At 44.2% G+C, this 124,597-nt stretch overlaps 6 protein-coding genes across 8 annotated transcripts; 2 read left to right on the forward strand and 4 right to left on the reverse strand.

Annotated features, from left to right (window-relative positions):
- The first annotated feature begins 4,568 nt into the window (after nt 1–4,568).
- On the forward strand, nt 4,569–10,813 carry LOC121442954 (protein Wnt-8a-like). The gene is made up of 6 exons (XM_041644600.1): nt 4,569–4,648; nt 4,730–4,763; nt 5,081–5,219; nt 7,173–7,298; nt 8,154–8,296; nt 10,259–10,813. Exons 1-6 carry the CDS (start codon nt 4,569–4,571, stop codon nt 10,811–10,813), a joined length of 1,077 nt encoding a protein of 358 aa, XP_041500534.1.
- Nucleotides 10,814–29,636: 18,823 nt separating this feature from the next.
- Nucleotides 29,637–41,404, reverse strand: LOC121443041 (nucleoside diphosphate kinase homolog 5). Of its 2 annotated transcripts, none has more exons than XM_041644729.1 (5): nt 40,911–41,404; nt 37,297–37,502; nt 36,264–36,364; nt 33,677–33,795; nt 29,637–29,736 (listed from the first exon to the last, which is right to left on the reverse strand). In XM_041644729.1, the coding sequence occupies exons 1-5, from the start codon at nt 41,037–41,039 to the stop codon at nt 29,656–29,658; spliced, it is 636 nt and encodes a 211-aa protein (XP_041500663.1). In that variant the 5' UTR covers nt 41,040–41,404; the 3' UTR covers nt 29,637–29,655. The 2 variants fall into 2 exon arrangements, with proteins under 2 accessions (XP_041500663.1, XP_041500664.1); XM_041644730.1 differs by lacking the exon at nt 29,637–29,736 and adding an exon at nt 34,491–34,573 and having other exon boundaries at nt 33,676–33,795.
- Nucleotides 41,405–43,074: 1,670 nt separating this feature from the next.
- LOC121443009 (bromodomain-containing protein 8-like) lies at nt 43,075–62,855 on the reverse strand (the record flags this gene model as incomplete). The annotated part of the gene is made up of 6 exons (XM_041644682.1): nt 43,075–43,445; nt 44,449–44,626; nt 50,297–50,365; nt 51,774–51,863; nt 58,605–58,762; nt 62,565–62,855. Coding segments are annotated over 6 exons (837 nt in total), but the record flags the coding sequence as incomplete, so codon positions are not given.
- Nucleotides 62,856–64,929: 2,074 nt separating this feature from the next.
- LOC121443008 (bromodomain-containing protein 8) lies at nt 64,930–89,167 on the reverse strand. 2 transcript variants are annotated; one of them, XM_041644680.1, is made up of 22 exons: nt 89,051–89,167; nt 87,992–88,088; nt 82,507–82,576; nt 80,909–80,958; nt 80,592–80,714; nt 79,396–79,476; nt 79,224–79,288; nt 76,956–77,092; nt 76,255–76,473; nt 75,709–75,853; nt 74,203–74,412; nt 73,537–73,817; nt 72,771–73,223; nt 72,429–72,516; nt 72,190–72,236; nt 71,231–71,445; nt 70,777–70,869; nt 70,587–70,655; nt 69,919–70,096; nt 69,031–69,135; nt 68,586–68,630; nt 64,930–66,516 (listed from the first exon to the last, which is right to left on the reverse strand). In XM_041644680.1, the coding sequence occupies exons 1-22, from the start codon at nt 89,067–89,069 to the stop codon at nt 66,457–66,459; spliced, it is 2,850 nt and encodes a 949-aa protein (XP_041500614.1). In that variant the 5' UTR covers nt 89,070–89,167; the 3' UTR covers nt 64,930–66,456. The 2 variants fall into 2 exon arrangements, with proteins under 2 accessions (XP_041500614.1, XP_041500615.1); XM_041644681.1 differs by lacking the exon at nt 76,255–76,473.
- Nucleotides 89,168–89,287: 120 nt separating this feature from the next.
- Nucleotides 89,288–97,578, forward strand: LOC121443024 (kinesin-like protein KIF20A). The gene is made up of 19 exons (XM_041644708.1): nt 89,288–89,569; nt 89,976–90,158; nt 91,873–91,962; nt 92,051–92,170; nt 92,766–92,904; nt 93,006–93,193; nt 93,270–93,399; nt 93,542–93,736; nt 93,827–93,938; nt 94,029–94,097; nt 94,245–94,388; nt 94,509–94,674; nt 94,784–94,948; nt 95,073–95,212; nt 95,322–95,424; nt 96,009–96,204; nt 96,308–96,399; nt 96,736–96,873; nt 97,234–97,578. The coding sequence occupies exons 2-19, from the start codon at nt 89,997–89,999 to the stop codon at nt 97,546–97,548; spliced, it is 2,664 nt and encodes an 887-aa protein (XP_041500642.1). The 5' UTR covers nt 89,288–89,569; nt 89,976–89,996; the 3' UTR covers nt 97,549–97,578.
- A 148-nt stretch (nt 97,579–97,726) lies between these two features.
- LOC121443025 (cell division cycle protein 23 homolog) lies at nt 97,727–116,569 on the reverse strand. The gene is made up of 16 exons (XM_041644709.1): nt 116,245–116,569; nt 116,087–116,159; nt 111,641–111,778; nt 109,479–109,521; nt 108,988–109,093; nt 108,739–108,871; nt 106,094–106,271; nt 105,915–106,012; nt 105,707–105,788; nt 101,988–102,141; nt 101,754–101,873; nt 101,399–101,474; nt 101,035–101,096; nt 99,984–100,062; nt 99,789–99,908; nt 97,727–99,184 (listed from the first exon to the last, which is right to left on the reverse strand). Exons 1-16 carry the CDS (start codon nt 116,403–116,405, stop codon nt 99,014–99,016), a joined length of 1,794 nt encoding a protein of 597 aa, XP_041500643.1. The 5' UTR covers nt 116,406–116,569; the 3' UTR covers nt 97,727–99,013.
- Nucleotides 116,570–124,597: the final 8,028 nt, after the last annotated feature.

The raw sequence follows: 124,597 nt of genomic DNA on the forward strand, positions 1-124,597 counted from the left end.
TAGTAGAAAAAAAACTACAGAATTAAAACAGCTGATATACTTTAAAGATGTACTGCCCTCAGAATGGAAACCAGGACACATGTTATGTTGGAGAAGGGGTTTTGCTTTTGTTTCCACAGGAGAAGAAAACCTATAGATACCATCACAATTGAAAGATTCAGTTTGAACAAGAGACACTTCTTAATCAGAAGAGATGTTGGTTCACTAAGCACCATGGTCGGTTAAGCTAGACTAACCTATAAAACTAACAAAAGCTGGGGCTGGAGAGATGGTTCAGAGGTTAAGAGCAGTGACTGCCCTTCCAGAGGTCCTGAGTTCAATTCCCAGCAACCACATGATGCCTCACAACCATCTGTAATGAGATCTGGCGCCCTCTTCTGGTGTGTGGGAAGTTGTACACATAATAAATAAATTAAAAAAAAATAACAAAAGCTTTTCATTTGATCACATATAACCAGAGTTAGTGTTGGGAAAGGCTTTTGTTTTTGTCTTTACAGAATTAAGATATCCAGCTAAGGAATCTGAAGACCACTAGACAAATGAGACATCCAAAGAAAAAGGACAAATCATCCAGAAAAAAAAAAAGTCTCAACAATCAGAGTAGCCGGGCGATGGTGGCGCAGGCCTTTAATCCCAGCACTCGGGAGGCAGAGGCAGGCGGATCTCTGTGCGTTCGAGACCACCCTGGTCTACAGAGCGAGTTCCAGGACAGGCTCCAAAGCCACAGAGAAACCCTGTCTCGAAAAACCAAAAAAAAAAAAAAAAAGAATCAGAGTAAATTGGCTTATTGGTATATCACATTTCCAACAGGATAAAATTTCACAAATCTTTCCAAATGTTTGTTTTTGCTATTTTTTAAAACATATAATGCAAATAGTCTTTTTGTAGTCCTGTCCAATTAAAGATTAAAGCTGGTTTTGGAGCTGGAGTGTGGCTCTCTCCTTCTCTAAACCCAAGCATGTTTTTTAAAGTGAAATTCAAAATCTATGTCTCATTATTAGAAGAGCTACCTGATATGGGACAGAAGAAAAGCAAAAATTTAAGGACTACTTTATTGCCATGAATCTCATAACCTTTTGATTTTATATTGACTCTTTAACAGCTTTTCTTTTTTTTATTTTTTTTAAAGGAACTTCTTTTTTTAATATTTATTTATTATGTATACAATATTCTGTCTGTGTGTCTGCCTGAAGGCCAGAAGAGGGCACCAGACCCCATTACAGATGGTTGTGAGCCACCATGTGGTTGCTGGGAATTGAACTCAGGACCTTTGGAAAAGCAGGCAATGCTCTTAACCACTGAGCCATCTCTCCAGCCCCTTTAACAGCTTTTCTTAAGGTATACAATTTATAAAATTAATATATATATACACATATGTATATATATATATATTCTAAACTTTTTGTCATGATATTAATGGTCATATAGAGTACTAATTTTAGAAAAAGGTCTCATCTACCTTTCTGTACATGATGTCAGGTTTGAGTCTCTATCAGTTTTCTGCAGTGAACCATGAGCATGCCTACCAGTGACCTTTGAAGTCTCCATGAGAAGGTTGAGCCCCACATTGACGACTCCTCCAGGACTATGATAACACCACTAAGCTGAAAAACACCACCTAAAGATGGGCTTTAGACTACAAACTGCTCAGAACAATTTCAAGGTGGCTAGTTGAGATGATCCAGCCTAACAGACTGCTCTAGTCAGGACTTGAGACAAGCCCTCCACTTTCCCATTATGCAGAGACTAGACAACAAATGATACAGCTACCTCTTCCAGGACTTGACAATTAACCCAAATTTTTCTTTTCAGGATCCCCTAAAGATGCCTTTGCCCCCAAAACAGCAGGAAGTAATTTAAGAACGCAACACCCACATTCTTCCCAAGAGGTAGGGTGGGTGGTTTTTTGGTCTTTCATTGGGTTATAGATGTTTATCATTGTGAGTTGTTATTGGTAATCATCAGGAAAAAAGCTAAACAAAGAAAATTAGACTCAAGGTTCTTATTTTAAAAAGAAAAAAGGGGGATATAGATATGATAGGAGGGCTGGAGAGATGGCTCAGAGGTTAAGAGCACTGACTGCTCTTCCAGAGGTCCTGAGTTCAATTCCCAGCAACCACATGGTGGCTCTCAACCATCTGTAATGAGATCTGGTGCCCTCTTCTGGCCTGCAGGCATACGTGGAGGCTGAACATTGTGTACATAATAAATAAATAAATCTTAAAAAAAAAAAGATATGATAGGATAAAGCAGTAGATTATTAAATCTACTTTTAAAAAGCAACTATTAGTTTTAAATGTTTTACGTTGGATTGCAGTTTTGTATATTGATACAAATTTGAGATTGTGTTAGAGTACACTGTACATACATTTCTACTCTTGTTCAAGTTATTGTACCTATGCAACTCACTTAATAATGTAATGCAAATTTCTAGTCCTTGAAAATTATTATTACCAACTGTTTAGGATAATAAGGAAATGCAGGTTAGTAGTTAATCAATTATTATAATCAAACTTGTAGTTAGATTAGGTATGTTTTCAAGGTCAAACAAACACTTCAGAGATGTTTTAATAACAGAGGCTCTTTTGGGGGGCTGGAGAGATGGCTGAGCGGTTAAGAGCATTGCCTGCTATTCCAAAGGTCCTGAGTTCAATTCCCAGCAATCACATGGTGACTCACAACCATCTGTAATGAGGTTGGGTGCCCTCTTCTGGCTTGAAGGCATATATTGTATACTAAATAAATAAATATTAAGAAAAAAAACATAGGCTCTTTTTTATGACAATGAGACATGTCTGCTTCTGGCAGTATCAATCTACTTCAGAGAAGATAATGGGCTTCGAAGAAACTCCACATGAAGAAAATGTCCTTGCCTCAACTGCTGACAGTATGCTGTCCTAATTGGACAAACAGGACACAAAAGAAAGTGACTGTCAAACATTGTCAAAACAAGGAGGGACAGGGCTGGAGAGATGGCTCAGCGGTTAAGAGCAGTGGCTGTTCTTCCCGAGGTCCTGAGTTCAGTTCCCGGTAACCATATGGTGGCTCACTACCACCCATGATGAGATCTGGTGCCCTCTTCTGGCCTGCAGGCAGACATACAGGCAGAGCACTGTATACATAATAAATAAATATTAATTAAAAAGAAAACAAAAACAAGGAAGGACAGCATTTCAGAATATCCTGCTTCACAGAAAAGTCTCTCGGATATACTAGGCCTATAGGCCAAAGATAGATGCCCCAATGTTGCAGAGGAACTTTGGGTGACTGTCCAGGCAGCCTGCTGTTTCTGTTATTTCTCATACTTTTTGGAAGCCTCTTGCTTGTACTTCCTGCTTACTTAGTTAATATTATTTCCTTCTTGGGTCTCTGAAGGAGTTGAAGACTAGATAGTTATCATTTTCCTTTTTTACTTGACACAGAAATCAAGTTATGATAGAAAGTAAATTAGGTACTTTTGACTCACCAACATAGGATAGTTATGGAGTATTTTCTCTGAATTTGTCAAATGCAAATGGACTAGACATTGTTGATGTATTTATTGTCTGTATATATTGTATATAGTTATTGTACTTATTGTATATAGTTTTCCTTATATTAGTTATCTAGCCTTCTTTTTTATTTTAGACAAAAAAGGGGAAATATAGTAATACTTCTTTTGTATTTTAATAAATAAAGCTTGCCTGAAGACCAGAATGCAAAACAGCCACACTAGTCAGCCATACAGGCCAGGCAGTGGTGACACACTAATTAGCCATAGAGGGGTGGTGGTGCACACCTTTAATCCCAGCACTAGAGAGGAATATAAGGCAGGATGAGTCAGGAACTCGCCCTCTTTCAGTCTGAAGATTTAAGAACTCTCTAGTGGCTTGGCTGCTTTGCTTCTCTGATCTTCAGGTTGAACATCAATATCTGTGTCTGGGTTTTTATTATTCGTGCACCATGTAAGCAATAATAAGACGGAGATCTGACCCTCAGACACAGAAGGGAAGGCAATAGAAAGGGAGGAAATACACCAGAACTTACTTTGATAAAAAGTAGTTGAGGGCACAGTTGCGAGTTGGTCTCTGTTGCCTCTGCTCCAAGCCTCACAGTTTCCTCACCCTGCAGTCACCAATGGAAGAGGTAGAGACAGTAAAGTGTGCCCACTCATGGGGGGGGTCCCCAAAAAGTTCCTCTATGTTTATCAACAACTTGTGGAGGAAATCGGGGTGAAGGCTGAAGTCTCATTAACACATGAAGACCTGCAGCTCCAAGGGAGGGGTGGCTGAGGTCGGGGGAGGGGCCTATGCTGCTCCAGGCAACCGGCCCTAAAGGTGGGAGACCGGCTCTGCCCCTCTCAGTCTGGGAGAGAAGGGCGTGGCCTCCTTGAAGGCTTTGGGCTGAGAGCCTCCTCTCTGATTCCGCATTGGGTCAGCGGCTCCCGCAGCTCTGCCAATGAGGAACAAATGAGATGGGCTGTTGATTTTTCCCTCTTGGCCATTGAGAATTTTCTCACATAAATACTGAGACCGGCTCTGCCGTCTCAGTTCTCTGCCCCTGTCCTGAGCTGGCCCTGGTCCCCTGGGATGGACAGAGCCATGGGGCACTTGCTTATGCTGTGGGTGGCTGCAGGCATGTGCTGTACCACCTTCGGTGCCTCTGCGTGGTGAGTCCTTTCCCCAGCCCTCATTCCCCAAGGACGCCCCGGCCTGTCATCCCTGTTCACCTCGGTTTTTCTTTTTGGTAGGTCAGTGAGCAATTTCCTGGTAACAGGTCCTAAGGTAGGATGTCTTTCCGTCCCTGCTGATTTTATCCTCTGGAGTCCCTGCTAGACTCTTCTGGGGAAAGAGATGGGGAGGGGCAGTTTCAGACCCTCTTATGGAGAAACCTAGCAACGCCTAGTTTTTGTGTTGTTGTTTTGTAGTGCCCAGGGTTGAACCTAGGGCCTTGTATATGCTAGGCAAGCACTCTGCCTGAGCAATGTCCCCAGGCCCCAGTGTGGTTTTTTACTGGGAAATTATTTTATTTGAGTCTGCCTTCCCCCCGACCCCACATGGCCCATGCCCAGGGAATCTCACAGCCCTTTCCCCTGGCACAGGCCTATCTGACTTACGCCACCAGTGTGGCCTTGGGTGCTCAGACTGGCATGGAAGAGTGCAAGTTCCAGTTTGCCTGGGAGCGATGGAACTGCCCCGAGCATGCTGTCCAGTTCTCCACCCACAACCGGCTGAGGGGAGGTAAGTTTTCACGGGGCCACACTGCAAGGCGGGCTTGTACACGTGGGTCTATGGCATGTGTATGCATGATGGAACGTGAAAATGCCCGGGGCTGCTGAGACACTGCTTCCTAGGGTGACCCTGTCAACACCAGGTTGGGGGCACGGGTGTCGGACCTGCTCAAAAGGAGTTTTGTACCATTTATTTATTTAGTAAGGGGCATGCCGTGGTGTGTGTGGGTGTGTGTTTGTGTGTGTGTGTGTTTGTGTGTGTGTGTTTGTGTGTGTGTGTTTGTGTGTGTGTGTTTGTGTGTGTGTGTTTGTGTGTGTGTGTTTGTGTGTGTGTTTGTGTGTGTGTTTGTGTGTGTGTGTTTGTGTGTGTGTGTGTGTGTGTTTGTGTGTGTGTGTGTAACTTGCAGGAATTTGTTCTCCACTTCTAACATGAGTCTGGGATTGAACTCAGGTCATCAGGCTTGGATCTAGGGCCCTGACCTGCTGAGCCATCTCCAGGCCCTCGGAGTGTTCTGAGTGTTCTGAGAGTTAAATGTAGCGAACAGAAGGGTCTTGTTACAAATGCTGTTGTAGGTTTTCATGCACATCGGCCTTGTGTGCTTGTTCATGCTCACCTTGTGTGCTTGTTCATACTCATCTTGTGTGCTTGTTCATACTCACCTTGCTCTGATTTGCATGAAATGCAGTAAGAAATGGAGACAGGCACCCACGGAGCCCTAGAAGGTGATGCATTTGCCCCATTACCATAACATCCTACTGATAATGCAGCTGCAAGATCTGAATGAGTTTGCCTCAGGCTGCTGTGGTGTGTGTGTGTGTGTGTGTGTGTGTGTGTGTGTGTATGAGATGTGTGTGAGTGAGAGAGATGTGGAGGGTGTGTGGATGTGTATGTGTGGTGTGGATGTGTATGAGATGTGGAGGGTGTGTGGATGTGTGTGTGTGGTGTGGATGTGTGTGTGTGGTGTGGATGTGTGTGAGATGTGGAGGGGTGTGTGGTGTGAGATGTATGTGTGGTGTCTGTGTGTGTGTAAGAGAGAGATGTGGAGGTGTATGGTTTGTGTGTATGTGATATGTGTATGTGTGTATGATGTGTGTATATGTGTGGTGTGTGTGATGTGTATGTGTGATTTGTGTATATGTGTGTTTATGTCTGATATACATATGTATTATCTGCATGTGTCTCTGTGTTGTGTGTTGTTTACATGGTATATGTGGGGGGGGTGTTTATGTGTGTGTGCACACGTGCACAAATGCTTTCAGTTAGTTGCAGGAGTTTGTATGGGAACCCTTTTGTAGAAACGATAGAGTTGCTGGGGAGAGTTGGGGGAGACGGATCATGCAGGTAGACTAAGAAGTGTTTGTAAGGTAAGACCTCCGGGGTCTGGGGATGGCTCAGTGCGGCACAAGCGTGAGGACCTGGTCCGGACCTGGGTGTGGGACCCGTAATCCTCCTGTCTCAGAGAGTGAGCTCCAGATTCAGTGAGAGACCCTGTGAAAGTAAGACATTCTAACAGAGGAAGATGCCTGATGTTCACCTTGGTTCTCTCTACACACACAGACACTTATGGACATGTGTGCATGCATACATACATACATGCAAAGGGTGTGTGTCCATATGTACCTGTGTGTGTCCACACACTATATAAATACACACACACACACACACACACACACACACACGGCCTCCCTGCCCTGTGTTCAGAAATAAAAGGTCTTTCTGGACTGCCTACGCCAGACCTGGGCTGCTCACTGCCTATATTCTAGTGGACAGAGGTCTAGGCTGGACTCGGAAGAGCGGAGTCCTGATCTGAAACCACAGCTGGCCAGTAGCCTTAGTTTCAGAATCCCCTGAGTTTCAGCTTCCCATCCGCAGGGTGGGGTGTCCATCCCTGCAGGTGGGAGGTGGGCAGGGACCACAAAGCCAGCCTTCTTCCCAAGGCCTCACCTGCGTTTCTCTTCAAAGCCACAAAAGAGTCGTCCTTCCTTCACGCCATCCGCTCTGCTGGAGTCATGTACACCATCACCAAGAACTGCAGCATGGGTGACTTTGAAAACTGTGGTTGTGATGGGTCAAAAAACGGAAAAACAGGTAAGTTGGCCTTTGATGGAGGAGGGAAGAGGCGGGGAGCTACAGAACTGAGTGCAGATTCCTAAGTCTAGGGGACAGGACTATCCTGAATCCCTAGATTCTAGCAGTCCCTTCACTGGGGGCGGGGGGGGGGGGGAGGTCATGGGCTGCTGAGGGGCTGAGTTTGCATCCCTGAGACCAGGAATTAGAAAGTTTCTCTAAACCGGGCAGTGGTGGTGCATGCCTTTAATCCCAGCACTCAGGAAACAGAGGCAAGTGAATCTCTGTGAGTTCGAGGCCAGCCTGGTCTATAAGAGCTAGTACCAGGACAGGCTCCAAAGCTACACAGAAACTCTGTCTTGAAAAACAAAACAAACAAACAACAAAAACAAACAAGGAGATTGGGCCTTGAGAAGGCTGGGAGAGTTGAAGACCAGCCCTGGTACAAGAATAGCTTCTCTTCAACCAACCAACGCTCCCCAACTATTTACAAAGCCCTATAGGACTCAGACCTGTCACTAATGAGGGTGGAGGGGACTCTGACACCGTTGTACAAGTGCAGAGGTCTAGAATGTTTGAGTCACTTCCGGGACCATCCAAGTCATCATATGTATCCATATTTCTGGTGGGCACAGACAAATAAATAAATAAATATTTTTTTAAAAAGTTGGTTCCAGGACAGGGCTTGGGAATCAGACCCCACCCATCCTTCCCAAATACCTCCATTTCCCCATCTCACCTTCAGATACACACAGCTTTAGCACATCCTCCCAGGGCTCTGGAGGACGGTTCAGCTGTCAACTAAACAGAACGCCGCTCTTTCCCTGGGATCTAGCTGAGCATTGTACTGAGAACCCTTTCTTTCCTTGTGTGTAGGTGGCCATGGCTGGATCTGGGGAGGCTGCAGCGACAATGTGGAATTTGGGGAAAGAATCTCCAGACTCTTCATGGACAGTCTGGAGAAAGGGAAGGATGCCAGAGCTCTGATGAACCTTCACAACAACAGGGCCGGCAGGCTGGTGGGTACAGGTTTGAACAGCCCCTCACGGTCACCAAGAGCTGGCTCACCCCAGTGCCATTCAGGAAGAACTGGGGCAGTTGTCTCTGTTTTCTGATGACAAAGCCAGTTAAGTCCCAGACAAAGACACTAAAGTTGATAAGAGTCAAACCTTGCGAACATGCAATCCATTTTATTTTATTTAATTAATTATTTTTGTTTTGTTTTGTTTTTGTTTTTCGAGACAGGGTTTCTCTGTAGTTTTGGAGCCTGAACTGGAACCAACTTTTTTTTTAAATATTTATTTATTTATTTGTTATATATATACAATATTCTGCCTGTGTGTATGTCTGCAGGCCAGAAGAGGGCACCAGATCTCATTACAGATGGTTGTGAGCCACCATGTGGTTGCTGGGAATTGAACTCAGGACCTTTAGAAGAGCAGGCAATGCTCTTAACCACTGAGCCATCTCTCCAGCCCCTGGAACCAACTCTTGTAGACCAGGCTGGCCTCAAAATTACAGCAATCCGCCTGCCTCTGTCTCCTGAGTGCTGAGATTAAAGGCATGCACCACCACCACCCAGATGTGATACATTTAAATACCTTTTTTGGTGTGCTTGTGTTTTCCAAAAATGGTTCTTTTTTTAGGTAGCCCTGGCTTGCCTGGTACTTCACTGTATAGTCCTTCACCTCACGGCAATCTTCCTGTCTCAGCCTCCCGAGTGCTAGGATTACAGGCATGAGCCAGCCGTCAGGCCACATCAACAGAGGTCTATTACTGTCCTAATGCCTATCTGGGATTTGAGAGGTTGGGACTGAAGAATCTGTCCTTCACCAAGGTCTCTGGTGGAGTATGTTATAAACTCAAATCTGGAAAAAAACACTGAAATTTTCCTGTGAGCTTTCACCTGCTTGTCCTGGTCACCCTGGACAGGGAGAGGCACTTTTGAGACAGCTACAACCCCTGCCTGGAGAGCAAATGGATCCAGACCCCTTCTCTCTAAGAGGGTGTGGAGGAGACCCGGGGGAGGGCGACAGGTCACCACAAATAGTCTAGCTCCAGGCTTCTTTTTAGTTTTTTTTTTTTTTTTTTTTTTGGTTTTTCGAGACAGGGTTTCTCTGTGGCTTTGGAGCCTGTCCTGGAACTAGCTCTTGTAGACCAGGTTGGTCTCGAACTCACAGAGATCCGCCTGCCTCTGCCTCCCAAGTGCTGGGATTAAAGGCGTGCGCCACCACTGCCCGGCTTCTTTTTAGTTTTTCGAGACAGGGTTTCTCTGTGTAGCTTTGGAGCCTGTCCTGGCACTAGCTCTTGTAGACCAGGCTGGCCTCGAACTCACAGAGATCCACCTGCCTCTGCCTCCCGAGTGCTGGGATTAAAGGAGTGCGCCACCACCCCCCCCCCGGCGTTATTATTTTTTAATTCCTATTTTTCTTCTTTTTTGCCTGAATTTGACAGGATAATTTCTATTTTTTGAGGTGCTAGAGACTGAACTGTAGCCCCCACATATGCTAAGCCAGCCCTCTACCCTTGAGCTGTATCATCAGCCCCAATCTTATCCAATATTTGCTTCAGGGGGCCAAGAACGCAGTGAAGAAGTGATGGGGTAGGACCAGGAGCCTAGGTTCCTGGCTGCAGTAACATTCTCAGCACTTGACCAGATCTCCATCAGAGGAAGCATTCATATCCTTAACTCCTGAATGTTCTCCTTGAAAAGATCTGGAAGGGCTTAGGAGACTCCCCAATAATCCCCACAGGTCTCCAGAGTCAGAAACCACCTCTCTAGAATATTCCATTTGGTTGCTAACCACTGGCCTTCTCTACCAAGAGTTATTCTTTGTGTTCTCTCTTCCCCCAACTCCTTCATTCACTCTCTTTTCTCCTTCTTTCCCTCCCCCTCCCTCCCTCTCTCCCTCCCCACTTTTTCTCTCCCTTTCTCCCTCTCCCTCCCCTTTTCCCTCCCTCTCTCCCCCCTCTCTCTGAAGGCAGTGAGGGCCTCCATGAAGAGGACCTGCAAATGTCATGGCATCTCAGGAAGCTGTAGCGTCCAGACGTGCTGGCTGCAGCTGGCCGATTTCAGGGAGATGGGAGACTATCTAAAAGCCAAGTATGACCACGCGCTGAAAATTGAGCTGGATAAGCGCCAGCTAAGGGCTGGCAACCGAGACGAGGGACGCTGGGCTCCCACAGAGACCTTTCTTCCCAGCGCAGAGGCTGAGCTGGTCTTCCTGGAGGACTCTCCTGACTACTGCTCCAGCAATGCCAGCCTGGGCATCTATGGCACAGAGGGACGCGAGTGCCTGCAGAACGCCCGCGGTGCGTCCAGGTGGGAGCAGCGCAGCTGTGGGCGCTTGTGCACCGAGTGCGGGCTGCAGGTGGAAGAGAGGAAAACAGAGGCCGTGATCAGCTGTAACTGCAACTTTAAATGGTGCTGCACCGTCAAGTGTGGCCAGTGCAGGCGTATAGTGAACAGGTACTACTGCACACGTCCCGCTGGTAGTGGCCGGCCCCGGGGTAAGGGAAAGGGGGGTGCTAGATAACACCACCACAAATTCACTTGCCATTCACTTGGACGATAGTGAAGGTGGGGGACACAGCTTCTGGCCTAGCGGACACAGACTGGAAAGCAACTGAGACATCCATCACCACAGGGTTGGTCTTATGAGAGCTGCCATAGATCACAGAGCCTCTTTCTTCATAGAGCTCAAATCGAAACCTGCTTCTCCGACTTGTGCCCCGCCCCCCTCTTTCCTGCGCCTTTACTCCTGGACTTATGCAGCTTCTTTTTTTTTTTTTTTTTTTTTTTTTGGTTTTTCGAGACAGGGTTTCTCTGTGGTTTTGGAGCCTGTCCTGGATCTAGCTCTTGTAGACCAGGCTGGTCTCGAACTCACAGAGATCCGCCTGGCTCTGCCTCCCTAGTGCTGGGATTAAAGGCGTGCGCCACCACCGCCCGGCAGCTTCTTAAAAGAGGAGTTTGCTTTGGAGTGCACATCCAAAGGACCCTCAAAGAATTTGTTCCGTCCAGCTGTGCTGCTGGGAGTTGGAGGGAAGAGAAGCAAAAGGAAAACAGTTCCAGAGTTGAGGTGGTGGCTCAGTGGTTACAAGCGCTCATTGGTTGACCTTCCAGAGGACTCAATTCACTTCCAGGCACCCACTTCCAGTTCCAGGGACTCCAATGTACTTCTCTGGTCTCGTTGGTCAGCAGGCACAAATGTGCACAGACATCCATGTAGGCAAAATATCTATGCATATAAAATAATAAAGTAAAAATTTAACTTAAAAGGATCAGAGTTTTGTTCAGACTTGGGAAGGAGCGCCCTTCCTCACTTCTGACCCATTGAAAGCCTTTGATGAGGGGCGTGGGCAGGGACCAGCTTCTCCGACTGTGAGCTGCTTAGTGTGCTGGGGGTTTCCATCTGCTTATACACTTACAAACAGGTCCCCCGGCTAAACCTTAAGGAAACCAGGACCCAGCGTGATGGGAGCCAAAAGGACAATGAGTGGGCAGGTGACCAGGACTCACCAGACAACATCCTAGAAGAAGAGTACTTCACCAGAGCTATAGAACATCTCGACTCTGTTATTTTCCCAAATTGGAAACTCAATGTCATTTGTAATAAATGCTTCTAGGATTTATTGAGACAGGACTTTTGTTGTAAAAAAAAAAAAAAAAGATTTGTTTCTTTTCATGTGTGTGTATTACCTGCATGTATGTCTGTGTGCCACATGCCCGTGGAAGTCAGCAGCAGGACTGGAATTACAGGTGGTTGGGAACCACCATGTGGGTGCTGGGAAGTGAACTCAGGTCCTCTGCGAGAGCAGTTGGTGCTGTTTTTTGTTGGTTGCTTTATTTGAAGACAGAGTTTCTCTGTGTGTAGCTCTGGCTGTCCTGGAACTCACACTGTAGACCAGGCTGGCCTTGAACTCACAGAAATCTGCCTGCCTCTGCCTCCTGAGTGCTGGGATTATAGGTGTGAGCCTGGTGTGGTTGGTGCTCTGAACCACTGAGCCATCTCCCCAGCCCTAGGACTACTCTTTTTCGGTCTTTAGACAGGGTCTCTCCAATCCAGACTGGCCTCTCCTAAAACTCAAGGATGACCTTGAAGTCTTGACCTTCTACCTCCACTTTCAGAGTACTGGAGTTATCCCCACCACACCTGGTTTATGTGGTGTTGGGATCGAGTTTAGGACATCGTATGCTCCTAGGCCAGCTCTCAGCCGGTTAAGTCATCCTCGGGCCTCAGCTGGGACCTTTTCCTAAGCCCTTTAGAAAACCGGGGATCACCAGGCTATGGAGAAAACGGAACACTCAAGTGATTTCAATATTTGACAGGAAGTAAAGTCAAAACTGAGTGTGGCGGTGCATGCCTACAGTAATCCCAGCACTTGGGAGGCGAGAGGACCAGAAATTCAGCTATAAAAGGAGTACGAGGCCAGGCTGTCTCAAAAAACAAAATAAATAAATACAAATACAAACAAAAAAGGGAAGTAACAGGAAAACAGTGCACCAGATTTGGGTGTTATTTAAGTAGAATTTAGGCAACTTTGGGGAGTGAGGAAGTCCTCTGAACTTGGACCACATCCTAGTACTGTCTCAACTGCCTCGGGTGTCTGTACACCAAGACCCGGGTCCCAGGGCGGTAGTCTAGGAAAGCTGTGGATTCTTCTTCCCCTGGTTACACTTTCACTTCTTCAGAAGGTCGCCTCTGGAGGAGGGGTAGAATTCCCTAAAGAGCTGCCGCCTCTTCCCCAAGCCTCTGGGTTCCTTCCTAATTGAATTTCACAGCCAGAATGACACTGGTCCGGATCCCTGCGAGAGGTTTAGGGAGGTTTAACAAGTGAGTAAGCGATCCCCGGGAGCGGGCGGCGATCCCCAGGAGCAGGCGGCGCTCCCAGGCATTTAAGAACAGGATACTTCTGTTTCTTTCTTACCTACAATAAATATTTTTGCTTTGTGCACGTGCACGCAGGCGCCCGTAGAGGCCAGGAGACTTCCGATTCCTTTGGAACTGGGGGAGTGGGGGTTAACAGGAGATTGTAAGCCACCCGCTGCGGGTGCTGGGAACTAAATTCAGGTCCTCTGCAAGAAGAGTGCAGATTCTTAACTGCTGAACACTGTCTCCAGCTCAAATGATCAGTTCATTTTAAAATTGTCTGTGGTGATGAGAGTGAGATGGCCCCTAAGGAAATCGGCATCACAAGAGAAACCACAGTGGTTCCTTTAGAGTCTGGTCCAGCCTGACCTCCATCACTTCTAGTTTAAAACCCCACATGTGTCGGAGGTCAGACACAACAGGAAGTCCATAGACAAGCTTTTCTCCATGGCCCGCTTCAAAACAAGGGGTAAAAAAGACACAACGGTAAGGACAGAGAACGGCAGTGTGGTCGACGTGGGGCTGTGGTGACGGTGGCGGCGAGAGAGGAGAGACTAGAGGATTTGAGTAGGCGGCCAAAGGAAAGGTCATTTTCCTGGGAAGTAAAAACCAAGGCACAAAAATTACGTGGTCCCGAGTGTCGACCTGCAATAAACACGGATCTCAAAGTACCCAGCCTGACGCCTGATTGGAGGTTGTGATTCCGTTAGGGAAATGAATAAACTCGATTTTTCTCCCCGCATCCCTAACAGAATTTCCATCCCAAGGTCCAAGACACCTGCTAGCTTGACATCCGCCCCCCCCCCCAACCTTCTGACCCTCATGTTGAATTCATACACCCAAATAATCCTAAGTGGGCGTGGGGCGGTGTTCAGAAACAAAACTATCGCTGCTGCCTTGTGGTCTCTGTGGGGTAATAGAAGAGTTTTCACCCCCTCAAAAAAAAAAAACCACAAAAAAAATAATTCTGTGGCACCCCGCCCCCCTGCAGCTCACAGTCCGCTGATGTCTTCTCCCGAGCCCCGCCCCCATCCATCTTGCCTCCAAAGCCATCAATCATCACTGACCAGTGTGAACCTTAGCGCCAGAAACTAAAGGAATTTAGATTTCTCCACATCCATCACCTTCCTGTCACTGTGGCCCATCCACCCTCATTCAGATCCACCAGTTACAACCCCAACCCCTTCCCTGCAGGCTCACCCTTGACAAACAGGCTATCATTAAGGTGGCTGAAGGTAAAACTCACATGATCAACAGGTTCAGGATTGGAGGCAGGCAGGTGGACTAGGTTCAGTGCGACGCGTCTTGAGAACCTGCTGAGAAGGGGATCGATTGGATGAGGGAAACTTGTTCCTGAGCCAGAATTTCACCAAGTCCAGACCCTCATCACTGTACCTGGGAAATGACTCCTGTGTTTTCTGTCCAGACTAGAAAATACACTTATACTAGACACGGGCCCCCATAAGGGTCTTTCTCCATTGCCATCTCCTCCGCCTTCTTCCCATCTGAACTCTGATGTAGATAGAATTAGGGACTCCTAAAGAAGACCCTGAAGCCATTTTCCAGAGCCTGCCATGGGCTCCCACAGACGTAGCCTCAGCTAGCAGTTAGGTGATCATTCAGGGTTCAGGAACCACAATAGGAAGGGACAAGTGGCAAGTGTTTAGCAGACACTCTCTCCTCCAGTCTTCAGAACATCTAATTAAATTGTTGGAATGACTGGGGCTCAGGGTATAACTCAAGGGTGGAGTACGTGCTGTGCGTGCTCACAGCCCTGGTTCAATCCCCATAACCCAAAACACATCAAAGTTTAAGAGTTACATTCATTTCCCTCTTAGAGCGGCTCAGAGCGGGCAAGTACCCCAACCCAAGAATGACAACAGGGAGGTGGATTTGAATTCAAACCTGTCACCTCATAAATTCAAATTCTTCCCTTTGCAGTCAGTCACTCCTCTGTGGGGAGCCCCAAATCTCCAGCAACACTCTAGCCACCCCGACAGTTGTGGAGTAAAGATTATTCATATGCAGTGAGAGGTGCCCTCTTCCTCTTTCTTCTCCAAGTGAGAGCAGTAGAGTTCCCAGCCTTTCTCCTGAATGAAAGCCTTAACTTTTGATTTGCAAAAGCTTTCCTTAGAATGATAAAGCAGACGGCCTGGCCCCTGCTGACTTGGGTCGGCAGAATTCTAGTTCTCCAAGGGGCGCTCCGAGGGGGGAAAAAAAACCACTGAGCTTCAGGACTTCATTAGAGGTCAAAGTTTCAAGAGAGGACGTCAAGGGAGGGTGTTTATTTCAGGAAACAGAGGGAAGGAACACAGGCTCCCAAGGGAAAAAGGGAATCCCTAGCTGCGCAGCACAAACTGCCTGGAATTCTATTGGCGACAGAAGATCCAAGGTGAAGAAAAATAAAATGAAAGCAAGGACAACCTCGAAGGGTTGAGACAGATCTCGGAGTCCCTCCTCCCACTCCTGTCCCTACCGCAGGGAGAAAGAACCCTGCATAGCAGGGGAGAGAATAGACTCCGACCCCTGAGCAATCTCCATGGCTGGTGCTCTGGTCATCCCAACCAGGCTGCTCTTCTCAGGGTGAAGCAACAGAAAAGGAATGTGTAATATCCCAAGGGAAGCAGAGGGCTCGGACAGATAGGGGACACGGATGAGAAGTGTGGTTGGTGCGGAAAAGCCGTGTGGTTGGTGCACCAGGTGTCTAAGAAGTACCTAAGGGCAGAATTATGGTGAAAACCAGATAGTCAAAGGGGAAGATTATTTCCCTAGGGCTCGGAGAAATAAAAAAAAAATCATAGTTACCTGATTCTGATGTTAAAACATTCAGTCAATAATCTTGCTAGAGCACCCATTCCCAGCTGGGTGTGGTGTCACATACCTGTAATCCTGGCACTTGGGAGTCAAGAGCAAGAGGACCAGGTTATGAACTTATGGTTATTCTCAGTTCCTTTTTTTTTTTAATTTTCTTTTTTTTTGTTTGTTTGTTTTTTTGTTTTGTTTTGTTTTTTTGTTGTTGTTTTTTTTTTCTAAACAGGGTTTCTCTGCGGCTTTGGAGCCTGTCCTGGAACTAGCTCTGAGTGCTGGGATTAAAGGCGTGCGCCACCACCACCCGGCTATTCTCAGTTTCATAGTGAGTCCAAGGCTGACCTAAGCTACGTCTAGACTGGCTCTCTACTTTCTGTTTTTCTTCCTGCCTCCCCCCCAGCTCACCCCCCCCCACTTCTTTCTTTCCAGGTGTTCTCAGGAGGCACAGGCAGATCAAGGCCAGCCTGGTTTACAGAGCTACTGCCAGGTCAACCAGGGCTACACAGAGAAACCTTGTCTGGGGAAAGAAGAAGGAGAAGGAGGAGCAGAAAGAAGAAGAGCAGGAAGAGGAGGAGAAGAAAAGAAAGTTAAGGAAAGAAGAGCAGCAAACTACACTCAAACTATTTTGGGTTTGTTGATTGTTGTCCTGTGTTTGTTTGTTCGAGACAAGTCCTTGCTAAGCACCCCAGGCTGGCCTTGAACTAGAAATCGTTCTGTCTCAGTCCCCCAAGCTCTGAGGTGACAGTTAGGCACCTCCTATGTATCCAGCTGTACACCTTGTCTTGAAAGACCATGGGGTAGGGGATGCCAGTCCTTCCCTTCCTGTGGCAGGTGTTTGTAAGGCATGTGCCCATCTGCACATGACCCCGCGGGTCCAGCCTTGTCTTTTAAGGCCCTGTGTTATGACATCTACTACTCCTACTTCCAGAATAGCCCCAAATGCTGCAGTTTTTCACTAATTAGCTCCAATAGGTTGTCCATCCCAGCCAGAGAGTTTAACTGCCAGCTGTTATCAGCTGGAATTGGCCCAGTAGATCAACTCCAATCACCAAGGTCCTCATGTGCTGGGAACTGGAGGTGGGATGGGGACAAGGATGTGACATTCACTTCAGAGGTCCTCTGTTCTGGGATCCACAGCTGGCCATTGAATCTTGAGTACTTGAACATTTAGTCCCAAGCTGGTGGTACTGTCTGGTAAGATTTAAGTGCTACAGGCTCACTGAAGGAAGGATGCTGCTATAGGTAGACTTTGAGATTCAAAACCCTCCACCCCTTCCTATTCACTCTTTCTGTTTCCTGCTCGCCCTAGAAGATGTGAGCATTCAGAATCCAGTTCCTGGCATAGTGGGTGCCACTTGCCGCCACTCTTCCCCACAACAGTTGACTCATCCATCAGGAACCATAAACCGATATAAATCCTTCTGTAAGTCGCAGTGTTTTGTCTTAGCAACACCACAGAAAAGTAACTAACACAATGAAAGGCCTAATAAAATCCAGCGGCTGAGCTGGCTCTTCGGAGTCACCCAGGAGTCCACGCTCTGCTCAGCTGAGCATGGACCATATTTGGTCGCCTTCCCTTGGTTTGTTCTGCGGCTCTGCTTTGCTCTCCGTCACCTTCACCTCCACTCTGGGTTACACCCTGTATCTGGGTTTTGCACTAATTCAGTAACTGTCGGGTCTGTTGTTGTTCCTCAACTTGTCAGGATCTCTCTCTGTAGCCTAGGGCCCAGTGAGGCCTGGAACTCATTTTATAGCCCACGTTGGCCTTGAATTTATGGTAATTCTTCTGCCTCAGCCTTCCAAGGACTGGGGTTATAGATGTGGATACCATAACTGACTTATTATAATAAATTATACGTGTGTGCACACATACATATGTTTGTATATGATCGCTTTAGCCTACTTCCTTGCCAGCCCATCACCTTTCCAAGCACAGCTATTCCTTTACATTTTTTTTTTTTAGTTTTTTTCGAGACAGGGTTTCTCTGTAGCTTTGGAGCCTGTCCTCGCACTAGCTCTTGTAGACCAGGCTGGTCTCGAACTCACAGAGATCCGCCTGCCTCTGCCTCCCGAGTGCTGGGATTAAAGGCGTGCGCCACCACCGCCGGGCTCCAAGCACAGCTATTCTTAACTTACTTTCCCTATTTTATTGCTTGCTCCTGCAGCTCTAGCCAGGCCAGGTTACGATATTGCCTTGCACATATAATTTCTACTTTATTTCTGCATCCCAGCTGAGTGCCTTTGTCCCATGTACCTGTCCAACTCCGAAGACTCCTTGAAGGGCCACCTATTCCTTGGCCTTGTGTTCCATTAGTCAGAGAGAACTACACATTATTTTATTGCCTATGCAATGTGTTCATGTCTCTACAACAGGTAGAGCCAGGTGTGGTGGAACTTGGCTGTGATCCGGGTAGAGGCAGGAGGATCCAGAGGTCAAGGTTTCCCTCAGCTACAGAGCAAGCTCTAGGCCAGCAAGGGCTACAAGAGACCCTGTCTTTTTTGTTTGTTTGTTTGTTTTCTTGAGACAGGGTTTCTCTGTGTAGCTTCAGAACCTGTCCTGGAACTCGCTGTGTAGACCAGACTAGCCTTGAACTCACTGAGATTCACCTGCCTCTGGCTTGACAGCTGAGACTATATATATTTTTCATCTATTTTATTAATCTTTATTTTATGTGCATTTGTCTGTGTGAGGGCATCAGATCTTAGAGTTACAGACAGTTGTTAGTTGCCATGTTGTTAGTTGCTAGGAATTGAACCTAGGTCCTCTGGAAGAACAGTCAGTGCTCTTAACCACTGAGCCATCTCTCCAGCCCTAGACCCTGTCTCAAAAACACAAACAAGCTGGGAGGTGGTAGCACGCCTTTAATCTCAGCATTTGGGAGGCAGAGACGAGGATCTCAGTGACTTCAAGGCTAGCCAGTACTATTTACACAGAAAAATCCTGTCTCAAAAAAACAAAACAACAAAACCCACAAACAAACAAACAAAAACCCACGATAGAGCTCACATACCTCTCTCAGAGGTAGGACCATGATGTCATAGTCAAAATCCCACTGGACTTCAGTGGCCTCTGGAAACACAGTAATCTTTCTTGGTTTAGGGCTCTTGTTAAAAGTGCAATTATCATGGCTCATCCATGACTCTGAAAATTGTCCTGGATTCTTGTTTGTTCTATTTTGTAGTTTGAGGGATCCAGCCCAATGCCTTGTGCATACAAGACAGGTGCCCCACCACCAAGCTACATCCCTAGCTCATCTCTGTTTGTTTGTTTGTTTGTTTTTAAAGTTTTGCCATGTAGATATGCTGGCCTGAAACTGGCCATAGATTACAACTAGCCTCAAACTTGCAGTAATGGCTCTATAGCAAAGGATCTGAGCTCAGATCTCTGGGCAAGGGGCACACCATCTATAATCCCAGCCCTGGGCATTGGCACACATCTTCAATCCCAGCCCTGGGCAGGGTGGCACACATCTGTAATCCCAGCCCTGTGGAGGGGAAACCAGGCAATCTCCTGAGCTTCCTGACCAGTCTAGCCCAACTGGCGAGCTCCAAGTTCAGTGAGAGACCCGGTCTCAAAAAAATAAGGCCATGAGCAACTGAGGAAGACTCCTGATGTTAACTTTTGGCCTTCTACACTCATGCTCATTCATGTGAATACTTACAAACACATATGTACATCACACACACACACAAATATACATGGGCCCCAAGATGGCTCAGCAGGTAAAGGCACTTGCCACTCAAGCCTGATTGATGAGCTTGAGATATCTGGAACTCAGATAAAAGTGGAAAGAAAACCACTCCATGTTGTCCTTTGACCTCTACGTAAACCGTGGCATGCTTCTATCTCCAGTCATGCACACAAACAACATAATGATAATAATAAATACATGCAGCTATATATTTATAAACTCTCAACAAATGCTCGGAAGCAAGCACAGTTACACCCATAGCGATGCCATGAGATAGGCCTTCTAAGGGATGAGAGACTCTGCAGGGACCAAAGCAGCAAACATCTATCTGCCTGGGAAAAGCAGTGCCCAACCAAGCAGTAAGAGGAGGGCTCAGCTCACTGTCAATCAGCTCCAAAAACAAAAAGGCACTTGCTGCCTTCTGTTTACTCATGGGCTTTCCTTTTTAAACAAAGTCTTGCTTCTTAGTGGAAAGGTAAAATCATGAGGTTTGTGGGGGCAGAAAGGGTTTTGTTTCCCTGCTGACAATAGAGAAAGGCCTTTGTAGTAATAAGAAGCGGCGGGGCTGCGTCCCCAGCACCCCGGCTGCCTGCTCGGCTAGCTTATGCCCCGAAATAATTACACGGACACTGTATTCTTTTAAACACTGCTTGGCCCTTTAGCTCTAGCACTTACAGGCTAATTCTCACATCCCGATCAACCCATCTCTAATAATCTGTGAGAACCGGTCTTACCGGGAAGATTCTAGCCTAGTCCATCCTGGGTCGGAGCTTCATCACGTGTGTCTGCCCAGGAGCAGGGCATGGCATCTCTCTGAGGCGTCTGCTCCCGAGAGGAGAGCTGTGGAGTCTGAGCTCACTTCCTCTTCCTCCCAGCGTTCTGTTCTGTTTACTCCTCCCACCTATCTTCTAACCAATAAAATGGGCCAAGGCAGTTCCTTTATTAGCCAATGACCTTCCTCCATCATTTCCCCTTTTTCTGTTTAAACAAAAAAAAAAGGCTTTAACTTTAACATAGTAAAATTACATATAACAAAACAGTTATCAAGTAAAAGTTACAATAATCTTTATCATAACTAAGGAAAACTATAACTATAACTAACTATTCTTAACTCCATCAAAGACTCCAGAAAGATACAATACTACCTAAGCAAACAAGAAAAAAGCAACTTTTAAAACTCTAGAAATGACAGAGACATCTCGCTGCCTGGACAGTCACTCAAAGTTCCTCTGTACTGTTGGGGCATCCATCTTCAACCTTCAGGCCCATGGTATCCAGCAGACATTTCCATAAAGCAGGAAAATTCAAAGTCAGTTCAGTCACTATCTGTTGTGTCCTGCAGAATGTCTCGCAGACTCTTTCATGAATCAGGAACCCCGAAAGATCATCTCACCTTAGGCAAGTTCAGTAGTCCTCTCTCTGTGGATTCTCTGTGTCCAGTTTATGCAATAGTCCAGGCAAGAGCAGTTTCTTGCCCAAATGGCTATCAAACTCCATAACGAGCCTCTTCGATGCCCATCATCCTCTTGAAGTAGATTGGTGCTGCCAGGAGCAGAGTGTCTCATTGTCATGAAAAGTCCTAAGTTATTAAAACATTTAAAATGCCATATTCTATAATCTTTGAAAGATATGAAGAATGCCTATCTAAAATATATCTATGTACATCTAGAAAATCTTAACTAACATGACTACAAACTTGACTATTATGATTATCTATTAACAATCTATATTTCTAATTATACATTACATTTTTAAATGAACTACACAATCACAATACCTTAATCAAGACCAGAAACACATATACATATAACAAAATTGACCTTAAATTTAAATCACTAAAACAAAATCCATATCAATGTAAATTATTCATATCTCTATCAGGCCTTGTCCACTGAGTCTTGATCAATCAGGTGTGGGGTTGGAGAGGACATTAGAGGGGAAAGTGGGAGAAATAATTTATTACTTTCTCTCTCTCTCTCTCTCTCTCTCTCTCTCTCTCTGAATGCAGGTTGGCATGTGGCACAAAGCAATAAAATTCTCTGCCCTGAGCAGAAGGGCCATAATCAGTAGATGAGCTATCATTTAGCAGAGGAAGAAATTGAAGTTTCATTTCCTTCCTTTGGTGGCACCCCTTGAACTGGGTTGATGACACCATTCACTCAGTCAGCATGAGGCCTGCTGTACCAATTTTGTTTTGCAAAACAAAACCAGTCATGGTCAAACTCAGTTGGTCAATTCCATAGATTAACACAAGACGCTCCTGGAAAACCAGACAGCTGGAAGGGCTGGGAAATGATGGGTTAATCCGGGGTCAGCATGACAGGGAGCTTCATGAGGTCTTTTAGGTCCCTGACACGATCCATGTCCTCAACACTCCCAGGGCATCCCTCTCTCACCTGTGTCCTCAGCTTGACGCTGTACTCTGCAGAGTCTGAAGGCTAGATAGAGGCTAAAACTGTGCTTCCCCTTTGTGCATATGATTCTTCTTACATCAAGGCTGGGGACAGTGGTGTGGTAAGGGAAAACCTGACAAAAATTCAGAATCCATGAGAGCACACACTGAGAGGACTGTTCGTCAGGGCTCTCTAGAGGAACAGAACTGACAGAATGAATCATAGCATGACCGATTATATATATATATGAAATATATATGTATAAAGGAAATTTATTAGCGTGGCTTCCAGGCTGTGATCAGTTTCATACATGTGTGTGTTTATCTAATGACATGAGAGACATTAATTCCCCAACTCTGAGAATCCAGTAGTTATTCAGTCTGCAAGACTGGATGTCTCAGCTGATCTTCAGATCCATGAGCACTCTGAAGAAGTCGACTCTAATACTGGTGGATGGAGAGCAAGAGCAAGCAGGAAAAAGCAAGAGCTTCCTTCTTCCCTGTTCTTTATATAGGCTGCCACCAGCAGTGGGCCCAGATTTTAGGTGGGTCGTCCCACTTTAAATGATTGAATTAAGAAAAATCCCTCACAGGTGTACCCAGACACTTGGGTTTTAGTCAGTTTCATACATGTGTGTGTTTATCTAATGACATGAGAGACATTAATTCCCCAAGGTTGGCAAACAGAGACAAAAGTTTTATACCCGCCGGGCGGTGGTGGCGCACGCCTTTAATCCCAGCACTCGGGAGGCAGAGGCCGGCAGATTTCTATGAGTTTGAGACCAGCCTGGTCTACAAGAGCTAGTTCCAGGACAGGCTCCAAAACCACACAGAGAAACCCTGTCTAGAAAAACAAAACAAAACAAAAACAAAAACAAAAAAGTTTTGTATACATAAGTGAGACCATTGTCTGTTTTGTTTCGGGATCCTCATGATGAAGGAGTTAAATCACTCGGCAGACTCTCATGTTTGAGTGTAGCAAAGATAAAGCCTCAAAAAGTATCAGCGCGAACATGAACGAATGTGAAAGGTCAGAGGAATTTAGTGAATTATATCTGTCTGTCAAGGGAAATTATGATGAAGGCCAGGGGCACTAACTCTTCTCTGGATGGGGTCTTCACTTGCACAGTGTCACACAAAGGCCTCCATGGCTTTTATATGGCTTGGTTCTGAGGGTCCAGACTGACCCTAATGCTTGAGCAGAAGCTCTTAACCCACTGAGCCATCTCACTAGGCCTATTTGGGTTTTGTTTGTTTGTTTTCTTTTAATTTCAAAATTTTATGTGCATGGTTGTTTTGTGTGCATATATGTGTGGAATACATAGGTGCCTGGTGCCCACTGAGGCCAGATGAGGGCATTGGATCCCCTGGGACTAGAGTTACAGACAGTCATGGTCTATAGTATGAGTACAGGATAGCCAGGGCTACATGGAGAAACCCTGTCTCGAAAAACCAAAATTTAAAAAATTAAAAAAAAAAGAAAAAGGAGAAGGGAGAAAAGGAAAGAATAAAGAAAAAAGTGAAATAAACAAATAAACAAGAAAATGAAAATGGGGCTGGCGAGATGGCTCAGTGGGTTAGGGTGTTTGCTACCAAGCCTGGTAACCTGAGAATTCTGAGAATCCACATGGTAAAAGGAGAGGACTAATTCCCAAAGCTTCTTCTACAGCACCGTGCCTTTCACCCCCACCCACCCACACCAAATAAGCAATAAATGTTAAAAGGAAAGGAAAGGACTGTAGCCAGACGTGGTGGCTCAGGCCCCAGTCCCAGTATCCAGGCAGCTAAGACAGAAGGACCAGAGCCAGGATACCTGAGATGTTGTCTCAGAAACAGGTGAACAGAGAAAATGCAAAGGATGGACCCCAGCCAAAGTCAGAGCAAAGGAGAGGTGCCAGGACGTGCATAAGAAGAGGCGGGTTTCTCGCAGCCGTCAGAAAGCTGCACAGTGACGTGAGTTCACTGATGGGCCATCGTGACCTAAGGCCACATCTTGGCTTCACGCAGGACGTGTGCTGTGTTCCTCTTGAGGGTTGTAAAGTTTCTGGGGAGTCTACAGCTGGCTCAGCTTCCAGCCTTTGGTTGGGGGAGGGGTGTGACTGCCACCTCACAAAGACCAGCACCACCAAGGAGGAAACGCTTGTTTCTGAAGCTTCCACCTCAGTAGACAGTGCTGCAGGCTGTTCCTTTTCTGACCATTTTATGGTACCAGGAGTCACTAACCACATAGATATGTTAAAGACCCCTTGAAATGGTCTTATAACTGGCTAGGGCCAGAAACACTAAAGTCCAGCAAGGTTGTCATTCTGGCCCCATCATAAAGGCCACCTGGAAGGAGCAGGGCTTTACAGTTTTTATTAAGACAAGAGTTATTGAGTGCCCCTCCCCAACACGAAGATGTTTACTGTTTTTTTTCTTTTTAAAATGTGGTGTGTGTCTCTGTGTGTGTGCACGCATGTGTATGTATGTGTGTGTGCATGTGTGTGTGTGTCTGTGCGCGTTTGTGACTCTGTGTGCATGCGTGTGTGTGTGTGTGGTGTGTGTGTGTGTGTGTGTGGTGTGTGTGTGTGGTGTGTGTGTATGTGTGTGTGTGGTGTGTGTGTGTGTAAGTCAGGACAGTTTGAGAGCCTTGGTTCTCTCCTTCCACTGTGTGGGCCCCAAGGATGGAACTCAGTCATCAGGTTTGGCCGCAAGTGCCTTCACTCCGAGTCATCTTGCCGCCCTGAGGTGCTTATTCATATAAACCAGTTTAGCCCCCTGCACGCCGCGGTTCTGCTGAAGAGTAGCCAGCTCCAGCAGAGCTAGGAGAACACTAAGTGATCTAAGTGACGCTGCCATAAAGCGGGAAAAGCAGCGAGCCTCCCGGTGATTGGAAGAAAAAGTAGTGACCTGTCATTGATCATTTATATTTTTCAGTTCTCGCTGTTCACACGTCTTTCCTGTTTGTTGTCACAAAGCTGTCCCTAATCCGCCCCCCCCAAACTGTCCTCACACAGGGAGTTGAAAATGCTTAGTCTGACTGAGCACAATTGACTTGAGAAGCAAACAGGGGGTGGGGACTTAGAGCCTTAAAAAAGCCACACTCCCGAGGACGTGGCCCCACCCCAGCCCTGAGGTGCCGAGGAGGCAAGTGAGGGAAATGGCATTTTATAAGAGTCTAGCGCTGGGGCTGCCGGCAGGGTTAGCTGCGCATTTGTGGGCTGACTGTTCTCTCCTCCGCAGGGTTCTCCAGCCTACAGCAGCTGCAGCCCAGGACGCCTGGGGACCTGACTCCCCCGGGAGCGGATGGCAGTAGCAGGGGGTGGGCTATAAAAACCAGTTTTGTCTGGGAACAAAAGGCATCAATCAAGGCGCTGTCTTCGGCCTTTGATTTGGAGAAGTGGGGGGGGGGGGGGGGGAGAACCCAGCCCCCTTCTGGGCATCTCTCTTTGCAGGCCAATCAACTGGCGAGTTAACAGGACCGGAGCCTGACTGTGCAGAGGTCTTCTTCAGGCCTATCTTTGCTGAAGTCACTCGTGTCTGTGTCTGAAGTTGCCCACTGGACCCACTGTAGAAGCCAGCTTCTCTGTAGGTCTGAAAGTCCCTGATGGCATTAACTTTTCAAAGGCATTATATGGTGAAGGAACCAAAGGAAGTAAGACCCAAGGGAAGCAACTGAGGTCACAAAGACCTGGGTCATGTCTGAGTCAAAGTTCAATCTAAATAGTTTTGACAAAGAGCTGACCGCATAAGAGCAGGGTCAGCAGTTTTGGGTACAATTTTTTTTTTTTTTTGTGGTTTTTCGAGACAGGGTTTCTCTGTCTCGAAATATATTTTTAAGAAGTTTGTACCCAGCCGGGCGGTGGTGGCGCACGCCTTTAATCCCAGCACTCGGGAGGCAGAGGCAGGCGGATCTCTGTGAGTTCGAGACCAGCCTGGTCTACAAGAGCTAGTTCCAGGACAGGCTCCAAAACCACAGAGAAACCCTGTCTCGAAAATATATATATATATATATATATATATTTGACAATTTCAGTTCAAGCTGATCAATGGTGTGATCTAGGCTGTGGTGGGAGGATTATTAATTCAAGGCTGGTCTAGACAACTTATGAGACCCTGTCTAAAAAAACTAAAGTAGACCTAGGCTCTAGCTCGTGGATAGGAAGAGCATTAGGCTAGCATGTGCAGAGCCCTAGGTCCTGTAACCAGAACTGCAAAATAATAAAATAATAATTAGTAATAATAATATAAAGAAGAAAAGAAGGAGGAGAAGAAATTGAAAAATGAAGAAGAGGCCAGATCGGCCCCCCTTTCAGCCCAGCACTCAGCAGGGATAGTGGGCAGTTTATTTGTACTTATACCCTGGAGAAAAATGGCTTCCCCTGAAGCACGCATTGCCCACCAGCAGCTGGGCGTCTTGATGCTGTTTGCTGCTTTTGTTTCCAGTTTTGTTCGAGGCTCTGTACAGTTCAGACAGGCCTCCTCTTCACAACCGTCCTTTCTCTGCCTCCCAAACCCTGGGGTAACGGGAACAAACCACAGCGTTCTGCCCCACCGCACAACTTATTTTTATGATTTATTTTTTTGGTGGGCCGGGAGTTCAAGAGAGGGTTTCTCTGTGTAGCCCTGGCTGTCCTGGGAACTCGCTTTGTAGACTAGGCTGGCCTCGAACTCACAGAGATCCGCCTGCCTCTGCCTTCCAAGGGCTAAGATTAAAGCCACTACTACTTATTTACTGTGTGTTTTGGAGGAGGAGGCGTACGTGTAATAAATAGGACAACCTGCAGGAGCTGGCTCTCTCCTTCCACTGTGTGGGTCTCAGGGACCAAAGCTAGGTTGTCAGAGTTGGTGGCAAACTCTCTTGCCCCCTACCATCTTGTGGGCCCAAGGTCCCATTACAACAGAATAGGATCCGTAGTGTCAGGCTGTAATCCCAGGAGGTCAGTACACGTTCCCCCAGGCTGAGCCATGTATTGAGATTCTGCTTCAAAATTAGGTAAGGGGTCAGAGTATGGGGTGAGAGGGAAGCATTGCCCAGCGGATGAAGGTGCCTGTCACACAAATCTGGTGACCTAAGTTCAATTCCCAGAACCTGCCTGAAGGCAGAGGGACAGAAGCAACTCCAGAGTTGCCCCACCTCCACATGCACACCACACACATTCTCAAAATAAAGGAAAACATTTAAAAACATTAAGAAGAAGTAAAAAGCAAATTAGATATTTAGCTTTATGGTAGATGCTCACTGTGGCCCATGGGACCCTGGGGTCAATCCCTAGTCCCATCAAAGAACAAAGCAAAATTATAAAAAAATCCTGGGGCTGACCAGACACATCTTATCCAGTAAAGGTTCTTGCCACCAAGATTGATCTTAGGATCCACATCGTGGAAGGAGAGAGCCAAGAATCAAAAGTTGTCCCCTGACTTCCACCCAACGCATCAAGGCACACACATAACATCCGCAGATACACACACACACACACACACACAATACATGAAATGTAATGGAATTTTTAAAATATCTCTGTTACCCCGCAGCTGTGGCACACACCTTTAGTTCCAGCACTTGGGAGGTAGAGGCAGGCGGATCTCTGTGAGTTCGAGGTCAGCCTGGACTACAGAGCCAGTACAGCTAAGTCATCCTTTATTTATTTTTGGGACAGAATTTCTTTTTTAAAAAAAAAATTATGGGCTGGAGAAATGGCTCAGAGGTTAAGAGCACTCACTGCCTACTCTTCCAGAGGTCCTGAGTTCAATTCCAGAAACCATATGGTGACTTACAACCATCTGTAATGAGATCTGGTGCCCTCTTCTGGCCTTCAGGGAGACATGCAGACAGAATACTGTACACATAATAAATCAATCAATCAAAAAAAAAGATTTAAAAATAAATAAATAAAAATTTTGAGAAATTATTTATTTATTTATTTATTTATACAGTAGCCTGCCTATAGGCCAGAAGAGGGCACCAGATCTCATTATAGGTGGTTGTGAGCCATCATGTGGGGAATTGAACTCAGGACCTCTGGAAGAGCAGTCAGTGCCTTAACCACTGAGCCATCTCTCCAGCCCCTGAGACAGAATTTCAATAAATTGCCCAGGCTTAACTTACTTAAAATTCTTTTTTATTGTTTAAATTTTTAATTATTTATCTTATTTTATGTGTGTTTTGCCTGCATGTATGTATGTGTACCATGTGTGTGCCTGGTGCCCGTGGTAATCAGAATAGGGCATCAGATTCCCTGGAACTGGAGTTACAGATGGTTGTACCTACTACGTGTGTGCCAGGTATAGAATCTGGAACCTACCACGTGGGTGCTAGGCATAGAACCTGGAACCTACATGTGAGTGCTAGGTATAGAATCTGGAGCCTACACATGGGTGCTAGGTCTAAAATCTGGAACCTACCATGTGGGTGCTAGGTCTAGAGTCTGGAACCTACCACGTGTGTGCTAGCTATAGAACCTGGGTCCTCTGCAAGAGCAACAAGTGCTCTTAAGCACTGAGCCACTGCTCCAGTCCCTGTTTTATTTTTTGAGACAGGTTCTCAATTGGCCCAGAGTGGCCTTGAACTTGCTATATATCTGAGAATGACCTTTAATCTCCAATCCCCTCATATTTGTCTCCCGGATCCTGGGATTATAGCCATCTACCACCATGCCCTGTATTATATGGTGCTGGGAACGGAACCCAGTTCTTCATGCATGCTAGGCAACTCTAGCAACTCAACAGCATCTCCAGCCCTGACCTTGACCTTCTAATAGTTCTGCCTCAGCCTTCCAAGCCTGCTCTACCACAAGCAGCTTGCAGAGGGGCCCATGGGTGCCATGGCACATGTGTGAGGGTCAGAGGACAATTTTGTGGACTCTTCTAACTTTACGTGAGTTCAGGGGCTAGAATTCAGGCTGCCGGCTCACACAGCAGGACCTTCAGCCACCGGGCCATGTCTGCTGCCTGCTTTGGTTCTAAGACAGAGTCTCACTGTGTAGCCCAGATAGGCCTACAGATTGTGTTTTCCTAGGTGTGCGACCCTATGGCCGGCTCCTGCATCTGTGCTGTTGCCATTTTCTCCTACAGATACACACACATGGACTGGAGAAATGGCGCAGCAGTTAAAGGGCACTTGGGGTCCTTGCAGAGGACCCAGGTTCCACTCCTCGCATCCGCTCGGTGGTTCACAAATGTAGCTCCAGTTTTAGGGGATCTGCTGCCTCTTCTGGCCTTCACGGGTACTGCACTAACATGGTATACAACTATGCATGCAGACAAATATTCATGCCAACAACAAATAAAGAGGAAAGTATTTTTAAAGTATTTTCGGGCTGGAGAGATAGCCGGCTTAGTGTTGGAGAGTGTACATGCTCTTGCAGAAGACCCTAGTTCCCAACCCTCGTGCAGGTGATTTACCTGTAACCCCAGCTCCACAGGATCCAATGCCTTGGGCCTCCTCAGGTTTGTTCCTGTGCTCACATGCAGACACATACCCACACAAAGACACATACATGGTTTTTTTTTAATGTAAAGAAAAGCTAGTTTATTACACATGTAATTACTTGAACCACTAGGAAGGAGGTGTCTTTTTAAAAGTAGATGCGCAGCTTTTCACAGGGAGATAACTCTCCGCCTGTCCCACCAGCACACTAAGGCTCCTCTGGTATTGGAAAATGACACAGTTTAGGTTTGTTGGGATTATTTTTCAGCAGCCAATCAGCTAGCCAACCCTATGGAAGAAAGAAAAACTAAAGTTAATAAACATCTAGCTATTTCCTTTCTATGTATAATAAACATATAAACTAGAAAATTAAGTATCTTTTTAAAAAAGACTTTTAAGACAGAATCTCACAGCCTAGCTTGTTTGGAATTTACTCTGTGGGCCAGGCTGACTTTGAGCTCCTGGAGATCCAGCTGCCTCTGCTTCCTGAACTCTGAGATTAAAGGCATGTGCCACCCACCACATCTAGCTAAACAACTTTTTTTGTTTTGTTTTTGTTTTGACAGGATTTTTCTGTGTAGCCCTGACTGTCTTGGAACTTACACTGTAGACCAGTCTGGCCTAGAACTCAGAGATCTGCTTACCTCTGCCTCCAGAGTGCTGGGATTAAAGGCGGGTACCACCACCAACCTGCCCAAATTTAGAGGGATCGTTATAATCCTGGAAGTTGACAAGGGACCACGTGTAGAGAGAAGATACCCTCCAGTGGCATTGTGTCATTAGGGCTTAGTGGAGGCTGAGGTTCAGTTCAGACTACTGGTCTACCTTAAGGGGGGGTTAAAGACTGTGAGCCCAGGGTAGATGTTGAACTAAAGCAGGAGGAGATAGCAAAGCGAAGTGATTAGGGAGGAGTGCTAACTCATTAGAACCTAGACAGACTGTAGCAATCATAACAATGAAACTCAAGCTTTTACACTTTGGGGCCAGCCTGGACAATGTTAATAAGCAACATGAAGTGGAATTTTTTGCAACATAGTGAAATCATTCTATACTGTTAGCTCTTCATTGGAAAATGATTAAGAGTATGAGTGTGGGCTGGGCTGGGCCACAGCCTTAATTCCAGCACTCAGAGGCAGAAAAGGTGAATCTTTGTGAGTTTGAGGCTAGTCTGGTTTACTGGTCTACACTGTCTGACTGCTAAATAACTTTTATAACCACTTTAAGAATAAAAATAAAGGCTGAGAGCGATGTGAGTTTGAGGCCAGCCTGGTTTACAGGGTGAGTTCCAGGATAGTCAGGACTATACAGAGAAATCCTGTTTCAAAAAAAAAAAAAACAAAAACAGCCGGGAGGTGGTGGCACACGCCTTTAATCCCAGCACTCGGGAGGCAGAGGCAGGCGGATCTCTGTGAGTTCGAGACCAGCCTGGTCTACAAGAGCTAGTTCCAGGACAGGCTCCAAAACCACAGAGAAACCCTGTCTCGAAAAACAAAAAAACAAAAAAACAAAAAAAGAAAGAAAGGAAGGAAGGATGAAAAGGAAAAAAGCTCATACACACAACTAATGAATGTAATTAAGCATTTTTTTTTTAAGAACCAGGAGGTGGTGGTGCATGCCTTCAATCCCAGCAGAGGCAGACGGATCTTTATGACTTTGAGGTCAGCCTGGTCTACAGAGCTAGTTCCAGGACAACAAGATTTACACAGAGAAACCCTGTCTTGGAAAAGCAAAAACAGTTTAAGATCTGGGGATAGGTTCATCTGGTAGAACGTTTGCCTACTAAATACAAAGCCTTAAGTTTGATCCCCAGCACCTGGTAAACTGGGAGAAGGGACACACATCTGTAATCCCAGCACTTGGGAGGTAAAAGCAAGGTCTAAAGTTATCCTTGTCTACATGGCTAGTCTGGCACCAGCTCAGGATGCAGGGAATCCTCTCTCATAATACAAAATAAAATAATGATGATTATAATAATGACAAATGGAAGCCGGGCGATGGTGGCGCACGCCTTTAATCCCAGCACTCGGGAGGCAGAGGCAGGTGGATCTCTGTGAGTTCGAGGCCAGCCTGGTCTACAAGAGATAGTTCCAGGACAGGCTCCAAAGCCACAGAGAAACCCTCTCTCGAAAAACCAAAATAAAATAAAATAAAATAATGACAAATGGAGGGCCATAGAAATGGCTTGGCAGGTAGAGGTACTTGCCTTCAAGCCTGAAGACCTTAGTAAGGTCCTGAGGACTCCCACGGTGGAAGGAGAAGGCCCTCTCTGACCTCCACACATGTATTGTAGTACTCACAATAAGAACATAATAAATACATAAATAAATTCAATTGTTGCAACATTTTAATGGAGGAGGAAAAGTTCACGCGCTGAGCCCTCCCTAGCAAGGCCTGTTACCTTGCTCATACCCTCATGAGTGTTCCTGTAAATGACCCTAAAGAAACTCAGTCCAAAGGAACAGAAGACATGGAAGCAGGAGAGGGGCTAAATGGGAGGAGGAAGGGGGGGAGCGGGACAGGGACAATGGTAGGTAAGGGGTTGCACACATGCACAACCAAATACATGATCTCCTAGTAAGTTATAGGCCAGCGAGGGCTAGACAGAGAGACCTTGTCTAAAGATCTACAACACGCCGGGCGATGGTGGCGCACGCCTTTAATCCCAGCACTCGGGAGGCAGAGGCAGGCGGATCACTGTGAGTTCGAGACCAGCCTGGTCTACAGAGCTGGTTCCAGGACAGGCTCCAAAGCCACAGAGAAACCCTGTCTCGAAAAATCAAAAAAATAAATAAATAAATAAATAAAGATCTACAACAACATTCAAGGCCAGTCTGGTCTACAGAGAAAGTTTTAGGGCAGCCTGGGCTTCATAGGAGACTTCCCCCAAACAATTAAACAAAACCCTTCAACAAAACAATAAGCAAAAAAAAAAAAAAAATCACCCAGTGTTATGTGCATCTATTAAAATGTCATAATGAAACTTAGCAAGTATAATTACTATATGCTAATAAAAACAGTAAAAAGAATAAGAAAATGGAGCTCAGTTCATGAGCTCCACCAACTTACCCAGACCCCCCCAACACACACACCCCTTCCCCCCCAACACACACACCCCTTCCCTCCCAACACACACACCCCTTCTCCCCCAACACACACACCCCTTTCCCTCCAACACACACACCCCTTCCCCCCAACACACACACCCCTTCCCCCAACACACACACCCCTTCCCCCCAACACACACACACCCCTTCCCCCCCAACACACACACCCCTTCCCCACAACACACACACCCCTTTCCCCCCCAACACACACACCCCTTCCCCCCCAACACACACACCCCTTCCCCCCAACACACACACCCCTTCCCCCCAACACACACACCCCTTCCCCCCTCAACACACACACCCCTTCCCCCAACACACACACCCCTTCCCCCCTCAACACACACACCCCTTCCCCCAACACACACACCCCTTCCCCCAACACACACACCCCTTCCCCCCAACACACACACCCCTTCCCCCCAACACACACACCCCTTTCCCCCCCAACACACACACCCCTTCCCCCCCAACACACACACCCCTTCCCCCCCAACACACACACCCCTTCCCCCACACACACCCCTTTGTTGTTTTGTTTTGGAGGCAGAATCTCACTGCACAGCCTTGGCTGGCCTGGAGTCCACTGTGTGGACCAGACCAGCCTTGAAGACAAGACACTTTAGGGTCTCACTAAACTGTCCTGCTTGGTGGCCACAGAATCAATACATAGACCAAGAAAGACTCAGAACTTGTGAATCTTTAGACTAAAAGAATAAATATTAGCCAGGTGGTGGTGGTGCACACCTTTAATCCCAGCACTTGGGAGGCAGAGACAGGAGGATCTCTGTGAGTTCTAGGCCAGCCTTGTCTGCAGAGGGTGTTCCAGGACAGACACCAAAGCTACAGAGAAACTCTGTCTCAAAAAAAACAAAACAAAAAACAAAAAACAACAAAACAAAACAAACAAACAAAAAGAATAAGTATTAGCTGGATATGGTGGTGGCATCTTTAATCCCAGCATTCAGGAGGTAGACGCAAGTAGATCTTTGTGAATTTGAGGCCAGCCTGGGTTAGGATAGCCAGGACTACACAGTGAGACTCTGGCTCAAAAGCAAACAAATACAGTTTTAAATATGAAAACGATACACACTATTCTCTAGTGTGAATAAAAAGGGATCTTACATAAGGGTCTTCTGGCTTCTGCTTACAGAGTTCCGTGAGGCCTTGAAGCAGGGTTGGCGTCACGTACAAATTTAAATAGTCCTTAGCAGCTTGTCCAATTGGAATGGGTTCAATAATCACTGCAAATACAAATAAATTCTCACTAAAAAGCAAATGTAAATGAGTACACACTATATAACTATTAAAAAGGATGTCTTCAAGAGTCGCGAGACATTCGTATCACTGTGAGTTTTTTTTAAAGATTTATTTATTATGTATATAGTGTTCGGACTGTGTGTATACTTGCATCCAGAAGAGGGCACCAGATCTCATTACAGATGGTTGTGAGCCACCATATGGTTGCTGAGAATTGAACTCAGGTCAATTAGTGCTGTTAACCTCTGAGCCATCTCTCTAGCCCCACTGTGAGTTTTAAATTTGATTTTTGTTTCTTCATATTTATTGAAGTGTTGTAATTGTTATCAGTACGGACTTTCTGACAGAGTCTCACCAGAGCCCAGGCTGGCCTGGGACTCACTGGGCAGCCTCGGCTGGCATCAAACCTACGGTGATCTTCCTGCTCAGGCTCCTGGCTCCGAGAATAACAGGTGCAAGGCACCACACTCTGACTCTTTACTGAGGTGTTATTTACACACGGTGCTTGCTGAGCTTGTGATCACACAGAGAAATAAATATAATTTAAATAAAAACAACAAAATAACAAAAACTACCAAACACAAAAGAACTAAAGCAAAACCAAATCAACACCCCCCCCCCACACACACACACCGTGGCTGCCCAGGAGGCTGCACAGATGGACCAAAGCAAGGCTTACCTGTGGACACTTTAGTGAGATCTGTCTTAAAACACAAAGGACTGGTTGCAGGTTGCAGTAGATGCCTGGAATCCCAGAACTCACTAAGTGGAAGCAGGAAGATCAGGAGTTCAAGGCCAACCTGAGACACAGAGGCCCGTCTCAAAATAAACAGAGGACTGGAGGAATGGCTCAATGGTTAAGGCCAAGTTTTCTTCCAGAGTCTCCCAAGTTCCTATCTCAGAGCCCACATAAGGGGGTTCACAGCTGAGTGTAACTCTAATTCCAGGGGATCCAATGTCTTCTTCTGGCCTCTAAGGGTATCTGCACACATGTGGCATATACTCACAGACATAAACAAAAATGAAATAAATCTTAAAAATAAAAGGGCTGCACACTCAGCAGCTCACTGGCCAAGATCTGCCTGTTATAAAGTCCTAGGTTCACCCCAGTGCTTAGAGACAGCATCCTGATTCTTCCACACTTCTTTCTTCCTTCCTTCCTTCTTTCCTTCCTTCCTTCCTTTCTCTCTCTCTCTCTTTCTCTCTTTCCTTCTTTCTTTCTTCTGGCTTTTTTTTTTTTAGACAGGGTTTCTCTGTGTAGCCCTGACTGTCCCTGGAACTTGCTCTATGTAGACCAGGCTGGGCTTGAACTCACAGAGATTCATCTGCCTCTACCTTCTGAGTGTTGGGATTAAAGATGTGTACCACCACCACCTGGCTAGTATGTCCATTTCTTAAAGGATTACCAGATTCATGAGTTCAAATTGGATGGAAATCAAAAAGAATCTCCAATGACCAATTTCACAATGACTTACAACTTTTAGGAAAAAAATTGCTTTTTTTGTAAAAAGACACGTTTACCAAGTCTAAACAAAGGAGCAGAGCCAGCAACGGGGCCCTGCCTGACTGCACTAGAACTTAACTTTACTATTCCTCTGTGTCTGAAACACTCATGAAGGATCATGGATAATTAGGAAGAATGACCGCACAAGGAAGAGCAGTCCTAAACACTCCCAGAGAAAGAAGGAATTCCAGAGCGCCCAGGGCACAGCACAATCCATAGGTGTGCACTTTTCAGCTCTGCTTTGTCGGTGTTTGTGTTTATGTGTGTTTGTTTACATGTATGTTTGTGCATACTGGTGCATGCCGGCTTGCCCAAAAAGGTCAGAAGAGGGTGTTGGATCCCCTGGAGCTGGAGTTACCAACCGCTGTGGGTGTTGGGAACTGAACCCTGGTCCTTTGCAAGAGCAGCTGAATCAGCTCTCTGAGCCGTGTCTCAGCTTCTGCATTCTTGAGACAGGTCTCTCTCTCTGTGTAGCCTACGCTGCCTGGGAGCTCTGCAGATCAGGCTGTCCTGGAACTCACAGAGATCCACCTGCCTTTGCCTCCCAAGTGCTGAGAGTTTGGTTTTTGTTTTGAGTTTGTGCTTTGTTTGTTTTGAGATAAGGGCTGGGGTAGCATAGACTGGCTTCAACAGAGCTAAGACTTTGAATTTCTGGTCCTCCGGAGCTAAAATTAGGATTACAGGCTACTGACCTGTGCCTGCTTTTAAATTCGGTGCTGGGATTCAAACCCAGGACTTCCCAGGAGCTCAGCAAGCACCCCACAATCTGAGCTACATCCCAGGCCCCTCCAGCTTCAAGTTTGGATGACTTACAACTTGAAAATATAATAAAGCATATTTGGAGGAAAATTCTATCTTGCTTCCTAGTCATATCTTCAAAACAAAAACAAACTTTAAGAAGTGACCGATTTGGAGGTGTAGTCAAGAAAGCCCGCGTGAGAAACTCACCTTCTGGGAACATGAACCGAATTTCTCTTTCCGAGGCAGCAAAGTCGTTGCTCCCATGAAGGGCGTTCCGTAGCTCATCCGTACCGTAAATCGCCCTTAGACTAAAGCAAGTTAGGGAAGGATGCTGTCCTTCCGTTCTGACAGCCAGGGAAGGATGCTGTCCTTCCATTCTGGCATTTCCTCTACATTATTGGGAGGACGGGGGGCGTCACACGTGGAGGTCAGAAAACTACTTCAGGGGTGGTTTTCTCCTGCCAGCTTGTGGGTCCTGAGTTCGAATCCAGGTCATCCCACTAGGCAACAAGCGCTTTACCGGCTAAGCCATCTCGCCAGCGGTTTCTATTTTTGTCTGCTTGTTTTTAGACAGGACATCACTAGATGACAGTCAAACATTTGTGTGTGCTGGTGGAATGCACTGAGAACAGCCATTCTCTAGGTGAAGAAGGGTGTTTTTGGGAGAAGTGAAAAGGATATATAAATTCAAAAGTGCGACAACTGTTTCATTTCTAGAAACCAGTGATTGTGCTAAAAATTTTGATTTGGGGGGGGGGGCATCTTCTTATTATGTATCCGTGGCTGGCCTGGAACTTTCTAGGTAGACCAAGTTAGCCTTAAACTCTCAGAAGTTTGTCTGCCTTCTGAGACAGTCTCAGGTACTGAGATTAAAGGTATGAACCACCATGTCCAGAAAATAAATCTAAAAATTTCAAATTTTCCCATTAAAAATCTTACTTCTGGATCAGTGCGTGGGTTCTCTAAAGCCTGGTGACCCAGTTGATCTGGGACTCACATTGTGGACAGGAGAGGGTTAACTCCCACCAGCTGCATTCTGGCCTCCCCCTGGGCCAGGCCAAAGTGCCCACACAATAAATAAATAAAAGGCAATTTCAAAAATCCTCCTTCATAGGCACGTGTTGTGGCTCACATCTGTAATCCAGAATTACAAAGATACTGGGTTTGGTTTTTTGCTTGTTTCTTTTGCTTTCATACTTTAAGGGGGCTTCAATCCCTCAAGGCACTCTGGGGAAGTTACCTGTCTGGGTGTGTCTCCTTGGCTACTAAACTATTAGGTGGCCCCAGAAGATCTTTCCAGTAAGAGATGGCGTTATGTCTGGCTAGTACCATAGCAACAAGAGGTCCAGAGCTCATATAAGCTGTTAAGTTTGGGAAAAACAGTTTCCCATACTGTTCCACATAAAAGTTACTACAGTGCTCAGGGCTCAGATGTAGTTTTCGTCTCTGTAAACAAAGTCAACAAAAGCAATTAAAGTAACAGCTCAAAAGAACTCATTAAGTCATTAATAACTTCCCAGACATGGCAGCTCATGCCTGTAATTATCTTTGTATTATTATACAGAAATGATAATTAAATTAAATATGCTCAGAGGAAGTATTTATATTTATCCAACTTAAAATAAATAAGATCCCTAGGCTGATGAGATGGCTCCGTGGGGAGACACGCTTGCTGCCAACGCTGAAGCTCTTAGTTCAACCCCAGAACTACATGCTGGGAAGAGAGAGCCGGTTCCCTAAGTTTTCAGACTGAAACACATACACTGTGTGTGTACATGCACACACACACACACACACACACACACACACACGTTGTTAAAGAGTGTTTGCTGAGCATCATGAGGAGCAGAGTTTGGATCCGAGCACCTACACTACCAGCAGGGTACCCACCACACTCCCTCTTCCGGCAACCACCCCCTTGTGCAGGCACGCGTGCATGGCCACCCAGCCATCAGGCACGCTTGATCCGCATAGTGAGGTCGTCTAGGGCTGCAGAGAAAGCCACTGTCTCTAAAAACAACAACAACAAATAATAATAATAACAATAACTGAGATATGAGTTTAGCTCCAGGCACGGTATTATAGGGTGTGGAGAGGAATATTCTGATAAACTCTTCGGCCAGCTCCCAAGAAGCCTAGCTCCCACACGACTCTCTTCTCTCCACCACCCAGTGAAGCTGTTTGTCTGTTTTGAGATGGGTCTTGTGTGCCTCAGGCAGGCCTCACTCACGGTATGGCCCGTTTCTGTACCAGTGCACTCTGCTGCCTTCCTCCCCAGACACAGGCAAGCCCCGCATGGGCCCCTTCTGCAGGTTTGTTGGTTTCTGCAGCATAATTTTAAAAATTTTGAGTCCAGGGGGCTGGAGAGATGGCTCAGTGGTTAAGAGCATTGCCTGTTCTTCCAAAGGTCCTGAGTTCAATTCCCAGCAACCACATGGTGGCTCACAACCATCTATAATAAGGTCTGGTGCCCTCTTCTGGCCTGCAGACAGACACACAGACAGAATATTGTATGCATAATAAATAAATAAATATTAAAAAAAAATTTTGAGTCCATCTTTAAAGTTGACACAAAACTAATGATTTTATTGGTTGCTTTAAAACTGAAATCTGTGAGTTCAAGCCTGACTGACGGAGCGAGCTTCAGGACTGCGGCGGGATTTGGTGAAAACTCTACTGGTGGGGCACAGAACTCAACCTGTGACAAAGAAAAGCCTGCCACCTGCTGGAAAGAGGAAAGCTCAGCGCCTGCTCCGCAAAGGAACCGCACAAATGCCCTGCAATGTCACTGTGAGACAGTTGGGAGAGTCCCAGCCTTGGGACGGAAGGTAGGCTAGTGGTTACCAGGGGCTGGGGGGATGGAAACACACTTCACCCCTTTTAACAATAAGTTCACAGCTTCATGTTGAAAACGACAGATGATAATGGTGAGGGTCACAAAACCACGCGAAGGTGGTGAATACCACTGTCTGCGCTGGACCCTAAAAATAGTATGGTACAATTGATGTAATGGATCTCTTCCAAAACAAAGCAAAAGGAAAAACAAAGTCCCCCCCATCACCTGTGTGTGTGTATGTGTGTCTGTGATATGCATGCCTGTGTACATGGGTATATACACATACGTGGGGGTGCTGGTGTCATATGTGTAGACAAGAGCTCCACACTGGGTGCTAGCCTCACTTGCTCACCACCTTGGATCCCCCATTGAACCCAAAGCTCACCAACTTGTCAAGCCTGGTGGGTTCAAAAGCTCCAGGGGTCCTCCTGCTCCCCCCACCCGGCACTGGGATTACCTACAGGTGTCTACCACCTCACCTAGCTTTTACATGGTTGCTGGGGATTCAAACTCAGGTCCTTGTTCTTGCTCAGCAAACACTGTGCCAAAACCCTTCTCCCCAGCTCAGTTTTCTTTAACACACTGACAAAATAGGTGATATGATGACAACCTAATACTATATAATTTCTGTTGTTGTTGTTTATGAGACAGGGTCTCACTCTGTAGCTCGGGCTGTCCTGGGACTCACTATGTAGACCAGGCTGGCCTCGAACTCACAGAGATCTGCCTGCCTCTGCCTCCCGAGGGCTGGTATTAAAAGCCTGTGCCATTATGCTTGGTTCTGTATAAGAACATTTAAGACAGGGTCACTGTGCAGCCCGGGCTCGCCAGGAACTTGCTGTAGGGATCAGGCTGGCCTCAAACTCACAGAGGTGCACCTGCTTCTGCAGTGCTTGGAATAAGAGCACTGCACTAAGCTATATACGTTTAAAAGGATAAAAAACTAGTAACTCAAGTAAAATTCAACAAAATATTATATTCTATTTGGTATAATCATACATTTTTGTCTTTAGTTGGAGACATTGCCATTCTAGAGGACAGTTAGGAACTCTGTGAAGGCCAAGATGGTGGGGCCCTCAAGATCCTCCAGTCTTATCCTACCTAGTGCTGGGATCACAGGCTTACACCACCACTTCCGGTGCCCGGGTCCCCTGTACTTCAGGTCCCTGTACCCCAGGCTGACCTAGGACTCCCTGTATAATACAAGCTGACCTCTCAATGTCCTCTGGAGAGTCTGGCTTCCTTAACAATGTTTACCAACTGTGGAACAAATATTGGTCTTAAAACATCAAATATTTGCTGGTCAGTGGTGGCACACACCTTTAATCCCAACACTAAGGAGGCAGAAGCAAGTGGATCTCTGAGTTTGAGGCCAGCCTGATCTGCAGAGTGAGTTCCAGGACAACCAGAGCTACTAAGAGAAACCCTGTTTTAAAAACAAACACACAAACTAAAACCCTCCCACCACTGGAGAACCCGACTAGGCACAGGAGTACTGCACATGCCTTAGAAGGGATACATTGACTACAATTTAATGATCCAGAACTTTACCAAAGAGACTCCTGTGAGGAAGTCAGAGAGGATCACTTCCTCTTGTGGGGGAAATGTTTCAATCGCAGAGAAACCCCTGGGAGAGGACAATGCAGTAAACCATTTCCTCTCTCTAGACCTGACTAGAGAAGTTAAGGGATGGAAAGAACAATTCGGCTCCTTTTGTGTCTTATGCTGTATCTTTCAGAAATGGAGAAAACATATCTATTACAAGTAACTTGCTTGTTTTTGAGACAGGTCTCACAGAGCCGAAGCAGATCTGTTAACTCTGAAGTCACTGCATAGCCGGACCCCTGATCCTGCTGCCTCCACCTCCCCAGACCAAGATTACAGGCATGTGCCTACCTGACCAGCTTACATATAACCTTTATGTTTAGAAGTGTAAGCTTAATGTTACCACGGATCTAAATGGGTGGGTACATTTATATACGTATAGTGCAGACTAATAAAGAGACACTGGAAGTTACCTGAATGATGGTGAATCCAGATCTGAGAATAATGTCGCGTATCTCCTCTTCTTTGTCAACAATGTCTGGCTTGATAAGAGCTAGGGTTTTTTCTACATATATCTGAGGCAGGGGCATTGACACCTCCATTCTGGCGTTTCCCGGTATAAGTCACTAATCTCTGACCAGGTATCCACTGCAATGACACGCGCTCCCGTCCCAAATTCGACCCGAGGCAATACTTGGTGTTAGGGTTGACTAATTTCTGAAAATGGAAACTGCGTGTCTTCCTACAAGCAGTCCCGAAGAATATGACTTGTACAAAGCCCAAGTGGAACCCTGGCCGCTTCAATGAGGCTGGATGGCGCCATCAGTGGGTGGGGAAGGTTCTAGCCCGCTGCCCTAGCGAGGGGTCCCCACCCCTCAGGAACTGCTTTGCACAGGCTTAGACGTGACTGCAAGGCAGGGTCCCCAAATCCTTAGGAAATCTCCAGGCTATACCCTCCCCGCTCTCATCTCCGTTCAGGTGTTGTCAAAACCCGTTGCTAAGAAACCTGAAGCTGCTTTTCCAACGGTGGCTTCAGAGGGCCAATCCCAGCAGCGTTTTTCAGGCCGTGAGAATTTTATTGTGTGTGATGTGGTGGTAAGAAAACAACTTCGTGTAATCAAGTCTTTCCGTGTTTGCGGTTTCCAGGGATGGACCTCATGTGGCGGGGCCTGTATGCAAGCCTCTTTACCCACTGAACCGGAGTGCCAGCCCTCCTCTAATTGATCTTCTTCCTCGGACCTACTTGAAGAATGCTTGATTTATTCACACTTCTTTTTTTTTTTTTTTTTTTTTTTTTTTTTTAAATTTATTTATTATGTATACAATATTCTGTCTGTATGCCTGAAGAGGGCGCCAGTCCTCTTTACAGATGGTTGTGAGCCACCATGTGGTTGCTGGGAATTGAACTCAGGACCTATGGAAGAGCAGGCAATGCTCTTAACCACTGAGCCATCTCTCCAGCCCCCTATTCACACTTCTTAAATGAGATAAATCAGACACTCCTCTCACCGGCTCCACCCCTCCCAGACACCATGTGAAAGATTAATGCCAAGTTTATTTCTTTTTTTTAAATATTTATTTATTTATTATGTATACAATATTTTGTCTGTGTGTATGCCTGCAGGCCAGAAGAGGCCACCAGACCCCATTACAGATGGTGTGAGCCACCATGTGGTTGCCGGGAATTGAACTCAGGACCTTTGGAAGAGCAGGCAATGCTCTTAACCTCTGAGCCATCTCTCCAGCCCCCCAAGTTTATTTCTTAACACTACTTTCTCTTTTCTTCATTTTTGGCCTGCCTTCCCTCCCTCCCTCCCTCCCTCCCTCCCTCCCTCCCTCCCTCCCTCCCCTCCTCCTCTCTCCTCCTCCTCTTCTTCTTCTTCTCTCCTTCTCTTTCTTCTCCTCCTTCTTCTTCTCCCCCCCCCCTTTAGGAGGTGATGGTGTTAGTGCTGGGATCAACCCTAGGGCCACCTCCTCCTCCTCCTCCTTCCCCCACCCCTCTCTTTAGGAGGTGATGGTGTTAGTGCTGGGATCAACCCTGGGGCCACCTCCTCCTCCTCCTCCTTCCCCCACCCCTCTCTTTAGGAGGTGATGGTGTTAGTGCTGGGATCAACCCTGGGGCCACCTCCTCCTCCTCCTTCCCCCACCCCTCTCTTTAGGAGGTGATGGTGTTAGTGCTGGGATCAACCCCGGGGCCCATTCTAGACAAGCACTCAACACTGGGCCATCCCCAGCAAATACCTTATTTGTTTCACCACTTGATGCTGTGCTTTCTATCCCAGCTTCTTTAATTATTTGAAACAGTCTTTGTAAGGTCTGGGGGCACATACCTCTAATCCCAGCATTCCATTGGAGGGAGTGGCTGAATGCTATAGAGATTTCCAGGAAAGCCTGAGTTTAAATGTTCTGAGACCTGGCTCAAAAACCAAACAAAGCTGGGCGGTGGTTGCTCACGCCTTTAATCCCAGTACTGGGGAGGCAGAGGCAGGCGGATCTCTGTGAGTTCGAGACCAGCCTGGTCTACAACAGCTAGTTCCAGGACAGGCTCCAAAGCCACAGAGAAACCCTGTCTTGAAAAACCAAAAAAAAAAAAAAAAAAAAAAGAGAGAGAGAAAAAACAAACAAAATCTTTGGCTTGTAAAATATTTATTTATAGAGAAGCAAAAGGTAAAAGGTTCAATTAAATCACTTCTAAATCTATGCAACAAAAATATGGGAAATATTTACATCATAAACCTGGATCTCAGCACCCCACCTCCAGCCCTTTAAAATATTACAGCTGCAAGCACCATTGACTGCTCGGTAAGGAAGTAAGGCTTATTATCCTTATTAGGGAAGGTGATGGAGAAGGAGGAAGTAAGTCTTCAGATCTTCTCTGGCCAGGTTTCAGAACTACTCAGACTTGTAGTTCCAGGCTATCAGAGCAGGCTGCCTTCACCCACTGGATTAGCTGGCACTCACTCCGGACTGCTCGAGTCCTTCCGTTTGTCTAACCAAGTACTCAGCACCTACAGGGGCAAGGCCAGACACAAACCAAGAACCTTAAAGCCACATAGGAAATGTGCAATTTCACCTATTTTTTTTAAAGATTTATTTATTAAGCATACAATGTACTGCTGGCAAGGAAGGCACCAGGTCTCATTACAGATGGTTGTGAGCCACCATGTGGTTGCTGGGAATTGAACTCGGGACCTCTGGAAGAGCAGCCAGTGCTCTTACCCTCTGAGCCATCTCTCCAGCCCCCTCATCTATTTTTTAAACGCATAAAAATAATGCTTTTAATCCCAGCACTCGGGAGGCAGAGGCAGGCGGATCTCTGTGAGTTCGAGACCAGCCTGGTCTACAAGAGCTAGTTCCAGGACAGGCTCCAAAGCCACAAAGAAACCCTGTCTCAAAAAACAAAAACAAAAAAGCATAAAAATATTAATTTTAATGATAAAACTGAAAAACTGAAAAAGATTCATGTAGTGATATTAAGAATTTGATTGTATTCTAAATAACTTCAATTTTTTGATAACCCATTAATTTAATAATTTCATCTATTTTATAGGCAAAAATCCCCATTTATTTTATCATTAAAGTGTGATGCTTCCCCAAAGAAAAATCCTTACGTCTCCTTGACCTTACTCTGCCTATCCCCCAAAGGCGGCAACTATTCACGTACATTATTTGCTAATGGACATGAGTTACATTACAGCAGCTGTAGCAACCAGGACATGGACAGTGGACCCAGCACTTGACTTGCTTTTAAGTTTTACAACTTGGGCCTTTGAAAGCAGAAGTTCCCATTACTTGCTCAGTTCCTGCTGTCTTGCTGCTGACCTTCCCAGATAACCTCTTGCCAGTGCTAAATCTGGACCTTCTAAGACAGGGTTTACCAACCCTGAGGGTCCTTCAGTCATCTCTGAACACAAGGTCACTCACTCCACATCATCTCTAGTCTCACAGGCTTCTTACATCCGATTCCAGAAACTCCATTCCCCGTTCTTATGGCACTGTCTGCCACAGTACCTGCATTTGCTCCAAGACCTCACGCTGCATCTCCACGGCCATATGGTAGATGTGATGGTCAGAGTCATTGTACATCACAGCATTTTGGAACATCAGCATCAGGTCCCGCTGGAACTCAGCCATGGTGTGAATGCGTCCCTTGGACAGATTCCTCTTCAGGGTTGTTAAGTCCATGGGTCTGCAGGAGCAAGAGGAAATCAGCCCTAATGTGTAAGAGCTAATGAACCGGAAGCTGAGACAGGGGAATTATCATGACTTTGAGTTACAAGACAGCAAGAGTAAGACTCTCTCAAAATAGACAGACAGACAAAAAATGTGGTGTTTGTAACAAGCTCTTTGAGAATTTGTCTTTATTTGTTGTTTTGTCAATAGGGCATAAGCGAGGGTCATCTGGGAAGAGGGACCCTCAACTGAGAAAATGTCTCTGTTAGACTGCTCTGTGGGCATGACTGGAGCATTTTTTTTTAAATTAATGATGGATGTGGGAGGTCCCAGCCCACTGTGGGTGGTGCCACTCCTGGGAAGATGGCCCTGAGTTCTGTAAGTAAGCTGAGCAAGCCAGGAGGAGCCAGCCAGTAAGAAGCATCCCTCCGTGGCCTCTGCCTCCAAGTTCCTGCCTCCAAGTTCCTGACTTTAATTCCCATCCTGATTTCCCTTGATGATAGAAAAAACCTGGAATATGGAATAAACCCTTTTCTCCCAAGTTGCTTTTGGTCATGGTGTTTATCACAGCAATGGAAAGCAAACTACAAGAGAGGCAATCATAACAATTTTCATAAAATAATAAAGCAGTAGCTGCAGATACTGATCCCTTATAAAGGCCAAGCACTACGTTGAGCACATTCTACGGTAAATTATACACAGTGTAGGTATTACTTGTCAGCAGCAGCAGCATTTTGGAGGCACTGGGTGTTGAACCCACGGCAGTGGTTTTCAACCTGTGTGTCAAGATGCTTTGGGAGTCGAACAACCCTCTCACAGGGGTTGAATATCAGATATTCACATTATGATTCATAACAGTAAGCCAAATTACAGTTAAGAAGTAGCAACAAAATAATTTTATGGTTGGGGGTCACTACAGCATGAGGAACTGTATTAAAGAGTTGCGGCATTAGGAAGGTTGAGAACCACTGACCTAGGTGGAGCCTTTCATATATTAGGTAAGCACCCTCCCATTTAGCCTTTATCCCAGCCCTTCTTTTGCCTTTTAGAGACAAGATCTTATGAAACTGCCAGGCAGGCCTTGAACTCGCCGTCTTCCCGCACTGTGTCAGGGAGTGAGAACTGCCGACTTGATGACACAAGGCCCACTGTTACTACTGTTTTTAATGCACCATTTTATTGGACACAGTGAGATACCTTTCATCCAACATTTGAGAGGCAGAGGCAGGTCTGTCTGCCTTCCCATTGCTTATGCTGGCCTTCAACTGGTGATAATCCTGCCTCACTTTCCAGAGTAAAGATAGGGACATATGCTTTCCATTAGACAGATGAAGAAAATGAGGTCTGAAGAGATTACATGCTGTTTTTTTCTGGCTGTAACCATGGCAGTGCCAAAGAGAAGGAAAAGGAGGCTCCTACTGTGCCAGAAACCCTTAGTTGAAAAAGAGAAGAGATCTCAAGAGTTGGAAGGAAATGTCCCCAGACGCTGCCCCAGAAGACAAAGAGGACGCTTACTGTGGAAGAGCATGCACTACCACAAGGAACCCAGATGTACAGAACCCTTGCTCCTAAGAATCCCAGGCGTCAACGTTGTGGTTTGAATGTGAAATTCTCCTAGTCCACGCATTTGAACAATGGGCCTCATTGTTGAGGGAGCTGCTTGAGAAGGTGTAGAACCTTTAGAAGGCAGAGCCCTGCTGGGAAGAAGTGCACACGCTTCCTGTTCGCGCGCTCTCTGCTTCCTGTGTTGCTGCCACCATGTTTTCCCTGACTGTATCTTACTGACACTGTAAGCCAAAATAAGCCCTTCACCTGGTAAGTTTCCTTTCTGTTGGTTGGTTGCTTTTTTGAGACAAGATCTCTCAAAATGGCCCTGGCTGTCCTGGAAACCTGTGTAGACCAGGCTGGCCAGAACTCAGAGATCTACCTGCTTCTGCTCCTCTGAGTTTACCATCACACCCAGGTCTAAGTTGATCTTTTGTTTGTTTTGGTTTTTTGAGACAGGGTTTCTCTGTTTAACAGTCCTGGCTGTTCTGAAACTGCTCTGTAGTCCTGGCTAGTCTCAAACTCACAGAGATCCACCCACCTCTGCTTCCCAAGTGCTGAGATTGAAGGTGTATGCCACCACCACCCAGCTAAATTGATTTTTTTTTTCCAGAGTATTTTTTATCACAGCAACAGAAAGTAGCTAAGACAGAAACTGGCACCAGGAGTCGGGCAGTTTCTATAAGCCTGACTATAAGGTTCTTAGGTCTTTGAAACTAATTAGGAAATGAAAAAATACTTTGAAATTTGGGCTAGGAAGGCCTTTAAATGTGGTAAGAAGAGCTTTATAGGCTCTTCTGGTAGGAGTCTGTAAGACAAGCAGAGAAACATGCAGACTGGAGAGGCTTGGTTCATGAAGATTCATTCAGAGATGAGCAGGGATTCTATTGGGAACCGCAATGAAGGCCATTCAGGTTTTATTCCGGCAAGGAATTTGGCTATATTCTGCCAATTCTAGGCACGTGAGAGAGGCTGAATTAAAAAGTCATGGACTAATTTGTTTGGCAGAGGAAATTTCAAGGCAGGAAAACATGAGACTCTTTATTGCTCACTGCTTTCATCCATGTCTGCAGTGAGAGGAGTAGAAAAGAGAAAACCGTGAAGTCTGGCAAGGAAGGGTGCACAAGATCAGAGCTGTGAACAAGGAGAGTGCAGGCCATAAACACATCTAATTGATAAAGAGATGAGTGCCATTAAAGAGAAACCTCTTATCTGCACTGAGATGACAAGGTGTCGCGGAGCTGCAGCAATGACTGAGCTGCCCTTGTGTGAAGCTGTGAAGATGACCTTAGGACCATGACATCTCTACTGAACATAGATTTAGACATGGGATGGAGTTGGCCCAAGAGAGAATCTATGTGTGTTCTATATAACAGCAGAACTTTTCGAGCCCAGATGAACACTACAGCACCAGGTGCTAAACAGAGAGCTGCAGGATTTAGCGTTTGCCCTACTGGATTCCAGGCTAGCTTTGGTCCAAATTTCCCTTGCTATGCCCCATTCGTCCCTTTTAAATTAGGAATGTACACCCTGTGTCATTGTAGACTGGAAGAATATGATTCATTTTTTATTTACCGGGGTCACAATTAGGAGAGGGGCTGACAAGATGGCTCAGCAGGTAAATGAACAAACTTGCTGTGCAGGCCTGACACCCTGAGTTCATTCCTGGAGCCCATGGTGGAAGGAGAGAACGGGCTGCTGAAAGTTATGCACTGAACTCCTGTAGCACACATATGAATGTGTGCTACACGCTTACACACATGCACGCTTACACACACACATAATAGAAATAATAATAATAACATTTTTAAAAAATTAAAAACTTAAATCTTAAAAAAAAACGGCGGGGGGGGGGGGCTGGAGAGATGGCTCAGAGGTTTAAGAGCACTGACTGCTCTTCCAGAGGTCCTGAGTTCAATTCCCAGCAACCACATGGTGGCTCACAGCCATCTATAATTTGATCTGGTTCCCTCTTCTGGCATGTAGACTGAACACTGTATAAATAATTAAAAAAAATTAAAAACTAGGTGTGGTGCACATACCTTTAATCCTAGCACTCAGGAGGCAATCAGATCTCTAGAGTTCAAGGCCAGCCTAGACTAGCAAGTTCCAGGCTGGTTAGAGCCACACAGTAAAACTATGTCTTAAACAAACAAACAAACAAATTAGAAAAGACCTGGCCCTGGGCTTTAGATATTTTAGACGGAGATTTTTAAACTTTTGAAATATTGGCACTGTTAAGGACTATGGGGATTTCTTTTTTTTTTTTTTAATATTTATTTATTCATTATGTATACAGCATTCTATCTGTGTGTGTGCCTGCAGGCCAGAAGAGGGCACCAGACCTCATTACAGATGGTTGTGAGCCACCGTGTGGTTGCTGGGAATTGAACTCAGGACCTTTGGAAGAGCAGGCAATGTTCTTAACCACTGAGCCATCTCTCCAGCCCGACTATGGGGATTTCTAAAGTTGGACTGAATGTATTCAGATGACAGATTTATTAGAAGGATAAACTAAGCCCCATGAACTTATGGGAACAGGAACTGAATGGTGGCACTGCTTGGAAAAATTATGGAACTTTTTTTTGTTTTATTTTGTTTTTTTGAGACAAGGTCTCTCTGTGTATATCTGGCTGCCCTGGAACTCACTCTGTAAACCAAGTTGTCCTCGAACTCACAGAGATCCGCCTGCCTTTGCTGTCCAAGTGCTGGGATTAAAGGTGTGCGCCACCACCATTATTCTAAAAGTTTGGAACAATGAACCCCACTGGAGGAAGTGGGTCACTGGGGTAGGCTTTGGGGCTTTACTACCTGTGCTATTACCTGTCCCCTCTCTGTTTATTTTGTTATGTTTTGTTTTTTCAAGACGGGGTTTCTCTGTAGCTTTCGAGCCTGTCCTGGAACTCACTATGTAGATCAGGGTGACCTTAAACTCACAGAGATCTGCCTGCCTCCGCCTCCCGAGTGCTGGGATTAAAGGCGTGCGCCACCACCTCCCAGCTCCCTCTCTGCTTCTTAAGTATAGATACAATATGAGCATCCAGCTTTTTGTTCCTACGATCACGCCTTCTTTGCCGGTCTTCCATTTCACAATGGGCTATAAACATCTGAAACCGAAAGCAGAAACAAGCCCTTTATATTTTAAGTTGCTTTCGATATTATCCAGGGTATTTTATCACAGCAATGGAAAGGTAACTAAAAGGGCCAGAAAAATGGCTTAGTGTGTGGAAGGGTTTGCCATCAGAGCTGATGGCCTGAGTTCAATGTCCAGGACCCATACTGAGATAAATGGGAAACAAAATTTAAAACAAAAGAAATAACAGTAATAGCAGCTGTAACTGCAGTCAGTACTCAGGAGGTAGAGGAGGAGGAACAGTAATAGCAGCTGTACTGCAGTACTCAGGAGGTAGAGGCGGGAGACTTGAGAGTTCAAGATCATCTGCAGTTAAGTTTGAGACCATTATGGGGTACATGAGATTGTCTCAAAAACCAGTGGTCTCAGCTAAGAGAGAAGCAGAAATTGGAAGATCACTTGAACCCACAAGTTAAAAACCAATCTAGGTATTGTTGGGGCAGGGAACAGAAAGCATATCCAAAAACAATTTTTTTAAGCCAAGCTGGTTTATATTGGCTGTGGGATATATCTTGAGTTTGTGAGTACTGGAAATAAGATAGTCTAATAGATGGGAAATAAAGAATGAAAAGACAGATACAAAAGCAACCGAGGGCCTGGTGTAGTGTCTCAGGCCTGTAATCCTAGCACTTCAGAGGTGGAAGCAGGAGGATTAGGAATTCAAGGTGAGCTCCAACCATTTGAGACCAGCCTGAGCTAATGCAACCCACAGAACAAAACAAACAAAAAGAAAACAATGAGTCAGACTAGCAATGTTGCACAGCTGGTAGAGGCTTGCCCAGCATGCTCTAAGCCCCGGGTTTAATCTTCAGCCCCACAAAAAATGGGCATGGCAGTGCATACTTGTGACTCCAGAATTTGGGAATTGGAGTCAGGAGGATAAGAAATAAGAAGTTCAAGGCCATCCTCAGCTATCTAGCCAGTTTAAAGTTAGCCTGGGCTGCGTGAGACGCTGTCTCAAACAATAACAAAGCAACCAGCCACGCTCTTGGCCCCTTTCCTACTGACCTTTTCACCACATCCTTGTATCCTGGGGCCTGCTTTTCTGACACAGGCTTCAGAAATGGACTGCTGAACCTGTTAAGATATAAACCCAAAGAGGATAAAGAAACCCTGGGGAATCACTCCAAAGGAGAATGATGGGCTAACGACAAGAATACTTAGAACTACAGAGTAAATGAGGTCATAGCACTAAGGAAGCTGGAACAGGAGGGTCATCAAGAGCTGAAGGCCTGTCTCAACTACTTATGGAGTTCTAGTACTAGGCCAGCTAGGCTACAAAGCAAAAACAAACAGCATATTATATATACTTTTTGAGACAGGGTTTCTCTGTGTAGCTTTGGAGCCTGTTCTGGAACTCACTCTATAGACCAGGCTGCCTCGAACTCACAGAGATCCGCCTGCCTCTATCTCCCAAGTGCTGGGATTAAAGGTGTGCACCACCACTGCCCAGGAGCGTATTACTTCTTGTTGACTTCCCTAAACAGCAAGAATGTGGGGAGGGGGACCCAATCTGTAAAATATTTTAACTATTATCATAATCTCTTTTAGTTAAAGGCTCAAAATTTGCTCAAGGTTTCCAAGACCCTGATTTTTTTCTTTCCCTTTTAAAAGTATTTCTTTTCATTTTATGTGGATGAATGTTTTGCCTCCATGTATATACGTGCATCACATGTGTGCAGTGCCCACAGATCCAGGATAGGGCACCTGAGGCCTGGAACTTGAGTTAGAGATGGCTGTGAGCCACTGTGTGGGCGCTAGGAACCGAACCCTTGTCCTCTGCAAAGGCAGCACGTGTTCTTACTTGTTGAGCTATCTCTCCAACCTTTTGTTTGTTTTGAGGCAAGGTGTCACATAGCTCAGGCTAGCCTCAAACTTGCTATACCGCTAAGGATGAATGTATATTTCTGCTTCTCCTGCCTTGATGGGTGTGTACCACCAGACTTGGCAGGCATATGCAACACTAGAACTTCATGTATGCATTCTACCTAGGAAGCCTTACCCACAGCTCTGAGGACCTGTTACTGTGGAAAGGAAGATCCACCATATGGAAAGGAGGCACATATATTTGATGTGCATGTATTGGGAATGAATTCCTAAGGGCAATTCAAATAGCACAGCATGACTCCTTAGAGACTAATAAAACAGATATAGGTCTCACCCTTGGCTTCGTTCTTAGTTTGGGGGACTCTTTGTTTTGTTTTGTAGCTCAGGCCTATCTCAAGCTAGGGTGCCCTTCAACTTGTGATCACCTTGCTTCCATCTCCTTAAGCTGGGATGACAGGCATGTTAGGTCCTGGCCAGTGTTCACTATGTTCAGATGAGACCTAGGATGTCACATGTGCTGGGCAGGCACATCAGCAGCTGAAGTCACAGACCTGCACCCCCACTCCAACCATGACTTGCAGGATGAACATATCCCCTTCCGTGTGCATATCCAAGCATGTCCTTTGGTTTTGGAGATAATCTCATATTGGAAACCTACCTGTGACTGGCAATCATCTTCCAGACTTGCAAAAGAGTCTTCTTAAATAGGAAATGATCCTGAATAGGGTCACCTTGGCTTAGGTCACTCCTACAGGATACATGACAGAAAAGAGACAGTCGCTTCATAAGTAGTCCTGTGTCTCACTAGGTGGATAACGAGGCTTTCCCAAGGTATAGCGCTCCTAATTAAACATCTGAAGGGCTATAATAGCATAGTCATGACAATGTACTTAATAGTAAAAATATAGTAAACTATATTTTTTAACATCCTATCTTTTATGTGTCTCTGTGTGTGCCTGTGTGAGTTTGTGTGCATCAAGAATGAACTGGTGCCTGTAGAGGCCAGAGGGCATAGGGTGCCCTTAGTACTGGAATTACAGGTGGTTGTGAGTTGCCTAATATGGGCACTGGGAACTGAACCCAGGTCCTCTACAAAAGCAGTAAGGGCTCTTAACTGCTGCATCATCTCTCTCCAGCACAATGAACTGTGTCACTACTGCCCCATGAAGTGGTTAGCTTTGTCTTGCATTCTCCTTTTTTCTCTTGCGATAGGGTTTCGTGTAGACCAGCTGGCTTTGAACTAGCTATGCAACCGAAGATGAACTCCTGATTCTCCTTCCTTCTTCACATCCCAGAACACTTGAATTATAGGCCTGTGCCACCATGCTGGGTAAGTGGGCTGTCTTATAAAGTCTACTGCAAATCTGAAACTGCTTGTGCCTTTTTTCCCTTTTTCTCCCCAACCTGATGTTTGGAGACTATTCTGAAAATCTATGTTTAGCTCAAGACAGCTTTAAACTGTTAACCTTCAGCTTCCCAAATGCTGGGATTACAGGTGCTTGCCATGCTCACTTGAGCCTTGTCTACTTCTGCTGGTTGGCACTTGTGATTCTACAGAACTGTGCTATGAAATAGTTTGAAGTGGCTTGATGGTGCACACCTATAACCCAGTACTTTGAAAGCAGAAGAAGGTAGAGGTTCAAGGCTACATAATGAGTTGGAGGCCAATCTGGGCTACATAGGACTCCACTTCAAAAAAAAAGTTTTTGTTCAGTGTTCTTTCCTAAGTACCTATAACCACAGGAAACATAGTAGATACTATTAATTTGTTCCTCACATATCAAAGAATTCTGTTATGTTTCATTTGAACGTTTGATATTTAAGTATTTTTCTCTTTCACTCTCCCCTGTATGCCTCATTAGGGGTAGCCAAGTTTAGCAGCCTGGAAGCCCACTCTTTGGGCTATACACATACCGCCCCTTTTCTAGGAATATGCCTAGCAGCCTAAGACCCTTACCTGAGCACACTATGCATACACGTGTACTCCTCTCTGAACAATGTCCTAGGAACCTGTTGGCAGCTGGGGATCCCTTCCTGGACCAGGCTGCACACTTTACACAGGAGAAATATGGTATTCCCTTTAGCAGCCTCTTGATAATGGCCGCCCTCTGCTTTCCATTTTAACATTCAGAAGTGGGCCCATCTGCCCTAGACTGGTTCTGGATGCAAACTGTGTCTCCAAACTGAACTTTTTTTGTCTCCCTGTTTTGGAGACTAACCCTAAGCCCTCCTGCCTGCTCGTCAGTATCCCTCAGCCTCCTTTGCACAGCGATCTCAGTTGTTCTAGCTTTTTCCCTAGTTTCTTCTATAGCCTGCATGTGCGCTTGTGTGTGTGTGTGTGTGTGTGTGTGTGCTAGCGTGCGCTCACAGGTGGGTACCAAGGTACACTTATACGTATGGAGATCAGAGGACAACTTGAAAGAGCTGGTTCTCTTCTTCCACCATGTGTAACTCAAGTCATCAAGTTGGCCAATAGTGTCTTTACACACCGAGCCCTCCCTCTGACCTCAGTTTTCATTTTTTGTTTGTTTTCTGGTACTAGTGTTTCTTGTTGGCTGGACAAGCAAGTACTCTTCTATTAGACTATATCCTTAGCTATCATAATCTTAAAACAAATACCTACTATAGATTCCTTTCTCCTCATGATACTTCCTGTCCTCGACTAAATTGTCTTTCTTTGCTTTTCTTTTGAGAAACAACAGTTCAATACTTTATCTCACTTATAATTTCCCCGGTTGTAAAGCTTTCTGTTGAGCCAGGCAATGGTGGCACAACCTTTAATCGCAGCACTTGGGAGTCAGAGGCAGGTGGATCTCTGAGTTTGAGGTCAGCCTGGTCTACAGAGCAAGCTCCAGGATTGCCAGGGCTACACAGAGAAACCTCGTCTCAAAAAAAAAAAAAAAAAAAGAGAGAGAGAGAGAGAAAAGAAAGGAAGGAAGAAAAGCTTTCTGTCCGCAAAGTATGTTATGTTACATGTTCTATATCACACACTGTATTTATCCCTCAACATTCTCTCAGTTAGACACGGTGGCACATCTGCAGATCTAGCACTTGGGAGACAGAAACTGGAAGATCAAAAGTTCATCATCCTTGACTACAGAGCAAACTCAAGACCAGCCTGGGCTACATGAGAGCCTGTCACATGAAAAAAAAAATGATTTTCATATTCTTATTTTGCATCGTGTACTAGAGGGTATAAATCCATTGAAACTACACTCCTATCTGTTCAATTTTAATACCTCCTCATAACTATTTATTTTCATTATGTAATATTTTCCCTAGATCTAGAGTCAAATTTTAGATTATTTTATTTTTACTTGATGTGTATAAATATTTTGACTGTATGTACGTATGTGTACTATGTGTGTACCTGGTAGCCATGGAGGAGGTCAGAAGAGGTCATTGGGTGCCCTGAAACTGGAGTTACATCATGTGGGTGTTGGGAACCAAACCCTAGTCCTCTACAAGAGTAGCTAGTATTTCTAACTGCTGGTCCATCTCTCCAGGCACTTTAAATTAATATATTTACTTATTCATTGAGATATGGTCTCACTATGTATCCCTGGTTGGCTCATAACTTGCTGTGTAGACCAGGCTGGCCTTGAACTCACAGAGATCCACCTGTCTCTGTATCCCGAGTGCTGGGATTAAAGGCACATGCCACCATACCTGGCCTCACCTGGATCTAAATCACATACCATCATATAATTTTACTATGATCTTTACTCAACTTATCCTTAGATGCTATTATTTTACAGAACCCTATCTAAGCAAGACATTTAAAGCACAAAACAAATTTCTTTTCTTTTTTCCTATTTTATTTATTTTTTAAGAATTTATTTTTGTTTTGTAATTCTGTGTGTTTCTGTGTACATGAGTGCAGTGCCGGAGGAGGCCAGAAGAGAGTATCAGATTCCCTGGAGCTGAGTTACAGATGGTTGTGAGCCTCCGGATATGGGTGCTGGGAAACGAACTTGGGTCTTCTGCAAGAGTAGCAAGTGTTCTTAACTGCTGAGCCATCTCTCCAGCCATTCCTATTTTATTTAATGTTTTTATTAGCATATATTAATTATACATAATAATGGATTTCATTACATTTTTATACATGCACATTAATATATTTAGATCATATTCATCACCACCCCCTTACCATCTCTTGTCCCATTAGTCCCTTTCCTTCTCCCAGTTAGCCTCTCTTCTCCTTCCCTGTCTCTGTGTATGTCCCAGTGAGTGTCATTAGGTTTGTTTACGGGAGGTTGGTTTGTAATAGCATCTGTGCCTTAAGTTTCTGATCACTCAGACTAAACAACAGCTCCTTTGCACTAGGTTGTAGAACTTCATTTCTACATCCTCACAGTAAGTATTTAATGTATGCACTATATGTACTGTGGTAGGTTTTGTAACCTCATAATTAACCAACTATGCATATTTTAAGAATCTCTGTCTTATGTTTATTTTACCTCTATAGAGACAAATACCAAGTAACATAAATGAGAGCAAAAGCAAGGGAGTGGGTGTACAGTGTAGTAGACCAGACCCCAGGTCTGTTTCTCTCGTCCCTGTCAATACAGACTACAGACTGAGATAGAGAAGAAGAGCCTGGTGAACACCGGTTCTGTCTGATCTTGTTTTCCAGTGCTAAAACACAAGGCCTTGAGTATACTGGCAGAGTTCTATCAGTGCACTCTGCCTTTGGGATCTACCTCTATCTTCCCCGCACCCCAGGGACTGTTGTTGTTGTTTGACAGAGAGCTTCACTTTGTAGAGAGACTGGAAGTTATTAGGTCAACCAGGGAACTCCTGAGTTCTGGGATTATAGATGTGAGGCACCAAGCTCAGTTTTTTAAATGGGTTTTAAACTTGTGCTTTAACATAAGAATTCAGCTTTCTATCACCACTTAAGATAACTGGCCAAGGCCGGGCGGTGGTGGCGCACGCCTTTAATCCCAGCACTCGGGAGGCAGAGGCAGGCGGATCTCTGTGAGTTCGAGACCAGCCTGGTCTACAAGAGCTAGTTCCAGGACAGGCTCCAAAACCACAGAGAAACCCTGTCTCGAAAAACCAAAAAAAAAAAAAAAAAAAAAAAAGATAACTGGCCAAGCCTATAATCTCACTTAGGCAGAGACAGTAGGATCAGAAGTTTAAGATCACTCTCAGCTACATACAGAGTTCTAGGTCAGTCTGGGTTACATGAAACTCTGGTTCAACAACCAAATAAACAAAAAAATATATTTGATCAAGCAGACACCATCACCACTATTCTATTGCTTTCTTTTCTTTCTCCTGTCTCCTCTCCCTTTCACCTTTCTTTTTTTCCCCTAAGATACAGAAGATATATACAATTTTCTCTGAATTTAAACATCCCATTTTGAAATGAAGTTCCTTGAAGATTCAGAAGTTGTCAGACATGTTGGCATATGCCTCTAATCCCAGCACTTGGGAGGCAAAGAAAGGTGGATCTCTATGAGTTTCAGCCTGGTCTACATACCATGTTCTAGGACAGCCAGGTTTGATTCCTTATCTCAAAACAAGACACAACAAAGACAAGACTCAGGAAGTTCTAAAAGGACTTCCTTTTCAACTCATTAGGGGGCTCATTAAGATCAGGAAGCAAACAACTGGCAAGTCTCAGGAAGTCCCTGAAACTGAGAAGAGTCACAAGCTCCTCCTCACCAAAGTTATATAAATAGTAAGGACTTCTAAGGAGACTCTCCCATCTACTGATCTGCCTACAAGTTATACAGAGAGATCTAAGGTTTCAGTTTTCATGAGATGTTACCCATGATGGGGTGGGCTTTCAGTGCTCCCTTTCAGACATCTCATTCTCCAATAAGTAACCTCTCACCTATGTTCCTGTAAATTCTCCTAATAAACTCATTAATTCACTAAGTTGGACTCTGGTGATATCATTACTTTGGTCTCTGATCAGTTCCCTGTTGATGTAAGCAGATGTTAGTTTGAATTTCCCCAGTAGTAATGTCACACAAAAACAGGTTCATCAGCCTCCTAGAATGCTAAGGTTAGCCTGACTGTACCAACAAAGCGCGCTACTTTTTGCTTTCCAAAAAATTGTCTGAGGAGAACATGGTGAATATACCTGTAACCCTAGCACTCAGGAGTCAGAGGCTCGGGCCAACAAGAGCTGCCTAGTAAGATCATATTTCAAAATAAATATATGTGTAAAATATGGTCTTTAGTCCCTCAATTATCTATAAAAATAAGACAATTATATTAACAATTTCCCAAGATACATGCAAGATAAAGGGAGCACATAAACTTTCATCTTAAAGAGCTGGTCATGATGACTTAGATTTATAATCCTAGCACTTGGAAGGTAGAAATAGGAGGAGCAAGGTATCCTCAACTACATAGCTAATTTGAAGCTAGCCTGGGCTACATGAGACCCTGTCTTGGGGGAAAAAATAATAATTTTTAAAAATAGGTTTCTGGGCTAGAGAGATGGCTCAGTGGTTAAGAGCATTGCCTGCTCTTCCAAAGGTTCTGAGTTCAATTCCCAGCAACCAGATGGTGGCTCACAACCATCTGTAATGAGATCTGGTGCCCTCTTCTGGCCTGCAGACATACACGCAGACAGAATATTGTATACATAATAAATAAATAAAATGTAAAAAAAAAAGGATTTTAAAAATAGGTTTCTACAAAATTAATTTTGAGACATGGTTTTGCTCTGTAGCTCTGGCTGTCCTGGAACTCTCTAAGTAGACCATGCTGACCTTGAACTTGCAGCAAACTTCCTACCTCAGCCTCCTTAGCTCTGAGAGCACAGGCATGTACTCCTGGCCCTGTTCCAGTAGTTTTTAAAAAGGTATATTTTGTATAATAGTAGATCACTTAGCACCATTTCTTTTTTTTTTTTTTTTGGTTTTTCGAGACAGGGTTTCTCTGTGGTTTTGGAGCCTGTCCTGGAACTAGCTCTGTAGACCAGGCTGGTCTCGAACTCACAGAGATCCGCCTGCCTCTGCCTCCCGAGTGCTGGGATTAAAGGCGTGCGCCACCATCGCCCGGCAGCACCATTTCTTAAGTAAATTAAAGTAGCAATCATTGAGAAGGTTTATTTATGATTGATACTCTTTTCCCTTCTTTTTCACAGTGCTGGTTATTGAACCTAGGGCTTTTCATCTACATATGAGCTACATCCTCATCCACGAAGGCTCTCTTAGTGTCAACAAACAGGCTGGTGGTTGTTTTTAACATTTATTTAATTTATGTGCATTAACGTTTTGCTCGCACCATCTACATATTAGCACTGTATTTTCCACCTGTAACACCGTTCAAAACTTATAAAAATAATTCATTTCACAGTAACAAATTCAAGTAACTATAAAGAGAAGTAAGTAAAAGCGTGAATCCTAACAACCTTGGACGAAGGTCTATGCTCAGAGTCCCAGCAGTGCTGGGGATCACCTTCGGTGCCTTGTGTGTGACACAGGCACTCTAGCATGCAGCCACACCCCAGTGCTGTACTTACAGTTGCGAGGAGTTGGGGCAGTTGTAAAGGATGTCCACCAGGGGAGTGTCCTGAGCGCTCGTGCCGTCATCACAGTCACCTGACCAGGGCTGCTTGTCCACATCCCAAGTATCCCCTTCACCCTGATCCTCCTCTTTTGAGTCCTGCTGAGCCTCCCCCTGGGAAACCCAAGAAGCACAGGAAACTTTAGAGATTGACTACCTGCATCATAACTTTACTTATACAGAATAAGTGAAGGCAGACCGTAAGGTGAGAAGAGGTCAATTCTATACAGTTACCAGAAAAATCAGAAAAGGATGACTTTGTTAGACAGATCACTGAAGTTTTCAGTGATAATCTGAACAATTTTTAAATGCCCCAAAATGAAAATGTGAATTTAATTCTAAATCTGATGTTGACCTCTGTAGGGAAACATACAAACAAGCCAAACAACAACAAAAACCAAAAAAAAAAAAACCTAACCTTTTACTGTATCACCTGTGGTCTTAAAGCTAGCTATTATAGCCAGCCAGATAATATTAACAAGGAGACTCCAAACTGACTGATTATTTTTTTTTTTTCTGACTGATTCTTTTAAAGCTAAAACAAACATTAGGATAAACGTTGGCAAGTTCAGGAACACTGGGAAAGCTGAGTAAGAGGGTTCGGAGCGGGGTGTGAAACAGCACACTGGCTGTTAGCTCAGTAGAGGGTTTGACTGGCATGCTTCAGACTCTGGGTTCTATCCAGGAAAGAAAGAAATCAAAATAGGCCTCAGCCAGCTATAGTCAATTCCTGTGGATGGACATGAGGAGTACAAGCAGGGTACTTCCCCCACTAAACTTTCCAACCATAGGTAGACCCACGTTTAATGTATCTAGTTGTTACTAAATTATGGGGAAAGACATCTTCTGAGAAACCCCTGCCTATTCAAGACAAGAGACCGCCCCTACTGCCCCAGCATGGGCTATGAGGTTAAAATGGGAGATGAAGACTTCTAAGGCCAGAAACTAGTGGCAACTGGTTGTTGCCACTGAGCTCAGACCTTCATTCTGAAAGGTGTATGTATTTCCTGCTGCTGCTCTCCTTTCTGCTGAAAACAACCCTCTGACTCTGTTCTGCCTGTGTTTGGGGACATGCTCTCTGACTCTGTTCTGCCTGTATTTGGGGGACATGCTCTCTGACTCTGTTCTGCCTGTGTTTGGGGGACATGCTCTCTGAGGACATAAGAACAGAGACAGCTGTGGCTGGGATCAAACAGGAGGAGGAAACTCCCATACATAATCTGCAACAATTTTTGTTTGTTTTGGTTTTTCGAAGACAGGGTTTCTCTGTGTATCCCTGGCTGTCCTGAAATTTGGTGTGTAAATCAGGCTGGCCTCAAACTCAAGAAAGAGATCCAACTGCTTCTGCCTTCTGAGTGCTGAGATTAAAGTGTGCACCACCACCACCTGGCAATAACTACTTGTTATGAGCCACGCATTGTGCTTGACATGAGCTGACTTTTTATTTCACTGTTTTAGTTTTTGTTTATTGGTACACACATGTGCACACACACATGAACATACGTGGAGATCAAAGGACAACTTTCAGCAATCTGTTTTCTCCTTCCAGCATGTGTGTTCTAGGGACTGAATTTAGCTCGCCCCTAGCCCTGTTTTGGGTTTTAAAACAGGATGTCTTATAGCCCATGCTGGTTTGAAATTCATTGTATAGCCAAGGGTGGCCTTGAACTTCTGGTCCTCCTGCCTTAGCCTTCCAAGTGCTGGGATTACAGGGATGTGCTACAATGTCTGGCTGCATTCTTGCAATTAAATAAATCTCACCAAAAAAAAAAAAATCTTTAAAGCAGAACACTAATCTGTTGGGAGCAGAGAAAACAGGGGTTCTAAATATCCAGTAACACACTGAAGATCACATGGCTAAAACTGGTGCTGAAGTCAGACTTTGAACCCAAGAAGTTTAACTAACTCTGTGGAGTCCAGCTGTGTTGTAGCCACTCTGCTCCGCCTCCCTGTGTAACCAGGTGATTTAAGTTGTTTACCTCTTCACTCTCTGTGGGCAGCCCCTCTAGGGTATAATATCTGTGGGGGCTGGAGCTGCCTTTGGCTTTCCATATTCTCTCAGTAGCTTCTTTTCAGCCACTAAATCTAGCTTGGCTACAAGCTCTTCAGTCTGTCTGCAGGGCTCCTCTTTCACTTTGGTAGTTTCCATCTCCCTTCTCTCCTGTTGCCTGGTACCAACCAGATGAAGGACAACAGTTTCCCCTTGAGTCTCTGCTGCTAATGCACAATGGCTCCATTAAATAAGCTACCTGCAATCAAAGTTTATTATTAGATGCATAGGAACAGCAATGGAAACCAGCATCCATACATCAGTGATGCTACATGCTCACACTGTCAGTAGGACTAAGTCTAGGATGGCAAATAGATTTAACCCATTTAATCATTCAATTATTAAATGTTATCAAAGGCAGTGGGTCATAGTGAACATGTAGACATAATTCTTAGCTCTTTAAGATTATGGTATAATTTTTGATCTCAAGTGTCAATTGTGATTAATTGGGAATAGCTGTCTAGAAAACTTAAACTCTTTTTCTTTTATAGAAGTGGCAACATTTGAACTAGATACTTGCTGAACTTGATGTACATTCTCTTGAACATGTTCCTTTGCAGTTGCAGAAAAAATGTAAATTCACTGTTCCAATATGTTGGTCCTCAGCCCTTAACCAAGGTAATGACACTTGGACAACAAGGATATTCATGATAAGGCAACACTGCATATAAAAATTCTACTTCCTGGGCTGGAGAGATGGCTCAGTGGTTAAGAGCACTGGCTGCTCTTCCATAGAACTCGAATTCAATTTCCAGCACCCACATGGCAGCTCATGACTGTCTGTAACTCCAGTTCCAGTGGATCTGATACCTTCACGCCAATGTACATAAAATAAAATTAAATAAATTGTTAAAAAAAATTCTACTTCTGAGCTGGAGAGATGGCTCAGAGGTTAAGAGCACTGATTGCTCTTCCTGAGGTCCTGAGTTCAATTCCCAGCAACCACATGGTGGTTCACAACCATCTGTAATGAGATCTGGTGCCCTCTTCTGGCAAGTAAGCATACATGAAGATAGAACACTGTATACATAATAAAAATCTTTTTAAAAAATTCTACTTCCTAAGACCCAGGGGCCTAAAGACTGTGGATTTAGGACATTCAATTGCAAACTATATATTTGGCCCATATTCTATATCAGCATCAGGTGCTGGGGGCATAATAACCAGCCACTGCCACAGTGGTACTTGTATTTTGTTTTTATTTTTTAAAGATTTATTTTTATTTACTGGGCATGGTGGTGCATGCTTTAGTCCCAGCACTCAGGAGACAGAAGCAGGCAGATCTGTTTCAGGCTAACCTGGTCTACATAGTGAGTTCCAAGACAGCCAAAGTTACATAGTGAGACCCTGTCTTAAAGAAACATACATACATACAAAAAAAATTAAATTTTATGTGTGTGTGTGTGTTTGTTTCTGAATACATGACACATGCATGTGTGTGTCCTCAGAGGCCAGAAGAGGGTATTGGATCCACTGCAACTGGAGTTACAGGCATTTGTGAGCTGCCTGATGTGGGTGCTGGGACCCAAACTTCAGTCCTCTGCAAGAGCCCACTGAGCCATCTCTTTAGTCCCAAGCCTTTGTTTCAGTAAACAAGACTAACAGTAGTAGAAACATGCAAGGGTAACAAGCGTTCTGGTAAGAAGTTGGGTGGGCCAGGGCGGCGGCCCTGCAAATGTCAGCCCTTGGAAAGCTGAAGCTGAAGCTGAAGCCGGGTTTCTGGGCTAAGCAGCCAGATCTGATCTCAAAATGAGAGAAAAGAGAAGGTGAAAGGAAGCGAAGGGGAAGACAGTGAAAGGGGAAAAGAAAAAGAAAAGGGGTAAAGTGTGATCTTTTCAGCTGTGGAAATAATAGCCTCACCATTACCTCAGAGAGGAAGTGAAGGAGGTTCTGGCTGTTGCCTTGCTCTCCCTCCTCCTGAGATTCTTCACTCTCGACATCTTCCACAAGGAACTCACTAGATTCTTTCTCTGGGATGCTTTCCTCTAGTTCTTCAGCCTCTACATCTGAATTCTCAGTTTCCCTCCAATTGCTCATATCAAGATCCAGACTGGAGTTCCAGGAGCTGAGGGCAGACCTGTACTTGTTGCTCAGTTCAGAGTTCTCAGGGCCATTGCGACCAGAGTTCATCCAGACCCACTTGCACCGCACCTGTAAACACACAGAAAAGATGCATTAACTCAAATAAAAACAAATTAATTCAAATCAACACTCCCAGTACACTGCTATGTTCCAAGTTCATAGAAAGGGTCTTGAAATTTCTTTCATTAGGAGGCACAAGAGCCAGCTAAACAAAGACATTAGATGAAAATTTATCTTTTGGATAAAAAATAGCTTGTTTATATTACCCCATTTTCAAACTTGATTTCATACTGGACAAAAATGGGGTGAAGAATTGGAGCATACTTGGCTTACAGACTTGCTTTATCACCAGATATCCATGGACTCAGCAAGGCAAAAAACTTGAGGATTAGATTTTCCTCAGTATATACAACTTTTAATCTATTATTAATTTATTAATCATTAGTCTCAAAACACTTGTGGTTACCTTTGGCATCCTTCTGGTCACATCTGACTGTCAGAATAAAAACAGAAGCACTTATTCATTCATTCATTTGGAAATTTTATTATTTTTACGTGGTGTGTGTGTAAATGCCGTGTGTGTAGGTGTCCATGGGCCAGTAGAGGGAAGGATTGGATCCCTTGGATTAGAAGTGGTGGCAAGCCACCTGATGTAGGTGCTCTGACTCGAACTCAGGTCCTCTGGAAGAGCAGCACTGTCTTTTGCAGTTTTTCTTTCTTCTAAAGCCAGGTTGGCACGTAGACTGGCTTCACACTCAGTAGGTAGCCGAGAAGGACCTGGTTTATGTGCTGGCAAAACGGAATCCAGGGTTTCAAGCATACTAGGAAAGCTAGCTACAGACCCAGCATCTAGCCATAGCTTTCAATAGATTCTTGAGTTCTTGGTCTTCTGCTTTGCCATTAAATTCAAGTTTCAACTTTTTTCTCTGTTCAAGTTGCTCCCTTGATTTTTACAAAGTATTTAAAATTACCACTTATGTATATATGCCAGTGTGAAGTACTTGCACCTTAGTTGCTGGAGTTAACAGTTGTGAGCTGCCTGATGTGCTAGGACCTAAACTCACTTTCTCTGCAAGAGCACCATCCCCTGCCTTTTGTGTCTTGCTATATATATCCTCAAACTCAAAATTCTACTTAAGTGTCCTGAGTGTTGGCTGGAATTACAAAGCTGCATCACCGTGCCTAATCCCTACCGCTGAGGCAGGAGTGCCTTTTGTCTCATCTGTACTTCACTCCTCAACAGCATGAGTCCTAACTATGCCTCCTTAGTTTTGCCCCCAATAGTTACTATCTTGGTAAACTCATGCATCAGCTTTTCTACCAAACGAAAATTATTTTTAGAATACTTTATTGACAAACTTTCCCTACTTAAAAACTTTAAAAATTTTTATTTATTGAGGCTGGGTCTCACCATGCAGCCCTGGCTGGCTTGGCACTCTCTGTAGACTAGGCTCGCTTGTGACTCAAGAGATCCACCTGCCTCTGCCTCTGGAGTGCTAAGATTAAAGACATGCACCACCATGCCCAGCAGTTTTCCAGCTTCTAGTGCCTTGGTGTTTGTAAGGCATGCCTGTCTGTGGACTGCTTTGAGACTCATTTCATATTCTAACTCCTGGACGGACTCAATTCTATTTCATCTCAAAGACTAACTTCTCCCTTAGCTTAGCAAACTTTACATTTCTGAACAGGGTCTTGTATATCACGGGTGACCTGAACTTTGCTATGTAGCCAATTATTAGTTTGAACTGATGCTCCTTTATCTACTTCTAGTGCCAGGAATAGGCTTGGGTCACAACGGTACATGAAGAACTAGGACTCAAAGTAAACTCTAAACTACATCCCAAACCCTCAAATTTACAAACAGTTCTATTTTAGGCAGTAATACTTGTGACTTCTAGGTACTTTTTTTTTTTTTTAAATGACAGGGTCTCAACTAGGTAGCCCTGGCTAGCCTGGAACTCACTATGTAGACCAGGCTAGCCTTGAACTCACAAGAGATCCACCTGCCTCTGCGTCACAAATGCTGGGATTAAAGGCATGCACCACTACACCTAGCTTTAGGCATTTTCTTCTTAAACCTTTTTCCTCGAGGAAGAATAAAGAATTAAAGCATGACCTATTAGTAATTTTATTTTTAAAAAGGTTCATACTAGTTCATTTTACTGATGAATATTTTTATTTAGAAACAGAAGTTAGGATAGATAAAACTAAGGTCACAAGGTTTTTAATACATTTTTAAAAATTTTAATTACACTTGTGTGTGCACAGACACGTATACATATGAGAACGCACACTCCATTGTGTGGAGGTGACAGCACAACTTGTAGAAGTCAGGCCTTTCCTCCCACCATGTGGGCTGCAGGGATAGCAGATCCTGACCCACTGAGACACCATGCAGGCCCCACCAATGTAGTTCTGAGACAAGAGCTCCTTCTGCAGTTCAGTCTGGCCGCAAACTATCAGCTATCCTCCTGCCCCAGTTCCCAAGTGCTAGGGTTACAGGTATGAGCCATGCTGTTTTCAAGTGATTTCTTTCCCCCAGTACTGGAGATTGCCGAGAACTAGTCGAGCTGTACCACTATACTGCCAAAATACACACCTGGCCTCAACTTCCTCTCAGAAACTAACCTTTACATACATCAGTAAGTTTCTGTTGTTGTTGCTTGAGCAGTTCTAGCCCAGTGTGGTACACACACTTGTAATCCAAACTACTGGGGAAATTAAAATTGGAGGATTTTTTTAGCTCTAGGCTAGCCTTGTCAAAATACAGACTCCACCTCAAAAGACAGAAGAATATTGTGCATGAGTTCTACCTACAGAAATACCAATAGTGTGGATGGTGGTGGTGCACATCTTTAATCCAAGCACTCTGGAGACAGAGGCAGGCAGATCTCTGTGAGTTTAAGGCCAGCCTGGTCTAAAAGAGCTAGTTCCAGGACAGGCTCCCAAAAAAACTACAGAGAAACCCTGTCTCGAAAAACAAAAACAAAAGAAAACAACAACAACAACAATAGCATGAGCAAAGAAAGTTCTGGCATGAAACATTCCTGCCCTATTCTGCTGCCTTTGTCCATGCTAAATCCCTAAGGAATTGTATGAACTAGATCCTGATAATCTTCACATTTTCCAAACATTCAAGAAAAGTCCAATAAAATAGCCGGTATTCTTTTAAAAACACTAATCGCGAGTTTAGTCTTGGCTACTCACCTCTTCTCAGTTGCCGCAAACAGCTTATAAACCCACTCCTCAGCTCTAACAATCCATCCCTCATGATTAGTTACCGTGGTGAAGAAAACACATTTTAAACACAAAGGACACACCAAAGGCCAGAGTTTTCCTTCTGTTTGTTATATACACACACTTCACAGGTTTATTCTTTAAAAAAGTCTGTACACTTCACAAGACAGTACAAATTAGCTACAACCTGCTAGCTACACAGTAGGGCATTAACACAGCCCATGATTTTTGCCCTAAAACAGGCAATTGTGCTACTCCAACTCTCTGAAAAGAGATTTTCTCAGCTCATGTCATTTGGCCCAGGCACCTTCTCTTCTGGACCCATAACTGCTTCTCAGCCTTTTGACTAAGATCAAATGTGGATCTGAGCCCACAAGCCCCAAGCTATGTCTTGTTTATTCCTAGTTCAGGTTCAGCTCAAAGAGGGAACTCTGAGGCTTCACTTCTTCATCTTCATGTCTGCTTCAATGGCACAGCGGCGTCCCCTGGTTCCCCCATCCTAGACAATATCAAAGAAAGGAAGGAAACATGAGTGAGATGATTACATGGTAAGAGACAACATACAACAGGAATGCTGGGAATTTGATTTCGTGGGGGAATGGATCTGCAGAGAGTACCAAAGGGATGAAGTGGAAGGGATTTTCTGTTCTCCAGAGCAGCTAAAAGAACACTGGTATTCTGTGAGTGAACTGTAAGACTACCAGTCATCCCACCCAGGCCCACATTGTGTGTAAGAACAGGAAGAGAAAATGCAAAGTAGGAGAGGCAGAAAGGGCAGTGGAGAGTGAGGTTCTTGGCTAACATACCTGTCCAGTTGCTGGTCCCTATAAGAAAGGCCTTTCCTGCAGACTGACCCTGGCACTAGTTCCCTAGCACCTCCTGACCGTTGCTTTCCATGAGATCAGGACAATCAGGCTTCTTTCCATCTGCTGCTCTCTCCCTGCAGCCCAGCTCCTTCCTCTTGTGCAAAACTTTGCTGTCTTCAATAGATAAAAGATCCTATTAACTGGCCTTGCAATAGCCAGCCACTCGAATGAGAATCCAGAGTCACTGTTGCAGGCCAATAAGAAAGAATAGACATCACAGTGTTCTGTTTGTGGTACAGGTCTATAGGCAAGATGAACTAGTGAACACTTTGGCTGGGCTGGACCATTTCTGTATTTCTAATATGCAAGGATTAAAATTTTTTTAGAACATTAAGTTGTCAATAGCCAACAGTTAGAAATAACACCTTGCATTTGTGTAACACTTTATTTTTTTCCCCCAAGTTAGTTTCATAACTTATTTTATCCTCACAACATCCCTGTGAGGTAGGCTGGACAGGTTATCTCAATCTTATTCTTTCTTTCTTCTTCTTTTTTTAAAGCCTTATTTTCATTTAATGTGTATGAATGTTTTGCCTGCATGTGTGTATGTGCACCACAAGCGTGCAGTGCCTGTGGAGGCCGGAAAAGGGCTTTGGGTTCCTTAAAACTGGAATTACAGGCAGTTGTGAGCACCATGTGGGTGCTGGAAAGCCAACCCAGATCCTCTCCAAGAGCAGCCAGTGTTCTTAACTTCTGAGCATCTCTCTAGTACTCCCTCTTGCTCTCTTTGGAGACAGGGTCTTACTCTATAGCCTACGCATTCCTTGATCCTGTGGGCAATCCTCCTGGCCCTCAACTCATTATTACTTCCATTACACAGATGAGAAAAACAAGGCCCTCAAATATTATCCAATGATCTTAAGACTGTACAGTTTTTCATCATGGTCTTTCCCTTACTTCACTGCTCTACCATGAAGAGTCAGCCATTTAATTTATAGAGCAAAAGAATAAAAACCTTTAGGCTAGAACTAATATGTTTATCTATAATCTCATCAGCAATTATTACACCCAAGTGGTCACTGCTACTGAGATCTTTAAAAGAAGTTTTTTAAAGAACTGTCATCACTGTGTGTGATGTATGTGTAGGAGCACATACACCATGGTGTACATGTGGAGTTCAGAGACAATTCCATGGAGTTAGTACTTTCCTTCCACTTTCACTGGGGTCTGTGGATCAAATTCAGGTCACCAGTCTCCCATGGCAAGTGCCTTTACCACTGAAATCTTTAGCTTAATTTTACTGAGGGTTTGTGTGTTAAGTCTCTCAGTCTAGGTAGGAGGAAATGGAAAGGTATGTGTTAAATATCTGCCAACACGTGGAAAATGCCAAAAACGCCAGGTAGCAGCTGCTGCTCTGAGCTCTCTTCCACTTGTAAGTAAAGAACTGGTAAAAGGTGGAAGCAAGAAATGAGGAGCAGGTGCATCCCAGGTCCTTTTCCCTAAGAACACTTCATACTTCAGTGCAGTGATCTTACAGTCAGTTCCTTCTCAGCCACCCAGCTCCCCAGCCCCCGCCTCCAACACACACACATACACACAACACATGCAAAGAATGCAGAAGAAGAGTTTCTTATTCAATGGATAAAAAGAATTTCAAGACATTGCCACAGTCTGCATGTTGGATTTCCCTCTGCCACCCAGGCCCAGCAGAAGCTGAGAATCTTTCTGGCAACATCACCCCTTGCAGCCATTCAATACTTACAAAGAGAGAGAGAAGGAAGGCAGGAGAGCCCATGGGGACACTGTCCTGTTAGAGGACAAACAAATACTGATCAGGTTCCACAGAAACTCTCAGCCACAAGCACCCCAAACCTCAGGACAGAGGCAAAAGCACCACACACACAGCACAAAGACAAAAATGTAAAACTCGAGAGCAGAGGAAAGAGATCCCACAGCCACAGGACCCCAGAACAGGAGCTAAGTCACCAACTGCTGTCAACTACTTCACCCCCACCCGACAGCACTCTCCTAGAGGATTAATAATCCACGCACTCAAATCAAACTGTCCCTCGTGTCACAGACAGAAGCAGGCCTCCACCACCCTCACATCCATCTGCACACCACTGGCTTGCAGAATGTTAGCAACGTAAGAGTAAGGGTAACTTAAGGTTCTCTGGATGTTTTCGACTCCATTTCTGTCTCCATACCTTCTCCGAAGCATCTTGTTTTCGGGTAGAATCTCTCCCCCGAAGACTCTTAGCACTGATTCCAGATTCAGATGTTTGCATAATCAACTGTGTGGCCAAGAATTGCTGTAGAGAGAAGAAAAAACGTTTGACCACAAAGACCCAACCCAACAGGAAAGAACCAACATACTTCAGGTTTTGTGACTACACTTATACACTCTTCTTGGCTTACTAAAAGGCTTAATTCTAACTGTTCCTACAGAATTTAGAAGCCGAAAGTAGCTTTAAAATAAAATAAAATAAAGACTTTTTAGCAATTAAAGTCACTTGGCAGACTTAACAAAGACACAACAGTCCTCCAAGGTCAGCATCATGAAGGATGTGTGGTGAGACAATTGTTAAGACCGAAGTAGACTTCTTGTGATAAATAGGGATTATGCACTCTGTGCCAGAATATTTTATGTAACTAAAAACATCCTTAGCCTTACCTTAAAAACTGATTTGAAAACTTCAGAGGGGGCCAGGGAAATAGCTTAGATAGAGCAGTGCTTGTCTAGCACACATGAAGCCCTGCCTGGGCTTGACTCTAAATATGAATAAACTGGGTGTGGTGTGGACGTGATATAGCTCAGTGGTACAGCATTTGTGTAGGCCGTGTGAAGCACTAGTTTGAATCTCTAGCAACAAGAGCAAAATAGCAGCAGCAACAACAAAAACTGAATTCATTTGCCCAAGAAAGATAGAATTTCTATTATAATTCTTCCATCAAACCAATAAAACCTATACAACTCCAGTAAGAGAAAAATGACTGACTTACCTGTGCTCCTGATGCCTACTACAAGCAAAGTCACCATTATGATTCTTCCCTTCACTTCATCCCTACTCAAACAAAAATGAGCCTCAATGTACCTGGATCTGTTCCAGGACATCTCTCTGCATCTCTACTGCCATGTGATATACATCATGGTCTGAGCTATTATACATAACAGCATTCTGAAACATCAGCATGATGTCACGCTGAAACTCAGCTGTGCTGCGGATCAGTCCATTTTCAATGTTTTTCTTAATGGTTGACAAATCCATAGGTCTAAAAAAAATAAAATAAATAAATAAACAGAGCTAATTGGCTGTGGAGGGAGGATTTCACTTTGATTTCTGAATACAGTATCACTATGTAGTCCTGTTCACATAAACCTTCAGTTTCGGCTACCAAGATCTAAAAGCATGTAATCAATTCCCCCAAAAGCCCATCTATATACTAGGCATCAAGAAAAGTAATAAAAGATAATTAATTCTTTTAGACTATCGATGGTAATCAGCCACTGCCATGGTCAGTTCAACACTAATACTACTAGCCTTTACCAATCTCAGCACATGGGAGGCGGAGGCAGGAATTACTCACTTTCTGTGACTTTGAGGATAGCTTTGTCTATAGAGTCCCAGGCCAACCAAGGTGATATATATTAAGACCCCGTCTCAAAACGAAACACCCTTGCCTTAAATTTACTACCTAAAGCAAAATTCACTTACGTCTACACAAATTTTCAGTCAGGCATGTTAGCTGGACTATGGCTTACCTCTGCACAATGCTATGGTAGCCAGGTGCTATGTCATCTGTAACAGGTTGCAGGAACACATTGGCATACCTGTCCAAAAAGAATAGATTTATTACTGATTTATTCCCCAAAAGGAGAAACATCAGCAGTCTCATAGCTTACTGAAATAACTTCCTGAGCCAACAATGAGGAGCTGGTGATGCCTGCTCACCTATGATTTGCTGCAGCCCTCCACACAAGCATAATGGCTTTCTTCCATATTTTCTGAGCCTGAATTGCTTCTTGGTCTTCACTGCACACAGAGCTGAAATAGACAAGGGGTACTACTAAGCATAAGGAGAAAAACAATGCCCTATTTCTCTTCAACTATTTGTTTCAAGCCAAGAAAGGGAAAATAACAAGCAAAATTAAGGCTAAAGATATGGCTCTATGCTAGAATGCCTAGCATTCAAAAGTTCAATGTCCCCAAACACCACCCACCCCCACACACAGGGCAAGCATAGTTGCTCACACCTATAATCTGTCTGTAATTCCAGCATCTGGGAGACAGAAGCTAGAGGAGTAGGAGTTCTAGATCACCCTCAGCTATATAATAACAACTGCACACCAACCTAGGGTACAGGTGACCCCATCTAAAAATAAAAAAAGGAATCCCATATACTCACAACTGTGAAGAGGCAGGGCTACTTGGGATAGAGTCTGCCAGTGTGTGTGACTGCAGTGTAGCATTATGTATACTAAAGCCATCATCACTTTCGCTCACAGGAGGTTCATTATCCATCTCAGACAAATAGCCTTCTCCTTGATCCTCTTCCTTAGGCTCCTCTAGGCTAGCTACTTCACTGACTCCATCTTCTTCCTCCTCATCACCTGGAGCATCCTTAGATATAGTGTGCATTAGTCAACAAATGCAAGCAAAGCTACCTACCAAACCATTATTAAATGAGATCTGTTTTGGGGTTAGATCAGCTCTAGAAATGGCCTCACACTTTTTTTGGCTGAGCCCTTTATCACTTATACTACCCTCTACTTAACTGACTAAGTAAGGCAAAGTAATTTATAACCTGGACAAAGAATACAGCCCAGGACCTTTTTTAAAGGAAGAAAAAAAAAAAAAAAGCTACTTACTTAAGACTAAGCTAAGAGGCGTTCCTTCTTTCCCCTTGCTCTTGAGAGGAACTCTGACCCTGGGTACAAAGTTATCAAAAATCATTTTATAATCATTTTATTTCATGTCTTTGCTGACGGAGCAAGCTCACCTTACATTACTTTAAATTTGTTACCGCTACTTTAGTAATTCTAAGGTAAAACCAGGTAATTCTCTTTCAGTAGTCTAAATTGTAACCTGACTCCCCAAATGTTCCTCCTGGCACCTCTATTCACTCTGAGTCATTCTGGATGTAGCAAAACTTCTTTGTGCGCTATATACAGAGAAATTCTCACGGGAAGCACATGCTGCCATAGTACTCCCATTAGACCAGACTGTCTGCTACAGTTTCTCCTCATCCAACTCCCTACAGGTTTACCAGGAGATAAAAATAAGAATTTACTAAAATTCATTTAATAACACAGTGTGGGAAAATCTAATCATAAGGCAAGAATAATAAAGAAAAGTCTGAAATACCTTTATCTGGCTTCCAAAAATAGTCCCTGATTCTTCTTTCAATGAGTCTGCAGAGGAGAGAAAAACTACCTGAAGATTCTGTACCTTAGCCTTCCCCTTCCTGTGGACCTCGATCCTTCCCTGCAGCTCTCCTTTCTTTCCATGCTGTCTTGTCTTCTCCTCTACCTGCCCACAACCCACAAACCCTGAGAAGCCAAAAGGAAGACATTTCAAGCTAGAAATAAAGTTTCTTTACTCACCTGATATTTCAAACTTGTGCGGATCCTCTAAAGGATCTTCAATTGGATTTGACCCATGTGATGGAGACAACAAGCTTTCAGGAGATGCCTGAAAAGCAAGAGATTAAGTATCTTAATTACTAATAAACTGTTAGAAGGCCCACAGTTCATTCTCTAATGACAAGGAGACCACAGGAAAAAATCCTCAGTCCTCCTTATCTTATATTTTGATGATCGCCTTGGTATGTACTACTTGCAGCCTATGGCTTTGGCTATGTGCAACATGCCAAGACTCAGGAATCCAAGAGCCCAAGTTGCCTAAATCACAACCCTCCACTCTTCCCAGCCCATTCATATAAATACCTCTGTCTTCACAGTTGAAAGTGGTATCTCATCGTCTTTCCCACTGGAACCATCTGTTTCACCAATCTCTCCACCTGCAGAACTTCTAGGTTCTTCATCTAAGTCTTGACTCCTGAGTTCTGGTGGTGCCATACTTGAGACTGGACCAACTCCAGCTACTATCTCAGCCCCTGACATGCCTGGCTCTGGCTCTGCAGGTTCCATCTTAATCTCGACACCTGATTCCCTGATATCTACCAGTTCATGGATTCCTTTGTTTTCTGTTTCCTCAAAGTCTAGTCTCTCTTGTTTGACTGTCATTTCTGGTGCCGGAAGAGGTGCTGGCTTTTCCCGCTCCTGCTGGATAGGGTGTTCCCAAGGGCCAGGCAGGGACTGAGGATCATCATTTTCTTCACAGAATGATAGTGCTGCTTCTACAGCTGCCACATCCAGCACTTCAGGGTGATCATCGACCTGTCCCACAATATACAAACTGTTGAGAGCACAAAAAAGCCCAAGTCCCCCCAGTCTAACAGTATAGAATCAGATGCTTAATCTAAAGCTACTTTTTCTACTTTTACCATTTAGAGGAAGCAACCAGTGGACAGACACTTGTGCTGAGCAAACAAGTAAGCAGGACAGCAGGGAAGATAAGTAGTACATCAGATTATAAAGATGAAAATGGACAAAAGTACAATTAAATAATCCTTACTAAGAAAACCAAAGAAAGTCAGAGGTAGTCTATGGAGTACCCTGAAGACTTTTTAGGATTTTGCTAAATAGTTACCTTGTCTTCAATGATGGCAATAATGTCTCCAACTGTTTCAAAATCCAACTCTTCACCTGTGTAAGACACAGCAATATCCATCTTCTCAGCCAGATCTAAATCTTCCTTTCCATCTATGCTTGGAGCCTTTGATCCACCAGGAGCCTCTGCTACCCCTGATCGGAAACACTCTTCTTTGATAGAATTAATGATCATGGAGATTTCACTGCTATCCATGGAAACAGTCACAGTATGTGGATCCCCCACGGCATCACAGGGAACACAGGGGTCGGGCTGACTCACTGATTAACAGGAAGAAAACAGCAATTCAGAAGCTTATCCATTATTAAATGACCACCCGGAGATCACACCAGAGCTGTAGACACTAAAGGTCAGACACACTTAAGGTTAAAAACTCACTCCTGCCCATGTTTTCTTCGCCCTGATTTTATTTACAGAGTGAGGTGAGAATACATCCTCAAGCCTACTTATGTCTCCACACTTAACCCTCCCCACCCAACTCACTAAATACCCACCCACTTCTATCCTTGTTTTTCTAAGGATACAGATGATCCAAGTCTACGAGAACGGAAGAGAAGTATCTATATGGGAGATAATGCTCTTGGTCATCTTTCTCTAACTAAAGTTTGGTCCTGTGGCTGCTCAGGGCGTGGGTCAGGGACGAACCTGGAGCTACACTTTCAGGAGTGGAGCCAGCCGGAGCAGAGGATGGTGTTGGCAGCGCAGGCATCATGACAATGGTAGCCTGGGACACAGACTCTACAGGGGGTGGCACAAGTTTAACTGGAGGCTCACTGGCAACAGTAGTGAAGGAAGGAAGAGGAGCGGTGAACTGTGTAGGACCAGCTTCTAAAAGCCGGGAAAGAGTGGGAGCACCTAACAGACAAAGAGGTAAACAAAATGAGGGAAGAAAGCACATGAACAAGAAGCAATAGCCACTCGAGGACTCAATCAATATTTTTTTACAGTTTCAAAGAATGAAAGTAACTCCTGTGTTGAATAAACTCATAACCACATCCTTCCTTTCTTTAACCTCACCTAGGATCTTCCTCCAAGTTAGCAATGAACCCAAGTGCCAGATTATACACTATCTATAGCAAAAACAAGTAGACATTTTCTCTAAGGAAAAAATACACACTAAATAAAATAAAATAAAATGACTGGTATGACAGGCAAGAGGCTGAGGAAGAAAGAGCTCTACGGCTACAAAACAAAATCCTGGACAGCCTGAACTCTATGGCAAGACCCCGTCTCAAAAACAAGACAAAAAAAGGAAGAAAAAGAAAAGCGAGGAAAAGCCCTGCAACTCCTGCTCAAGTTCAGCACACTGTACATCGCCCATGCTCCACTTTAATCAATACCAGTGTTTCGTTTTGCGGGAGTGGGGTTGGGGGGAGGGTGTTTTGAGACAGGGTTTCTATGTAGTCCTAGCTGTCCTGGAACTTACTCGGTAGACCAGGCTGGCCTCTGCCTCCCAAGTGCTGGGATTAAAGGAGTGCACCACTAGACCCTACCCAATCTCTAATGTAATGTTCATATGGTATTACTATTTTTGCTTCACATTCTCTCATTTAATCTTAACACATTCCTGTAAAAAAATATATGCCACCACTAAAATAGGAAACTAACTCTCCAGTAGTTAAGTTGCCTGTCAAATGTCACAAAACCAACAGTATGGTAGATCTGAGATTCAAACCAGGTCTCTAGTTCCAAATCCCTTTTCCCCTATTTTATAATCTCCAGGGTCTCTATCATCTTTCCACAGTTTTGCAAGAACTAATATATTGCCAACATTAATAAAATAGGGAACTAAGCCTCAATAGTTATCTATCCAAGGCCACAAAATCAATTGTACGAAAGACATGAGATTGAAGCCCAGATCTCTGGTTCTAAACCTCTTTCCCCTATTTTATAATTTCAAGATCTCAGGCATCTTTTCACATTTTACAAGGCACAAAGAAATAGCTTCACTATCAACTTTATTGGTCTTTTTTATCACCTATACTGTGGTAATTAAAGCTATTAATATTTCACATATGAAATGGGTCAATAATCTCAAGCACTATGTTAATAGAAAAGCTAGCTCCAAAGCAGTCTAAGAACTATAATTTGGCCTTAAATACATGACTATTTCCTTTATAATAAACATGAGAAGCATGAACAATAACTTACCTGAGGCAGCAGGGGAGGCTGCAACGGCACTGGTTGTTGGCTGTATCTCCCCACCATGTATCATGGGAAGAACCCCGCCTACCTCCAGGAGAACACCTGTGCTGTTCAGGTGGCCAGAAGCCACAGACATCTCACTCTCATTGACCTACCAGGGAAGAACAGAGGTGAAGGCTACACTCAAGTTCTTTCACTACCACTTCCCAAAACGCTCCAGTGCTCAAACAAACCTCTTGAAACTAAAACTTACTATCCACAAAAATACTTTAAGATAGAAGGGAAACTCTAAACTATATAATGTTTAGAACTTAAGTGACAAGAGTTCTCTGGGGGAAGAAAATCACAAATAATTATCATTCAGATACCTTAGGATCCAAGGACCAACTTAACGCACTTTTTTTTTTTTTTTAAAAAAGTTAACCTTTAACTAGGACACTCCTGTTTTTTGTTTTGTTTTTGTTTCACCCCAGGTCATATTTAAGGGCCCAGGCATTCCCTTCCAAGTACTAAATCACCACAGCTCTCAAACACCCACAGAAGTCTCCATACCAGTCTGGGGCTAGTAGGCAGGAGGCTGCCCTTCTTCAAGAGCTCTGACAGCAGAGGGGAGGGGGGTGGAGTTGCTTTCTGTCCAAGCATCTTTTTCTGGGGTGAATCATCTGTTACTGGGGTCATGGGGGCTTCTAAGGGTGCAGAGCCTGGAGGAAGGGTGTCAGGAATCCCAGGAAACGAGGTGACTGGGGTACTCGGCAAAGTCCCAGGGGTTACCTAAGAGACAACAGAGAACCTTTATCTGACTTCTCAAACTATGGAAGGTTCCCTACTAATCTGGATGTGTTAGTGTGTCTATTATTTTATTAGTTCTGAATGGAAAAACCCAGAAACTATCTACACTTCTTTCCCATAGTATTTTCTCTTCCACTCACTCTAACCCACAACCCAATTATTACATCCAACCTGTTATTTTCAAATTCCTTAAAAAACTATTACTATTTTATTTGTAAAGAAACGATCTCTTTCTTCAACAGAAATTTTGTAAGACTAAATACATTTACCAATAATTCACATAGTCTTTTTACCTATCTACCAAAAAGTCAAAATCCTCAATGCTTTTAGGTCCATCCTTATAGTCTTTAACATTCAGACCAAGAAAAGTTGCTTTTAAGCAAAAAGTGGTTTCCCATTATTCAGCTCTCTGCTGGCTTAATTTCCCTCTGCAAAGCAATTTCAATAAATGTAAATATACTTACCCCAGAGGTAGCCTCTTCCATAGTGTTTGGAGTCAAGTCTCCAAGTGGATAATCACCTCCTGGGGAGGCAGAATCTATAGGTGAACGGACCATCACAGTTGGTAGCCTTCGAGGAGGTGTTTTTACTGCTTGCCGAGCTAGAACATAAATGAATAGAGACCAAATGTTCAGGGCTAAATAAGTGAAACCAGCCACTATTATACCCTAAAGAAGCATGGTAAGTCTAGATTAGAAGTTTAATTACTCTTTTAGCTTCATTTTTCAAACTAAGGGCAATTATCTCACTATACAATTTAACTACTTAACTACTTCAAGGGTAGTAGTTTATATAAATGTTTTACATACTTCTCAATGTCTTCTCCTGTGAATTAAGAGTCTGCTTTTAACCAGGTGGGCGGTAATGGCGCACACCTTTAATCCCAGCACTTGGGAGGCAGAGGCAGGCGGATCTCTGAGTTCCAGGACAGGCTCCAAAGCTACAGAGAAACCCTGTTTTGAACACCCCCCCCCCCAAAAGACCCAAAGATGCTGTTTTTTTTTTTTAAATATTTATTTATTATGTATACAATATTTTGTCTGTGTGTATGTCTGCAGGCCAGAAGAGGGCACCAGACCTCATTACAGATGGTTGTGAGCCACCATGTGGTTGCCGGGAATTGAACTCAAGACCTTTGGAAGAGCAGGCAATGCTCCCAACCACTGAGCCATCTCTCCAGCCCCCAAAGACGCTGCTTTTAAAAGGAGGAAAGGACCTCATTGGTTCACACCATGTACTCTGCCTTATAGTTGCAAACACTAAGTTTCTCTTCCCACCTCACCACCAAGGCTCACTGAGATGAATTTTTGATCCCACCTCCTTCCTGGATCCACATTCCAAATTCTGAAATTATAGGCATGCACCATTATACCTGGCTTTCCTTTTTTTTTTCTTTTTCTTTTTCTTCTTTCCTTTTGTAGACAAGGTCTCACAATGTAGCACTAGCTGGCCTGGAACCCACTCTGTAAAGCAGACTGGCTCACAGAGATGTGCCTCCCCAGCCTCCCAAATGCTAGATTAAAGATGTACATCACCACATCCAGTTCCATATTTGGCTTTGGTTTTTTTTTTTTGTTTACTGGCCTTCGAGTTCTAAAACTTTAATTAAGGCTAGTGAGATGGTTCAGTGGGTAAACATTCAATCTCTGAGGCCCACCTGATGGGAGAAGAGACTGGATTTCCAAAACTTGTCCTCCGATTTACACATACACACTATGGCACTCACCTGCGTACCTCACCACCAAGACAATAAAAATAATTAAATAAAAAATTTAGCCGGGCGGTGGTGGCACACGCCTTTAATCCCAGCACTCGGGAGGCAGAGGCAGGCGGATCTCTGGGAGTTTGAGGCCAGCCTGGTCTACAAGAGCTAGTTCCGGGACGGGCACCAAAGCTACAGAGAAACCCTGTCTCAAAAAAAATTAAATAAATAAAATTAAAAAGATAAAACCTTAAATTTTATTCAGTATATCATTACTAAGCTTGTGAGTCCTACAAGTAAACTAGAGAACCTGAGAATATAAAGAGACCTCATTTTCTAATGTCTTCTTGGACATTAATGGATGACTTACTCTGGTAGAAAAAAGATAACAAGAATCTCTGTTCTTTTTAGTTGTTTGTTGGTGCTAAAGACTACGCCTCACCCATGCAAGGCTACTGGGCTACATTCTTTACCCACATGCCTTATTTGATGAGGGTTCTTTGCGTGTGCAAACAATAAATTTGTATATTTCTCCTGTTTACTGCCAGTTTGTTCCAGAGATTCAAAAATACTAAAACTTTTAGAGAAAGAAGAGAAAGTTTTAACTGCCCTACAATTCTGACAGATCATTCAGGAGCCTAAAATATTTTGCTTGATCCCGAGTCTACAACTGGGAACTCATGGGACAAGACAAAAACTAGTTATGGTAAACACAAAGGTGTAGATTTCTGATCATTTTGAATTACAGTAGAATTTTTTGATAAAAGTCTATTTATTTAATGCCACCAGGAAGTCTAACTTTATGGGGCATGTATAAGGCCCTCAGTTCAATCCCTACCTAGCAGGGGGAAAAAAGGGGAAAGGGGAGAGACATGATAAATTTTCAAGTAAATTTAAACTAGTAGACTTTATGTTATCAACAGCTAAGTTTCCATGGTGCAGTGGTCACCACACTAACGGAACAGTCAACTGTCATTAGCATGCAGTATTTTATGATCAAGGACTAGCAAAGGCACTAGACTCAGCTTACCCTGGTATGCAGCATCTGTAGCCTTCCTTTTTACTTCAGCCTCTTCTTCCTCCAATTTCTTCTTCCTGAAGAAAGAACTGAATGTTAGCCAACTCCAATTCTTCCCCATAGTTCACACTGCCCTCATAAAAAAGGTTTCTGCCAACGGGCACAGAGCACAGATGGAACCTACATTGCAATGTCATTGCAAAGCTCATCCAGTCTGCTGTCCATGTGTCCAGCTTGAATTAGTTCAGCATCTCTTTTTAGTCGCCTATAAAAACAGAAAGAAACAGACTGTGGTTCTCTTTATGATTTTTTTTTTAAATTTTGTAAGTTTCTTTCTTCTTTTTTTTTTTTGGACAGGGTCTCCTCCTGTAAACCAGGCTTGCCTCAAACTTAAAGAAATTTTCCTGTCTTGGTCTCCCAAGTAAGTGTTGGGATAACAAGCATAAGCTATCAATACTGCTTTTTAGAAATTGATTAGTGTGTGTGTGAGTGCACCCAAGTATAGCACACACTTTTATCTGCTGAGCAATCTCCATGACTCTTGTCTTGCTTTCTAAGCAAAGACCTTGTTATGTAGTCCAGGCTGGCCTGAATTTGTGGTCTCAAGTGACCTTTCTATTTCAACCTCTTGAGTTGAGTAGACATACACCAAACACCCAGACTCAATTAAGTATTTTTTTCAAGACATGGTTTCTCTGTGTAGCTCTGGCTGTCCTGAAACTCACTTTGTAAAAAAGGCTGGCCTCAAACTCAGAGATTTGTCTGCCTCTGCCTCCCAAGGTGTCCACCACCACTGCTCATCTTTAACTGAATTTCTCAATCTGCTATTTTAAAAACTTTTATGGGGGCTGGAGAGGTAGCTTAGCAGTTAAGAGCACTAGCTGCTCTTCCAAAGGGCCTGGGTCCAATTCCCAGCAGACACATGACAGTTCACAACTGTCTGTAATCCAATTCAAGAAAATCTAGTGTCCTCACACAGACATACATGCAGGCAAAACCCCAATATACATTTAAAAAAAAAATCTTAAAAAAGAAAAATCAAAAAACTCTACATGGCTGGTTCTGTGCACACCTTTAATCCAAGTTCATGGGAATCAGAGCCTGGTCTGCATAGTGAGTTCCAGGCTTGCCAGTACTACACAGTCAAAAACAAACAAACAAACAAAAAACAACTATTCTTTATACTTGCTTTTCCAAACAGGGTTTCTTTGTGAAAAGCTCTGGCTGTCCTGGACTCACTTTGTAGAGGAGGCTGGTCTCAACGTCATAGAGATCCACCTGCCTCTGCCTCTGGAATGCTGGAATGCAATGTATGCGCCACCAGACCAAACATCAGTTCTTAATTTCTTTCCAAGCCAGCCCAAGTCATCTGATAACTACCTGTATCTCTCCTGTGTTTCCTTGATCACCTTCTTCAGTTCCTCAACTCTCTCAGCAGTCAGTTTCCGAACAATAACATCTTCAACAGTTTCTACCACTTCTCCTTTCTCACCACGTTTCCGTCTGTGGAAAATCAAACAATAATAAATCCAAATTGAAGTTAAGAGGCCAAGTGTTTCTTTCTACTTGTAGTTTTTCAGCCTTTTCCACCGTTTAATCCTAAGTAACACCCGGTATACCTTTCTCACCCAATTAAGACCGATATCCATGGTGAACACTTCCCAACTAAACAGATGTGTACCTGGGTCTATACTCACTTTGGAGTCTCAGTAGTCTCTAAGAGCTCTGAGTACTGAGAAGCACAATGCTATGGAAAAAAATAAAAATGTGATAAGCAAGCTTGGAAAGAAACAAGATTTGCAAGTTTCAACAATTAGAATAAGACTAAGTGAATACACCTTTTCAAGACTGTGTTGTTTAGCTGGTCACAGTAGGAGGCAGAGGCAGGGGACCCGAGTTCAAGGTTAGCCTGGTCTACACAGTGAGTTCTAGGACGACTGCCAAGGATACATAGTAAGACACACAGCACTACTATTATTACTAAATAAAAATTAGAAAAAAGTTTGCAATACTTTTTTGCATACATATATAACCAGATTAGCAAATAGTGGGGGGAAAGGAAAATGGTATTTTCTTTTGTTTTTAATTTTTAAATATTTTAAAATATTTTAAATGTGTTTTGTTTTTTGAGACAAGGTTTCTTTGTGTATCCTTGTCTGTTCTGGAAATCACTCTGTAGACCAGGCTGGCCTCAGACTCACAGAGATCCTCCCCACCTATCAAGTGCTGGGGTTAAAGGTATGTGCCACCAAGACCCAGCTAAGTTATTTATTTTTATTAAATTTAAAATATATCATTTTAAAAATAGTTTTACTTAAAATTTATTTCGTTTTTGTATCTCTGTATGTATGTTCATATGAGCCCTCAGAGGCCAAAGAAGGTACTGGAAGCCCAGAGCCGGGAGTTACAGGTATTGACAAGCCACCAGATGCTTGTGAACCAAACCCAAGTCCTCTACAACGTTAGGTGCTCTGAACCACTGAACCTTCTTTCTAAACCCTTTTACTTTTTTTTTTAAATGTGTAGAATGTCTGTGTTCACCAAGCTCACATGTATGTGTGGGCGTAGGTACATTCATGTGGATACTCAAGATTAACTCTGGAGGTCTCCCTCAACCAGTCTTTACCTCATTCTTTTTTTTTTTGGTTTTTTCGAGACAGGGTTTCTCTGTGGTTTTGGAGCCTGTCCTGGAACTAGCTCTTGTAGACCAGGCTGGTCTCGAACTCACAGGGATCCGCCTGCCTCTGCCTCCCAAGTGCTGGGATTAAAGGCGTGCGCCACCACCGCCTGGCCTTTACCTCATTCTTTGAAGCAGGGACCAACTACACCTTGTTTCAACTAGTCTAGAGAGCCAGCTTGCACCAAGGATTACTTACTGCCTTTCCATTCCAAACACTGTAGTAACTGGTGGGCTGCCACACCTTCTTGGCATGCTTGGCATGTAAGCGGGTTTAAGGATCCCAACTTTGGGCTTATACAGCCAATACTTTAACCACTGAGCCACCTCCCCAGTCATAATTTCTTTCGGTTTTCTTGAGGCAGGGCTTTGCTACGCAGCCCTGGCTGACTTGAAATTTACCATGTAAACCAGGCTAGTCTCACACATGTTGATATCCTCCTGCCTATCTCCTAATCGCTAGAATTGCAGGTATGTACCACTACACTCAGCCTCTAGCACTGTAAGTTATTCCCTACTTCATGATACAGAAAACCTTGTAAACAACAAGGCAAAGCCTGGTAAAGAACCAATTTCATATTCCAATGAGTGTAGAAGAGCATCTGATTGGGAACTTACTTTTTGAGAAAACCAGTCTGGAGGCCGGCCAGGTTCTGCAAAAGGCTTGATTGCTCTGCTAACTGATACCCTAGCAAATGAGAAAAGCCTTATTATACATCAAACAGGAAAAATACGAGTGGCAGAGACGGGCTGAGTTCAAAGCTTAGAGTTCATCATTATTCTATCTATTTACTTGTCAGTGCTGAGAATAAAAACAGAGGTTCACTCATGCACATTAGGTGAGTGCTCCACCTGTTAGAGCTCTAGTTCTGGAATACCTGACAACAGAAAATGACACAACTATATAAAAAGCAATTCAAGGCCTGGTGAAACAGCCCAGTGGGTAAAGGCACTTTCTGCCGAGCCTGATGATATGAACTCAATCACCAAAATCTATGGGGTTTAGGAAGAAATATCATCGTCTAAAATTTGTTCTCTGACCTCCCCATCACACACAGTGGTATTCACACACCTATATACACATACATGCACAATGAATTAAAATGCAATAAACCAAGTCTTTACATGCTAGAAAAAAATTCTTCAAATGTATCCAGAGTCTCACATATGTAGACAAATACCAAAACTATATCCCCAGCCTGGATTAATTCTTTTTTTTTTTTTTTAAGATTTATTTGATGTATGAGTGCTCTATCAACTTTAGGCCAGAAGAGGGCATCAAATCCCACTCTAGATGGTTGTGAGCCAGCATGTGGGTGCTGAGAATTGAACTCAGGACCTCTGGAAGAGCAGCCGGTGCTTTTAACTTCTGAGCCAACTAATTCTCCAGCCCAACTAGATTCTTAAAATTATTTTTTTGGCCATTCTCCCTTGAGAAACCAGTACCCATGTTTGGCATGTCTTACTTTATGACTCCTGAGAAGCCTACACCCCTGCTCTCACCTTCCTTTCCTTCTGAGGCACTCTCTCTCTCTTAACCCTTTATTATGAAACTGTATTTAAAACCTTTATTAACATTTAACTGTTTCTAAGAAACCGCTCTTAAAAGTTGTTTTTTTTTTTTTTTTTTTTTTTTTTTGGTTTTTTGAGACAGGGTTTTTCTGTTTTTGTTTTTTTGGAGATAGAGTTTCTTAGTGAAACAGCCCCTGCTGTCCTGGACTCATTTTATAGACCAGACTGGCCTTGAACTCAAGAGACCCACTTGCCTCAGAATTCTGACTGCTGGAACTAAAAGTATGCACCAGTCGTTTAAATTTTATGAAGTATTTTTCACTGTGTACAATATATACTTATAACTCTAACAAAAAGGAGGGCTATCATAAGTTTGAGGCTGGCCTGAGCCACATAGTGAGTATCAGACCAGCCAGAACTAAATAACAAGACCCTTCGTTGCCCCACCCCACCCTTCTCCCCAAAGCAGCTGGGTATTGGTCTACATGGCTGACCAGGCAACCAGGGCTACAAAGTGAAACCCCATGCCAATATAAACCAATCCAAACAAATCCCCAAAGAGCATTTTCTGTCAATTAGACCCTGTAAATACGTTAAACCTATCTTCCTGACTAAGGAAAAACTAAACACTAATAATAATATCACGAACAAAGGCAAGATCATTGCCACTGAATTAAAGGACAGGGGCCAATCTATGTATGTACAACTTTATGTAATTAAAACATTATCTAGCTGAGCCAGGAGGTGGTGGTGAACACCTTTAATCCCAGCATTCGGAAAGCAGAGGCAGGCAGTTGGATCTCTGTGAATATGAGCCAACCTGGTTTAAACTTCCACGACAGTCAGGGCTATTATGCAGAAAAATTTGCCTCAAAAAACAAAAACAAAAATACCCCAAATATTATTTGAGTGTGTTAGTGTATACTTATAACCCCAACAATCAGCAAAGAGAAAAATCTTGAGGACAAGATCAGACAATGTGGGGTTACACAGAGATTTGGAGGCTACTAACAAAAAACAAACCTTTAAAATCAACTAAAGACATTCCAGTAAGATGCTCTTCCAAAAGCATCAGGAAAGCACACGGTATACATGCATATATGCAGGCAAAACACTGAAATACACAAAATAATGGTAATAAAAAGGTTTAATAGTAAAATCCAACAAACAAAAAAGCAAAATAAGTATTTTCCTAGCCAATTCTCAAACAAAGCAACAGAAGAAACTAAACTGGTATCATTAGAATTAAAAACTTTTGGCTGGGCCAGGTGGTGCACACCTTTAATCCCATCACTAGGGTGGCAGAGGCAAGCAGATTTCTGTGAGTTCAAGGCCAGCATGGTCAATAGAGTGAGTTCCCGACAATCAGGCTTATATAAAGTGGCCCTACCCTGCAAATATTCTTAAAAAATTTTTGTGTTGTAAACAATAACAATCAAAGACAGGTGAAGAGATGGCCCAGCAGTTAGATCATTGGCTGCTCCTCCAGAGCACCTTAGTTCAACTCCTATCACCTATGTGGTGGGTTCAAAACCATTTGTTACTCCAGTTCTGGGAATTTCACAACCTCTTCCAGCATACATCCTACAAGCAGGCAAAACTCATACACCTGAAAAATAAATGATTAAAAATTGCTTCTTGGGGCTGAAGAGATGGCTCAGTGGTTAAGAGCATTCATTGCCTGCTCTTCCAAAGATCCTGAGTTCAATACCCGACAACCACATGGCGGCTCATAACCATCTGTAATGAGGTCTGGTGCCCTCTTCTGGCCTGCAGACATACACACAGACAGAATATTGTATAAATAAATAATAAAAAAAATGTTTCTTAAAAAAACAGTGCAGCTGGGTGAAAAAAAAAGTATAGCCAGGTGGTGATGGTGGTCCATGCCTTTGATCCCAGCACTCAGAAGGCAGAGGCAGGCCTGGTCTACAGAACCAATTCCTCCTGGAATTGGTTAGGATTGTTACACAGAGAAACCCTGTCTCAAAAAAACAAAAGTGCTATGAGCTGGCTCAGCTAATAGACACGGATCACCAAACCTGATGATTTTAGTTTGATCCCCAGAACCCATAAGGTGGAAAGAGAAACAAGTCCACAAATTCTGCAAGCTGTCTTCTGACCTCCACTAGTATGCACACTCACACATGTAAACACACAAATAAATATTAAAAAAAATCTGTAATGAGATATGACTTTATACTTACTAGTATGGCTATAAAAAATGACAGGAAATATTGTGAAGCAGACAAAAAAACTGAAGGTGATGGGGATAAGTTCAGTTGGTAGAGTGCTGGCCTAGCCTGCATGAAATCTTGGTTTGATCTGTACTTCAAAAACTGGGCCTCGGGGGCTGGAGAGATGGCTCAGTGGTAAAGAGAACTGACTGCTGTTCCAGAAGACCCTGGTTCAATTCCCAGCACCCACATGACAGTTCACAACTGTCTGTAGCTCCAGTTCCAAGGGACCCAACACTGACGACAAAACACCAATGAACATAAAATAAAAATAAATCAATTAAAAAAAACTGGGCCTCACAGTACATGCCTGTAATCATAATATTCAGGGGGGCTGAGGCAGGATCAGGAGTTCAAAGTCATCCCAGGCTACATAGGGAGGAGTTTGAAGCTAGTGTAGCTTAAAAAATAAAATAATATTAAGCCAGTAGAATATGCTGGAGAAGCAGCAGACAGCCTGGGCCATACTTTTTTCTGGACATGGCAGCACAAACCTTTAATCCTAGCACTCAGAAGATAGAGACAGGAGAATCTCTGAGTTTGAGGCCAGCTGATCTACAGATCAGAGTGGGCCTCTGTCTTTAAAAATCAAAATCAGGCTAGGTGGTGGCGGTGCACGCCTTTAATCCCAGCACTCAGAAGGCAGAAGCAGGTGGATCTCTGTGGAGTTTGAGGCCAGCCTGGTTTACAAAGTGAGTTCCAGGACAGGCTCCAAAACGTCACAGAGAAATACTGTCTTGAAAAACCAAAAACCAAACCAAATGAAACTAAGTTTGATGACTGAAGGTATAGTAAGATGGCAGAATCTTTACCTAGCATGCACAAAAATCCCGTGTCCCATTCCCAGTACCTCTACTCTCCAAAATTTGGGATGAAGAGATGGTTCAGAAAACACATACTGCTCTTACATAGAGCCAACATTCTGTTCTAGGAACCCATGTCTCACAACTGTCTGGAACTCCAGGGACTCTAGGGTCCTCATTTGGCTCCCAGGGGATCCTGCACTCATGTGCCCATATTTTGGCAGTTCCTCATAAACTGTTAGACCTGGAGTTACCAGGTGGCCCAGAGACTCTTTCGCCTGGGTGATCTTAGGAGAACTGAAGACACTGTCCACAAAGACTTATTCACACTTGCCCCAAGGTGAAAGCCCGAACGAACATGCAGTTGACACGAACATGCAGTCAGGTAATGAACACAGGCAGGGGATGTGCATTTTTGGATTTACTCAACCTAGGTTAGACACTATAGTCACTTCTAAAAACAAACAAACAAGCTGGACAGTGGTGGTACATGCCTTTAATCCCAGAACTTGGAAGGCAAGGAAGGTGGATCTCTGTGAATTCAAGGCCAACCTGGTTCACAAAGTGAGTTCCAGAGCAGCCAGGAATAGAGAAGCCCTGTCAAGCATGTATTGAACATGTACAGACTTTATTCCCATAACCAGTCGCTCTCAACCTTCCTAATGCTGTGACCCTTTAATACAGTTCCTCAGGTTGTGGTGACTCCCCAACCCTAAGATTATTTTCATTGCTACTTCATAAATGTAATTTTGCTACTGTTATGAATCATAATGTAAATATTCTTGGAAATAGGTGTGCCAAGGGGTCATGACCCCAAGGTTAAGAAACTGCCCTAAACCATTAGCATGCAATGTCACTGTATTAGAGATAACATGGAGTATTTAAGAGGGTATGTGTTGGCGACATGCAAATACAAGGCATCTTATGTAAAAGAATTGAGTCACCATCATTTTTATAACTTCAAGGGTCCTGGAACCAATTCTGCACAGATACGGAAGGGATGAGTCATACTATCCTATGACCAATACTAGAAGTATTAACGTATGTTACATGTGCATAAACCTTGAAAGTGCTATGTTAACTTACAAAAAAGCTAATCCCAGAAGACTACATAGTATATGCACAGGAAATGTTCAGAATAGGCAAATCTATAGGGAAAGAAAGCAGACTGCTCTGGAAAGGGGAGCAGAGGGAAATGTAAAGAGATTTACAGGGATGGCTGCACAGCTTTGTGAAAACAGGAAAAACCAAAAAAGTTTTCACTTTCAGTGGGTTTATTTAATGTGTATATGATCTGTAGTTTGCTGAAGCTGACTACTACATAGAGCTTTAAAGTGACTAACTTAAAGAAATAAATACCCCGAGGTGAAAAATACTTATTCCTGGTTAATTTCATGACACATGGCAAATTCCTGCACCGGGGAGGCAGGGGCAGGCCAGCCTGGTCTACAGCGTGAGCTCTGAGATAGCGAGGGATACACAGAAAACAAAACACGAAAGAAAAACACTCAGTCGTACAGCCCAATAAATCAGGTATCTTAGATTCCTTACCAGTTCTGATCTCCACTCCTCATAACAGAAGATGCTAAACACAACTTCTCTCGGATGGACCATGGCTCTGTCGGGCCAGTACTCAGCAGCTTGTGCTCTGGGAATAAAGGAGGCTTAGAAACCATCACCCATCACTGCGCTAGTTCTAAGTCCCAGAACAGTTAAAAGCCGATATAAAATAATACCCCGGATGAGTGTGGAGTATTAATCCTGGTTCTCAGGAAGCAGAAGCAAGCAGAACTCTGTGAGTAGGGCTTGCCTGGCCTGCATAGTGAGTTTCAAGCCAGCCAGGGTCAGTCTCAAAACAAATTAAATCTCAATCTTGTCCGAAAAAAAATGTGAAATACTACCATCAACCATTTATTATCACCAAATTTTGATTTTCACCATCCAATGAAATATCATCACTACTAGCCAGGATACCTGTACAATGAATACGCATTAAGTTGTTCAAATGCCATTTGTTCAAAACACTGTATGTGTTCAAATGCCATGGCTTTAAGGTCTGCTCTCAAAAAAAAAAAAAAAGGCAATATTACGTTAAAAAAAAAAAAAGTTCCCCAGTTTGAAATCAACCTTATTTCCCAAGATTCCTAGCGGCCACCGGCTCCTTCTGCCCACCTCCTACTTTGCATAAAGTTGTTTACATCTCAGCCCCTCCCCCCCCAACTGCCAGTGAAACCAAAAAAAAAAAAAAATGGCTGAAAAACACGAAAAGCATTTTCCCCACGGCAGAACACGCCCACAGTTAACAGATTTCACCGCGACAGCTTCCCACACCTGACTAGAGAAACAACTGAGCCGCAGGGCACTGGGCCCTGCCTTTATGTTTACCCTCGAGCGCGCCAAGCACACAAAGGCTTCGCGGCTGCTTCTCTGCAGCCTCGGGTTCATCCCTCCGCCAGGCGGCGGCCATAAGCGCGCCACGGAAGGCAAATCTCTGAAGACCTTGCGCTCTCGACAACCCACTACTCCCACTCCCTTCGTGCACGACGAAAATAGGCTGCCTAGCCTCGACTCCACAAAGGCCTTGAACGCAAAAGCCGCTCCGATACTCACTGCCTGTTCCGGTCGCCATTTTGGCTTCGACGTCTTCAACGCTTGCGAAAGATGCAGGGAACTCTGGGAAATACGGTACCAGCGTGTTCGCGGTGCCTCCTGGGTTATGTGGGTGGGTCAGTTTCCCTAATAAAATCAGCCTAGGAAATTAATATTATTATTATTTTTAACGAACAAAGGAAAAGGTATATCAGCTGAAACCTCAAGAAAGAAACGTCTAGATCTAGAGAGAAGTAAAGAGCGAAGCGAGACGAATCCGGTAACGAACATCTACGAATTCCTGACAGTTGTTAACCCGGACCCACATTACTAGAGGTCAACCAGAAGCAGTCTCCCGGTTGTCTCCGCCCCCCTTCGCTTTCTGATTGGCCGGACGAGCTCAGCGCGCAATTTAAAACATTGTACGAGGAACAAAGCTGCGCCTCGTGGGCGGAGTTGTGCTCTCCGCCAGCCAGAGCCTTGGTTCGGCTGCTGGGTGGAAGCTGGGATCGGAGAAGCAGCGAGGTAGACCGTCTTCGGGTAAGTGCGCTTAGGCTGGAGCACGGTTTATCAGCTCTTGCCTGCGTGGCATAGTCCACAGAACGCCCCCGTGTCTTCTCTAATTCCTGAGTTCTCACCGTGATCTTTGGAGTGAGGTTGGAAAAGTACCCTAGGGTTCCTGAAGCACACCTGCTCTGCTAGGCCTGTAGACAGCCTTTGGGGAACGCTAGATATCTCTCGGTGCCAAGTCGCCCTCAGAAATGCAGCCTCGGGCTGGATTATTTTTCTCATTCTCTTCCACTTAGCTGATAATGGTATATAGTCGCGACGTAATGTCCTGGGCAAGGTTATTCCACTCACCGGGGAATTGTTTCTAACCCATAGGTTTGCACTTTCTCTGCATGAATGCTCTTCCACCCATTTACTCTTGTCTCTTGTCTTTTAGACGTTGGCTGACTCTCTTGCTATGTCTCACGGGATCCTTTCTCCGCCAGCGGGCTTACTGTCTGATGAGGATGTTGTAGTCTCCCCCATGTTTGAATCCACAGCTGCAGATCTGATGTCCGTGGTTCGAAAGGACCTGTTGTCAGACTGCTCTGTCATCTCCACCTCTCTGGAAGACAAACAGGTAAAGGAGTTGAGTGACTTAGGGGCAGAAAATGATACCTGCAGCTTAACAGTTCTTTATACAAGGTAGTATGAGATCAAAGACCAGTAATCCCGAAGAAGTGAAAGATCAATTAAAAATTAAGGGCAAAGCTGGGCCTTGTGGATCTCTGAGGGTAGCCTGGTCTACATAGTAAGTTAGTGCCAGGACAGCCAGCACTACACAGAGAAACCCTGTCTAGAAAAGCCAAAACACAAAAGAGGGCAAACAAGTAGAAAATAGAGTTTATATTCTTTTTCTTTTCTTTTTTTTTTTTTTGGTGACAGGGTTTCTCTGAAGCTTTGGAGCCTGTCCTGGAACTAGCTCTAGAACCTGGTCTAGTAGACCAGGCTGGCCTCGAACTCACCGAGATCCGCCTGCCTCTGCCTCCCGAGTGCTGGGATTAAAGGCGTGCGCCATCACCGCCCGGCCTAGAGTTTATATTTTTAAGAATATTATTGACGGGCCGGGCCGTGGTGGCGCACGCCTTTAATCCCAGCACTCGGGAGGCAGAGGCAGGCGGATCTCTGTGAGTTCGAGACCAGCCTGGTCTACAGAGATAGTTCCAGGACAGGCTCCAAAACCACAGAGAAACCCTGTCTCGAAAAACCAAAAAAAAAAAAAAAAAAAAAAAAAGAATATTATTGACATTATAGTCATGAAATACCCCATTGTTAAATCATAGATACGAGGGTGTGAGAATACGTTTGCTATGTCCTAGGTTCAAATCTCAGCACTGCATACAATTGTTTGCACAGAACCATGGTGGTCTTAACTAGGTAGAATGGAATTCATGTTTTAATAATTATCACAGCTGCCAAAGCTTTAGCCTTTCTTTTGTAGGCCAAAAATTTCTCAGTAATAGCTCTATTCATGCTTGGAGCCAAACTTTGTTGGAGAGGGGCTGCCCTGTGCTTGGCAAGATGTTTAGTAGCATTTCTGGCCTCTAGCCACTAGATGCAGTATCTCTTCACTAACTAGAACAGTGTCTTGGGAATAGAGAGACATTCTCTAAACATCTGCTGAGTAAATGGGATGACTGCTATTTAATGTCGTCCTTCAGAACTGTGTTCATGGTCTCCTAATTACTATGATGAAATTGGGTCTTGGATTCACGCATGTCTACTCTTACTTGTTATTGTTGGATGTATGTTTGGTATGGATGTATATGTGATGGGGATACGCACATGTAGAAGTCAGAGGACAGCTTCGGAGAGTCAGTTCTCTTCCATTCTTATATGGATTTCTGTGACTGAACTCAAGTTGGCAGGCTTGTTTAGTAAGTAAACTGAGCCATCTTACTAAGAGTTAAGAGTCCTTCTTGCCAGAGAACCTAAGTTAAATAAACAAAAATTGTTTATTCTGAAATAGTCTTTGTAATCAAGACTGGCTTTAAATTTCTGATTCCCCCATTTCTTCCTAGTGGATGTTGGGATTACAAGCATGATGCCTGGTGCATACTGGTTTTCAAATATCAACCGATTCTAACACAGATCACTGGTATAGCTAGCCAGATTTAGAGGACAGTAATGAGACAGGGAAGGGTAACAAAGTTCATGTGCACTAGAATTATTGTGGAACATTTGCACAGGGCTACTTAAGGTGGAATGAGGAATTGGTAGCATGCTTCCTAGGAACTGGGCTGTTTGCCCATTTGCTTAGAAGTTAACTCTGTCCTGGCTGGAATCTGTTACAGGCTCCATTTGAGGACACTGCGGAGAGGGTCAAAGTTTACCTTCGAATCAGACCCTTTTTAACTTGTGAGTTGGACCGACAAGAAGATCAGGTGAGGATAAGGTGAAATGGTATAGTACAGAAGAGGCTCATTAGGAACACTTCTTTACTGTGCTGACCTCTGCTTTCTGCCTTCTCAGGGCTGTGTCCTTATTGAGAATACAGAAACTCTTATGCTACAAGCACCCAAAGACTCCTTTGCCTTGAAGAGCAATGAGAGGGGAATTGGTCAGGCCACCCACAAATTCACCTTTTCCCAGGTATGCAATACTGTTGTATGAACTAGACCCAACACTCGGGAAGTTTTATTTGTTCTTTAAAAGATTTCTACCCGAGTGTGAGTTCTCTATATGTGTAGCTATTAATTCTGGGACCCTTACTGTATGTGCTAATCAGTGTGTCAGGTACTTTATGTACATTGATTCCTGCTGATACTATCATCACCTCTTCCCTGATAAGCATATTGTGGCTCATAGTACAGTGAAGGTAATTTTGCTAACGCCATAGAGCTAGTAAGTGGGAAGACAGCGCTGGGATCCAGATCCAGCCATCTCCAAACCCATGCTTACAACCAATGATATTTTCCCCTTGTATGCACAGTGTCACAATAGCATTAAGTATTTAATGTGGAAGAAGGGGACTAGCAGAGTGTGGCTGAGTCTTCAGCATTTAGGAACAGCTGGAGTTCAGTAGGAAAACCTAGCTGAGTGGTCCCCAGGAAGGAATACACCTACCAGTCCTGCACAGGAAAACCTAGCTGAGTGGTCCCCAGGAAGGAATACACCTACTAGTCCTGCACAGGAAACAGGTGGCAGGTGAAGTATGGCAGGCCTCTGATAACAGGTCTATTTCTAGATATTTGGGCCAGAAGTGGGCCAGGCGCCCTTCTTCAATCTGACTGTGAAGGAGATGGTAAAGGATGTACTCAAAGGGCAGAACTGGCTCATATACACATATGGAGTTACCAATTCGGGGAAGACTTACACAGTTCAAGGTAAGTAGTAAGCTTGAGCAGGGTAGTTAACCCAGGATCTAATGGTTGTCTTTACCTTTTGGTGCCCTGGGTAAAAGATATTATCCCTGATATTCTTCCAGGTACTACTAAGGATGGGGGGATCTTGCCCCGGTCCCTGGCTCTCATCTTTAATAGTCTCCAAGGCCAACTTCATCTGACACCTGATCTGAAGCCCTTGCTTTCCAGTGAGGTGATCTGGCTAGACAGCAAACAGATTCGCCAGGAGGAAATAAAGAAGCAATCCTTACTAACTGGAGGCCTTCAAGAGGTAAAGTAGTAAGAAAGCTGGGATAAAGGGTAGAGTTCAGGAAAGATTTGTGCTTATCTTCTCTTTGCTCCTTCAGGAGGAGCTGTCCACCTCCTTGAAGAAACGTGTCCACATTGATAGTCGGATAGGTACCAGCACCAGCTCTGACAGTGGCATTGCTGGGCTCTCTTCCACCAGTCAGCTCAGCAGCAGTAGCCAGCTGGACGGTACGTACATGTGGGCTGTGCTGGGCAATGGTGGGGACCCACTAGAGATTACAACCTGAAATCCATCTTTTGAAGTTCCTGTAGACCAAGGCAAGATGAACTGCTCCGTGATTAATGACCTACACATTGATTTTTCTCACAGTAACAAGTCATTCATGGGCACAGCCAGACACTGCTCCAGTAAGTGTCCCAGCAGACATCCGCTTCTCTGTTTGGATCTCCTTCTTTGAGATCTACAATGAATTGCTTTATGACCTGTTAGAACCACCTAACCATCAGCATAAGAGACAGACACTGCGGCTGTGTGAGGATCAGAATGGCAATCCTTATGTGAAAGGTATACAAAGGTAGAGGAACCTGATAGAAAACCTGGAGGCATGTAGGGAAAAAAGGGGGCTAAGTGTTCCCACCTCTTTCTTGGCCACAGACCTCAACTGGATCCATGTTCGCGATGTTGAGGAAGCCTGGAAACTCCTGAAAGTGGGTCGCAAGAACCAGAGCTTTGCCAGCACCCACCTGAACCACAACTCTAGTCGCAGGTGAGTTGTGAAAATTAACTCTTTGCTGTGTCTAGGAAGCCTTAGCCCTCCACCTGATCATGGGCAACATGATATTTTTCTCCTTTTCAGTCACAGCATCTTCTCCATCAGAATCTTGCATCTTCAGGGAGAAGGGGATATAGTGCCCAAGATCAGTGAGTAAGTTTTTCCAATTAGAAATTTAATCATCTTGGTCACCTGGTTGTAGGGGCGAAGGGTAATATAATTCTCAAAGGAACTAGCTGTTCCCAGAATTATATAAGCTATGAGTTCCTCACATCAGGTCCTACACATTATTCCATCCAGACTGTCACTCTGTGATTTGGCTGGCTCAGAGCGCTGCAAAGATCAAAAGAGTGGCGAGCGGCTAAAGGAGGCAGGAAACATTAACACTTCTCTGCACACACTGGGCCGCTGTATTGCTGCCCTGCGGCAAAATCAGCAGAACCGGTAAGCTGTGGGCTAGGATGGCCTGGGGCTTGGTGATTTGGTCAGTTCTACGTCACCTGTAAGGATGGTGTTTGGAAGCCCCTTTATGTTCACAGTGCTATTTTTCTGATTCTGTGCAAGGTCAAAGCAGAACCTGATTCCTTTCCGCGACAGCAAGTTGACTCGTGTGTTCCAAGGCTTCTTCACAGGTCGAGGCCGTTCATGTATGATTGTCAATGTGAATCCCTGTGCATCTAACTATGATGAGACTCTTCATGTGGCCAAGTTCTCAGCCCTTGCCAGCCAGGTATGAAGCTATAGGCATGATGATTGTACTTAATCTGGACTGGCAACCTTAAAATAATCCTTAGAAACTGGTAAACGAGTTGATTAAGTTTTTTCTTTTCCTTCTCTAGCTTGTGCATGCCCCACTTATGCATTTGGGGATCCCTTCCCTGCATTCATTCATCAAGGAGCATAGTCTTCAGGTAGCCCCTGGCTTACAGAAAGGGGGCAAGACTGACTCAGACCTTGATGACCATCCTGAAAAAGAAGCTGACATCTCTATGTATGACAAGGAGGTGAGAATACAAGAAGGCTCTAGGATAGCAGCTTGATGGCTGCACATTTTCCACAGGGTGCTCCAGATGGGTTCGGGCCTTTTACTGCAGGATTTAAGATCTCTGACAGGCGCGTTCTTCCTAGGAGCTACTGCAGGTGGTAGAAGCCATGAAAACACTGCTTTTAAAAGAACGACAAGAAAAGCTGCAGTTAGAAATGCAGCTCCGCGAGGAAATTTGCAACGAGATGGTGGAACAGATGCAGCAGCGGGAGCAATGGTGCAGGTACTGCTGAGTGGCCCCTTCTAGTGAGTTACCTGTGAGAGGGGACAGAAGACTGGGGCACAGGGTTGTCCCTTAGTTTCACTCAGAATCCTCACTACCCTCCTGTCAGTGAGCATTTGGACAACCAAAAGGAACTACTGGAGGAAATGTATGAAGAGAAGCTGAAGATCCTCAAGGAATCGTTGACAAGTTTCTACCAAGAAGAGATTCAGGTGAGTTTGCCCCATTCAGTCCCAACTGCCATGTAGACTTCTGTCACTTGGTTGTCTGAGATGAACAAAATTTTACTTATATTTAATTATTTATTGGTTGATTGATTTTGTGGGACAGGGTTTCTCTGTGTAATAGTCCTGGCTTTCCAGGAACTCTGTGGACTAGGCTGACCTCAAACCCATCTGCCTCTGCTTCCTGAGTGCTGGGATTAAAGGTGTGTGTACCTACCTAAGTTATATAAACTCTAGTAAGAACAGGAATATAAGTCATTTTTCTTCATTTCTCTTAGTGTCTCGTAGTTATCTGAATTTAAATTCAGGGTCTAGCGTCAAGATTTATGTTCATTTATTTGGGCAGTGGTGGCATAGGCCTTTAATCCCAGTATAGCTAGGCAGATCTCAGTGAGTTTGAGGCCAGCCTGGTCTACCAAGTAAGTTCCAGGACAGAACTGTTACACGGAGAAACTCAAAAAAAGAAAAAGAAAAAGAAAAAACAACCAATCCCCAAAAAATGTTCATTTAATCAGGTCCTTTGGTTATTTCTCTGACCCTGGACAGAATTGTGCTCTCTGTTTCCCTCTTAGGAGCGGGATGAAAAAATTGAAGAGCTAGAAACTCTGTTGCAGGAAGCCAAACAGCAGCCAGTGGCTCGAGTGTCAGGGTCTGAACTGTCCTTACGGCGGTCACAAAGGCTGGCAGCTTCTGCCTCCACTCAGCAGCTCCAGGAAGCAAAAGCTGAACTAGAAAAATGCAAAGCAGAGCTGAACTATGCCACTGAAGGTGAGGAAAGAGCCTCAACTTGTCTGCTTGCTGCTGTTAAAGAGGTAAGCCCAAAGCTGGAAAGCCATGTATTAAATGTGTTTATATTCTGTTTCCCTCCCAGAGCCACAGAAGTTCCAGCAAATGGTGGAACCACCAGCCGTAGCCAAGCCCTTCACCATTGATGTGGATAAGAAGTTAGAGGAGGGCCAGAAGGTTTGTAACCTTTCTGTTATCAAAGGGAATTTATGTGAGACTGGGTTTTTTTTGTTTTGTATTTGGGTTTGTATGTGTGTCCCCTGAGGAATGGCTATTTCATTCAGAAAGCCAGCTTTTGTTTTTGCTTTACATTTATTTATTTGTGTGTGGTAATGTGGAAGCCACATGGGTTCCATGTGAGTTCCTGGGATTTAACATTTAACTCAGAATGTCAAGCTTGGGGGACAAGTGCCCTCACCAGCTAAGCCATCTTACCGGCTCCCAGCCTCCTTGAGTCTCGTCAAATGGCTGCTGTGGTTGATTTTAGCCACACTCTGATTCCTGCTCTTTCAGAATATAAGGATGCTAAGGATAGAGCTTCAGAAAATAGGACAGTCTCTCCAGTCAGCAGAAAGGGCCTGCTGTCACAGCACCGGGGCAGGAAAACTTCGCCAAGCCTTGACCAACTGCGATGACATCTTAATCAAACAGGTGAGGGCAGCCTAGATACTCCTCCCCTTCCCAGGCCCATCCAGTGTCTATGTGAGAAGGGAACTGAGAACAAAAGAGAAAGGTGTACTAGTGAAAAACTGTCATGATGGGGGTGGAACCCAGGGCTTCAGGCATGCTACACAGGCACTCTACCACTAAGCAATGGCATTTCTCGTTGGTGTGTGCTGATGCCAGAGATCTTAAAAGGCTAAACAGAAATGTTCACTTCTTAGACTGATACCTAAGGGCAGGCTGAAATGTTTTTAGAAGATGATAGGGTCTCACTGTGTAGCTCTGGCTGGCCTAGAACGTAGAAATGCTGGGGTTAAAGGTTCAATCTCTAACTTCTATGTTACTTAGAACCAGACCCTGGCTGAGCTGCAGAATAACATGATGCTAGTGAAACTGGACCTTCAGAAGAAGACAGCCTGCATTGCTGAGCAGTATCACACTGTGCTGAAGCTCCAAGGCCAGGCTTCTGCTAAAAAGAGGTTGGGAACAAACCAGGAAAACCAGCAACCAAATCATCAACCCCCAGGAAAGAAACCATTCCTTCGAAACTTACTTCCCCGAACACCCACCTGCCAGAGCTCAACGGACAACGGCCCTTACGCGCGGATCTTGCGCTCTCGGCACTCTCCTTTGCTCAGGTCTCCTTTCGGCAAAAAGTACTAAGGTTGTGGGGATGACACATGCTTGTCGCCCTAAGGTTGGTGAACTGCTCAACTTTTAAGTCTCTTACGCTCCATATATATATATGTATGTATATCTCCTGAACTGTATCACGAATTATTGTATTATAATCACATATATAATCTCATTTTTCATGCACAAATATTATACTGAATAAAGACACTGTTTATGCTTTTATTTGGATTCCAAACTTAGAAAAATATAAAAAGGGGGACAGAAACTGATATAAATACCATCTGGTCCGTTGGACCCTTGGACAGGAACAGCAATGGGAACCAGCCTAAGGCGCACTACGAAATGAGTCAAATGGCAATACGTATTCAAAAGGTTTTGTTTTGTTGTTTGTTTGGGTTTTTTTTCAAGACAGGTCTTACTATGTAGCTCAGACTGGCCTGGAACTTGCTGGGTAGACAGCTAATCTCAAAACATCCACCTGCCTTTGTCTTCAAAATGCTAGGATTAAAGACGTGCACCACCATGCACAGCTAAAATTTCAAAAGTAAGAGGGGAATAAAAATACTCTGAGGAGCACAAGAGAAGGAAGGTTACATCTTAAACACAGAATGGTCGCTAGCATCATATAGCACAAACATCAAAGTGTATTTGAAACTACAAGAACATAAGATGATTCACTCAACCTTGCAGACAAAGTTGAAAACAAAGTATTCTTTGGAGATAAAAGGAAAAAACAATTACATCAAGCATTAACTAAAAGATATCAGCATGGATTTTAATGTCTCAAATAAAAAAGGTACTTTCAAATGTCCACAAAGTTCTCTGTAATCTGGTCTCCCTGTGTTGACTTTCATCAGGGTATAGCCAATGCTGTAGCCATCCCGGCCTTCAATATGAGCTACAGTTCATGCTCACAGACTTCCACTTGAAAGGTTTTAGAAGACTTCCTTCGAAAGCAGTCTCCCAAAGATCATATGAATAGCTACACTCTAACCCTAATCTCCGACATCAGAGACCACACTGCAAAACGAAGGTCATTCTAGCCAGGCCTCACAGCACAGGCCTGTAATCCCATCGTAGGCTACACAGAGAAACCCTGTCAACACCTGACCTCACTACACCAGAAGACAAGCAGGATAGTCTTTACTCCCCGCTTTGCCTAGCCCACTCCAGCAGCATTAAACCTTGTTTCTGTAGCATCACTTATGGTAAAGTGCTGTAAAAGGGATTTGTGGAGGTGAGGAGACTATGGGAGGGCCAAGACCTGCTATTCTGAATAGAAGGGAGAAGTGCTGGCTGACAGAAGACAGTCAGTACTGTCCTCCGTCGTTCCTGTCTACCTCTGAAGGTGATTCCATAGGCTGTCCCCAAGGCTGTTTCTATCTGTAAAAATGAGAAGAGTTTAGGTCCTTGGGAGAACAGACGTGGCTGCTCTTTACCGGAGGTAAGGCTTAATACTGGTCTAGCAGTGCGCTGCCTTGAGAGCTGTCAACTACGGCGTGACTGAAGACAGGTTGAGTGGAGAAACTCTGCGTGTAGGCGTGTTGTTTGCAGACAGTGAGGCAGGGAGGAAAAAGGTACCAGGCGTGTCAGTGCTCGGTGTCTCCCCTTGGTTCCGCAGCTGTAGGATCTGGCGGAGCAAGGCCTTACCTTCTTCCCGCGTCTGAAACAAAGTTACAGCTGTTTCAAAATGTGTTCGGTGCTATTCTCAAAAGTTGGTTTTTAAAATACTCTTCAGAACATTCCTTTACAAATAAAAGGAGTCTTGTCCCCTTAAAAAAAAAAAGCAAGTATGATGTGGGAGAGTCTTCTGTTTTGTGTTGATTTCGTTGGTTAAATAAAGAAACTGCCTTGGCCCTTTAATAGGACAGAAAATTAGGCGGAGTAAACAGAACAGGATGCTGGGAAGAAGGCAGTGAATTTAGTCACCATGATTCTCCTCTCCGAGACAGATGCAGGTTAAGATCTTTCCTGGTAAACCACCTCGTGGTACTACACAGATTATTAGAAATGGGTTAATCAAGATGTGAGAATTAGCCAGTAAGAGGCTAGAGCTAATGGGCCAAGTAGTGTTTAAAAGAATACAATTTGTGTGTTGTTATTTCGGGGCATAAGCTAGCCAGGCGGCCGGAACGCAGCCCGCCACTCCTCACTACAGAAGTACTCAATGGCTGACTCCCACAAGTCAAAGTAAGCTTCCTGGCACACCATGTAAAGACCACATGTTTTGGCCTGAAAAATCAAACCTTTTAGAATCCAATACTCACATCATTGAATGCACAGCACTTCTGGGCACAAGTTGAAGCTTCATCCCACAACTTGCATTTAAAATAGTACTGGGCCAGGTAGCGGAAGGCTGTACTCTCCTCCAAGTGCTCCACTACTTCCTAGATAAGGAAAGCAAGCATGACTGAGGTGACAAGAACCTGTCAGGGACACAGCTCTCATGCTCTGACACATACCCCACACGAATAGATATCTTGGATGTATTTGATGTAACACTGGGCAGCCTGCTCTGACTCAGTCAACTGTTCATGAAGCCTACAAAAGAAATTGGGCTTTAAATAAAAGACCACAAAGCAAGTCAGATATTAAAAAGTAAAGGCATAAATAAAACCTGAAATGACATATAAACAAGTAAATTTTAACATAAATAACATGTTGAGATCCAGAATACAATCAGTGTCTATTAAGTGGTTACTATGATGCACAGCTTCACTCCACCAGCACTAGGAAAGCAGAGACGGGGATTTCTCTGAGTTAAAGCCCAGCCTGGTCTACAGAGCAGTTCCAGGATAGCCAGGGCTACACAGAGAAATCCTATCTTAAAAAACAAAACAAAATGACAACAACAACAAAAAGCAGGGTGTCTACCAGTGCTACATAGTAAGTCCTTGCCTCAAAAAAAAAAAAAAAAAAAAAAGTTAACGGCCAGGTGAGCTGGCTTAGCAGCTGAAGCAAAGCCTGACAATCGAGTTCAGTTCCCGGGGACCACATAATGGTTGGCGCGACCTCCACATAAACATACCACATACATATACACAAAATTTAAAAAACTTTTTAAAAGAGTAGTTGACTTAAACTGATAATTGGATAATGTACCCTTCCAAAATTTTCCTGCTAACACTGGTACGAATGACAGCTGACTACTTCTGAGCAATTCTCCCATGCACACAGGCCCTGATGCATGCTAGGTGAGTCCTCGACCACACAACCACACTTCTAGTCCACTCAGATCTTTTTCCGTTCATTTTTCATCTCTTGCCTAACAGGAAATCTATTCCAATTCAAGGTGAAGTGGAACTCTCTAGAGTCAAGAGGCTAAAGCCAGAATATAATTTCATGCCTAGCATGTATAAGGTCCTGGGTTCATCTACAACACAGAGAAAAGGAAAGAGCTTTGCGCAACTGCAGAACCAGTCTTTCCATACCCTTTCCCCACCCTGCTCCATGCTCACACTCATGACACAACCTCAGGAGAACCAACACAAGTATCAAAGACATTCCACTCACTTTGCCAGCTTCACGAGAGCCATCTTCTCCACATCTCCCACAGCATATGCTCTCCAGTAACACTGTCGAAGAATAAACTGGTCACTTCTGACTGCTGCCCATGTGGAACAACTAATCACATAAACACTAAGGCCATGCAAGCCTTCTAGAAATGCAGGCTTACACAATACAGAGCGTTTTTCCTGTTATATAGGTCCAGGCTATACATGTAGACATCCACGCTGATAATCTCAGCCTACATTTCTTTTATGCTACACAGAGATCAGAATGGGGGGGGGGGTGTTACTACAGCGCTGTACACAGCTCAATGTCCTTCTGAACAACAGGTTTCTGCTCAGATTCTCCAGGCTGAAATTTGAGGTACCTTTTTGGCTTCCACTAGTTGATTGAGTTTCTCATAACATTCTCCTAAGGCAACCAGCATTCGAGAATCATTGGGACTATGAAAAAAGGTAACAAATAGTTAGAGCAAAGACTTTATCAAAACCTCAAGTCCTCACCTGAAAGCTTGGTCTCTACTATTTCACACTGTTCCCAGTCTACGCAAGGACTGTTCTTCAGTCAATGCTTCATTTAATAACATTACTTTATGTTTATAATTATCCCATAAACACACTAGTAGAGAAACTAAGTAAAAATGACCAGACCCACACCCTTTAGTTCTGAGAGAGAGCTGGTATCATATCAACCCTTTCCACACTGTCAAGAAACCAACTTACCGCAGCTGGTGGGCCCGTCTATAATAATAAAGGCAATAAAAGGGCATCTTAAGGATTTCATAGGTCTGTCCAAGGCCATACCAAGCTCTGTAGTCTCTCTTGTTGACTTCAATGGCATGTCTAAGAAATAGACAAAACAGACAGAAACATGGCAAAAGAATTAAGGTTAGCCACACATAGGCTTAGCAGAGGCTCCTGTTCCACTCACCCCTCCCACCCCAACTGGACACTTACCGGTAAGCCTGGATAGCAGCAGATGTGTTTTTCATTTCCATGTACTCATGCCCCATCAACGTCCAGGCCCCAAGATACCTAGGGTTCAACTTGAGGGCTCTCTGAAAATATAAGGCTGCTTTCTCATGCTGGGAGCGTAAGCTATAATAATTGCCTGATAAAGAAAAAAACAAAATGATTCACAGTAAACACACACACACAAGTACACATAAATAAAAATAAAGGGGCAGGAGAAATAGTTCAGTGGCTTAAGAACACTGGTTGCTCTTCCAGAGGACCCGAGTTCAATTCCTAGCACCCATGTGGCAGCTCACAACTACCTGTAACTTCAGTGCCAGGGGACATGTTTGCTAAGTTCTAGCCTCCTTTTGTACCAGGCATGACATACATACATAAAGACTATGGGCAAGCACTAATAAACATAAATAAACCCTTAAAGGTAAATTAATATTAATATTAAAGAGAGAGAGAGAGAGAGAAAATTTTTTCCCTAACATTCTTTAGTTTGGTGATATTTGTTTATTTTTGTTTTTTGAGACAGGGTTTCTCTTTGTAGCCTTGGTTGTCCTGGACGTCATGCTGTAGTCCAGGATGGCCTTGAACTCAGAGCTCTATCTACCTCTGCCTCCGGAGTGTTAGGATTAAAAGAGTACACCACCTCACCTGGCCTGAATTTTGTTTGTTTAGATTAGTGATTCTAAACTAGATTATTTTCAACCTAGACTTCAAAGGAATTTCTCAAAAGGATTAAAAAGGTAGAGAGCTCTGAGCTTCTTCACCAAGAATCACAGCATTCTATTACAACTGTTTCTGAAAAGACAAATTGATTTAAGATGCTGTAAAAGATTTTAAGAGTCTAAAAGCTAACCTGTCTTAGCATGAGGCATGAATCAGCAAATATGGTAGATCCAAACAATGGGACCCAATCCAGGAAGAAAAAGGATTGCTTTAGATGCTACAACATTCGTAAGTCTTAAAACCATGTTGGATGAATGGGTGGGAAAAGCTTTAAATCCGCATTTGGGAGGGAAAAGCAGGCAGAGCTCTGTGAGTTTGAAGCCACTCTGGTCTACACAGTAAGCTCTAGGCAGCCAGAAAAAAAAAGATGCTAACTAAAAGAAGTCAGACAATAGGATTTTATTAATATTAAGTAATATCATTTATATAAACTTCCAATTAGGCAAAATTATAAGCTAGAAAGTCAAGCAGTGGTCTGGAGCATGGGAAAAACAATGGAAAATTGTTAGGTTGATGGAGTCAGACTGTAATGTTGCTGGGAAACTCCCTTCACCATGAACTTAACACAGCAAGTCCTGTGGCTGGCTCTCCGTTCCAATAAAGCTTTTCCTCTTTCAAGGAACCAACTCAAGCTGTCATGAGACTTGAAGGGGTTTCCTTCTTTTTTAAAAAACTGTATTTACTTTATCATTTATCTGGGGCATAGGAAAGCACTCTACTGTTGAACCCAGTTCCAACCTGAAGAGATTTTCATGACATACAGAAAAATAAAAAGCATAGGTAAGAATATAATTTGGACTACTTTTACAAAGCAAATAATCATCACATCTGACATGTGTATATTTTTTTATCAGTAGTTATCAACCTGTGGGTCACAGGTCCTTTGGGGTTTGAATGATCCTTTCACAGGGATAGCCTAGGACTATTGGAAAACACAAATATTTACATTACAATTCATAACAGTAGCAATAAAAATAATTTTAGAGCCTGGTCTACAACAGCCGGCTCCAGGACAGGCTCCAAAGCTACACAGAAAAACCCTGTCTCAAAGAAAAGGAAAAAACAAACAAACAAACAAAAAAAAAAAACAAAAAAAACAACAATGCATGAACCACCTTTCTTGCTGGGCGGTGGTGGGGCACGTCTTTAATCCCAGCTCTCGGGAGGCAGAGGCAGGCATATATCTGTGAGTTCAAGTTCAGCCTGGACAGGCTCTAAAACTACAGCGAAACCCTGTCTCAAAAAACCAATAAATAGGGGCTGGAGAGATGGCTCAGAGGTTAAGAGCATTGCCTGCTCTTCCAAAGGTCCTGAGTTCAAATCCCAGCAACCACATGGTGGCTCACAACCATCTGTAATGGGGTCTGGTGCCCTCTTCTGGCCTGCAGGCATACACACAGACAAAAAAATACTGTATACATAATAAATAAATAAATAAAAAACCAATAAATAAATAAATAATTTAGACCACTGTTATATATGGGATGACAACACACTCAAACAAGTATAATAAAGAGGAAAAGCACAACAACAAAACAAAATTCCACAACCGCCCCCTCTGGTTGGCTGCAGTGACCCCACTTAGGAGGATGAGGCAGGTCTGCCTAAAGCTGCAGGTCACCTTGGGCCACACAGTAAATCCCAGTCCAGCCTAGGCTATAGGTTGAGACCTTACCTCAAAAATCAAAATAAAACTTCCCTTATGTATAAATTATATGTACACAATAAGCCAGTCAAACATAGATTTCAATATATATTAACTTGTAGAGAACATGAGATATTGTTAAATAAAATAATGAAAACTTGAAGTTATTGTATAAAAGATTCCATTTTGGTAAGATAATAACAACAACAAAAATTCCTAGTATGTTTTTAAAATAGTTTTATTAGAAATTAATTATATTCACTGTTTCTACTCTATGTCTGATTATTTACATTCAAACTCAACTTCATGTTCACCTAGAGGCTTTAAAGCAACAGGTTTCATGCCCTCTATAAGAATCTGCCACCAGGGAAAATGGTTCATGCCTTTAAACCCAGTACTTAGGAGGCAGAGGTAGGAGGATGTATCTGAGGTCTAGGTCAGCCTGGTCTACATAGTCAGTTCTCTACATAGTCAGGGCTCTACAGAAGTCTCTACTATGTCTTTTTAAAAAACAAAGTGAATACGTCTACACCTGCAATCTCAATGCTTGAGAGTAGTCAGGAGGCTAAGGTCACCCTCAGTCACACAGTGAATTGTAGATATGGATCCTGTCTGGAAAACAAACAACGAAATACTAGCTGGGTAGGGTAGCACATTCCTGTGAGCTTGGTCTCTGGGAGGTGACAGCAGAATCAGCAGTTCAGGGTCATCCTCCACAGGTTACATTCCAAGCTGAAGCAGACTGAAGCTGAGAGAACTATCTCAGAAAAACAAAAGGAAGCCAAAGGGAGTTCTTGGAGAGGCGCCTCAGCAGCTAGTCTAAGGATGCACACAGCCCTTAGAGGGCGTCTGTGTCGTGAGGCCCAGAATGATCTGACACGTCTAGACTCTGTGGCCACCTGCACTCATAGGCCAAGGCGTGAGCACAAACAAAAGCAGAAGAACCACCAGGTTCTTTACCAGCCAGTAAAGACTAAAGGGTTCTAGGTCATTCTGGGCTAGGGTGAGAGAGACCCTCTCTCAAAACACCTCTAGGATGGGGCTCATCAGTTCAGAGCACTGCTGTACCAAAGGACCTAAATTCAATGTCCAGCACCCACATGGCCGCTCACAACTACCTATAATTCCAGTTCCAAGGACCAAGCCCTCTTCTGGTCTCTATAGAACCCAGCACTTGGGAGGCAGAGGCAGGCAGATCTCTGTGAGTTCAAGGCCAACCTGGTCTACACACCAAATTCCAGTGCTATATAGAGAGACTTTGTCTCAACAAAGAGATGAGAGAGACAGACAGACAGACAGACAGAGATCTTAAAAGAAAAAAGTAGCCAACTCTCACCAATTACACAGCATGTTTCTACTCGGTACTTATCAATTTCACAGAGGTTATGTGCCAGATAACTCAATTCAGACTTCATACTCTGGGAAGAAAGAGGAAGATCATGTGAGCCTGATGAAGCACCCAGAAGGTGTTCATTCTTTAGCAAATGCAAACATGCTATCTAATCCAGTAGCTTCATCAAGCTCAATCAAGAGGAACAAATTACCCTGACATAAAGAAGATTGGAGAATGTGTCCATATTTTCAATCCGGTAAGGATCTTGTTTCCTCAGCTCATTAAAAATAGAAAGGGCTTTGTCGATATCTGAAAGAAAGAAGGCAGAGTTCAAAGCCCGACTAACTGCAGCCCGAGTCTGTCGGCACTCCAGCACCCTTGTTCACTCACCTCTGATATTGTGATAGGCAACTGCGATCTGGGATACAATGTATGAGCTCTTGGAGAAGCCCACATCAATGAGATGCTGATACTTCTGCAGGGCCTCCTCTATCAGCTGCAACTCTGTGTATATATGAGCCAGGAAGAATTCCTTCATCCAGGTGTCAGGCAAAGACAGGAACTTCAGCTAGTACCCAGAGAGAGGGACACACTTAGTATAACCTGGTCTTTCTCCCAAAGCAACACCAAAGATCATTACGTTCTAAAAGGATTCATCACTAAAATCTTAATGAACATCTACAAATGAATACAGGGTAACCCCACTGAATCTGACTTAGAAGCATAATTAGGGGAGAACGGCCCAGTAGGATAGACTTAAACAAACAAACAAAACCCACAAAACTTGAGAATGAGCAGAATCTAAATAGAATAGAGAGAAGAGAGGAAACAGCATTCCAGGCAAAGGCAACAACAAGAGTACAGTGATTAAAACTAGCTTTGTTTAAGGAGGCTTTGCGTCAAAAAAAAGTAGACCCCATCACACACTAGAAAACAAGATACAGTTAAGAAACTACTGAAAATTTCTGCCCAAAGTGTTTTATGATGTCTCCTCCTTATAATTCCAGTACCCAGGAAGCTGAGACAGAAAGACAGCCATGAATCTGATGTCAGCCTAGTCTTAACAGAAAGATCATCTTTTCAAGCAGTGGTGGTGCAAGCCTTTAATCTCAGCATTCAGGAGGCAGAGGCAGGCAGATCTCTGTGAGTTCGAAGCCAACCTGATCTACAGAGTAAAGTCCTAGAACAGGCTCCAGAGCTACTGAGAAACCCTGTCTTGAAAAACCAAAAGAAAAAAAAAAGAGCTATGTGTGGTGGTGCACATTTTTAATACTAGCACCACTCAGACTCAGAAGGTAGAAGCAGGAAGATCGTGGTGAGTTCAAGGCCAGCCTGAACTACACAGCAAATTCCAGTACAGTCAGACCTACACTGAGAAACCCTGTCTCTTCCTTGGGAGGTAAGGTAAGAGGATCTCTGGGATATCCTGGTCTACATAGAGAGCTCAGGTCAGCCAGGGCTACATAAAAGGATCACTCTGAGGGGGTGAGGGTGTTCTTGCAGCAGATCTGGGTTCTGTCCCAACACCTAGAGGGTGGCTCACAGGTGCCTATAATTCCAGAGATTCAGATGCTTTCTTCTGACTTCCTTGGGCACCATGCACACATATGGTGCACATACATGCACCCAGGCAAATACTTGTACACATAAAACTAAATAAATCTTTTTTTAAACACTTTTTAAAAAGGAATTTTAAAAACTGTGTACAGGATAACTTGGAAATGGAAGAGTGTTGTAAACCAGAAGCTAGAGAGAAAGTATCCATTATTAATTAAGTAATCCAGGTCTGAGATGCCAAGAGAGGTAACAAGCAACCAAGAGAAAGATTCCCACAGAAAAGCGACCACAGCACTGCTTCATCCCAGCAAAGAGAGACAGAAGAAAAGGAGGTGACAGACTTGGAGGTGTTGAGACTGGATGTCTTGGACTTACGATGCAGGTCAGTGGTGGAGAGCTTTCTCAGCTCAGGGAAGGATCTAGAATTAATGCCTACTATGTCCAGAACCAATAGTAACCACCCATACCCAAACTCAGGGTATCTTGAGTAGTGATAGTAATAATGATGAAGCTGGAAGGAAGAAAAAATCTGATAGGAAAAAGAAGAGAGGGGGCTGGAGAGATGGCTCAGAGGTTAAAAGCACTGATTGCTCTTCCTGCGGTCCTGAGTTCAATTCCCAGCAACCGCATGGTGGCTCATAACCATCTGTAATGAGATCTGGTGCCCTCTTCTGGAGAGTAGGCATAAATGTAGATAGAACACTGTATACATAAGAAAAAGAGAGATTTTGATATGCAAGATGAAAAAATTGCTTTTGCATAATTTGATTTCAATGCATAATTTGGTTCACCCTATATGAGGGGGAATACAAATAAAGATACATTTTCAGACACTGACTGAGCAGTACAAACCATTGTTGTGGAAACAGAAGAATGAACCCACCTTTAGTTTTTATAGTTTTTAAAACAAGGTCTTAGCCCTGGCTGGCCTGGAATTCAATACACAGAAAAAAGGATAGCCTTGAACTCATAAAGACCCTCCTCCCAGGTGCTGGGATTAAAGGCACTCACCACCATACCTGGTCTACCTTTAGCAATTTAGGAGCAACAAAAGGAAGGAAGTGTGTTGTTCTATCAACTACTAAAGGACAAAATGAATACTAAACAAAATTCACAGACAGCAACTAATAAAAAAGATTTCAGGGCAGGTCATAAAGGCACATACCTTTAATCCCAGTACACGGGAGACAGAGGCAGCCTGGTCTACACAGAGTTTCAGGATAGCCAGGGTTACATAGAGAGCCTCTGTCTCAAACAAACAAAAAGCCAGGTATGAGAGTATACACCTGTGCTGCCAGGGAAGTAGGTACGTGGAGGCAGAAGAGCCACAGGTTAAATAAACCCAAGCTACCTAGCAAGTTCCCACAAACAGAACAGTGGAGGGGCTAGAGAGCTGCAAAGAGCCAGCTCTGAACCAAGTTCACAGTGAGAGCACGTTCTCCCCACAACACTACCATAGGGTTCCCCATGAAACTCACCATCTCTTTGTCTGTGATCAGGTTACACAGCTCCAACCAGGCTCCCCAGTGCAAAGGCAAAACATGAGTAGCCTCCACAAACACATCAATGGCCTCTTTCACCAAGTCCAGTTTCCGAAGCACCACCCCATACCTGGGAAAGAAAGTCAGAGCCACCAGGGAGGTTAAAGCCTGAGAATGTCTTCTCCCTTCTCCTCTCCTCAAGGGGCAAACACGCTGCTGAAAGCGCCAACCCCTGGTGACACTCACAGGTAAAGGCCGAACCCATCGAGTCCCCGGGCCTGGTGCTTCCTGCTGAGCTCCACTCTCAGCTCTCGGAGAGCCTCGTTTTTCACCTGTCCTTTTTCTAGGGGTCCTAGGAGAGAAAGAATTATTCATCCTCAGACACACACATATATTTCTGTTATCATCAACCAAAATTATCCCTGCAACCCCTCACACAACCCATTTACTCGAGATGATGGCTGGTGTGCAGTCGTAGGTTATCAATATTTACAAATCACAAGTTCCAATTAAAACTGAATTGTCCACCTTAGGTTGCAGAAATCAAGTATGGGTTAAGGGAAGCAAGCCAAATCCCACAGCAACCAAGCGGTGGAGCTGGGTGGACAGCCCGAAGCTGAGATAAATCATGAGCCATGGAGTCTACTGATGGACCCTGCAATGGCCCATATGGCATCTAAGCATGCAGATCTGCTTTTTAGGACAAAAGGTTAGACAGGAAAAAGAAAAAAACATACCTAGGCTATCAACTGTCTCATCGTCCTTCTTTTTCTCTCCAGACTGTAAGAGAGGGAGAGAATCAATAAACAGGTTTCTCACCTTATTCTAAATGCTTCCTAAAAGCAGCAGCCTGACTCTATCTACAAGGCTAACTAAAGTCTTCGCAAAATAACACTTGCCTTATAAACAACCATTCATTCAGGTGTTCCCACTGGCTAAATGTGAGTACACTGAGCACCAAAGACTTAAATATAATGATAAATAGACAGTTAAAAACATGAGAATCCAGCAGGGCGGTGGTGGTGCATGCCTTTAATCCTAGCACTCAGGAGGCGGAGGCAGAGGCAGGTGGATCTCTGTGAGTTCGAGGCCAGCCTGGTCTATGGAGTGAGTTCCAAGATGTTTAGGGCTACACACAGAAACCCAGTTTTGGAAAGAAACAAAAGAAAGAAAAAAGAAAAAAACAAGAAAGGCTGTATGTGGTAGTGCATGCCTGTAAACCTGGCACTCTGCAGAGGTACAGGCAGGACAACAGTTCAGGGCAGCCTGGGCTATGTTACACAGTAGGACAGTATCCAAGACAATTACAAATTCAATATTAATTTTACTTACATTGTCATTTCTTATTTATTTAGGTTTTCTGAGGCAGGTTCTCACTATTATAGCCATAGCTGACCTGGACTTTTCAATATAGACCAGGCAGGTTTTGAACTAGGAGAAAACCTCCTGCCTCTGCTTTTTGGGTGCTAGGATTACAAGTGTATGCTGCCATACTAAGTTGCATTGTCCTTTTTATCAAAATTTTTAACAAAGTAATAAATATACTACAAATAAGTGTGAAGTGAGTTTATAAAACTTTAAATCAACTGATACTTTAACTCAATTGTAGAATTTTTAGGGTGGGGGTTCCTTTATTTTTTTTGCTTTTTGTTTGTTTGTTTGTTTATAGAGACGGGATCATACAAGGTAGCACAAACTGATCTCAAACTCTTACTCCTTCTGCCTTGGCATCCCAAGTACTAGGATTCTACGTGTATACCATCATGTCCTGCTTTCAGGCCTTTCGTTTTTTGAGCTAGGATCTCTACCACTACCTGGCCTCGAACTCACTACGTCACTGTGCAGACCAACATAGCCTGGAACTCCCTGGGATCCTTAGCTCTCTGCATCTAGAATGTGGAGATTATAGACACCACCACACCCTACCAATTCTTTTTTTTTTTTGGTTTTTCGAGACAGGGTTTCTCTGTGGTTTTGGAGCCTGTCCTGGAACTAGCTCCTGTAGACCAGGCTGGCCTCGAACTCACAGAGATCCGCCTGCCTCTGCCTACCCTACCAATTCTTAAGCACTAGTATCAATGCAATAACCCAGAGAAAAGAGTCATCCTGTTAGCAATCATCCTACCTACATATATGTTCCTTTTTTTAAAATACTTATTTATTTATTTATTATGTATACAATATTCTGTCTGTGTGTATGTCTGCAGGTCAGAAGAGGGCACCAGACCTCATTACAGATGGTTGTGAGCCTCTATGTGGTTGCCGGGAATTGAACTCAGGACTTTTGGAAGAGCAAGCAATGCTCTTAACCACTGAGCCATCTCTCCAGCCCATACGTTGCTATTTTTTAAACTTTGTTACTTTTTTTTTTTTTTTAGACTTTGTGTAGCCCTAGTCTGCTAGAAATTCACAAAGATTCACCGGCCTCTGCCTCCCAAGTGCTAGAATTAAAGGTGTGCACTACCAGGCCTGGCTTCCTATTATTATTATTATTTTTTTTTTATTGCAATATTGTCATTAAGCATATTCACTTGGTGACCTACTACCTAGGTATTTAAAAATTAAACTTTTTCAAGGCTAGAAAAATGACTCAGTGGTCAAGAGCACTGGTTGCTCTTCCAGATGGCCCATATTCAAATCCCAGAATACACATAGCAGCTCATAACCATCTGTAACTCCTCTTCAGGCCTCTGCTTGTATCAGGCCCACCCATGATACACATACATATACACACACAAAACATTCATTCATATATATACATATATACATACACACATATATATATACACATACATATACACATATGTATATCTAATTCATTTTTAATTAAAATTTTCCTTTTGGTTCTAAATTCAGATGTTTCCCTGAAGGCAGAATAACATCTTAAAGTGACCCTTACCAGGTATCTGGAATACATATACAGGAAATAGGCTTTCTTGCTATTGCAGCCATGCAGGAAATGTGCTGCCCGATCATACTCTTTAACATCAAAGTAGGCCTTGGCCAGGGTGTAGGCATCTACATCCTGGGCGTCCTCCTAGAAGAGAAGAGACAGGACTGTGTGGGTGGTTAAGACTAAGACAGCCAAAGTTCACCTTAAAAAAGCATATCCATTAATTTCAAGTATAGGAAAAGATTAACTATTTCTCCTCCCCCAATATATGTAAATACATGCATTTATACAGTAGTTTTTAATACGTGTATCACCTGTAAAGGCAAAGAACCTTTTTTCCAAAGTTTTTTTTTTTTCCAAAATAAAAAGTGGCATAATCCTAGCACTCGGGAGGCAGAGGCAGGCAGATCTCTGTGAGTTCAAACTAAGCCCAGATTACAGAGTGAGATTCAGGAAAGCCAACACTATATAATGACACTCTGTCTCAAAGAGAAAAAAAAAGAAAAAAAGAAAAAGGAAGGAAACAAGGTTGGGGTTTGGGGGGTTGGCTCAATGAGTAAAGTATCTGCCACACACACATTATCCCCTGAATTTGCATTCCCAGAGCTCACACAAAAACCAGACATAGCAGCCTATACCTGTAACCCCAGAGTTTGCCTATAATCCCCACACTTGGGAGGTAGAAGCAGGAGGATGAATTCAGGTTATTCTCAGCTTTACAGCCAGTCTCAAGACAACCTGAGCAACAAGAGGCCCCGTGTCAAAAGAGAAGAGGGGAGGAAAGTCAAAAGGAGCAAAAAGAATACGGAGAAAACGGTATCTTGAGGGGAGAAAAAAGGGTCCTCTATTATAATGATGAATATGCCTGCTTGTCACAAACAAGCCTGGGTTTGTTGGGGCCAGCAAGATGACTCAGAAGGTTAAGAACACTTGCCACCAAGCCTGAAAAGCTGAGTCAATTCCCAGGACCCACACAGTAGGAGAACCAACCCCTGCAGGCTATGGAATAAGCCTTCTGTACACTGCGTGAATATGTCACTATGATTGGTTTGATAAACAAGCTGACAGGCCAATAGCTAAACAGGACCAAATTAGGTGGGAAAGTCAAATTGAGAATGATGAGATGAGGAAGGGTAGAGTTAGAGAAGTTGCCAGCTAGATGGGCAATGAGTCAGACATTCAAAATATGATAGAAGTAAAAGCCAAGAGCCTTGGGGCAGCATTAGACTAATAGGAATGGGTTAAGTTTTAAGTGCTAGTTAGTAATAAGTCTGAGCTATTAGCCAAGCATTTATAATTTATATTAAGCCTGTGAGTGATTATTTGAGAGTGGCTGCAGGAAAGAAAAACTGCGCCTACTCCTACAGGCTATCTTCTGACCTCCATATATGTGCCATGACATACACGCGCGTGCGCGCGCGCACACACACACACACACACACACACACACTAAGGAAATAAACATAATTTTACATGAATTATAATGAAATTCATCCAGGACAGATATGGTGCCCATAATCTCAGCACTCAGTAGGCAGAGGAAAGAGGATCATTACAAGCCCAAGGCCAAGCTGGTGTACATATTAAGTCTGAGACCAGCAAACACTACCAAAATGGTTATACAAAACTGTATAAACATACACACATAAAATAATATTCCTAACTTTTCATGCACCTATGTAACTCAGAAAATTTTACTACTTGGACTATATGGTCTTTAAATTTGGAACCAGCAAGATGACTCAATGGGTAAAGGAGCCTGGCATCAAGTCTGAAAACATGAATTTGATACCTAGAACCCACATGGTAGAAGGAGAGAACCAACTCCCAAAAGTCGTCTTCTGAGCAGTACATGACATGGTAGTACACACCTTGAATCCCAACAATCTAGAGGCAAAGGCAGGCAGATCTCTGTGAGTTTGAGGCCAGCCTGGTCTACAAAGTGAGTTCAGGCCAGCTAGGGTGTCTCCAGGTTACTACTGCTGTGATGAAACACCAAAGGGTTTATTTCACTCACAGTTCCCTATCATCATCAAAGCAGTGAGGGAAGGAACTCAAGCAGGGCAGAACATAGAGGCAGGTGCTGCTTACTGGCTTGCCCATCGAAATTCCTTATAGAACCCACAACTGCCAGCCCAGGGACAGAACCACTCACAATGGACTGACCCTCCCCCATCACCCTCCCCATTAAACTGTCCAGCACACAAGGCTATATAATAAGACCCAGTCTCAAACAATGCCCCTCAGTGAGATCCCATCTCAAAACAAAGAGTGGGGCTGGAGAGATGGCTCAGCCAGTAAGAGGACTGGCAACTCCTGCAGAGGACCTGAGTCTGGATCCCAGCACCCACGAGGCAGCTTAATGGGGATCTGACGCCATCTGCTGGCTTCCATAAGCACCAGGCAGGCGCGCGCGCACACACACACACACACACACACACACACACACACACACACACAAACATACAGACACACAGGCAAAACCCAGATACATAAAATGAAAACAAATCTTTTTGTTTAAATAAAAAGAGAACTGACAATATAAAACACAACTCAGTGTTGAGAGCTTGCTTAGCACAGGTCCTAGATCCAGTACCTAAAAGAAAACAAAACAAAAACCAAACCCCTATTAAAAGTTTTAATGTTTACTCTAAATTACAGATCAAGGCTAAATTAGACTTAAATGTTTCTTCCATGATAGTTCCTAGCAAGAAATAAATAAATACGTGCTCAACAATTCAGCAAAGAGGCTTCTAAGTCAACATATCTCGTAGCAACCTGGAAGCTATTAACTTCACCAATAGCTAACACTTAATGTCTGTAAGTGTTATGTGAGTTCTTAAAAATTATTTATGTATTTTGCATTTACTTAGAGAGAGAGAGAGTAAGTAGAGACCAAAGAACAACTTTCAGAAGTCAGTTCTCTCCCTCCATCTTGTGTGGTCCAGGAGTCCAGCTCAAGTGGTTGGCATCTTATCTGGTCCAAGAGACATAAATTCGAGAGAGGGGGCTATTTACTGAAGCTCTTCTCTCACTTGAGAGTGTTCATTGTTTACTCATTTATCCTGCTATGGACACCCATGTGCCTAAGCACTGTGACAGTCAGCACAGAGAAATACAAGCTAATAAGATAGATGCAAATCACAATGACTTTAAAAAGTCATATAAAATAATATATGCCTAATTTTACCCTCATTGCTTTACTTAATCTTCTTGGAGACTGGAAAGTTATTAATATTATCTACAACTGAAAAGGCTGTCACTTTTAGGAGAGGGTTGGAGGGTTGAAGTAGGTGCTTGCTCAATAGGCTGGCCTCAAACAATTGGCAATCCCCCTGCCTCAGGACCCCAAGTGTTGCAATTACAGGCATGAGCCACCACACCCAGCTGCAGAAAGCTTGCCACCTGCCAACATTGATGGTTTTAGTAGCGAACATGCCTGAAATACAGAAGAAAACCTGCGTACAAGTCGCCTGCACTCTACCTCCTTTTGCTAATGAGAATGGTTAATTTTACTGAATCCTATGTGCCTAGAACACTTTCGGAGGAGGGGGCTGAGACAGGGTTTCTCTGTGTAGCCTTGGCAGTCTTGGAACTTTCTCTGTAGACCAGGCTGGCCTCAAACGCAGAGATCTGCCTGCCTCTGCCTCCTGAGTGGGGTTAAAAGCCTGTGACACAGACTCTTAATCAATCTGCAGCGAAGAGCTACAGTGTAGAAGAATGATTTCATGTTTCTTATTAGCATTGTCCGGGCTGACCTCACACCCTTCTAAAGGCTCCAGGGGTTTGTTTGTTTTTGTTTTCTGTGTGTGAATGGTTTGCCTGCAGGTGTCTGCGCACCTCATGCAGGCCTGGTGCCGTCCCACGCCAGAAGACGGCATCGGATCTCCCCGGAACTTTGTTGCAGGTAACTTGTTAGCTGCCTCTGTGGATACTAGCAATCAAATCCAGCTCTTCTGGAAGAGGAGCAAGTGCTGCTAATCGATGAGCCATCTCTCCAGGCCAGGGATGAATTTTTTAGAAATGATTTTTCTTTATGTGTATGCATGTGTATCCATATACCGCATAGCTGTGTGTATCCGTGGAGAACACGGTGTGGGATCCCCTGAAGAGCTGGAGTTGCAAGAGATTTTGAAACGCCTGCTGAGGGTGCTGGAAATCGAACAGAGGTTCTTAACCATTGAGCCATCCCTTCAACCCCATCAAGGCTGAAATCTCAAACAGTAATTGTTAACTAGTTCTCCCCAGCTTAAGTAACAGCAGAGACTACATCTTCCAAGGCACAAGCAACCCCCACATATGAACTCGCTCGTAGGGCCCAGTTCAAACGCCGGCGTCTCAGCTACATCATTTCCACCGAGCAGCGGGCTCTCCTCCAGTGACAGGGCGCTGAGGACCTCTTGGGCCGCATCCCTCTGTGGCTAGGGAACGCCACTGTAACGACGTCCTTACCTCTGTTAGAGGCGGCGGCGGCTGCAGCTCGGACAAAGGCAAGGCGGGCAGAGAGAAGGCCAACTCCGCGGACCTGGAACACCACGCAAACTGCATCAGCCACGCGAGCCCCCCGAGGCCGAGATCCAGCACCGCCCCATCCGACCGCGACCTCTCACCATTTGCTACTGTGAAGCAGGCCCCGCTCCCGAGTGAGCCCCGCGATGAGCAGCAGCTGCTTCTTAATTTCTCGCAAGTCTGAGAAATCCGCGCCAGGGGACACGCCCGGTACCGCGGCCGCCACCGCGGCCACAGAGACTACCGAGGTACTCGCAGCCATTTTCCTCTCGGCCGATCCAGCCAATCAGCGTCGACAATAATTGCTCGGCAAAGCCGAAAAGGTCTGCCTCTCATTGGCTTAGCCTTGCTCCGAAACAACCAGTCACAAACCTTCTTCGTAATGGGCCTTAAAGGCACTGTGGGGGCGGGGTGGGGAGAAAGAGACAATTACACCCTGATTGGCAAGAGTTATTGAGGGAGGTAAATTAGAACGCGGAGGGGGAGGGAGGTAAATAAAGGACTTGATGGGTGGGGGCCTGAGGTCTCGTAGCAAGAAAAGATGGAGAAGAGCGAGAGCTATGCATCTTAGCGGTTTCATCTTCAACGAAAGATAAAAGGGGCGTGGCGTATGGGAAGACTCTGCCTGGGGGTGGCAATGATGGATGTATTCTGGAACGAATTCGCAGATTCCCCTGGGATTTTTCCTTGAAGTATATTAAGAGGCGCTACCCCGCGTGAAAAATCATTCCTCTTTATCACCCTCCGTTTTGCCCCAACAGGGAAAAAGCGGTCAATATTGATTGAGAGGTTGCCTGATGAAGGGTTGTGTGCTTCTACAAATATAATCTGATTGAATTCTAAAATCAGAGCTATGGTATTTCTATCATTCTGTCGCCACAGTTTTATAGATAAGAAAACATTATCAGGCTCAGGAAAAATTCTGAATTATAAACTAGAAGCTCTGAACTATCACATGCAGAGTGCTGTAGGGATAAATCTTGCCCTGGTTCAATCCTTAGCGCGCGCACGCGCGCGCGCACACACACACACACACACACACACACACACACAAATTACAGGAAGATACTTAACATGTCTTTGTTGTTTGGTTGATTTGTGGAGCTAGGTTCTCATGGAGCTCAGCCTGGCCTTGAACTCCTAATCTTTCTGCCTCCACCTACTATGTGCTGAAATTACAGATGTGTACTGCTAAGCGTCACTTTTTCTTTAACCTAAAAGTCTTTCATATAGCCAGATGTGGTGGCACATGCCTGTAGTCCTATTCTTCTGGGAGTTGAGAAAGGAGGATTGCATGAGCCCAGAAGTTCTAGACTAGCCTGGAGGAACATGGAGGGATTTAAAAAAAAAAAATGCACATAGTAGTATCAGTACAAGCTCACTAATTCCCTTCTGTGGTGGTCTGAATGAGAATGACCCCCATAGGCTCATGTGTTGAAATACCTGGTGGGGCTGTTTGGGAAGGATTAGGAGGTGTGGCCTTGCTGGAGGAGGTGTGTCACTGGGGAGGGCTTTGAGGTTTCAAAACCCCACACCATTCCCAGTTAGCTCTCTGTCTGCCTCCTGCTTGTGCACCAAGGTGTCAGCTCTCAACCACTGCTCCAACATCATGCCTGCCCGCTGCTGCCATGAGTAATGGCTGTGGATTCTAACTCTCTGAAACTGTAAGCTTCAAATAAGTGCTTTCTGTTATAAGTTGCCTTGATTACAGTGTCTTTTCACAGCAATAGAAAAGTAACTAAAACACCTTGGGAAGTTTTTTTTTTTTTTTTTTTTTTTTTTTTTGGTTTTTCGAGACAGGGTTTCTCTGTGGTTTTGGAGCCTGTCTTGGAACTAGCTCTTGTAGACCAGGCTGGTCTCGAACTCACAGAGATCCGCCTGCCTCTGCCTCCCAAGTGTTGGGATTAAAGGCATGTGCCACCACTGCCTGGCATCTTGGGAAATTTTTGAGCTAGTTTATTATTCTTTGGATTTTTTTCTTTGGGTTTAGTTTGGTGTCTTTTTGAGATAAAAGTCTCTTTTTGTAGCACTGGTTGTCCTGGAATTCTCTGTGTAGACCAGGCTGGCCTCAAACTCACAGACATTTCTTTGATAAGGGGTGAAAAGATAATTTAATTTTTAATGATAAAATTTAAATTTACAATAACATATTTTACTGAAAATAGGTTTCCAGCTTTTCATTTGAAACAAAAATCTCATGTTGTACAGTCTGGTTTTGAACTCCTCCTGATGTAGCCAAGAATAACTCTAAACTCCTAATCTTCCTGCCCCTACCTCCTAAGTGCTGCAATTAATAGATATATGCCACCACACCTGGCTTTGAACTTTCCTTATTACATTTATTCATTTAGTGTCGTGTGTGTGTGTGTGTGTGTGTGTGTAGGTCAGATGACAACTTGTAGGGAGTGACTTTCCTTCTTCCACCATGTAGGTCCTGGGGTTGAACTCAGGTGGTCAGGCTTGGCAGCAAGTACTTTAACTCACTGAACCATGCCTACCTTTGAAATAATTTAAAGAAACTTCTCTTTTCAACAGATAAAGATTATTAAAGAAAACCACAGCCAATCAAAAGGCAGAGAACAAGAGCTCTTGCGGTACCCAGCCCCAGCCGATAACATCTAGAACACAACTCCTGCACCTAAGGCTCGGGGATCATTGCAGAAGACCTTGACACATGCAATCCTTTGGCCTCCTGCAAACAAGTATCCTTATCTCCATATCACGTGGTAGAGAACAACCTCAGGTGATAATTTAGGTGAGGTGACCTCAAGGCCTGCACACCGAATGTCTGTATTCTTCTACTATATTTTTATAACGTTAAGTTTGTGATATTTTTATTTTTAAATTTTCCTTACATTTTTAATTGATTGTGCTTGTGGTTACATGTGTGGGTGTGCACCTGCTGTGCACACTTGTGGAGGTCACAGGATAACCTTTGGGGGGGGTCAGTTCTCTCCTTCCACCGAGTGAGTTGTAGGGCCCTAACTCAGATCATCGAGTTCTTTGAAAAGCACCTTTACTCAGTGAGCCAACCTGCTGGTCGATACTATTCCTTCTTGTTTATAGTTTCCATCTACAGATTGTTTTCAAATGTTATAGGCTGCTATGAAATAGACCTTGTGTTCTTTTTCAGATGCTAAAAAAAAACATCTAAAGCCACAGAGAAACCCTGTCTCGAAAAAAACAAAACAAAACAAAAACAAAACCATCTTATAGATTCGTCATGACAATGAGAGAGGTATACACTTAGGAGAGCCTGGTATTCTTTAAAAGAACAGGATGACAAAAAAAGAAAAAGAAAGCAGGATGACATAATATGGGGACTGTCCAGACATTCTGAAGTAAAGAAACCAGGCCTGGAAACTGTTTGCCTCCATTGTCATGTGCACAAGGTTGATGGTACCTGAGATCCTGGCAAGACTCCAGTGCTGTCTCCTGTTGTAGTTCTGGCTCCGGCCGGCAGGCGGAGCTCTTCCCTTCATCCCTCCATCCTGCTTGCTGAATTAAAAACACTTTAGCTCAAAAGTCCTGAGACCAATGTACAGTGGGAGTTGGCTGCTGCCGGAAAGAACTCACTAAGTCTAAACTCCATAAGGAAACAAAGAACAGTCAGTTCCCAGCAAGTCAGTTCCCAGGTCCCTCAGTCAGTTCTCAGTGTCACGGTCAGTGACTTGGGGTGTGTGTGTGTGTGTGTGTGTGTGTCTGCATGTGGTCTATTTATTCAATAACCGCTTACCGACTCAAGCTCTTGGGATAGATCGAAGAGCAAGATGAATCCACATTTACAGACATTGCTGTATCATGAGGGAGAAAGACAATAAACAATCACACAAGGAAGTCTTCGGTGATAATAGTTAGAGGCTGCGTACGATGGCTCTCGTATACGCTCCCAACATTTGGGAAGCAGGCTGTGAACTGGGGGCTAGCCTGCATTCTACAGTGAGTTTCAGAGGAGTCTGGGATACAGAGTGAGACCCTGTCTCAAAAATAACAAAAGCAAGCCGGATGTGGTGACGTGGTTGTCATCCCAGCACGTAGGGTGTGGAGGCAGGAGCTTAAGGTCTTCCAGTACAACAACAAAAACTGAAAACAGTTGTAAGAGATGCATGGAGAGAAAAGCTACAAGGGAGGCCAGTGCTAGGTTGGGAGCGAAGAGGCCACAAGTCCTCCCGATCTTGCTTATGTGCCCCTTTGTAGTGTGACTTTGTCTCAGGAGGTGAATTTGCATCCGTTCCCTTGAGTCTCCATTAATTCTGTGACTTGCTCCAACCAAGAGACTATGCTAACAGGGAGTGATGTCACTTGTGTGCCTTGGCCATAAGAGACCACATAGCTTTGACCTTTGCCCTCTCGCTGCCCTGCAGATACTACATAAGCAGGCACCAGGTTCGCTTCTTAGCTCGACCAGACATTGCTCTGCCCCTGCTTCCCCTGCCATTCTGGCCGAGGCTCTGCAAAGCCTGCCAGCGCACCAGCAGCAGGACAACCGGCTGAAACGCAGAACTGACTCCAGACAAGGCTGAGTCCATCTGGAGGTAGAGAATTCTGAGAGCTCGGCAGGAGCAGATTATTATGCAACAATATGGAACAGACATGAGGCCCTCACCTGGCCCGGGAAGTCTGTCAAGAAGGCTTCATTGAAGAAATCGGGTTCCAACAGAAACCTGAAGGCTGGGTAGGAGTCAGCCTGGTCGCGCAGGGGAAGAATCCAGGCAGCAGTACCAATAGATTGAGTGCCTTGAGCTAAAGGCACATCATGTATGTCCGAGGACCCAAATGTGCAGCACAAGGTGGTATAAGGAGAGATATGAGCCCAACAATGACTAAGAACAGAGAGCTTTCCTCCTACCCACCATGCTCCTCCTTCCCCAACCCAACCTTTAGGTTATATCACATTCTGGAACATCAGAGGGCTGTGTCAACCATGTCAATTTTATCCACTGTGTATGTCGAAGAATTTAAAAGTTGAAAATAGAGATCAATGGTAACCTGCTTCCCAGATGGTTGGGCACGGTCAAGTCACAGTCGTCTAGGGATAAACGATAAGAAGATGACAAGGCAGCCCGAGCGCAGGGGAAAATGTATTTTTAATAGCTGTGGTGCCCATCAGAGCTATTATGGCCCCATCTTCACGGTCTAAACTCCTACTTAAATGGAAATTTACTTGAAAAGCCCTTTCTTTGCATAATGGAAAGGCAGGCTTGTCCAGTTCCCTCTCCCCAAGGTAATAACCCCAGCATGTAATCGGATGCCTCCTTGTCGATTCTGCTCATGGGGCTCCCAGCCTGTGCACCTTCCCCACTTCCCAGTGTCTCTCATCCCTATTAATCAGGTTCCCCTTAAGGCTGCCTCACCTCCCAGGTCACTGCTAAGAACTGTAAGAGGAGGCATTGATTGAGCTGACATCACATGTGGCTCAGCCCTTTCCTCTGTCTAAGGAAGATGATCCAGGGGGAACTCCCTTGCTGGGGCGACAAGCTGAACTTGATCACAGTAAGCTTCCTGTCAGGCAGGCCAGACAGCCAGAAGAGCCTACACTCTGGTATGGGGAGGAAAGGGGGTTGGAGAGACGGCTTGGCTCCATAGTTAAGGGCAATGGCTACTCTGCAGAAGAATGGCCTTCAGATTCCAGCAACCATATGACAGCCCACAGTCATCTGTAACTTCTGTTTCAGAGAATCCCAAACTCCTTCTGACCTCCTCAGAAATCAGGCCTAAATGCAGTACACATATGTAGATTCATACACACACACATACACACACCCATAAAATATTTTTGAAATTCCTTTTAAAAAAGCAAAGCAAAGGGAGATTGGACCAGACCTCTCTCTCCTTGATAAGCTGTCTTGCATTCATCTTTACCCTGCTACTGCTAGATTCTAGCACAGAAAGGGGCATTTGTATTATTTTAAGTAAAAAAGGGAACATTTACTTGCAATAGTAAAACAAGCAGTCAGGTGTAGTGGCACACACCTTTGATCCCAGTCCTCTATGGGGCAGAGGTAGACAGATCTCTGTGAGTTAGGAGCCAGCCTAGTCTATGTAGCAAGTTCTAGGACTGCCAGGGCTACAGTGAGACCCTGTCTCAAAAATAAAACAAGTCATAAGAAACTATAATTTGTCTAGGTGGTGGTGGCACACGCTTTTAATCCCAGCACTGAGGAGGCAGAGAGGCAGGCAGATCTTTGAGTTGGAGGCCAGCCTGGTCTACAGAAAGAGTTCCAGGATAGCCAGGGTTACACAGAGGAAAAACCCTCTGGCAGGGAGGGGGCAGAGAAGAAAGAGAGAGGGAGAGAAAGAAAGAAAGAAAGAAAGAAAGAAAACAAAAACTGTGGCTTGTCAAAAGACTGACAATATCCCAAGGACTGGGAATACAGGGCAGAGCTGGTGTTATGTTGGCGTCATGAGCCCCCCAGAGACCACTAGGAGACCGAGTTCATATGCAAAAGCAAAGAGCCTTTATTCAAGCTTGAGCTTGGACTCTCCACCCACTCTAACACTGCGGCTGGATCAGAGAGCATTGAGCTCAGGGGCTGGATTTTAAGGAATAAAGGACGTGGCGGGGGGATTCCGGATTCAGATGGGGGTTGAACTCCTGACAGGGCAGGAGTGGGGCAACAGAAGTCTTGTCAAACAGGGATTGGTACTGGTGCTGCTGTAAGGAAATTAGCAACCTATAGGAAAGCTATTCTCAATGTTCCGGAGCATGGCTAGGCAACGGATTTAGGTTATCCCAGATACCATGTGCCAGTGTGGTGACAGTCTCATGAAGGTTTTGTTGCTGCTTTGGGGGTTTGTTTCGTTTTGTTTTTTGAGACAAGGTCTCACCATGTAGCCTTGGCTAGCTTGGAATTCGCTATCTGGACCAAAATGACTGCAAACTGTCTTCTGGAATGCTGGGATTAAAGGCATGTGCTTCAATACTACACCCAGCCTGGTGTGTGACTGTTTTCTTTCTTTCTTTTTTTTTATATTTATTTATTTATTTTGTATTCAATTTTCTGTCTGTGTGTATGCCTGCAGGCCAGAGAGGGTACCAGATCTCATTACAGATGGTTGTGAGCCACCATGTGGTTGCCGGGAATTGAACTCAGGACCTTTGGAAGAGCAGGCAATGCTCCTAACCGCTGAGCCATCTCTCCAGCCCCCGTGATTTTTTTTTTCAAGACAGGGTTTCTCTATGTAGTCCTGGTTGTCCTAGAACTCACTCTATAGACCAGGCTGGCCTCAAACTCACAGAAATCTGCCTGCCTCTGCCTCCTAAGTGCTGGAGTTAAAGGTATGCACCACCCAGTGCAGCTGGTTTGTCACATTTTTATAATAGCAGAATGAAGAGAATCATAAATCAAGGTACTTTAAAAATATACTGGTGAAAACAGGGAGTGTTCCAGTCATAGCAAAGTAGAAAGATCTGTTGTAAGCCTCAGGGGTTCTCTGATGGCATTCTTGGCCCTTGAGTTGGGGGAAGCTAGTAGTCTGTTAGTACATTCCAGAAGGATTTACCTCTTAGTAACAAGGGTGCAAGCTCACACACAGAGGGCAATAATGGCCATTAGGAAGCTAAAGATAGCCCCAGGTAATTTGGCTCTGACTCTGTAGCATCCCAGGTCTCCACAACTGTACAACTGCAATCATTCAATCAGCCCTGCAGGGCGTTTAGCACAGGAAGAGCCATTTTGTTTTCTTGGAACTTCAGTTTCCCACTGAGTGATTCCTTCTCCCTGAGGAAAACAGCAGAGGATACTCCCAGCAGTCACTGAAAACCATAATGCCCTTATTGGGCGTGTGGGGCCTCCCTGAGAAGACAGTGGCATACTCACACTTCCCAAGGTCCGCAAGTCTAGGCAGGCAACTCAGACCCAAACAATGCTCTTTATCTGGAGTCAGAGAGAAAAGTCGCTCAAGTCTGACCCTCTTCAGTTGGATTCCCCCTTCAACCGTTCCCTGAATGGCCAAGGGCATCTTCATCTGGACCAGGGGCTGCAAGGTCAAAAGCAGGAAAGTGGAATTTAACCAGCATCTTCACGTAGAGAAGAACAGATAAAAACTGGACTCCAGACCCCAAACTTGTCTTCAGTATGTTGACAGGAGCTTTAGGTCTACATAAAAAAGCAGGACAGGGGTGAGAGCTGTGCTTAACTGCACAGTCCCGGCCAAGGTGTGCTTTCCTTCATCTTTGTCCCACCTTGGAAGAAGTCATACAGCTCGAGGAGGCAAGCTGGTTTTCTGGGGGTAACTATTTCCGCTGTGTGGTCAGAGTTAATACCGTGGAGGCTATCCTTAGCTGAGGGATGTTTGGCTCCTGGTGCCACCACGTTTTACTTCCTAGAATCTAAGGGGAATACAGGTGTGGGGCAATGACCTATCTCTGTGCCTTCAGCGTTGAAGAGGACAAGCTAGGTTAGGTAGAGACACTCCCTGAGTGGTTAATAAACCTAGGTGCATTAAGCAAGA

This window comes from Microtus oregoni, unplaced genomic scaffold (genome assembly GCF_018167655.1).
Source record: "Microtus oregoni isolate MIOR12 unplaced genomic scaffold, Mior012 000098F_ref0000018, whole genome shotgun sequence".
Lineage (NCBI taxonomy): Eukaryota > Metazoa > Chordata > Mammalia > Rodentia > Cricetidae > Microtus > Microtus oregoni.

Coding starts and splice junctions, on each gene's coding strand:
- LOC121442954 (XM_041644600.1), top strand. CDS start 4,569: ATGGACAGAGCCATGGGGCACTTGCTTATGCTGTGGGTGGCTGCAGGC. Junction 5,220..7,172: donor CCACAACCGGCTGAGGGGAG/GTAAGTTTTCAC, acceptor TTCTCTTCAAAG/CCACAAAAGAGTCGTCCTTC. Junction 7,299..8,153: donor GTCAAAAAACGGAAAAACAG/GTAAGTTGGCCT, acceptor CCTTGTGTGTAG/GTGGCCATGGCTGGATCTGG.
- LOC121443024 (XM_041644708.1), top strand. CDS start 89,997: ATGTCTCACGGGATCCTTTCTCCGCCAGCGGGCTTACTGTCTGATGAG. Junction 93,939..94,028: donor AACCACAACTCTAGTCGCAG/GTGAGTTGTGAA, acceptor TCTCCTTTTCAG/TCACAGCATCTTCTCCATCA. Junction 95,425..96,008: donor TCTACCAAGAAGAGATTCAG/GTGAGTTTGCCC, acceptor TTTCCCTCTTAG/GAGCGGGATGAAAAAATTGA.
- LOC121443008 (XM_041644680.1), bottom strand. Junction 82,577..87,991: donor AGGAGTGGAGATCAGAACTG/GTAAGGAATCTA, acceptor CTCATTTGCTAG/GGTATCAGTTAGCAGAGCAA. Junction 79,289..79,395: donor CTTTGCAATGACATTGCAAT/GTAGGTTCCATC, acceptor TTCTTTCTTCAG/GAAGAAGAAATTGGAGGAAG.
- LOC121443041 (XM_041644729.1), bottom strand. CDS start 41,039: ATGGAGGTGTCAATGCCCCTGCCTCAGATATATGTAGAAAAAACCCTA. Junction 37,503..40,910: donor CTGGATTCACCATCATTCAG/GTAACTTCCAGT, acceptor CTTTGTTTACAG/AGACGAAAACTACATCTGAG. Junction 33,796..36,263: donor TCGGTTCATGTTCCCAGAAG/GTGAGTTTCTCA, acceptor TTGTATTTGCAG/TGATTATTGAACCCATTCCA.
- LOC121443025 (XM_041644709.1), bottom strand. CDS start 116,405: ATGGCTGCGAGTACCTCGGTAGTCTCTGTGGCCGCGGTGGCGGCCGCG. Junction 106,272..108,738: donor TGATCACAGACAAAGAGATG/GTGAGTTTCATG, acceptor TCTGGGTACTAG/CTGAAGTTCCTGTCTTTGCC. Junction 99,909..99,983: donor AAGATATCTATTCGTGTGGG/GTATGTGTCAGA, acceptor TTCCTTATCTAG/GAAGTAGTGGAGCACTTGGA.